Source organism: Rhododendron vialii, chromosome 9a, assembly GCF_030253575.1.
Source record: "Rhododendron vialii isolate Sample 1 chromosome 9a, ASM3025357v1".
Lineage (NCBI taxonomy): Eukaryota > Viridiplantae > Streptophyta > Magnoliopsida > Ericales > Ericaceae > Rhododendron > Rhododendron vialii.
The window spans coordinates 6,991,555-7,098,139 of record NC_080565.1 but is presented as its reverse complement, the minus strand read 5'-3'; the positions used below and the strand labels follow the sequence as shown (position 1 = coordinate 7,098,139).

Sequence of the window (106,585 nt, the reverse complement as noted above, 5' to 3'; positions counted from 1 at the left end):
AATAAAGCGACAAAAGATTCTCCTTTTCTGATACACTGTATATAACGTAATATACGTAATTGTACATATATAACGTTATATACTCGTTTATCAGTTCTCATTTAACGTGCGATACTTACATTTTACGTTATATACTCATTCATCGGCTCGCATTTAACGTTATATGAGTTTTTGAAATCTTTTTTTATTATAATACAAGAACATATAACATTCCACGTTTACATCTGAACGTACATATATTAACATAAAATGGTATATGTTATATAATTTTTTTGGAATTTCGCTGCACAAAAACTCCCATATAACATTATATTTTTTCTTTATTGAATTGGTCCGCGCAGCGGCTTCAATGACTTGCTTCGAGTAACAATATATGTTTTTTTTTTGTTGGGAGGTACACAAGTCAGCAGCTTTCATATAATGTTATATGTTCTATTTTTTTGGAGTTTCACACCATAGAAACTCACATATAACGTTATATGTTTTACTTTATTGAATTGGTCCGCGCAGCGGCTTCATTGACTAACTTCTGATAACCGTATATAAATAATCTTATATATGTTTACTATACAAAAACAAACAAAGAACTTTATATGTGTATTATTTTGCCACATAAATAAATACACACAAAAAAACGTAATAAGTGTGACAAAAAATAAACATATAGCCTTATAACATTATACATAAGATTCTGTCCTTTCTAACTCTAAAAAAAATGGGAAAAAGAAGAAGAGGAGATCTTGTAACTTCTTTCCCTTTGTCGCCGTTGCCTTCTTCACGGTCGATTTCACATGTAACTTAATACTCTTCACCCCTTAAACAACTGCACAAATAATAAGTCAGTAAGGCTGCTGCGCGGACCAATTCAATAAAGTAGAACATATAATGATCAGAGTTTGATATAATCATATCTACTCGCAATCAAAACCCTAACTTATATATCATTAACTGTTCAATTTTGCTTTGCTAATGAGTTCCTATATATACCTTGAACTGGACTCAGTTACCAACATTGATATAACCATATATAACCCTATATATTTGTTGAACAGAACATCATATATAATGTCTCACGAGATAGTAGATCGTATATAACGTTATATAAATCAGAAACTATATATACATATATGAAAAAGCGACAGAACATCATTTATAATGTCTCACGAGACAGTATATTGTATATAACGTTATATAAATCAGAAACTATATATACATATATGCAAAAGCAACAGAACATTATATAAAATGTCTTACGAGACAGTAGATCATATATAATGTTATATAAATCAGAAACTATATATACATATATGCAAAAGCAACAGAACATCATATAAAATGTCTTACGAGACAGTAGATCATATATAATGTTATATAAATCAGAAATTATATATACATATATGCAAAAGCGACGAAGGGCGACGATCGACGACGAAGGACGACGGCGAGGAGGAGTGCGATGTCAGCGACGAAGGGCGATCGACGACGAAGGAAGTCTGGGACGTGGGTTGATCTCTATTTTTCGTCCATTGATCTCGTTGTTGGAGTGACGACGGCAATCGAGTGCTTGACGACGGCGACGAAGACGACGCCGGTATTTGAGTGCTTGAGGACGGCGACGACGATCGAGTGCTTCTCGCCGATCGAGGACGATGAAGAAGGGCTGACGCCGAAGAAGCCCAACGAGAACCAAGATTGCCGACTACCAAGAAGGCGACGACAAAGAAGTTCGTTTGTGGTTTCTAATGGGAAATCGTTTGGGTTTTGTTCTTCTGGAAAAAAAAAAGGGGGGGGGGGGGGGGGGGATGGGTTTTATAATGGAGGAATCCGAGAAAAAAAAGGAGAATGGAGGAAAAAACGGGATAAATGATTTTTTGAAAGCAGAGGTATATTAGACTAACCAAGGTTATTATATCTTTACTAATAGGTTAGTGGATTTAGGGGGTTATAGAATTTAGAAATGGACTTAGTGGATTTGAAAAGTGGTATAGTGGACCTGGGAAAAATTCTCCCAAGATAATAACAAAATTTCTCACTTTTTATCAACCCCATCAATGGGTAAAAATGTCATTTTATTCAAAATAAGTGGAGTTGATAGGTTTTATTATCCGAAAGAGTAAATATTTAGATGTAAGTCATTTTTGGCTTATTTTATCATGTGCTTAGATAGACAATTGTTAATTGGAGTTGTCGATGAAACACACATAGAAATCATATGAGAGTTATTGTTATTTCTCATATATGACTGAAACATCCATCATTAAAATAAACCCCAAGGAATGTCGTTGAAATTTACCTTAAAAAATACAGATGTATGCACCGGGACCCTCATAATTTCATCGGATGGTTACACATATGTGGATGGTTACGCATATGTGGAGGGACACATGTCAAACAACTATTGCAACTATTGATACTCAAGTGTCTTGGTCAGTTTTCGTGCACCTCAACTTCAACTTATCTTTAGGCTTAATTTCACCACCCATATATGAGGAGCCCAATTAAAATCAAAGCAAATGTCGTGCATTATTCTTGCTTGTCGATTTTTGGAACGTGGATATATTCAACTGTATAAATACCTACACAAATATACCTCTGCTAGCTGTGCTGTGTAGTCCCTGTATTTATATGTTGCCCAAAAAAATCTGTGTTTTTTTTAGGAAGAGTATGAACTTTATATATAATAAGTAGAAGAGATTATAATCTACCGTGTGCATTTAATACAATTGAAAACAGACTAATTGCACACGTAAATGACAATTAACGCATTCAAATTAAATGAAGGATACATCCAAAGACAGATTGGTCAAAACGGTTAGAAATCGGAGAAGCGCATACAGGTTGTCAATGAGCAGCTATCACGATAATTCCACCATTGATAAGGCTTCCTTACAGAAATCGACCGATACCAACCAAGTGACTCTAGCACCCCAAGTAGAGAGCACTGCGTGCATGGTTAAACATCATGCAACTAGATGGCCAAGGCCAACTACAACGTAGAACCACCACCCGAACAAGCAGCTGCTAAAAGCCCCATCTTGCCATACGCAACCTAAATCCTCCAGGCGCCATCACAACCTTAGTCCCTGCTAAAACGCAAGGTTAAACCGCCAAAAACGTCTCCACAACCATTAATTATGACAGCATCAATCAACCCCCAAATCAAACCAAACGCTTCCAATCAAAAGTCGCCAAAATCCGGCCATATCCCAGACAACCCAGTAAGCCGAATTGCATAATATAGCCCCAAAAAATTTGGGTCGTTTTGAATTAAAAAGTAAAGATGATCTTTTCTCTATCTTTATTAAAAAAAAAAAAATACATTTGTTAGTTTTGCGTTAAACTATAGTGACTTATTGATTCGTCTTGACGAGAGGAAGCGAAAAAGTAAAAAACGATTGTAATTTTTTGAATAAAGACAAAAATAAGTAAAAAAAAAGACCAACTTTTACTAATTTTTGTCTTTTTGAAAAAAATTATGAGTTTCGATTCTTCTCGTCGGGATGAATCATTAAGTCATAAAAATTTGATGCAAAATTAACAAATGTAATTTTTTTTGAATAAAAACAAAAAAAGAGTCAAATCGACTTTTCAATCGAAAAGCACTCAAAATCATACAAACTGCTTATACCCCAACAAGAGGCTATCTAAGGAGCATAAAAATCGCAAATAAACCGCTGGCCATATAGCACCCATTGTAACAGCGGCTAACACAAATCAGTGCGAGTGTGTAAAAGTGTGTGTGTGCAAACATGGAATGGAAAGAGACTAAAAAGGGCACCTAAACTTGCTGGATCGCACCCATCATAACAGCGCCCAACACAGATCGGTTAGCTATAGCCAGAAACTACAATAACGACACACAACCCATAATAGCCAAAAATGGCGCCCCAACCCAGCACATCCATTCACCACAAAAACAGTCACGAACGACGAAGACTATGGCCTAAGAACGATTGGGTCATCAGTGTGAAACCACAATCAGTAAATTAAGCATCCATCCGTATTCCGAGCTCCCTATTATTCAAATTCAATCGAATCTTTCCCCATCGCTTTTTATACCCATTCCAATTCCCCCAATAATTCACCCATCTCTCTCTCTCGAGATCGATCGATCGATCGATCTTGAAAGCTTGGCATAATGAAGACACATCCATCATGGGTTCATCTTTACCTGATTCCAAAACTTGCCCAAACAGCATTCAGCATCAGGGTATGGAAATTCCCTACCCGATTTTCGCCCATCCGAATACTGGACGTAATTATGTGTGGACATACTTCAATATATCTGAAAGATAGCTATAGATTTTCGAGTGAGATTATGCTTATATTAGTCTTACATGCATATCGTACATTTTTTCATGGCAGGAGTTGATGGTAATTAAGGATCAAAATGTGCTGCAAAAGCACGTTAATTTCTTCTATCGGGACAAAGATGGAGTTGTTTATCCTTGGGAAACGTTTCAAGGTCCTCTCTCTGTGTTAAGAAAATAAAGTCCCACATTGCTTGAGAGTGAAATGAATGATCACTTAATAACATTTGGAACCTCTCCACTCATTGCCAATTGGCTTTGAGATGGATATAAAGTTTCTACATGGTGTCAGTATGGGCCAGAGTGAAATAAGTGATCACTAAATAACATTTGGAACCTCTCCACTCATTGCCAATTGGTTTTGATACTCTCTCTCTCTCTTCTTCTCTCCAATCGGCAAAAGAAATTAATTCAGGTATCATGACAATAAAATTTTGATAAAACTTTGAAATCAATGCGATTAGCTGTGTTTTTACGAGTAGTAGGAGTAGTATAGTCATCATCATCGTCTCTCTCTCTCTCTCTCTCTCTCTCTCTCTCTGTTTTCTCTTTGTATGTAGTTTCATAGTATGGGTAACAACTTATTGGTTTGATTTGTATATGTCATGATTTATTTTATTTTTTTTGCATAATCAGGTTTTCGAGAAATTGGGTGTGGTGTTTTATTGTCCTCCTTGGCTTCCGTTTTCATCGACGTCGGTCTCAGGTCCAAAACTCGTCTGGTAATTTCTTCTCTATCTCTCTCTATTCAACGTATAAATGCCACATGTAATAACACGTATATTATTTTTTCTAGGAGATTAGTCACGTAGTCCCTCCTCACCAAATAATGTACATATTTTACTATATAGATTTGTTAAAAAACTATTTAAATTTTGTTGTGTGTAATGCTCTTGATAATTTTAAAATTTTCGTCTAATAGAACTAAGTGAAATATGTCAAATTAACAAGAACCAAATTACACATAAAAAATATTTTTCGTTCAATTGAACTTATCTTGATTTTTGTTGCATTTTTTCATCTTTTAATTGAAGTTTGGTTTTTTGGTTTATCTCTTAAATAGAAGATTCGTAGAAATAAAAACACGAATTACATGCAATGGGAAAAAAAATCTATTAAAGATCAACCACATCAAGAAAAAATTTGGCAGTTTGGTTGGAGTGTTATCCGTAGTTCGTATATCGCCATTGCGTGGCATGTTTGATTTCTTTGATTTGGCATCATGGTGCTCTAATTATCATCTTCCATTGAGGAAAAGACTAATTAATTGGCCTTTGTTATATGATTGTGTGTGGTGCAGGGTAAATTTCCTTCTCTTCTATTTCCAATTGTGGTAAAGAACATCCAGAAAGCTAAGCATGGGAGGGACTCTGGTGTCTATGACACAGAAGGAAGGTACACATTATTCACCTGACCTCCAGCCAATATAACAACTTTGTTACCACCAAACGCAAACACAGTGTTACTGATACACACTCACTCACTCACTCACAGGAGAGGTGGGGTCCACCTGTGGCAAGGTTTTAGAATTACGGCCAATATATAGGAGAGTAGAAGAGTAGCTTTTTCCATGTTTATAAAGGCTCAAGACTATATATATAGGAGTAGCTAATTTTACAAAGGGATGAGTTCTTTGCCATTAATATAGCATTCTTGTTTTGTTCGTACATGATCTTTGGAATTGTGGGGTGTCGGTCCCCCAAAATACTTCGTTGTACCTCTCTTTTGGATCTGGCTTGAGCTCCATCTTCAAACTTAACCCTACAAGGCAAGGAACCACCATTAGTACCTAACCGGCCGGTGACGGTCAAGAAGGCATTCTGATTAAGTGAGTCCTTGATCAAGAAATGATGTACAGAGCTCTTAGGTCAGTAGAAATGACATAGTGTATGCCAGCACTTGTACCTCCAACACCACGTCACCACCGCAACCGCTACTACCACCAGATTTAGTTTCTTGTCTAGTGTTCGTATGCCATCATTCTACCACCTCCACTACCTCTTCTACCATCTTTTTTATCTCTCTATACCATCATTACAATCAACCCATCTCTTTACCAAGACTACACCACCACTTGCTATCATCATCACCAGCATCACCCGCTACCACTGCCACCACCCTCATCATCATCCTTACACCACCACCACCTCCGGTACAACAAACACATGCAACCACGACCACCATCTCGCTACCCTCCTCTCCACCACATTAACACATGCATTCAACACCTATCCACCGCCGCCACAAACACTTGGCGACCATTAGTAAAACAACTAAAGGGAATAATTACTGATGATATCAAACACATTTATCTTTGTAGCATACGTTTTGCTTTCGTTCAACCGTCGATAGTTGCTTCTATCTGTGGCTAGAATGCCTTTTCAGTTGTGTTTTGAGTTCAGAGTTGTACTTTAGTAAATCGTTGGTTTTATCTTATCTTATTATTAGTGTTATTCTTGAAATTAAAGGTTTGTTCTTGCAAAGTTTGAGGAGATTTTTGGCAAGCACGCGCGTACAAATGCAAACGCCTTAACGTCAGACGAATTGATGACAATGCTAAAGTCAAACAGGGTCCCGAAGGACTATGCCGGATGGTTCATTATTATTCTCATTCAAATTTTCTTCGAGTTTATTATGCATGTCTGTTTTTTGAACATGCCTAAGTTTAATACAATGAAACCGTCGGGACAAGTTGCAGGATTGCAAGCTACTCAGAGTGGAAGATCTTATACATGCTGAAATGGGCAAGTGATGGTTAAATTAAACTTGGATGATTATCTTTTGGTTGCAGTTCTACTTCTTGTATAGAAGGGCAAATTGAGGCATTTCGCCCGTGGCTTGGAAACAGACTAATTGCTCACATAAATGACAATTAACATATTCAAATTAAATGAAGGATACATCCAAAGATAGATTGGCCAAAATGGTTAGAAGTCCGAGAAACGCATACAGGTTGTCAATGAGAAGCTATCACGGTAGTTCCACCATTGACAACGCTTCCTTACAAAAACCGACCTATACCAATCAAGTGACTTTTGCACTCCAAGTAGAGAGCACTTGTTTGTACCATATTTCACCGCCTGTCGATAATCGACCGAAAGGTGGCATTTATGGAAATGCTTCCTATTTTATTATTTCGTATTAATAATATAACTAGTTTTTATTTGTTTGTATTTTAATAAAGTGCAGGACACTTGGCATGCTCCTATACATTTAGAAGTTAAAAAGACACTTGTCATTGTCCTACACACTTTGAGGTTGAAGAGAAGTTATTTGGACAAGTGGCATGCTCCTACACACTTTGGAGTTTGTGGGAAGTTATTTGGACACTTGGAAGATGATGAAGAGTAGTGAGAAGTTAGGAAGTTATTTCCTACACATTGTATTTTCTATAAATAGCCTCTTTTGGCTTCATTGTAAATCCCTTCAACAAATCAACTTTGTTATAAATTTTTGTCTACCAACCCATTCGGGTTATAATTAGGAGTAGGAGTAGAATTAACTTAATTTTCTTACTTTCGATGGGGATCCGTCCTTTTTGATTGTAAATCTACCTTGAAAAAATAACAAAGTCCATTTGTTATTTTTCTTCCGCTCCACCCCACTTCACTAAACCATCAATCCACTCCGCCCAATCGATGGGTCGATTCCGTTCTTGAAGATTGGCGGGTGACGGTCTTCTTTTACGAGTCAATTCATCACCACCAAAAAATTGCATTTGATTCATTCGCCATTTCTTTTCCGGTGAAGTCCTGAAATACGGCAAGGAACCTCAAATCCGTTTGTGGAGACAAGCCGCATTCGCCTTTATTTTTGTTGTTGGCTTTGTTTCCCGAAATCTCCGTCGATTTCAATCGAGGGAAGAATTTTGGTAACAATTTTGGCGCTAGAAGGAGGGCATCATTACTAAATCGGAAGTAATGGTGGAGATCGATGTGAAAATGCAAGCCTTGCATGTAAGGCTTGAACAATTTACGAAAATGAAATAACGGCCATTAGTTGGCCTATTCTTGAATCTTCTGGAAAAAAGAAAAGAACCGACAGACATGGATAATGGCTATAATGGCCAATTCTTGAGTCTGTTTGTATTTATGAATGACATCTGGAAGAAGCAAGATCAAATATTAATAAAAGCCTCGCAAGGCTTGACAATTTATTCATGCAAAGAAACGTGAACATTAAAACATAGAAAGCCATAACTATGGTTCTGGAAGGTTTTGCCTTTGAACGAGGCAAAAGATTCATCGTTGGAACAGTCTGTTTTCCGATAAAACAAAATAATTAATAATGGCATATATTTATACACACGTCCATATTGTTTAAGGATGTGGAGGAGAAACAGAAGCCAATAATGAAAATGGCTCTTATATTTGGCCAAACATAGGCCAATGGCTACTCAATAAATTTTTCGTTCCAGATTTTACAAGAAAATCAGAACATATGTGACCAATTATGAATGAGAAATAGCCCTCTTTTGATGTCAAATTTGCTTGGGGGGCAAACTCATCTTTCTTTTGGCCAAATTATGCAATCTGTCGATCTTCGACATAAAGGATGTTCATGCCATTACTATTGGAGGTTGAACTCCATTGGCCTCCAAATCCAAAAGAAATTATTGCTTTTGGCCCTTATTCTTGTTTCGACTTTGTTTTCCAAAATCTCGGATGAATTCGATAGAGGGAATGTTTGTCGTTTGCTACGCGCATGTTTTGGCCTTTTCTTTATCGAAAGAATCTCAACTCCCATAATTTGTCAAGGGAATGTTTGTCGTATTGCTGCGCGCATGGGTTTGGCCATTTCTTTATCAAATGTTGGGGGAGAAATTAAGCAAGCAAATGCTTGTGCTTGATTAAGGCTCATGGCGTTAAATCCTTTTATCGATAGGCCATTCTTAGAGTTTTGATCGATAGGCCTTTAATCGATAGGCCATGTTTTGTTGTTTCTTGTTTGACGTGATTTGGCCTTGTCGAATCGACAGAGAAGCCACGAATTTACTAACATACAAAAGTCAGAAGCTGCTTTGTTTTTGGGCCAGTCGAATGGCATGCATGTGAATATCGACGGGCCATTTGTCATCTTTGGATGTTAGGACTTTGGCTTTCTGTATACAAAAAAAAATGTATGTCTTAATGCCACTTGCTGGCACTAGATTTTTCTGTCGAGGACCATATAAATATGGCCAACTGTAGTCTATAGTGTTTAATAAGGCTCGCTGTATAGCCTCTGATATCTATTTGCCCAAAGTTTTCCTTCAAGGAACTGATCGACAGAGATTAATTTCTCGACGGAGGCAATACCATCGACAGAAGCGATATTATCCCATCATTATCGACGGAGGGAATATTGCCTCTTAAAAGTCAAACTTGGTTTTCGATGGCAGAATTCAGCCTTGAAGGCTTTGTTCAGCCAAAAAGTAAAATGATTGGTGTAAAAGTTATCTAAAACTCTTCGAGAGTTGGGGGGTAAATGTTTACACCGTAAAGAGTTATCACCCGTTGATATCGACAGAGGGATGATTTAAAACTAGTTTCATTATTCACTTGGGTTACGTTAGCACTTCACCCAAATGAATAAGGGGGGCATTGTTTGTACCATATTTCACCGCCTGTCGATAATCGACCGAAAGGTGGCATTTAAGGAAATGCTTCCTATTTTATTATTTCGTATTAATAATATAACTAGTTTTTATTTGTTTGTATTTTAATAAAGTGCATGACACTTGGCATGCTCCTATACATTTAGAAGTTAAAAAGACACTTGTCATTGTCCTACACACTTTGAGGTTGAAGAGAAGTTATTTGGACAAGTGGCATGCTCCTACATACTTTGGAGTTTGTGGGAAGTTATTTGGACACTTGGAAGATGATGAAGAGTAGTGAGAAGTTAGGAAGTTATTTCCTACACATTGTATTTTCTATAAATAGCCTCTTTTGGCTTCATTGTAAATCCCTTCAACAAATCAACTTTGTTATAAATTTTTGTCTACCAACCCATTCGGGTTATAACTAGGAGTAGGAGTAGAATTAACTTAATTTTCTTACTTTCGATGGGGATCCGTCCTTTTTGATTGTAAATCTACCTTGGAAAAATAACAAAGTCCATTTGTTATTTTTCTTCCGCTCCACCCCACTTCACTAAACCATCAATCCACTCCGCCCAATCGATGGGTCGATTCCGTTCTTGAAGATTGGCGGGTGACGGTCTTCTTTTACGAGTCAATTCATCACCACCAAAAAATTGCATTTGATTCATTCGCCATTTCTTTTCCGGTGAAGTCCTGAAATACGGCAAGGAACCTCAAATTCGTTTGTGGAGACAAGCCGCATTCGCCTTTATTTTTGTTGTTGGCTTTGTTCTTGTTTTCTTTCCAATCGACGGAGAATCGACGGGAAATCGTATTGTAAAGCTTGCTGGAATGTGGATGTGAAAAGTGGAGTTTGGTTCCTTGCCGTATTTCAGGACTTCTTTGGAAACAAACAATGAAGTGGATAAAGTATGGAAGAAGATTAACAAAATGGACTTTATTAACCCTCAAGGTAGAAGAACAACCAATCGAGATGATTGAGTGAACAATTACAAGTTAATTCTACTCCTAGAAAAGAAAAGATAAAGGCCTGATTGGCGTTATTTGTGTGTCCTTACAATGAGGCCTAAAAAGGCTATTTATAGGAAAACAAATATGCGCAGGAAATAACTTCCCAACTTCTTCAATACTCCTTATTCTCCTTTGCTTCCACTTGTCCAAATAACTTCCCACTAACATCAAAGTGTGTAGGACAATGACAAGTATTATTTTCAACCGCCAAGTGTGTAGAACAATGCCATGTGTCCTTTCAACTTCCAAGTAAATAGAGATACGCCAAGTGTCCTGCACATGTTATTAAAATACAAATACCAAAAATAATAATAAAATAGGTTGCATTTCCATAATCGTCACCCTTCGGTCGATTATCGACGGGCGGTGAATATATGGTCCAAACAATGCCCCCCTTATTCATTTGGGTGAAGTGCTAACGTAACCCAAGTGAATAATGAACTAGTTTTAAATCACCCCTCTGTCGATATCAACGGGTGATAACTCTTTACGGTGTAAACATTTGCCCCCCAACTCTCGAAGAGTTTTAGATAACTTTTACACCAACCCTTTCATTTTTTTTTTTGATTGACATAACAAAGCCTTAAAGGGTTAAAAAATCACCGTCGAGAGTAACATGGTGTCATACTTGTCTGTCGATAATTTCCTTTAAGCTTATTCCTACCGAAAGGAAACGAGGAAATGTGATCTATTGGAGCATTATGACCCTTAGCACAATAGGCATGTGTAAACCATTAATCAACAGAGATTGGTTTATATCTAGCCAAGTATCTTGTTGGATTGTCAATCGACAGAGCCAAGTACCAATCGACAGAGCCAAATATCCATCAACAGAGCCAAGTGTCCTGATGGATTGTCAATTGACAGAGACTGGTTTTGTATGCTTGGAATTCATGTCAACCTATGAACAGGTTAATCTAGAACAAACGGCCTATGCAAAAAAGTTGTCGATTAAAAATAGCCTATTCCAGGACACATAAAAATTGCAGCCAACGTGCTTTGAGTTTCGAACTTTCAAACCAAAATTGACTCTTCTAAAGATGAGTTTGCCCCCCATGCAAACTCCATATCAAAAAAGAGAGGGCAATTTCTTATTTCATAATTCGGCCACAGCCTTAGTGGAAGGCCAAAGATGGTATCGACGGGCCTTGAATACAGTCAACAAGCCCTGATTATAATCGATGGTAGTAGCCTTACTTTTTCTGTCGAATTATTTTCATAATATCAACTCTCTTTGAGTTTTAAACTTTCAAACCATATTGGCTCTTGTAAAGATGAGTTTGCCCCTCATGCAAACTTGAAATCATATAAGTGGGCCATTTCTCATTCATAATTGGCCACATATGTTCTGATTTTCTTGTAAAATCCGGAACGAAAAATTTAATGAGTAGCCATTGGCCTATCTTTGGCCAAATATAAGAGCGAGCCATTTTCATTATTGGCTTCTGTTTCTCCTCCACATCCTTAAACAATATGGACGTGTGTATAAATATAAGCCATTATTATTTTGTTTTATCGGAAAACAAACTGTTCGAAAGATGAACTTGAAGAATTTTTTGCCTCATTCAAAGGCAAAACTTTCCATAACCACAGTTATGGCTTTCTATATTTTAATGTTCATGGCTATAAAGCCCACAGGTTGCTTGAATTAATGTTCAACCTTTATAAACGACAAATCTTAGCAAGAGGCAAAGACAACATTGATTACGCTTTCAATTAAATAGTCACAGTGTTTGTCGAAATTTTTCAATGCACGACTGTAAACAGTTTTGGTTCTTTTCTGATGTAAACCACTGAGAATTAGCCAACGAATGGCTTTTCTTTGCATGAATAAATTGTCAAGCCTTGTGAGGCTTTTATTAATATTTGATCTTGCTTCTTCCAGAAATCAACCATATATGCAAACAGAGTTAAGAATTGGCCATTATTTAATCAAGCCATTATCCATTTCTGTTGGTTCTTTTCCTTTTTCCAGAGTGATCCCAAAATTGGCCAACACATGGCCGTTATTCCGTTTTCGCAAATTACTCAAGCCTTATGTGCAAGGCTTTCATTTTCACATCGATCTCCACAATTACTTCAGATTTAGTAATGACACAGACAAAACTGTAGCCAAATTGGCCACTTATATTTGCCAAAAATTGTAGAAAAGCAATGAACATTATCTACACCTCTTAACCAAAATTGGGCATATTTCAACCAAAACCAATATGGATACCAATACAGATGCCTTCTAAAAAATCCATACCTCTTCCGAATATTGTTGATCAACAATCGAACAAATAATTTTGGGGTCCTTGTGGTTGATGTGTAGTGTGCCATAGGAGGCACATATTGACTTTGATTAGTACCAAATCCATGCGGTACTTTGAAACCAATGGGAATGGTTTCATTTTGGTCATTAACACATTGACTTCCAACTCCATTACTTCCACTAGTATTTGGAAGTGGTTGATAAAAATCCGTTGGCCTTGTTGGGGTAGGCCTAGGTTCAAAAATTGGATTTTCAAATACTTGAGAAAAAGGTACCTCAGTAACATGATTTGGACATCCACTGCTTTGTCCAAGGTTAACGTTTACGTTAATTGGTACTTCCATTATTGGCTGATTTCGAGCCATTGCAACTTTAAACATAGCCATCAATGTTTTGGCTATTTTACTCTCTGGATCATTTAAAACCCTCGCAAATCGTTGAATCAAGCCAGACGATTCAATCTCTGAGCCATTTGGTGCCATTGCTCACTTCCAAATTAGTAATGAGCCCTCCTTCTAGCGCCAAAATTGTTACCAAAATTCTTGTTTTCTTTCCAATCGACGGAGAATCGACGGGAAATCGTATCGTAAAGCTTGCTGGAATGTGGGTGTGAAAAGTGGAGTTTGGTTCCTTGCCGTATTTCAGGACTTCGTTGGAAACAAACAATGAAGTGGATGAAGTATGGAAGAAGATTAACAAAATGGACTTTATTAACCCTCAAAGTAGAAGAACATCCAATCGAGATGATTGAGTGAACAATTACAAGTTAATTCTACTCCTAGAAAAGAAAAGATAAAGGCCTGATTGGCGTTGTTTGTGTGTCCTTACAATGAGGCCTAAAAAGGCTATTTATAGGAAAACAAATATGCGCAGGAAATAACTTCCCAACTTCTTCAATACTCCTTATTCTCCTTTGCTTCCACTTGTCCAAATAACTTCCCACTAACATCAAAGTGTGTAGGACAATGACAAGTATTATTTTCAACCGCCAAGTGTGTAGGACAATGCCATGTGTCCTTTCAACTTCCAAGTAAATAGAGATACGCCAAGTGTCCTGCACATGTTATTAAAATACAAATACCAAAAATAATAATAAAATAGGTTGCATTTCCATAATCGTCACCCTTCGGTCGATTATCGACGGGCGGTGAATATATGGTCCAAACAGCACTGCGTGCACGGTTAAACATCATGCAACTAAATGGCCAAGGCCAACTACAACGCAGAACCAGTGAACCACCACCCGAACAAGCAACCGCTAAAAGCCCCATCCTGCTATACGCAACCGGAATCCTCCTGGCGCCATCACAACCTTAGTCCCTGCTACAACGCAAGGTTAAACCGCCAAGAACGTCTCCACAACCATTAATTATGACAGGCATCGATCAACCCCCAAATCAAAACCAAACGCTTCCAATCAAAAGTCGCCAAAATCCAGCCATACCCCAGACAACCCAGTAAGCCGAATTGCATAATATAGCCCCAAAAAATTTGGGTGGTTTTGAATTAAAAGTAAAGATGATATTTGTTATAAAAAAAAATTATATTTGTTAGTTTTGTGCATGCGTCAAACTATGGTGACTAATTGGTTCGTCTCGACAGAAAAAGTGAAAAAGTAAAAAACGATTGTAAGTAATTTTTTAAATAAAGACAAAAATAAGTAAAAAAAGACCAACTTTTTACTAATTTTTGTCTTTTGAAATTTTTTTTTGAGTTTCGATTCTTCTCGTTAGGATGAATCAATAAATCATAAAAATTTAATGTAAAACTAACATAAGCAATTTTTTTTTAATAAAGACAAAAAAAAAAGTCAAATTGACTTTTTAATCGAAAGCACTCAAAACAAATTCATACAAACTGCTTACCCCAACAAGAGGCTATCTAACTTGAGTCGTGCTATACGTACCGACCGGCCGGGAGGGATTTCGTACCGACCGGCCGCGCCGGGCAGTCTCCGGCCACCGGACGGCCGATCCGAGCCGTCCAAAAATTCTATAAACAAAAACCGAGGGGCCTCGCGCAAGAATCAACGGCATCCGAGGTGTGTAGGGTGCTTGATCCGAGCACCCCTTTTTTGTGTGTATACACGTATATACATATATACACGAAAAAGAGGTGCTCAGATCAAACACTCTACACATCTCGGATGCCGTTGATTCCCGCGTAGGGCCCCTCGGTTTTTTTTTTAGAATTTTTGGACGGCTCGGATCGGCCGTCCAATGGCCGGAGAGAGCCCGGCGCGGCCGGTCGGTACGAAATCCCTCCCCGGCCGTCGGTACTTATATCATTTCTGATCTAACTTGCATAAAACTTGCAAATAAACCGCTGGCCATATAGCACCTAGGGGTGACAAATTGAACTCAGACCAATTAACAAATCCAGACCCATCAATTAAAAAATAGACCCAACCCAACTCATTTATTAGTTGGGTAAAAATGGGTTCAAACCCAACTAACCCATTATTAATTGGGTCTTAATTGGGCATCAATTGGGTCAACTTAAATGATTCAATAGGTCATGAAAGTAACCCACCAAAAATTTCGAGACGAACCAGCTACCATTTTCAAGCGCCAACAAACATATACTATATAGAAACATGGCTTACCTCGTCAACTTCATCAATCTCTTTGAAAACTTCTCCGCTCCTTCTACACAAGTCCTAGTACGTCTCTCTCTCTCTTTTATTCAATTCTTTTGTGCTAAATTACACGTGTTCAAAAATATTTTGTAAGGTCCGAATTAAAAATCAATTGTGACCAGTAATAATTATTTTGACCAGTCAAAATTGAAAACACATCTCATCCATCGATTGCGCGAATGGACTGATGAAATTGCGCTTCACCGTGAATAAGTTGCTCTCATGGTAGTCCCGCATAGGGTTTGGATTAAAAAGTTAAGTGACTTATTTTTTTGTCCTTATTCAATTTTTTTTGTATTTTTTTGTTTTGCGTCAAACTTTTGTGACTTATTGATTCGTTTCGACGAAAAGAATCGGAAAAGTAAAAAAATTTGATCGAAACTTATAATTTTTTGAATAAAGACAAAAATAAGTCAGTAAGACAAAAAAAAATACTTATTCTTGTCTTTTTGAAAAAATTTATGAGTTTCGACCATAACTTTTTACTTTTTTGATTTTTTTCGATGAGACCAATCACTAAGTCACAAAAATTTAACGCAAAACTATCAAATATAAAAAAAAGTTGAATAAAGACGAAAAAAAGATATATAAATCTCGCAACAGGCTAGTTTTGATTCTGATCGAATGGAAAATTCAACTTATGAATGGAAAGTTGGCTTGTTCGTGGTTTGTTTTTTTGTCCTTATTCAATTTTTTTCGCATTTATTTGTTTTTCGTTAATTTTTTTTGTAGATTATTGCTTCGACATGATAGGAGGAATCTAAAAAGTAAAAAATTATGACCGAAACCTAAATTTTTTGAATGAAGATAAAAATAAGCCAATTTTTCGTCTTTATTTAAAAAAAATATGAATTTCGATCGTAATTTTTTACTTTTTAGATTTTTCTCGTCATGAAAAAGCAATAATTCTTAAAATTTGACAAAAAGCTAACAGATGCGAAAAATATTTGAATAAAGACAAAAAAATAAGCCACTTGGAACGCTGCGATTTGGTACTTAAGAGCGACCAATATGGTAATTAAGTGTACAGGGGTAATTTGGTCATTTTTGTAGTAGAAGGATAGTATGATAATTTTAGTGCACATGGTATTTTAGTCCTTTAAATTTACAGGGGTAATATGGTCATTTTAGTGTACATATGTATTTTAGTCATTTTAGTATATAGTATATAATTGGATTAATGAGCGGGTTGGGTTTGCTTTTAAATAAATGGGTTGGGTTGAGTATGGTTAATTAGACTCATAATTAATGGGTCTAAATGGGTCAATGACCCATTAAAAACCCAACTCACTTGCAACTTACCCATTTCGATCCAAACTCACCCATTTGACACCCCTAATAGCACCCATTGTAACAGCAGCTGACACAAATCAGTGCGAGTGTGTAAAAGTGTACGTGTGCAATCATGGAATGGAAAGAGACTAAGGGCTTGTCCGGACAAAAAAGCCATTGGCTTTTCCGCCAAAAATAAGCCAAACAAACCCACATAAAAACAAAAATAAGCCAATAAGCCATTTTTTTCGTTTTTATTAAAAAAATATTGAATTTCGATCAAAATTTTATACTATTTAGATTCCTCTCATCATGAAGATGTAATAATTCCCAAAAAAATGATAATAAATCAAGTGATACGAATTTTTTTAAATAAAAACAAAAAATAAGTCACTTTAGCTTATTTGTCCGAACACCCAAAAAGGGCACCTAAATCGCTTGCTAGATCACGCCCATCATAATGGCACCCAACATAGATCGGTTAGCTATAACCAGAATCCACAATAACCACACACAACCCATCATAGCCAAAAACGGCGCCCCAACCCGGCACACCCATTCACCACAAAAACAGTCACGAACGATGAAGACTATGGCCTAAGAACGATTGGGTCATCAGTGTGAAACCACAATCAGTAAATTAAGCATCCATCCGGATTCCGAGCTCCCAATTATTCAAATTCTATCGAATCTTTCCCCATCGCTTTTTATACCCATTCCAATTCCCCTAAAAATTCACCCATCTCTCTCTCTCTCTCTCTCTCTCTCTCTCTCTCTCTCTCGATCTTGAAAGTTTGGCATAAAGAAGACACATCCATCATGGGTTCATCTTTACCTGATTCCAAAACTTGCGCAAACAGCATTCAGCATCAGGGTATGCAAATTCTCTACCCAATTTTCGCCCATCCGAATACCGGACGTAATTATGTGTGGACATAATTCAATATATCTGAAAGATAGCTATAGATTTTCGAGTGAGATTATGCTTAAATTAGTCTTACATGCATATCGTACATTTTTTCATGGCAGGAGTTGATGGTTTTAAGGATCAAAATGTGCTGCAAAAGCACGTTAATTTCTTCGATCGGGACAAAGATGGAGTTGTTTATCCTTGGGAAACATTTCAAGGTCCTCTCTCTCTCTTCGATGGGCAAAAGTTAATTCAGATATCATGAAGATAAAATTTTGAAATCAATGCAATTAGCTTGAGTTTTTTCGAGTAGAAGGAGTAGAATAGTCAGGCTACCTACCCATCGAAGTCATCTCTCTCTCTCTCTCTCTCTCTCTCTCTCTCTCTCTCTCTCTCTCTCTCTCTCTGTTTTATTTATTTCTCTTTGTATTAGTTTCTTAGTATGAGTAACGACTTATTGGTTTGATTTGTATCTTTCATGATTTTTTTTTGCTTAATCAGGTTTTCGGGAAATTGGGTGTGGTGTTTTATTGTCCTCCTTGGCTTCCGTTTTCATCAACGTCGGTCTTAGTGCCAAAACTCGTCCAGTAATTTCCTCTCTCCCTCTCTCTTCAACGTATAAACACACAAGCAAGAACACATATATTATATACTCCCTCCTCACCAAATAATGTACGTATAACACTATATAGACTAATCTTAAAAAATTATTTGTATTTTGTTGCGTGTAATGGTATTCATAATTTTAAAATATTTGTCTAATAGAACTAAGTGAAAATATATCGAACAAGATCCAATTTTCACATAAAAAATATTTTTTGTTTGATCGAACCTATCTTGGTTATTGGTGCATTTTTTCATCTTTTAATTGAAGTTTGTTTTTTGGATTTATCGTCAATAGAATATTCATGGAATTAGAAACATGAATTACGTACATGTGGTTGGAAAAAAAATCCAAATCAAGAAAAAATTTGGCAGTTTGGTTGGGGTAATATCCGTAGTTCATACTTATATCGCCATTGCGTGGCATGTTTGATTTCTTTGATTTTGCATCATGGTGCTCTAATTATTATCTTCCATTGAGGAAATGACTAATTAATTGGCCTTTATTATTTGATGATTGTGTGTGGTGCAGGGTAAATTTCCTTCTCTACTATTTCCAATTGAGGTAAAGAACATCCAGAAAGCTAAGCATGGGAGTGACTCTGGTGTCTATGACACAGAAGGAAGGTACACATTATTGATCACCTAACCTCTAGCCAATATAACAACTTTGTTACCACAAAACGCAAACACAGTGTTACTTGTACACACTCACAGAAGAGATGGAGTCCTCACGTGGCAAGGTTTTAAAATTACGGCCGATATATAGGAGAGTAGGAGAGAGTAGCTAATTAATGTTATAAAGGCTCAAGCCTATATATATATAGGAGTAGCTAATTTTATAAGGGGACGAGTTCTTTGACATTAATATGGAATTCTTGTTTTGTTTGGACATGATGATCTTTGGAATTGGAATTGTGGGGTGGCGTTCCCCCAAAATCCCTTCACTGCTTTTGGATCTGGCCTGAGCTCCGTCTTCGACTTAATCCTGTAAGACAAGGAGCCATCGTTAGTGCCTAACCGTCCAGTAACAATTGAGAAGGCACTCTGATAGTTAATTAAGTAAGCCCTTGATCAAGAAGATGATGTACAGAGCTCTTATTAGATCAGTAGAAACGACGTACCTCTTTGGGTATGCCAGCACTTGTACCACCAACACCACACCACTACCGCAGCCGCTACTACCATGGGTTGGTTTTAGTTTCTTGTCTAGCGTGCGTATGCCATCTTTCTACCACCACCACTACCGCTCCTACCATCTTTTATCTCTCTATACCATCTTTCCACCATCTTCCATCCTTTCAATCACAACATATCTTTACCAAGAGTACCACGCCACCACTCGCTACCGTCATCACCAGCACCACCCTCTACCACTGTCACCACCCTCATCCCCATCCTTACACCACCATTGGCTACCTCTGCTTCAACAAACACATACAACCATGACCACCATCGCTACCCTCCTCTCCACCACATTACCACGTGCATTTAGCACCTCTCCACCACCAACCACCACAAACACTTGGCGACCATTAGTAAAACATCTAAAGGGAATAAGTACTGATGATATCAAACCCATTTATCTTTGTATCAAACGTTTTGTTTTCGTTCAGCTCTTGATAGTTTTATTAACAACGTTATGCTTTAAAAAATCAGCATTAAGTTTTAAACACTTACTGTAATTTTTAGCTTTCATTTTTCAGAGCATCACCTTACTTTTTCCCTCCCTTCAATGTCAGGTTATAAAAGTACCTCAAGTTCCTTCTATCTGTGGCTAGAATGCCTTTTCAGTTGTGTTTAAGTTCAGAGTTGTACTTTAGTAAATCCTTGGTTTTATCTTATTTTATTATCAGTGTTATTCTTGAAATTAAGGTTTGTTCCTGCAAAGTTTGAGGAGATTTTTGGCAAGCACGCGCGTACAAATGCAAACGCCTTGACGTCAGACGAATTGATGACAATGCTAAAGTCAAACAGGGTCCCGAAGGACTATGCCGGATGGTTCGTTATTATTCTCTTTCAAATTTGTTCGAGTTTATTCTGTATGTCTGTTTTTCGAACATGCCTAAGTATAATACGATGAGACCGTCGGGACAAGTTGCAGGATTGCAAGCTACTCAGAGTGGAAGATCTTATACATGCTTTGCAAGGACAAGAACGGTTTATTGCATAAAGACACAATTCAAGCTGTTTATGATGGAACCCTGTTTGAGCATATGGCAATGGAGAAAGCTTTGGCCGGGAAAAAAGCGTGAATTAGCCAAATTGAAGCAGTGATAATTGAGACTTTGATTCAACTGTTATGAAATGGACAAGTGATGGTTAAATTAGCTTGGATGGGCTTCATTGCCGTGTACAAATGTATGTGCTTCCAATTGTAGCGGTAATTGAACAATTAGTCGATTGTCAGTATGTTTTTTTACAACTCAAGTACTGTCTAAGCCAGCTTACGCACTTATCGACTAATCTTGGAGGTCTAATCTCATTACCCACTTGCAGGAGAGCCCAATTAAAGCTGGAGCATAGCTGCATATGCTTTATATGGATTGACTCTAAAAAAGTTGATAACACCCGTGAGATTTCGAATTAGAAACTTTAGAAAGGAGCAAACCCCTAAGGCTAACGGAAAAATATACATGATATATACCAGTCCTTTGTGTACCGGAAGTATATATCCATGCATAAAGCATGAAGATTGGCATGGGTTGGAGTGAAGGTGGTAATATGTGGCTTCGTAATGAGAAAAATTCAAAATACCCCCAATCTTTACTCTAAATTTTAATTAGACTTTCAATCTTTTAAAAAAAATCAATTTTACTCTCAACGTTATCTTCTGTTAATCAAAACGGCCTCTTCCGTCTAAATGACTAACAGATTTCGTTAAATGCTTTGTTAAATAGCGTCTCGATTGAATTTTGATGATTCAAGCCACTCAATGTGTTCAGAAAGTGATTTTAAGGGTACCCACAAGAAAATAGCAACAAAAGTGACCGGAAAGGGCTTAATCCAAACAATTCCGAATAGTTTTTTATTGAATAATTCAAATAAAAACTGCTCAAATTAAGCTTTTTCCGGTCTTTCTTTTTTTTTTTTTGCAAATTTCTCTCTGACATCCTTAAAATCACATTCTGCACATATTGAACGGTTCGGATTATAAAAATTTGATCGAAAACTATGAGATTGATATTTGAGATGTTTTTTTTAGATGTTTTCAGAACCGCCTCGATTATATATATATATATATATATATATATATATATATACACACACAAATTATCAAGTGAGGGATCCCTCACTTTGTTAAAATGCGGGACTTTCATTTCCCGATCAAATTTTGAAAATCCGAACCGTTCAATGTGTGCAGAACGTGATTTTAGGGTCTCCGCGAGAAATTAACGAAAAAAATGACCGGGAAGGGCTTCATCCGAACAGTTTTTTTTGAACCGTTCAATGAAAACTGCTCGGATGAAGCCCTTCCCGGTCATTTTTTTTGCTGATTTCTCGCGGGAACCCTTAAAATCACATTCTGATCACTTTGAGTGGCTCGGATCATCGAAATTCAATCGGGAAGGGGAGTCCCGCATTTTAAAAAAATGCGGGATCCCTCACCGGAACCCGACTGTATATATATATACATACACACACATAAAACTTCTTATAAGAGCGCCCTTACCGTATTAAATTGAGGACGCTCCTTTCCCGACCAATTTGCAATGATCCGAGTTGTTCAATGTGTTTAGAATATGATTTTAAGGATATCTGCGAAAAATCAGAAAAAAAAAGACCGGAAAGGGCTTTATCCGAGCAGTTTTTGTTTGTTTTTTATCGAACGGTTCAAATAAAAACTGCTCGGATGAAGCACTTTCCAATCTTTTGTTTTGCTGATTTCTCGCGGGTACCCTTAAAATCGCGTTTTGAATATATTGAGCGGCTCGGATCATCGAAATTTGGTTGGAAAATGAGACGTCTGCAACTTAACTAAAATAAGGGTGCCCTTATAAGAGCTGTTCAAAAAAACAAAAAGGATGCTCTTATAAAAAGCTAACTGTGTGTATATATACACACACAAGTAATTATTCAATACTCCTGGAGTATATAAACAGTATACTCCCTCATCTCACATAATATGTGGATCCTCTATGTGTCCCTTTTGTGGGCCCCATATATTATGTAAGAGGAGATAGTATATTATTCATTTACTCTGGAAATATTGAATAATTTTCGTATATATACACACGTACACCGAGCTCGAGCTTCTAGTGTACTCCCTTGCTATGGTTGGCCCATGCAATATTCTCAGTCTAAAGTAAGTTATTTTTGCAGGGTGCGTTATGACTCCTCAAAACATAACTCACATATATATTCTCCTAAGCTAAAAGCTTCAAAAATTCTCCTTTACCCTCCAGAAGTCCCTCTCTTCCTTACCTCTGCTTCTCTCTCTCTCTCTCTCTCTCTCTCTCTCTCTCTCTCTACAACTAGACCTAAAAACACCATGTCCATTCACCCCCCCTCTCTCTCCTCTCTCCTAACTTTCTTCCTCACCATCTCTACCCTCCCGCACATATCAACCCCTTCCACCCAATCCTTCCTCTACGGCGGCTGCTCCCAGCAAAAATACGGCCACGGCACGACCTACGAGTCCAACGTCAACTCGCTCCTCACCTCCCTAGTCAACTCAGCCTCCTCCTCCAACTTCAACGAGTTCAAGATCTCCGTCCCCGGCTCCACCCAGGCCGACATCGTCTACGGCCTCTACCAGTGCCGCGGCGACTTCCAGAACCTCGACTGCCGCAGCTGCGTGGCCCGGGCAGTGAGTCAACTCGGCGCCCTCTGCCCCGACGCGGCGGGCGCGGGGTTGCAGCTGGAAGGGTGCTTTGTGAAGTACGATAGCACTGCCTTTTTGGGTGTGGAGGACAAGACTATGGTGTACAAGAAATGTGGGCCGTCGATTGGGTATGAGTCTGATGGGTTGACTCGTTGCGATGCTGTGATGGATTATCTAGCGGCTGGGAGCCAGTATTTTAGGGTTGGTGGGTCCGGGCAAGTCCAGGGTATGGTTCAGTGCGTGCAGGATCTGAGTATGAGTGCGTGCCAGGATTGTTTTTCGGAGGCGATCGGACGGTTGAAAACCGAGTGTGGGTCCGCTGCATGGGGTGACGTGTTCTTGGGGAAGTGCTACGCGCGTTTCTCGGAGCATGGGGTGTACTCGACAGGCGGTGAGGGGTTCGGCTGCGGGCGGCAACACCGTTGGTGGTTTGTGGTTAGTGGGTTTGTGATGCTTTGGTGATACTTATAAATCAAAAATGTTACTCATACAATAATCCAAATATAACCTCTCATATACATGTGGGCTTAACACACACTACTATGTGTGGGCCCCACATATTTGCGCGAGATTGTATAAGTTGTTGTGTTTGAATTGTTGTGTGAATAGTATACTTATAAATTGTAAATTAACCTTGACCTAGCATGGTGATTTTGGTAAATTTAACGTGCGTGAGTAGTTTTTCTTTCTTTGTTTCTTTAAAGTGAATTTTATTTCAAATTATCTGTATATTTCGTTAGGTCAAGAAGGAAACTAGCTCATGTGAAATTCAAGTTGATCGGGCGTCAACAAGTATGCTGTGATCATAACAAAGCAAACACCTCCTTTTTTATAAGGAAAAAATTATTCACTTATGTACCTATGCCAACAAGTAAAAAGCGAGAATAAGAAATAACGATATCAAATCACATACTGTCTGACCAATCATATGCACACCAAACTCCTAATAATGTTGGTAAGATAAACTACCGATGTTAGAAAAACGACGAACAATGCTCACTCAAAACCTCAAAAAACAAAAACCAACATAAAATGGTCATGTCCTTGATTGATGCAAAAACAAAGCACATAACTCTAATCGATCTCTCTCGTGTCTCCCTCATTTTTGCACACATATAAATAGAGGTTTCGTTCAACATCTTGATTGATGCAAACTAGCTAAAGAGCGAATACATGCATGGTTGAACAGTATATACGTTCCTGAATGATAAATCTCAATTTGCTTCACTATATGTACCATACAATACTCGATGTATATTTTCCGATTCTCAATCTTATTTGCGCATGGACTCTTTCTGTTCGTAAGTTGTTTCCATTTTTGTTGAGTGCTTGGTTCTTAAGTCAAGGTATATCGGTGTTTGCAATAATTTTTGGAATAATTTTAGAATACAATACTGTGCTAATGTTTGACACAGCTTCTATTGTTTACTTTGACCCAAAAATAGCTTTTAAAGATGCTTAAAAATGATTCTCAGCAATAATATAGTTTTTGTATAAACTTTTGAATTCTGTTTGTATGAGAGATGGACATGAATGGTAGTACTTATAAGTTTCCAGTATGAACAAGGAAAGCTTTCGTTTAAATTACTACTTTTCACTTTACTTTGAGTTTTGCCTGGTCACCAGGACAAACAAGCAGGCCCACAAGCAAAGGCATCTTTAGGAACCAAAGAATCCAATGCTACTGGGATGGTATACATGCCTATCCAATGCTACTGGGATGGTATACATGCCTGACCCGGTTTGAGAGGTTCTATTCACCCTGAATTTCAGAGGCTAGCTACTTTCACCGGGGTTAGAGCATTCGCACCAAACTTTCTAAATTTTGGATCAATTTATACCTCAAAAAGTCACTTTATTACTTTAGCTACCTACTTTTGAAATATCTACTGCATCAGACTCTTTACTTTCACTCTCTTTTCAATTAAAATATTCAAACTCACCCAAATAAACACACAGAATTCCCAGGACGGATCGTGTTCACCGGCAGCGACGGAATTCCTCGGCTACGGAGGAATTATTGTTTATATAAAAAATAAGGATAAAAAATTAAGTACTATAATTTTCAATCTGTTTGAACCAGTGTGAAAATCTTATTTTTTGATCATTTTATCCTAAAGAGTCATAATTAATTTTTGTCTCTAGAGCTCTCATAATTAAGATTTTGCTCTACAGGGTTCCAATAACAGAATAATGAAAGAAGGAAACATGAGGAGAACACAAATAAAATAATAAAATATTATGTAGCTTGTGAATAGTTCCTCTCTTCTTATAACAAGGAACTGTAGCCAAACTAAAATTCTGTAAAGAAGCGATGTGGCCCACGAGACTGGTGAGCAAACTTTTGAGAATTTTGCTTGTTACTGTAGCTGTAGAAGAAGAATAGTGAAGGAGATGTGGATGCCCTTAGAGGAGTTGATAGATTAGTTCACAATAGGTTTCAGAGGCTATTCATAACTCTGAATTTCAAACGACCACAAAGGAACTCAAACCCTACCTCCCACATGAAGAGGATCAGAATGCCAACTGGGCTAGAGCCCATTGGCATGCCTGACCCTGTTTGATTTGTTCCTTTTTTCCATCTCATGCTTCTGCTTGGTACCCTTAGCATTTTCAGTTTTCCTGCGCTTAAGCTAATTTTTCAACCAAGAAATTGATGGAGCCTTGTCGTGAGGATCAACCACATGCATGTCTGAATGGATTATTGAAAATCGATAAACATTCTAGCAAAAGCTCTCCCATCTTAAACACATTTAGGTGCAAATGGAAGCGAATTAAACTATGTTAATGAATCTATCTTAGTGTCGTAGACTCGTTCATCGGTTCATGTGTGACAACAGTGCAAAACGTCTCATGATTTCAAAAGATTTCAATTTCAGGGTCTGGTTTTAGGAGATACTTGCAATATTTCACATGCATCGGGCACATAGTTCGCGTTGCATGCTAGTCGTTTTCTCAATTCTTCATAAGACTACTAGCACAATCCGTCCACTTATTGTCATCAGAATCAACTTATTTGTTCTCTAGCTTTGTGCTTTTGTTTAATGCCTCATTGCTTGGGCAAATTGGTATATTATCGATCTCATTGTTTCTTTTGCTTTTACTTCACATATGGTCCCTACATTTTCTCTCTCCCCTTGTCTTTGAGAAGTTTCCTGTACATTTCCTCAAAAAGAAACCTACTTCTGAAAAGGAAGCGTATCGAAACAGGTTTCTTGAAACAAAGTCCAAAGCTTAAAAAGTTGAAATAATTATAACAAGGAACAAGCCCGAAGATTCGCGACTCCACAAAGGCTCATACCCACTTAATTAAAAAGGTCAGCATTCATATTGTACTCATTGCAGCTGCATTAAAATTAAAAAGCCGTTCTTTACTTTATGCAGCTAAGTTGAGTATTTAACTAGAATGATGTGATTGCTTTCATAGTTATAAGTCGGTGTGAGGAAATGATGCATGTAATTGCTTTCGTAGTTAGTATAAGGTTAGCATTCGCGTTTGGATGGCTGGGATTGCCGACGGATACCGCCAGGTGGTACCCGCTCGGCATCTAAAACTTTCTACAATCATGAGAGGTAAAGTAGTAGGTTGGTAAAATATTTTTCTATGGTGTGATACATAAAAATATTTCCACATTGGATAAACAAAAAATCATTTTTGTTGGCCGTGGTCGTGTTTTTTAGGCAATGTAACAATGCATATATGCATGGTTTAAGTGATATTCCCCCGACCTTTTTAATTTTTATTTCAAACCCCCAATTTATATACATAGTTAATTGAGTGACACAAAAGTGGCAATAGATTTGGTCCATATGGATTCTAAGTTTCATAAAGCAATAAAACCATGACAATAGTGGGCAATAATTGTAAAGTATAGCGATGCATCCTCTCTTTCATCAATTATTCATTGCTTTTGGCTAACAAATATTGCCTAATTGGATGTTTACCTTAAGGTGGATTTGTACGTACCAATCCATTAGTCCCACCATTAATTACTTTAATCCTTTCAAAATATTTCTTCACTTTATTTTCCCCTTCAAATCTATATGTGTGATGAGAAACCACTGCTAGTGCGCAGTTGGTTGTCTCATTTTCTCCCTTCGTTGAGGTCTCGGTCTGAGCCCCACGAGGGGCAGATTTTGGGGGTCAGGCTATGGATAGCTTTTAGACACCCTATGCTAACTCTTACACCTCACTAGCTCCTGCTAATGTATACAATATTGGCAAAAATAAAATGTTTGATGAAATGTGGAGTGAGGACCCATGCATTATAGAAGTTTTAATGGTATTATATCACACTTAGGATCACTTAATTGCATGTACGTAGATTGACTCAAAAGGTTTTTATGTTCCTCAAAAACAATAAAGTTACATAAAGACATTATGGCCTTAAATTAAAGAAGGCAACATGCATGAGGTGACAAGAGGTAAAAATGTATCAGCTTTAAACTTTTGCCTATAAAAAAAAAAAATTTTGTATCAGCCTTGTAACACTTTTGATCTAATATAAGTTATGTTGTTTGGTTTCAAAAAAAAAAGTTGACAAGAGGTATGACAAATTAGAGACATGAATTAGAGAGCCAAATATTTGAAGTTTGTGTAACTATTGGAAAATATTTTCAGCTAAGCTTCTCCTATCCTTGTAATTGGACTGTACGTGTTTGTCTAGACTCGTGCAGCCCACATATTTAAATTTTTTCGTATAGATCTCAATGCATATATCTTAACCAATAAATCAACATAGTTGGATAGTAATTGTAAACGCATGCTTCAATGTGTGTGCTATTAATCCAATGATTTCATCACATTTTTTTTAGAAGAAAATTCACAACCATGTTTTTGAAATAGAACGCAATTGTTTTTCCTGGACATGAACGCCCATAGTTATGATTATTAGGCCAACATAGTTTTCTTGTTGAACAATATATATCCTGCTCAATCTACTTAAAATGATCGAGCAAAACGCTGAGGGGTTGCCTTGCTACTAACTTGCCGTGCCATGAATATTGATCGCTATAACTGTCTTTAATTCCGTAGTATCAGAATCTTGTTTGATTTTTTATAGAAAGGCTCGTTTAATTCGCTAGCTATCTTATTTGTTTATGTATGCAACGCACACAAGACTGTAAACTATATAAGCAAATAAGACTATAATAAGTCTGTTTGGTTACTATTTGTTTATTTAGTCTTATTTAAGCTTATGATCATTATGCAAACTAATTAAATAAACAGCGGTATTGCCAATTTTTTTTTTTTTTTTGCTTATTGCTTAAATTAGGCAAATAAGATTGTGAACTAAACGAACCCTAAAGAATTTTTATTTTTTTTAGCACACACACACAGAAATATACTATTTACACTAGCTCAACAAGATCACGAGGAGGTACATGTGATACAAAAGGAAAAATTATGAGTCAGTCCAAAAACTGCGAGTTGTGGAAACGAACCCTCAAGATTCACCATTCCAATTGGATCAATACGAATTTTGGATCAACATTCCTACGGGTTTGGGTTTGGGTTTCGCTATGCAACGGGTCGATAACAATTAACAATGTCCAAGCCCTATAGTCTTGGCCCGGAGGCCAGGACTGGTCCGACAGTTATATATGCCGAAACGAAAAATAATGATGCTACTTGTATGCCAATTTATGTGCGTTGGTTTAGATAAACAAGAAAAAAACAATGTTAGAATCACACATAAACTGAGAACCACATCTGAAGTGTTATCAACTCATGTAGAATCAGCCTATGTTGTGCCTCGGTCTAGTTTTAATTGAGGTTGCCGCTGGTGGACAGTGCGATTTGTTTCCAGGTTTAGTCGAGATATATGCATATTCTAGCTTGGAGTTAAGTTTACAAAAAAAAAATAATTCAAAACCAACTTAGAACCGCATAAACAAGAGTGATTAACAGTGTTCTTGGAGTACCCTCACGTATTGCTCCCAGAACTTTCTTAGCCCCTCATTCGTGTAGACTCCCACGTCACAAATATAAAGTGAAATAGGCCGCTGGAAGACTACGTGACGGTGTTCCATGAGCAATTAATTATTAGGTCATACACATTGCTTAGGTTTGTGTGTGAGTGTGTGTTTCAGCGGCACCACATGATGGTGTTCTATGAGCAATTAACAATTAGGCCAATACACACTGTTGATTTATTTATTTATTTATTTATTGAACAAGCAATCAATTCAATTCACAATACCCGAAGGTAAAAGCCAGAAGGCTACAACGATTTCATCAAAAAATACAGGAATGAACCAAAACTACTAAAACCTAGACACCGGAACACATCCACTATGAGGCTCCAAAGCACATACTGCAAAAGCAGACCATACATAAATGCAAGGTATAGGGCCCGTGTCCGATTTCAGTATAGAACTCAAAGGGACACCCAGTTCAAACCCTAACCATAAGCACAGATGAAATCAACACCAAACCAAAATAGAAAACCTAACCAAACTGAAAACTTATTCGCCCACCGGATCTGGAAAAACCAGACCGGTACAGTCACCAGATTGGGGAAACTAGCCTGAAAAAACCGAGCCAAAGACAGCCGGTTCAAGGACCTCCGGCCAAGGATCAATCGCCAGCGAACGCCACCCAGAAAGCTTGCGACTTATTGCCGGAGGGAGCCGATCCACCCTGCTTCATCTTCCGTCAAAGCTATCCCGAGCACCGGACCAGAGGGAGGCGGCTGAGGAGGAGGTGCTCCACCGCCACCACCACCTCTCTGCCGCCTCCGCCTTCTCCACACTGCTGATGTGTGTGTGTTTTAAGAGGAATAGCAAGAAATGCGCTTGTGTGTTAAATTAAGCCATAGACATTGCTTATGTGTTCAAATTCCTTTGTGTGGTTGAATTTTTTTGTCGAAAAAATTGAACATACTATGAGAAACTGCCATCTGGATCGCAAAGGCACAAAGCACCGCCACTTGTCAACCTCTAAAATTCGAGTAAGTATTCAATGACTTTGGAGCACGGCTACATGATGCTCTGAGCATTACACATTGTGGTGGAGTTTATATATTTTATTTTGGGTCCCATAACAATGTGTCGGCTGTGCCTCACGTGGTGCATCAGGCTCTTCCCCACAACACAATGTAATAGGATCCATACACTTTGTTTTGAATTCCACAACAATAGTTGGGAAAGGGCCTCGGACACTACGCAGCTGGGGGCATAGGATAATTTTTCTAAAATCCCCCCACCCCCCCACAGCGTCCCAGATTCTCTCTTCGTCGCTAAGAAAAGAACAAACCGAAAACATCCCCTTCCCCCCGCCCCCCTCTCTCTCCATAAGAACCAAAACCCACAAACAGAGCGCAACAAACTCCTCACCCACAAGCCAGATCCATCACATCCCGTAATTAATCTCCTCTCTCTCTCTCTAAAAAATGGCGTTGGAATGGGTAGTACTCGGGTACGCGGCGGCCGCGGAGGCCGTGATGGTCCTCCTCCTGACCCTCCCGGGCCTCCACACGCTCCGCAAGGGCCTGACGTCCGTGACCCTCAACCTCCTCAAGCCCTTCCTCTCCGTCGTCCCGTTCTGCCTCTTCCTCCTCGCGGACATCTACTGGAAGTACGAGACCCGGCCCACCTGCGAGTCGCCCGGGTCCTGCACCCCGACCGAGTACCTCCGCCACCAGAAATCCGTCATGAAGTCGCAGCGGAACGCGCTCCTCATCGCCGCCGCGCTCGTGTTCTACTGGCTGCTGTACGCCGTGACCCACTTGGTCGTGAGGGTAGAGCAGATGAACCAGCGGGTCGAGAAGTTGAAGAGGGAGGACTGAGTAGCGCGGTTGGGGGATCTTAGAATGGCGAAATTTTTTTTTTTCAATGATCAGAGTTGTCCGAACAAACTTACGCACAATAAAAACTGTGTAGGTTTTTTGTGTTGTTTCTTGATGTTATGAATTTAATTTCGATCAACGCAATCTTATTTCGGTTCTTTTAATGGGATTTCTGGAACGATCCGGTTTATTGGTATGTGTTATTGATCGGCTTGGTGCGGCTTATTTTAGTTTAAAGCGGTAGGGAATACAAGTATCAGAAGATATCATACTAAGTCCAACTGAAAATCGAATAAGAAAATAGATAACTAGACAAACATTGGCTAATCGAATAAGAAAATAGATAACTAGACAAACATTGGCTTTCAATGGAAGAACTAATCAATCTTTGACGAAATAACTTGCTTTTTTTTCTTTCTTTCTTTTTTTCTTTTCCCTCATTTCCCAATCCCTTTGATTGCCTATCATAATACGTGGGTTGAATATCCAGCATCATAATACGTGGGTTGTGCCAGGGTATTGAATATATCCAGCATCAATGCATCATAATGCGCGGGTTGTACGGTAACTCGCACAAAGTTTTTCCATAGCGATGTTAGATCCTATAATTAGGTGGATTTGCATTTCAATGGGAGTTGGGGCAACTAATACCCAACTCATGGAGAGGTTTTTTCGGAATTGCACAAATATGGAACGGAGGAAAAAAAATTCCCTATCCATGAAACAGATCAACTGAAATTCCCCATAAAGAAACGGAGAAAAAAAATTCCCAAAATAAGGAGTCGATTTGTAATTGAATCTGGATTTGAACTTAAGTTGTCCTTTCCATAGATCTAAATTGCTCCTTTTATGAACCTAAGTTACACTTTATTTTTTCTAAGAAAGACGGCCAATGGAGCAAATTGCCCCTTCTATTAAATTTGCTCGATGTTATGTGTTTGCGGTTTGAGTTGTAACAATTTCAAAACTTATTGGCGTTCTTTATTACCTTTGCCCATGGTAAAGTGAACTTGTGTGCATGCAAAACAAAGAGATACAAATCGAAACAGGATCGATATTCTTACACGGTGAATCTATTTCACATGTCAATGGCGACACGAGAAAGATGTGACCAAGGCTAGTGGCAAGCATCCATTCCATTAATTCTTGCATCAATGCCAACGAAACAACGTGGACATATATTTCTTACTTTTTTTGGTCTTTATTTGTTTTTTTAATCTGGGACATGTGAGTTGGGGGTGATAAAAAAAAAAAAAAAAAGAGGTATAGCAAGGTTTGTGTGCAAAACCCAAAAATAAATAAACAAAAAAAAGAATCGAAACATAATCGATAAGATTACACGACATATCTACTTCACGTGTCAATGACGTGAAAGATGTAACCAAGGCCAATGAGAGCATTATATTTTTAAAAAAAAGAATCCATTCTTGCACCAATGTAAATATTTTGCTGGTTTATTTTTGTGAAAAAAAAAAGGTAGACAATTGATCTTATGGTTTATTGACAAAAAAAATTAAAAAATTATCTTATGGTTACAAATTTCCAATTAAAACATATTGATCTTCTCAATTAACCCTTAAAATTAGTGGCCTAGCTAAATTATTTCATAGAACACTCCCTTGTTCCTCCAAGGCCCTCAAATTATTTCTTCTTTTTTCAAATTAAGCTTCAGAGAGAGAGAGAGAGAGAGAGAGAGAGAGAGAGAGAGAGAGAGAGAGAGAGAGAGAGAGAGAGAGAGAGAGAGAGAGAGAGTTCAAAAGCATTGGGACTAAGATAAAATACAATAATTGAAGCCCATCATATCATAAGAGAGAAAAGAAAAATAAGAGAACTAAGGGGAAAGCTTTATTTCAATAAGAATTTAACAGATTACAACAACTGCTTAACGACTACAAGCAGGTTTCACCCATGTATCGATCACTTGGTGAAACCACAATCCCCAACCTCGGCCTGATCGGCTGCAGATATTCGAGATGAACACATCGAAAAGCATTCACTCCCACCGCCAGGAATGCAAAAATCCTTGAAAAACACACCCGGAAGAATCGAACCACCTCCCATCGTCGAGAAAACAAGACCCATGAAGCTTTTGAAATCCATCGATCTTCTTCTCGACTCTGTCTATGGGCATAAAACTAGGTTCTCAAGTCCTGTTTATATACACATTTAATTGGAGTAAATCACCATCATTTACATAGCCTAGCTGTATATATTTGTCTTGCATCCCAAGAAGTGAATTGATTACTTTGGCCCTGCTGTGATAAGGCTACGTAGATGGAATATATTAAATGAATTAGCTACTAATTTTTGAATCAGGCTAGTTTTTTGGTTATATACACATGCAGAAGTAGTAGAGGCCGGGGATCACCATGTTAGAATCGAAAGTTCACTCACTTGATGATATAACATGAACAACAATCGGAAATTCTTGTCGAACGCGTAATGAGAAACAAGAGGACCACTCAACAAAACCCATGCCTAAAACTGCCAGTAGGTAACAAAAATATCAAAAACATGCAAATTTTTTAAAATCTACGGCTGTTAAAGTCACGGACAATCGCGTTTATATAGGTCAGGGGAGAGTGTTGAAATTGAAGTTGCGGTAGCGTAAAAATATTTTCGTCATTATTGCTATGGAATGATTATGGTTGTTTTCCGCTATTAGTCGTTGTAAATATTCGAATTAACCACCCTTACCTCCTTGGGTCATCACTCATCAAGGACCATTGCATGGTAATTAACCAAGTTTAGCCTAGTTGACCACCCTTTACACTTTCTATTGAGAGTACTTCAAAGGGATAAATATTTCTGAATTAAGGCAAAAATTAATTGTTAGTTCTTCTTTTATTGTACGAGTTTTATTGGTAACATATCTCTTGGATAATTTTGTATTGTGCTTGAATTAGCTGTTGCAGACCTCAAATAATTAGTGATGTAATGTCCCTTTATCGTAACTCTTTGAATGAAATCCTGCCGCTTTTGACTTGGAAAGAAAAGGAGCTAGAAGAAGCATAAGTAGAAAGAGTACCGTCACGTGGTAATTTGGATATTTTCTTTTTAAGCAAACTAATTAAGCTACTCATTCTCGTAATATAAAATGGGATTCCTACATAATAGCCATTATATCGCCAGTAACATGTTAGTACCCAACACATTTGTTGTTACCAAATGTATTCATGGTACTACTGTCAATCTGTGACATTTTTCTTCACCCGGAGTAAACAACTTGTTTTTTTTTTTTTTTTATCGGCAAAAAAATTTTATAATCTGCGAAATTGTTAAAAAACTAACGGAACAACGATCTGAGAATCCGAGATTGGCAAAAAACCAACCAAGAAAACACCTATTAGAACAAGCTCACACCTAAATGGGGTGGCGCCGCAGCGATTTAGGTTTTTTTTTGGGAAAATGATGGCCAATGATGTGTTTTGATAATTAATACCTACCAAGGACATTTTCAGCAGTAATAAATATTTTCAGCATGTCCTTAGCGAATATTAATTATCAAAATACTTCATGAGCCATCATTTTCCCTTGGTTTTTTTTTTTCTTTTAGATTCCGGGCTTGGCCCAATACATGTCCTGGACTTGTTTAAATGGGGTATGGCCAGCTAAGTACGTATTTGTAGAACCGTGGAAGGAAAATTTTTATTGATTTTTATTTCATTCTCTTATGTATAATGTATATAAAGAAGAAGTAATTAATTAGCCATCCTATTTGGCCTACTTATTTAGGTGTCCATCCTATAGGCTTTAAATACTTATATTTCTATCCTCAAAATCTATTATTACCCATTATAACCCTGTATATTAATATATATCCATATATTATTGTGTGTATATATATATAGTGTATTCCTATTTTTTTGGTTTCCCGATATTTTCATTTTCTTTCTCCATCGTTTCAAATAGGACTACCCCTACAATTTCTCCATTACTAACAGAATCCCATCCCCATCGTTTTTCCTATATCTACGAAGCCCATCTCACAGTTTCAAACGGTACTCATCCTATAATACCTCCATTTCAAACAAATTTAGGATTAGTTCCTAATATCTCGTTCACTCCTCCATTTGTGATCGTGAATTTGAGTTTTAAACTTCCAACAAACTATCTCGGAAATACTCCATTTCAAACAGATTTAGGATTAGTTCCTAATTTCTCGTCCACTCCCCCATTCATGAATTTGAGTTTCAAACTTCCAACAAAGTAGTTTTTTGGTCCTATATATAATGACATGCAATTTCAGACGATATGTGCTGGGAGAAACCATTTGAAATTGGGAGAAAGCATTTGAAATTGGGAAAAAGACTTCTTCTTTTACCAGGTATGAAATCCCCCAACCTTTGTAGTTGATTTTTGTTCCTCCTCCGTTTGTTTCTTACAGGCACAGTTTATGAGCTTCTCGTCCTCCACTGCGATGTCGATGCCACTGGTGGACTCGTAGCTGTCCATGAACACCTAATCGACCGTCGCCGTTGCTAACATGATGGTGGTAGTATTGTGGTGGTTGGTGTTGTTTCACTATGTTGTTCATACATGGTGGTCGGGGATGAGTGATTGGGGGTTCCTCTGCCTTTTCTATACGTAGGAGGGAGAGGGAGAGGGAGAGTGAGAGTGAGAGATGTCTAAAGGACCATAGTAATCTACCAGTTATTTTTTGTTTCTCGTATGATTTTTTTTGTCATGTTATTTAATTGATCATGTTTTATAATGCTCAAAACTTGCCATGTTTGAAATCTACATTATTCAAATTTTGATAGCGTCGTTATACATTCACCATTTTTGGTTGTTTGTTATCTTCAATTTTGTCATGTTACTAAACCCTCACCATGAGTGCCAATGTAGCAGCACCCGTGCAACGTGATTTGTCAGCATCAAACTCACTTGTATCATAGCATATCAGTTATTTTTTCTGTCTGGTGGTTAAAACTTCCTTAATGTATCATGTTTACTATATGCATATTATTAATCTATCATGTTTATTTAAATGTACCCAGTGTAGCCCGACTTAAATACTACTGTTTAAAATAGGATCATATTTCTATCTTGACGTATCAAACCCATCACATTCGGCGGACAAATTTATTTTTGTATTTTGTTTTGCAATGGCAGTACACATTTGCAATGGAGGGTGGATTGATATTGGCTTGTAGGTACAATGAGAAGTTCGCTGCCATAATGATTAACAGAGGAATGAATTTTAGACAAGTGGTGCATAAGATATGCAGCAGGTGGAGTGATCTCGATCCAGAATCTATCATGTTGAGTTACTCACTCATTGGCAGTGAAAACATAGTTTTGGACAATGACGAGGATCTGGGGGCATTGTTTGGGATTGTATGGACTGCGGGGATTGAGGATATTGAAGTTCTTGTTCGAGATGCAACACAAGAGCTCAGTATGGGAGAGGGTAGGACTAGAGCGAATATCAACTCGCTTGGGTCAATTGGACCAATGGGGTCACAGTCCGTTAGTTCAGGTGTGGGAACACAGGTCGAGGCGTGTGATATGGTCATACCATCATTTTTCACTCACGAAAAAAGGGTGCTTAAGTCTGCTCAATGGGCAGAAGGGATCACCAATGTTGGACAGAGATTTGAATGAGGTGTCAGTCAATTTCGTCAAGTACTTAGCAAATACGCGATTGAGAGGGGCATTGAATATGTAATGGCCAAGAATGACAAGGAGCGCGTGACGGCTCACTGCAAGTATAGGGTGGAAGGGCCCTGTAAATGGGAAGTCCATGGCAGGGTTTGTAAGGCTAATGGTTTTTCTTCATCAGGAGATTTAATATTTTCCATGATTATGGTCATGTTTTGAGGACTCCCAATAACCCGCGCGCCACATCAGAATTAATTGGCAGTTTGGTTGTTGAAGATGTGCGTGCCAAATCTAAGAAGAGGCCTGTTGATGTCGTTACGGATATGAAGAAGGATTATGGGCTCAATGTAACTTACCACCAGGCATGGTGGGGCGTGGAAAAGGCAAGGGGTGATGTGTTTGGCGATTATGAGATATCATTCTCTAGTTTGAAGTGGTATGTTAGTGCAGCAAAGAGTACGAATCCAGGCAGTCATATAGAGTTGGAGATTGATGAGGAAATGAAACGTTTCAAGAGGTTGTTCGTTGCATTTGGAGAGTGTATCAATGGGTTCAATCACTGTCGGCCCTTGCTTTTCCTGGATGGTACGCATCTAAAAGGTAGGCAGAGGGGTCATTTGCTTGCTGCAACCGGGAAGGATGGCAACCAAGGTATGATTAATTTAACTTTTTTGTCCTAATGTCATTTGTACCAAATAAGTCATGATGATCATTATTCCATATCAGTACCGAACTCATCTATATTACATTACAGAATAATTTACATTTCTAAATTATGTGCCAATGGGCTAAATAACAAATGAAATCTTAAATAACAAGCAGAATACATAGGCTAAATAACAAAGTAGTTGTAGTTCCGAAATAAACAACCATTACATGTAGGAATCATTGAAAAAAAAATTATGTATGGAAAATTGGCATACAATAGAAAACATGACAAAATCTTGTGAATACTTCCACCGTATCAACGAGAACTGGTTATGGTTCCTAAAACATTTGCATTCTATTCTCGCGGCTAATAGAGGGATCACTTTTGTAGCTAATCGGAACCAAGGTTTGCTGGAAGCAGTGAGGATGGTATTTCCGAACTCATGCCATGGATATTGTCTATTCCATTTGAAATGGAACCTAAGACACCATCTTCGGGGTACACAACCTGGGTTTAAAGCGTATTTGATCAATTTGATGCTTAGGTCTGCTTATGCGCCTACTCAGGAGTTGTTTTACGATAATATGCATAATTTGATAGCAGATGGTGGCAATCAAATGAGTGGGTTCCTCTCAAATTTACAGCTGCAACACTGGGCCAATGCATTCTTTCCCAGTCAGCGTTATGGAGAAATGTATTCACACGTTGCTGAATCTTTCAATTCGTGGATTGAGGATGAACGTTACCTTCCAATCAAACCCCTTGTGGACGCCATCCGGGTCAAGGTAATGAATCTTATTGTTGAAAGGAGGGAAATTGCAAGCAAGTGGGCTGGAAAGATATGCCCCCAGATGGATAAGAAATTGACAGATCGCTTCTATGACTCTAGGACTTGGGTGGTCAGTGAATCAGGGTATGGTGTTTATGAGGTGCATGCACAGCCTATTGTTACTGTTGATATCGGGAATCGCAGCTGCTCATGTAAACAGTGGCAACAGGATGGCTTCCCATGCTGCCATGCAGTTGGAACGATTACCTCTAGCGTCAAATACCTTGTTGACTATGTTGATCCATACTATTATTCGCAAACATTTCGTGATTCCTACTGTGTGGATGCCCTAACGACCAATTGACAAAGATGTTGTCCTCCCTCCTTTGAGCAAGAAACCCCCTGGTAGGCCTAAGAAAAAACGTATACCATCTAGGGGGGAGCCCACAAAACAGATTAAATGTGGGAGGTGTCACAAGTTTGGCAACCATAACCGGAAAACGTGCAAAGAAGCTATGTATGGCTGATATGCATTATAGGGATAATCCCTATTCCGTAGGTCATTTTATTTCAATCGTTGTTAGACCTTAGTTTTATGTGTGGTTTTTCTCGTATGTTTTGTCCTAGACCATGTTTTCCTACTAATAAATGGTGGCATGTTACTTGAATAAATGGTGGCAGGTTTTGTCCTAGTCCTTTTGGAGATTCTCTTATGTTTATTGTTTATTGGCTTCATTTTTTTTTAGATGTTTCTATAATCAATATGCAAATATTAGGATTGGATAGTTGATCATTTTCGTACCATTGTCATGACAACTTTCAAAAAATTTCATGACAATTTCTGAATCTCATTGGCATGATTATGTCATGATTGTTTCACAGTGAAGTACGAACAAAACTTGTGCTTTTGGAGATTCTCTTATGTTCATTGTTTATTGGTTTTATTTTTTTTAGATGCTTCGGTAATCAATATGCAAATACTATGATTAGATAGTTGATCATTTTCGTACCATTGTCATGACAATTTTCCACATTTTTCATGACAATTTTTGAATCTCATTCGGTCATGATTGTTTCACAATGAAGTACGAACAGAACTTGTGGAATTTTACACCATGAGATAGTGACAATATTTTGAACTTATGGATTTTTATCGTGTATTCAGGGCAATACATTTGTAATAAAACTATCATGGGATTATGGTCTCACCAATTTTACATGAGACAGTATGCAGAATAAAGAGACAACATCGCCAGTTTTAACAAGTGTTGCCCTTCATAAGTGATTTCGGAAATGATTCCAATGAAATACCTTTTTGATTTGTATTAAAGTACACTAATTTATACTTCTTTAAAAGTTTAAAGTTAGAAAGTTTAACATGTCATCCAATCATTTCAATGATTTACGTTCAACAAACTGAGTGTGAAGAGAAATTACACCATGAACAAGAACATACATAAGTTGGTCAAACAAAATCATGACCAAATTACCAACCCCATATGCCATTTGAACTACACAACATGCCAATATAAAAAATTAGAATAATTTGAGTAACCAATGAAACTCGCCAAAATCCCAGCCCTGTTATTAATACTACACTTATATGTTTGAATTGACCATCTAATAATATAATCCCCAACAACCTTCAACCGATTCAAATTCCCAAAGATATCAAAATATGGTAGGCATCAAGTTATGCTTTGCATTGTACCAAAAACTACTACAAACTATTAGCGTGATTCTATGCCGCTCCACTTCAACATAATGTCCCATTAGGAACTAATTTGCCATTTCCATTTCGGAATCCTCATTATCCTTCAAATGTTTTTCCAATGTCCACGAACAATGGTCGTCATTCAGGAACGCATGCAACATGTTGGACCGCATCTTACGGCATTCTCCTGTTGGAAACTTCAATGCAATGGACTCATTTCGCATATGCTGGCGAATAATATAGCAGACTATAACACCGCAGTCTAGGCTGGAACCAATAAAAAAAAAGATCGAATCAGTGATGACGTGGTTTTCGCGCAAGTAGAATACGTGGACACATTAGGTGGAACACTAACCTACTATCTCCCTATTGGGGGCTAGTCTCAACCTGTTCGATACTTTGGCAGTCTTGTGTACAAAGCAGTCCCTATGTTTTGCTCTTCCAGTAAGTCTCCAATTGATGTTTCTGACATACGGCGCAACAAAAAAGAACAATTACAAGCTAATTTGTCGTGTTCAGTATCATAAAACTTAATTAATGAGAACCAAGTATACCAATTGCACCGCAACCTCACAATTACTGTCCACACCAGTCCTCGGCCTTTTCGAATTGTAGAACTTCCATCTCCCTTCCTCAGTATCGAGTACAAGCAATGTCCAATGAAACCTGTGATGGATCGGAAACAGCAAGTATCGATAGGATATGGTTTTAAGCATCATTTTTCCAAGTAGTTTAAGGCGTTCTTCAGGGGTCTTCTCCCCGAGTAGACCCTGAACCCAAAAAAACTAAAAAATTAGTTACTAATTGTTTTGTGATTATATCACGGTTAAATTCAAAAGCATCGTAATAAGATTGTCACAACTCACAAGAAGGTCCAGCTGAATACGTACGACATCAGTTGGGTCCCATCACCTTGTATGTCACTGGCTCTCCTCTGCTGCTCCAAAAAAAGTACCTCGGCATACGCATCAATAACCTGATATATTCCTCATTTGTCATACAACAATCATGATCAATTAACAATTAACTGAACCATGTGAAATACATCCTCAGATTACTTACATTGCCGGATAGGGCAGATTCTTCAATCAATTGCCTGATATCTTCAACCCAAATGTTACTCCCTAATTCTGAACCGGTCCAGATGCACGAGCTACACACAACAATCAAAATGTTATCATATATATACCTAAACATATGATTAACAAATTTATTCAAGTTTTGAGAGAAATAATTACTTGTTATATGCTTCTGTCCAAATCTGGGTTAGCTTATCTTTGTCCTCCTTCAGCATATGACGATGTACCTTATTCGTTCTGAGACCCCTTATTGGATCAGGCTTCTTAAAAACTTGTTTCGGACCTAGGATGATATTGTCAACGTCAACCACACCTTCATTCCCCACTTCTTGATCAGACTTAACCGATCTGGTCATGCGTCTTTGTCGTTTACTGGGGTACACATAATTATCATTTTTTGTTCCTTTCCGCACCTTCGCTTTAAGGTCCTTAACCATGGAACGTTGTCATTCCTCCTTTGAGATTGGCCTCGAAAGTTGCGTGACTGAGTGAACTACTGCCTCATGAAGCTCATCCGACAGTTGATTGTTCTCGGCCATTAGCTTCAGGATTGTTTCATGCATACTGACAATTTTATCTCTAGTGCATGCTCGTGCCTGAAGGCACAGGTCGAACGATCGACACACACTAATAAGCACTGAACTCACGTACAGTATATCATCCACTACCCAACGAATTCAACTATGCAAAAAACAATAATCCAAACGTATTCAAGTGACTTTAGTTATGTGTGAACAAACTGATCGTGCCCAAAAGCACATACCAACATAATTTTATCATCGCAAAGAACAAACCAATTACTCGTGCCGACAGCACTACCTACAAATTTAGAGTGTATTTACTATTTAAGATAGGAATGTATTACAATCATATTGGATTTCTACATGAATTCATATTGTGCATCCACTCACTTTCTCTTCCATTTTGATTGAAGCCAACCACCAAAGCAATACAACACATGACCATAAGAGGAAATGACCAAAACAAAAACATAAAAGACAGGAAGATCTTGCATTCCTTAATAAGATTGCTATGAAGCTAGTTTTCTTTGATCAGATTCAATGCTTTCAGCCCCCTATTTCTACTTGAGTCGGTCCTTGTCCCCAGATGTATCCAAGTCTTGGGGCTAACCCCCCGAAGTTCAGCCTCCATGCTCGCACAATCATGCAACCGTCATCCCTATGTTCTCCACCATAGTAAGCAATTAATTTCGAAGTGGTCAATTTCATGTTAAACCGCATTATGCAAGAAAATTGTAAGTCACTCAATGGCAAGTATATCAACCAAAGACATCAAGTTTGAGAACATAACAGGCTAATGGCTTAACTGGAAGTTATTCCTCAACAAACCTTAAAGAAGTAAATAAACCTAAGATCATTATTTTCATGAAAATATATCCAAACACATCCCCATCAATATCTCAGTACTTGGACAATACAACCAATATACAAACCGTTCATAAAGACGACGAACAATTGAAACTCAAATTTAGTGTGCAAACAAAACCTGAATCAGAGAAGCGGCACCCGATGAAACATATTCCGAAGTCCAAATTATTAACTTTTTAGGAAAGTGTCCAGAATGTTATGCTGGCATCATTTCATAACAATGATCATATTAAAATGGAAAACAGAATAACCAAATTCAAAAATTAGGAGAGAACCAGTATTTGATAATGGCATGTTCATAAAAGCATGTTCATAAATTTTGAACAAACTACCTATTAAGCCAACAACAATATTACCTCCTCTTTCAATCCACCTATAAATTCCTTCCCTCTTCAAAATTTATGTTTTTTATAAAGACCCGTTAACCTAGGAAGAAAAAATATAATAAGCTCAAAGCCATACAATGGATGGAGAGAGAGAGAGAGAGGGAGAGAGAGAGAGAGAGAGAGAGAGACCCTTCAATTAAAATGCGAATCAAAGAAAGACAACACGTAATTAAAATGTGAATCAAAGAAAGACAACACGTCAAATGTTGTTAACCTCACCGGATGCAGTAATTAAAAAAAATAACAAAGTTTAATCCTAATGATCAAGATAACTCTTGAAAAAGTACTTACCAAAAACTAAAACAAAAAAACTCTTAAAAGCTAAAAATAAATGCACAGATTCTACTCCATTTCATCCATTTGCTTTTCCCTAGCTAAAACTTATGCATTTGATCAAAAGAACCCTTGTTAGTAAATAAATAAAACACAATGTAGACAATCGTATTCACATAATAAATAGGTTTTCTGGTTCAGAAGAGAGCTGCATGTAGCAAGAGATCTTACTGACTAAAGCACTGCAGCTAAAAATAAATGCACAGATTCTACTCTGTTTCATCCATTTGCTTTTCCCTAGCTAAAACTTATGCTTTTGATCAAAAGAACTCTTGTTAGTAAACAAATAAAACACAATGTAGACACTCGTATTCACATAATAAATAGGTTTTTTGGTTTGGAAGAGAGCTGCATGTAGCGAGAGATCTTACTGAAGCACTGCATGGGATGTTCAGCCTATCAAAGGAAAAAAAAATTGGTTAAAGGAATAAATGGAGAAAACATTACTGCTTGTAATATCTTTGCAACCTAGAACTGACTTTTCTCCATGGCCAGTGAATAACCATGAAATCAAGCCCATGAGATGAAATAGCGAGGTGGTATTTAGTTCCTTACTTCATACCTTTATGTTGGAAATGAAATGCCAACAAAGAAGTAAAATTATGTTAGCAAGTATAATATCAAATATCTAGTGTGCATAGGATGATAAGCATAGATAACCAAAAATCTTGCAATTTCAACCTAAAACCGAGCACCATTCAAATGAAAGCAAAATATTACTTGGGAATTTGAAAGAATATACCCAAAGTTCAAACGAACGAGTTTCATGGGAATTTCTTGGCTTCTGCTTCAAAATAGTTGTTACAAACGGATGGGTTTCATTTTTGGGGAGATGAGATATAACTGAATCAACCACTTCACACTCTTTATCCCACCACGCTAGTGGATTCTCCCCCACCCGCCGGGGAGAGAGAGGAGAACGGAAGGATACGACAAAAAACGAAGAGAACATTTACACTTTCCTTGTCCATTTTCCTTATTGTTTTAAGACCTATATTAATTTACAATTTCCTTATTTGTTTTTCCTCTAATTTTATCAAAATAGAGGAAGCATTGATACAAAACATGGAAAAACTCCATGTTGCATTTCCGATAACAAAGATAATAACACGTCTTAAAATACTACGTTGTCCCTCTCTTAAGTTGTCCCAGACTTGCACCCAAAAATTAAAAAAAAAAAAGAAGGAATAAATCGCATCAATTGGCACTGGTCTATAGGAAACAACTAAAGAGGGAAAAAAGTGTGATAACAAAATGAAGCAAATGACAAAAAATAAACAGATACGGAGTACATACCCAAAAAAAAAAAAGAAATAGAAACAGAGGGATTCCAATTCAAGAAATGAGAAAAAATATACCAATGCAAAAAGATCTGTAATCGATAGAAGAGAACTTACACTGTGAAAATTTTCGAAGTGGGTTTCAAAAATGGGACTAAACTAAAACCAAAGCCATTTCGACCTCCAGCTGTAAGAAAAAACGCATCATCAAAACAACCAGGTAGAAGCCATCTAGCGGCCACCAGCGATAGTCATCTACGAAGATAGGCATAAACCGGCAGAAAAAACCCTAGATCAGAGCATCACCGAAATTGGCGAGAGACGTAGATGCCTTACCGAAATTGGCGATGCCTGCATTGCGTGGAGAGAGATTGCAGATGGAAGGAAGAAATTGGCGATGCCTGCATTGCGTGGAAAGAGATTGCAGATGGAAGGAATGTCTTGGAAGCACGGAGACTATTTTTAAAGGAAGAGGGAGAGGAGGAGGTAATCAAGCAGATTAGATTTCATTCATTCCACAAAATACAAATTATGCCTTAATTAAAAGGATCCCTTCAAAAAAAATTCCTGTTTTGAGACAATTATCCTTTTGTGGTCTTGAGACAAATCATGCCTTAATTATCATGATTGATTAGGATAATTCAATTCAAATGAGCTCCTTTTGTGGTTTTGAAGTTTCCAATATTTACCAAAATGCCGTGTTGTAGAATGAAGGATGAAGATAATCTGGACCGTCAGATTTGTTTGTATGGGTAGATAAATTTTGGTATAAATCTGAACCGTTGAGAAAAAATATTCTGTAAGATACCCGCTCTGTTTTATAATATAGATGGCATACACACCTGACTAGGCTTGAGGTTCCTCAACCCACCAGTTTTATTGAATTTTGTCACCATGGCTGGTATACTCCATTTGATTTTTCCTAGAGGGTTGTCTGAATGAAGTGCCTTCACCACATTTGTATGTTCACAAATCCAATACTACAAAACACACACACATGGTACACTAATAATTCACAATCCTCAATAATTCCAAAACCTAACCAAATAAAGCTTAAAAACTTACCAGCAGTGCAGTAACACAGCCCTTCACTCTCCTCAGTTGTTGGTGTTTTTTCCTTATCGATGACATGAGTTTATCTAATATGGCTCTCTTCCAATCATACGACTTCATCCTTTCAAAATCCTCGACAATTTGCAGGTAGGCCCAACTAACTGTAGTAGCAGTAAAGAAGAACAATGCATGGCAGAGGTGCAAACAAAGCAACCTTACAACATCTTCCACGTCTTCCTTACTACTCCCTGATGCATACTCAAACATTTTGTCTTTTAGTGATTTACTTGTAAACCCACCTTTGATCTTACATCTTCCAGCCATCTTCATATCTTCTTTGCAACAGTATTTGATCTTGACATACTCGGTCCCGCATGATATGCCAAATATCTGACCAATGTCATCCCGTGTTATGCCCACGAGTTCATTTCCGAGGCGAAATTTATTTATGGCCAAATCATAAGCATTGATTATTCCGATAATCATTTTATCACTTTTCCTACAGTGTCTAGGTGAGAGATTGTCCTTAAGAATTGCCTCGAAAATACCCCAAAAGGGAGTGGTCATCAATACTTCTTTATGGCGATCGCTCAATTTCAATTCTTTAATCAACGGTATTACGCCTCCGAGACTTGACCTGAATGCTGTCTCCCGAACTTTCCCCTCATTCATCCTTGACTTACCAATCTTGACCCTTCCTTTAACATTACCAGATTTGGTACGCTTTAATGATGATGCCTGGACATTTGGTGTATTCTTCTCAACATTCAATACAGCAAATGGATGACTCATTTTGGTATTCAGTGGCGTACCTGCAATACCAAAAACACACACCATGTAAATGGCTTATCCTAGTCACATAAAGCTGTCACAAAGTAGTAAAAATCTTATCGACTACCCCATTTTTCAATATCATTCATGATGCAATAATATTATGCAATGCTGAGCCATTCTAAGCAATGTTTCCTTTATGAATGTGTCATGATATGTATGCAACTTGATCATGTTAAAATATTTAACCCATGCTCTTACCATGTCTTGACGGACGTGCCATTCTGATTTTGACCCTCCCTGTACCATTGCCAGATTTGGAATGCTTCCTTGAGGATGGCCGAACATTCGGTGTACTATTCCCAAAATTCAATTCAGCAAATGGTAACCTCATTATGGTCTTGGGTGGCGTACCTCCTACAATAATAATAATTTTGCCATGAGAATCTGTCATCCTAAACTCGTATAAATGTAAGAATCTCAGCAAATACCCCATCTTTAAATCTCATTTATGCTACAATTTGATTGTGTCATTGTTATGTATGCCAATTTGTTGGGACATGATACAATATGCAACTTGATCATGTAAAAACTTTAGTGAATTTACCATGAAATACTTCACGACAAAATTAAAAAATTTCCAAAGACCATCTAGGATGTGCCATGATTTATATGTCAATTTATTTGCTAATATACATGACGCATTTCATATATTGATCATGTTAGGCCCTTTGGTGGTTTAACCATACTATTCATGACAAAAATTGCGTAACTAACTAAGAGCCGTATCAATAGAACTAAAAAACACACATGAATCATGACCATATTTGTCCTTAAGGTAATTGAACTTAAGAATCCTTAGCAATTGAACTTAACAATCCTCATTAAACATGACCAAACAATCCTCTTACCTTCTACATCCCACGAAATATCCCCACGACGATGTGTCTTATCCTTCGAGGAAGGCATTTGATCAACCTTTGAATCTCTTGTCCTTAACGTAGTCCCCGATGTGTCCTTTCTAGGGGTACCTCCTTGTAGGGGGATGAAAACAATTGATGCTTCGGATCAACTGGACTGCAACGGCTTTCTCGTGCCTCTTCACCGGAACCCTAATTCGTCGTCAGAACCCTAATATGCAAAATAGACAGGGGGATGAGAGCACCTCTGCCTCTCGTGGCAAAGGCCCTCCGATGCCAAAGTTAGTATCACGTACTAGCAGTCAAACCCTAATTATCAGTAGGAAAGCAAGAATGCAAAGTATTGCGTACCTTTTGCCTCTAGGTTTACCTCATATTTATAGATATGCATATGCTTGCTGGCCAAGCATTCGTGTTGCCCTAGGATTCCTAACTCGTATAGGAATCCCATGATATCAAGGATTCTCGTTTCCTTTATCAGTTCATTACCTTAATCCTTGTAGGACTCTTTTCCATAACAAGCCGAACATCCCATACTCGTTGGGTATCTTTCTCAGATCCTATATTCTCGGGATCTTATTCTTTAACGGAATACTATTGTTTCTGGATTCTTCCAGAATGTTTCTTATGCTCCAATACTTTGACTGAAGTTCTTTCTTTTGTTCGGCCATCTCGTTGCCGAACATATTTCCTGGACCAGTTACTTCACATGTAACTTGGTCCTAATATAATCAGAATGTCTCTATCTGCCGAACAGTTAGTTTACACCACTGACTTCTCATGTCATTGGCCTTTGATTAGCCGAACAGACTACATGGACCAATGACTTCCCATATAATTGGCCCATATTGCTGTTTCACCGAACTGCTCGGCGGTAAGTCCTATCGTACTTACCACGTGCTTCCAAACATCTCGTGTTCGGCAACTAAATGTATGTGCTCGGGAATACCTCCTTACAATTGCTCCCCAGCTTCATCTTTTTACCACTATTCGAGGGCAATATATGAAGCTTAGAAACAAAATTTTATTCAGACCAGACTCTTCTGATCCCATGCAGTCATAAATTCAATATTTCATTGATGCCTTTTGGCGCCTCCATCATTATACCATTTCGGGGTACGGGGTAATGACTCCACGTGGCACGTTTCGTATGCCTATCATTAATTTTGAACTGACGTTCTTTGAAACGGCGTCAGAACGGTCTTTGCTTTCCGTTACTTTAACCTATAACGGCCTGAGAGGAGACATTTCGTCTCCGTCGCTCGCCCTTAAACCCCTGAAGGGGCTTCTTTTGGGTTTTTATCCAAAACTTAAACTCTCTCTAGAAACCAGGCGAGAATATCCCATCATCCACCATCGCCGCCATCTGCAAATTCGATTGCATTCCAGGAAACCGTCACAGTATCTTTGTAAGACTCTCGTTCTAACTCGATTTCTTCTGTTTAGGTTTCCATCTGAGATCTCATTCTCAGATTTGTGGGTCGTTTCTAGGGTTTCAGTCGCACCCATTTCCAGTTTTACTTTTCCTTCGAGTATACCCATGGCGGATGAATATGATCCAAAACCTAGTAAATTTAGGAAGCTTTGCGACACCCCGGCTGCCATGGCGGCATTTAGAACAGAATATGGCATTCCTAAAAACGTAGGACTCGAACTCGCCCCTCTAGGAGCAGATAGGGACGGTGGCTCATGGGATAGAATGTGTATCCCAATTGTAGCTATCATTGAGGGCGGGGTTCGATTTCCCCTTCCCCACTACTCCGTCAGATCCTAAACTGGTACTGTCTTACCCCGATGCAAGTATCGACAAATGTGTTTAGGCTGATAATGGGAGTAGTTGCTTTGAATAGGATTCTAGGGACTTAGTTAGGAATTTGGGATATTCAGTGGTGGTACAGCATTGTACTAAACCCTGAATACAATACCTACTATTTCAAAGTAAGAAGGGCAGAAAAGCATCTCGTGCTAAACCTGCCAGATTCTGCTCGGGATCATGAGATTGATTTCCTGTACGTCACTGGAGCCTTTGAGCCACTAGGAGAGGATGGTCAAGTGGTGGGCCTCCACTGCCCCTACATATGGGGATATCCACGTATGCTCCTGATTTTTTGATCTTTGCAATTTCTCTTGCTGTCTCCTCGTAGCTCTTGGAATAAGTTTTCTCAATTTGGTTTGTTTTGATGTTTATCTTGCAGCTGAAAACGCAAACAAGCGTCCTAGACGGGAGCCTAGTTACGTCCGATCAGAGGACATCAACAAGCTTTTGAAGTATAAAGGTGAACCTGGTACCCGAACAGCAGGTCGAGGTCGTGACGCCGACATATTGCTGGGATACGACCCGTCGTACAGAGGTGTTATTGACAGGAGGCTTGCCCACTCCAGCACCAGTGCCGCCTCTACTTCAACTGCTCCCCAGCCAAGAAGTCAAAGAGCTAACGCTGGAGTGACGGTAGCCGGGCAGCTCGGTGAAATCCCCATTTCAGAAGGCATTCCACTACCACGCTTGAGACTCAGAAGATCTACGCATGGAACTGTTTCTGAGCAACTGCCCGAACAATTTGTTTCTAATCGCGATACCAGCCAATCCTCTTCTTCTGGCTATACTCAATCTCCTCTAGAACCAGGTACTATGACTCGTCAACCCTTTAATCTCAGTACCCTTCTCACTGTCTCCACTAGGGGACGTGGTGGTGCCCAAAGAGCAGCCTCAACTACCCCCCCCCCCCCCCCCCCCCCCCCCCCCTCACGATCTCGTCGTACTAGGGGGGATCAATCCGATCATCTTCCTCTCCTCGAGAACAAGACAGTTCCCTTGAGGCCGTCGATGCTCAGCGGGACAAACGTCCTAGGAGTGAAGAAGTTGGGGATGCTTCTGCCCAAGCCGCAGCCTCACTTCAACAACCCCTTTCTCCGAGCACTCAAGTGCTTCCACAAAACTGGGCCCCCCAGCTCATTAGGGGTGATCGGCCAATCCACATTGGCGATAGTGCCAGCTCTTCAAACACAGCACTTGCACTCGCCCAAGGACTTCTTCTCCCCGTTGACATGCAAAAAGAGAATGAAGCCACACCTGACCGGCTTGTCTCCACTGGTCTCGTCAGTGGAATCAAGGTATAGTGTTCTCGTCACTAATATGAATACTTCATGTTCCTTTCGTTTTCTCTCAATATCACTTTGTTGATTTCCTTGCAGTTTATTCAAAAGATGATTACGTTGGGGCAGAAGTTCCAAGATGCTGACACTGAACGGGTCTCACTGTTAAACAACAACACCAGGTTGCTCCGCACTATAACCAGACTAGAGAGGGAGAGAGACAAAGCCAAGGCTGACTTTCAAGAGGCTAAAGACAAACTTGGGACTGCCGAAGACAACCTTCATCAGGCTTTGGTAGATTTTGAGAAAACAAAAGCATCTGCTCATGAGGAAGGCTACCAGAAAAGGTTTGATGCTGCAACTGCTAGCTATGTCGAACAGATGCCAGCCATTCAAGACCAGATCTGGGCTACTTGCTGGGAGACTTGTTTAACGAAAGTTGGCGTTGCAGATGACTCCCCTCTCTGGGTTGAGAATGAATTGCCGAGCAGCCAGGCTGTAGCTCCCCAAGAGCTTGAGGTGCCTTTAGAAGATGACGTTGAGCAGCAAATTGAAGATTTCGCTGGTACAGAAGAAGATATTCCATCTGGATCCCAACCAGTCCAATCTCCTGTTCGTGATTCAGTTGATGAACCTATCAACCTCGAAGAGAATCCAACTGGCAGTGTTGCCACTGCTGATGATGTTCATGCAGAGATTCTGGATGAAACCGCTCCTGAGGTTCAGAATTTAGACTAACAAGTTAGTATTTGGCATAAATAGTTTGACTGGTCCTGTGTGACCGTAAGTTTTGGCCCTGCGTGGCACTAGTATTTTTTTCACTTGGTAACACAGGTATTCGGCCCCTTGTGGCATAACTCTACTTTTTGCTCGGCTTCCCTGTTTGCTGCATCTGTTCGGATGCAATTTAGTCTAAGTATTTCGTACTGTTGATCATCATTTGTTTGCATAAGTATTTCGTACTTTAGCAAATCCTTCACACATGATTTCCTGTCCTGAATTTAAGTTTCTCGTACTTAAAAACGTTCCACCTTGAATGGTTCTCATACTTGAATGTTTCTAAGTTTCTCGTACTCAACTGTTGTAAGTTTCACGTACTTAATATTTTAGATATACAAGTGTTTTCACTCTTGTTAAATGTTTAAGTTTCACGTACTTAAAACAAGACATGTTTAAGTTTTACGTACTTAAACAAAACAAGACATGTTTAAGTGTCACATACTTAAACAAAACAAGACATGTTTAAGTTTCACGTACTCAAAATTACTTGTGTTTGATAACGTTTAAGTGTCACGTACTTAAATGTATACCCGCTCCCCAATACGAATGAGGGAAACTAATCACGTAGTTTGTATTTTTCAAACAAATACCAAGAACACAACAGTTACACTTAAAAGGGATTTTATTCATAATCTGCAAAACTCAATAGGGCGTTATTCGTACCCCTTATAACTAGAATAATCAAAACTAGAACAAAGGAATTATATTCGTAATTTCCACACAAGTACGTAGTGCAAATCTAAAACAGAACTTAAACGATTCTTTAAACAAAGAATTTTCGTAGATTATGGACATTCCAAGGCCTCGGAAGTGGATGACCATCCAAATCTGCCAATTTGTAGGCCCCTATACCAACAATCTCGGTAACTCGATAAGGGCCTTCCCAATTGGCCCCCAACTTACCTTCATTGGCCACCTTGGTGTTGCCAAGCACTTTTCGTAGTACGAGGTCCCCAACACCAAACTCTCGAGGGTGAACATGCTTGTTATAGCTCTTCATTAGCTGCTCTTGGTAGGAAGCCAGATGGACCAATGCCTTTTCTCTCCACTCCTCGGCGAGATCAAGCTCGATTTCAAGGGCCTTGTCATTGCCTCCACTTTCAACCAAAACGGTCCTGTTGGTCGACAAACCGACTTCCAAAGGTATGACAGCCTCTGTTCCATAAGCTAATGAATAGGGGGTCTCTCCCGTAGACCTCCTAGGCGTTGTTCGGTGTGCCCATAAAACTAATGGTAACTCGTCATGCCACTTCCCCTTAGCTTTGTCCAGCCATTTCTTGATCCCGTCAAGGATAGTTTTATTAGACGCCTCTGCTTGCCCATTACTCTGAGGGTAGGCTGGGGTGGAATAATAATTTCGTATTCCATACTGAGCACAAAAGCCTTGAATTCTTCTGAAATTGGGATCCATTATCTGTGATCAATGAGTATGGGACCCCAAAGTGAGTGATGATGCTTTTCCACACGAACCTTTCTATCATAGGTTCAGTGATTTTGGCCAGTGGTTCTGCCTCAATCCACTTAGTAAAATAGTCAGTTGCCACAAGCAGGAATTTTCGATTCCCAGTCGCTTTGTGTATTGGACCCACGATGTCCATCCCCCATTGAGCAAACGGCCAGAGACTTGTCAAAGGCACCAGATCCTCGGCGGGTGTTCGAATCATTGGTGAGAATTTTTGACACTTTTCACAAATCTTCACATACACCTTTGCATCTTCCTGCATGTGTGGCCACCAGTAGCCTTGGGTAATTGCTCGGTGGGCAATGGATCTGCCTCCAGCATGGCTCCCACATGTTCCCTCGTGGATTTCATGAAGAAATTTCTGCACCATCTCAGGATGCACACATAGCAAATATGGGCCTGTAAATGATTTCCTGTATAACTTATCCTCTGGGGACAGCCAGAACCGAGCAGATTTGATTCTTATCTTGTGAGCCTCCTTTTTGTCAGGAGGGAGTATCTCGTCTCGTAAGAACTCCATGATTGGGTCCATCCAACTTGGTCCTTGGTTCACGTCCAAGACCAAGTCTATGTTCCTCCCAATGCTCGGCTCATTCAGATATTCTACGGCCACCTTCCTTTTGAACTCAGTTGGGACAGCTGCAGCCAACAAAGCTAATGAATCTACATGAGCATTCTGTCCAGAACTTATCTGTTCAATATACACCCTCTCGAAGGTATCAAGCAGGTCCTTGGCTGCCTGCACGTAGGTCACCATCTTTTCATTTCGAGTTTCATACTCGCCGGACAGCTAGTTCACCACAAGCTGTGAATCACAATACACCCTTACCCGTCTTGCTTTTAGGGTTTTTGCACTCCTCAATCCAGCTAAAAGTGCCTCGTACTCTGCCACATTATTTGACGCACTAAAGCCTAGCCGAACAGATAGCTCTAACATAAGTCCATCAGGGGGAAAAAGCACAATCCCAATCCCTGACCCTGTGTTACATGCTAATCCGTCAACATACAGTTTTCATTCCAAGGGATCCTGTTCGGCTGGGGGTCGATTCTTTATGGGCGATGTCTCTGTTGCCTGCTCCTTTCTCGTAGGAGGTTGGGGAGCCACCGTGGGAGAAAACTCCGCCATAAAATCAGCCAACACTTGGCCTTTGATTGCTGTGCGTGGCTGATAATTGAGATCGTATTGACTTAACTCCACGGACCACGTCGAGATCCTTCCCGAGAAGTCTGCTTTTCGTAGCAGTGATTTCAATGGAAACTCAGTGTAAATCACAACCTTATGGCTTTGGAAGTAATGTGGCAGCTTCCTCGTGGCTGTCCTAAGTGCCAGGACAAGCTTTTCTAAAGGCGGATATCTCGTTTCCGCATCTAGCAATGTCTTGCTAACATAATAAATAGGGATTTGTTCCATCCCTAAGTCCCTCAACAGAACTGCACTTACTGCATGCTCGGAAACAGCTAAATACAGAATTAAAGACTCACCTTGTTGCGGTGTTGACAAAAGTGGGGGCTCGGCCAGATACTTCTTCAGGTTCTGGAAGGCTTGTTCACACTCTGCTCCCCATTCAAATCCCTCCCTCTTTTTCAGCAATTGAAAAAAGGGTCTGCACTTATCACTTGACCTGCTGATGAATCTGTTAAGTGCTGTTGCCATTCCAGTCAGTCTCTGGACTTCTTTTGTGGTTTTGGGACTTTGCAGCCTCTGTAGGGCAGCAATCTGATCGGGATTAGCCTCTATCCCTCTCATGGTTACCAAATGGCCCAGGAACTTTCCTGAACCAACTCCAAACGCACATTTCGAGGCGTTGAGTTTCAGTTTGTACTTCCTCAATATTTCGAAGGCTTCTTTTAAATCACCTATATGCCCCCTTTTATCTTGACTCTTTACCACCATATCATCTATGTAAACTTCCATAGTCTTTCCAAGCAATTTCTTGAACATGATGGTTGCAAATCTTTGGTACGTTGCCCCAGCATTTTTTAGCCCAAACGGCATAACACTATAGCAGTACAACCCTCGTGGTGTAATAAACGAAGTCTTCTCTTGATCAGGGCCGAACATAGCAATTTGATGATACCCTCGATATGCATCGAGAAAACTCATTCGCTCATAACCAGCGGTTGCATCAACCAACTGGTCAATTTTTGGAAGAGGAAAACTATCCTTAGGGCACGCTTTGTTTAGGTCTATGAAGTCTACACAGACACGCCACTTCCCATTCTTTTTCTTCACCACAACGGTGTTGGATAACCATTCTGGGTAGTAGACCTCTCATATCGCTTTAGCCTCCAGTAAATGATCGACTTCTTCTATTACTACATCCACATGCTGCACGGCTGCCCTTCGTTTTTTCTGAATGACCGGTTTATGCTGGGGATCAATGTTTAAATGATGACAGATCACATCTGCATCCACTCCGGGCATCTCCTCTGGTACCCATGCAAATACATCGATATATTCCTTCAGAAATCTTATTGACTCAGCCTTTTCCTCTGCTGGTAATGATTCCCCAATTAAAAAATATCTTTCAGGATCAGTCTTGTTGATCTGAATCTTTTCCAAACCTTCAACCACTTTTTCAGCCGGGCTTCTTCTAACATCCTCGATAGTTGGTTGATCCGGTACTTCTAACGTATGAACATGGTGGACTTTTGGGGCTGTTTTAATGATGGAGATCAAACACTGTTGAGCCACTTTCTGATTGCCTCTGAGCACTTCAACCCCATTCGATCCTGGGAACTTTACCATCTGATGATAAGTCGAGGAAACTGCCCTCATCTTGTGCAACCATGTCCTTCCTATAATCGCGTTATAGGAAGAGGGAACATCGACTACTAAGAAATCTGTCCTCAATACCACGGTTCCAGCCCGAACAGGTAGTGTTACCTTTCCAAGGGGCCAGACTGCTCCTGCACCGAAGCCGATCAGGGGTGTTGTAGATTGCTCTAAATCTGTTTGGGCCAACCCCAGCTTCTTGAACGCATCGTAGTACAACACCTCTGTACAACTTCCTGAGTCCACAAGGATCCTCTCAATGTCATATTCCCCAACTCGTAGGGTTACGACCAATGCATCGTTGTGGGGTATTTGGACCTCCCCTAGGTCATCATCACTGAATGCCAAGCTCTCATTGCATACATCAGTTTCTCGTCCTCTCTTGTTTCCCAATCGCATCATGTGCTGATCGTGCTTAACTTGCCTTTGTAACAGCCTAACCTCATTTCTCGTATAAGGTGTGGCAAACCCATGTATCATATGGATTACTCCTTTAGGGTTTTGCTTGTAACCCAGCTCCATAGCCTTCCCTTTCTCCTTAGGATCCTCCTGGATAAATTTTTTGAGATAGCCCCGAGAGACCAAATCATCAAGGTGCCTCTTATACATCTCACAATCCTCGGTCATGTGGCCCCAATCTTTGTGGTAACTGCAGTGCTGATTCGTAGCACGTTTTGCATCCTTGTCTCCACCTAGACTCGGGGGCCATTTAAAATATGGCTGATTCTTTATTCGATAAAGAATCCTATAAATTGGCTCCTTCCAAACCGTAGTGATAGAAAAGAAAGATTTGGGGTTAGAAACTTGCTTATCCTTGTACGGCTCTTTCTTAGCTTGCCCATACTCCATTCTCTCTCTATAAGTCTTGGGCTCTGGCTTATCCACTTTTTTGGCAGATGCTTTCGGCTGTTCGGCAACCGTCCTGCCATCCTCACGGAGTATGTCATCCTCCATTCTGGCATGTTGCTCTATTCGTTCCATCAATTTAGCCAGTGTGGCTACCGGATGTTTATTCAATGAACGACGCAACTCTCCCCAAACAGGCAAACCAGTCTTAAAGGTAGCAATTGCGTACTCCTCACTGCAACTTTCAATCTCGTTGAAAGTCTCCCAGTACTTCTTTGCATAATCCCTGATCTGCTCGTTCTCCTCCTGCTTCATGGTGGAAAGACTCTCAAAGGTCTTTAGGGCTTTTCTGCTTGTCAAGAACCGAGCAGTGAATTCCTCAGCCAACTGCCTCCATCCTCGTATGGATCGTGGGGCCAGTTTATGAAACCAGGATAAAGCCACCTTGCCAAGACTGGAGGGAAACATCTTGCACAAGATGGAATCATCCTCTTCATGCATAAACATAGCCTGTTGATAATGCTGGATGTGAGCCACGGGATCCGTATTTGTCTCGTAAAGTACGAACGCACCGTGCTTTACTCTGCTCGGCAACCTTGCCTCTTGTAGCCTCTTTGTAAATGGGGAGGCCGCAATATTACTTAATGCCTTGCATGCTGCTTCTCGTGCAGTCACTGTCCCATCCTCGAACTCCTTGGACTTGTGAGCCGTGGCTTTGGCCCAATCAGCATCAGGTCTCTCGTACCTGTCTCGATGGTGTTTCCTTGTTCCCTCCTCTTCGAGGGTGGAACTTCTGTCTCTGCTCCTCCCTTTTCGTGAAGAAACCCTTCTCTCGGGTGTTCGGGTCTTGCTCCTCTCTTTTCGTGGAGAAGCCCTATGTCGCTTTAGGGTTGGACTTCTGCTTCTGCTCCTTCTTCCTCGTGAAGAAGCTCTTCTGTATTGTACCACAGCATACCCACTGCCTCTAGAATTTCTTCGAGATAGTCCGGAATCCTCCGGATGTTCCCTGATTCTTTCTAATTCTCTGATCTCATGCTCTCATTTTTTAATCAGACGAGCATACTCCTCGACTTCTTGCCTCTTTTTTATCAAGAAGGTCATCGCTACGGTGCTCATTCTTGGAGTGTGCGACCGATCCATCCCTTCGATGGGATTTACTCCTTCTCGTGGATCTCGAAGCCGTCTCTCCATCTCCACTATTTTTGGAGTTGTGATGGACGGTAAAGGGGCGGTCCTTACTCGTGGTCCTCCTGTGCCTACCCTGGGGCTTTCTCGGAGCCCCAGGTGGTGATTTGTCCCTTCCTTCATCTAACACATCTTTTGGGTCATGTGGTGTTGCTGGAGTTACTTCCACCATGGTCGTATTTCAAAAGGGAACTCGTTCGTTTCCCACAGATGGCGCCAATTGTAGGGGGATGAAAACAATTGATGCTTCGGATCAACTGGACTGCAACGGCTTTCTCGTGCCTCTTCACCGGAACCCTAATTCGTCGTCGGAACCCTAATCTGCAAAATAGACAGGGGGATGAGAGCACCTCTGCCTCTCGTGGCAAAGGCCCTCCGATGCCAAAGTTAGTATCACGTACTAGCAGTCAAACCCTAATTATCAGTAGGAAAGCAAGAATGCAAAGTATTGCGTACCTTTTGCCTCTAGGTTTACCTCATATTTATAGATTTGCATATGCTTGCTGGCCAAGCATTCGTGTTGCCCTAGGATTCCTAACTCGTATAGGAATCCCATGATATCAAGGATTCTCGTTTCCTTTATCAGTTCATTACCTTAATCCTTGTAGGACTCTTTTCCATAACAAGCCGAACATTCCATACTCGTTGGGTATCTTTCTCAGATCCTATATTCTCGGGATCTTATTCTTTAACGGAATACTATTGTTTCTGGATTCTTCCAGAATGTTCCTTATGCTCCAATACTTTGACTGAAGTTCTTTCTTTTGTTCGGCCATCTCGTTGCCGAACATATTTCCTGGACCAGTTACTTCACATGTAACTTGGTCCTAATATAATCAGAATGTCTCTATCTGTCGAACAGTTAGTTTACACCACTGACTTCTCATGTCATTGGCCTTTGATTAGCCGAACAGACTACATGGACCAATGACTTCCCATATAATTGACCCATATTGTTGTTTCACCGAACTGCTCGGCGGTAAGTCCTATCGTACTTACCACCACTACAAGAAAAAGTATGTTTAGTGACGAAAAAGTGGCGACAAAATTTAATTTCGTCGCTAAATGAGTATATTTGGCGACAAAAAAATAAATTCGTCACTGTTTTGATAACTTCCTTGACGAAATTATTTTGTCACCAATTATAACTATTTAGTGACGAAAAAGATATTTTTGTCACCAAAGGCTCCTATTCGGCGATGAAATAAAATTTTCGTCACCAAAAGAGTAAAAAAGGAGACGAAATTATTTTTTGTCACCAAAGATAACTATTCGGTGATGGAAAAAATATTTTGTCGCCAAATGAACCAATTTGGTGACGAAAAATATTTTCGTCTTCTTTTTACGTTTTCAGTGACGAAAAAATTTATTCTTTGGTGACGAAATTTATGAATTACGCTTTGTCACCAAGTATATTTCGGGCATAACTCTTTGCTCAGAACTCCGATTGAGATAATTTATGTTGGGTTTGAACAATAACATAAAGAGCTACGACTTTCATATTTATTAAAATTGCTAATTTTAATGTTTAATAGTTCAAAATGGCGTTCAAAATATATTTTAATGTTCAATGTATGTGTTATATATTAGATATTTCAAACATATGCTGCAAAGTTTGTGTGGTGTAGTTGGTTAAAGCATGCGTGCAAAACGTAGGAGACTCGGGTTCGAAACCCCGCAGGAGCAAGAAAGTGAGAATTTTTTCACATATAAGAATGTCTTTCGTGACGAAAAATTTCGTCACCAATGAGTCACCTTTAACGAGCCAAAGGGAATAATTTGTGACAAAATTTTTTGTCATCAAAAAAGCACAATAGGTGACGAAGAAAATTTCGTCACCAAGTCATTTTTCCGTGACGAAATTTTTCGTCACCAAAAGGCACTATAGGTGACGAAAAATAGATTTCGTCACCAGGCAGGAATCCTCGACAACCTTTAGTCGACAAATTTTTTTTCGTCACCTATATTATTTGTGACGAAAAACATACAATTTGCGACGATTTTCATTCGTCACCCAATGCAATTTTTCTTGTAGTGCACGTGCTTCCAAACATCTCGTGTTCGGCAACTAAATGTATGTGCTCGGGAATACCTCCTTACACTCCTGCAATAATGAATAGCAACCATCATTATATTGGATAAAAGAGTTTACCATGTATTTAACACAACCATATATTCTCCCAACCTTTCATTTCGACCCACAAAGGAATTGTAAACCGAAATCATGAAAAAAATAGGATAGCAAACCTTATGTTAAATCAGCAAAGGTGATCAATTGTCTGTCCTAAAAGTTTAACATGATCAATACTATTATGCACTGCTAACCCAATATCTAAAACACATCAAGTATCATGACCACATAAATTACCATACAAACCATGACACATTCATAAAGCATCAACATAGAAAACCTTGTGTTTAAGCAGCAAAGAAAACCTTTTAAGTCTTAATAGTGATTCAATTTATTCCTTGAGAAATAAGGGGATTTCATAAACAACCAACCTCACTTTCCACCCTTTTGTTCAATATGGGTAAAAATCTTCTTCATAAGTCAAAGATAAACTTCATAGCAAGTCATGACAAAAATCGCTAACATGTCCTACAAGATGCAACTTGATCATGTCAAAATTTTAGAAGATTTCGAAACACACATACCAGAACCACGACAAATGTTATTTGTTATTTGAGATAAACCTTAAAAATGAGAAACGACCATAAACTCAGTACATGACAAAATCAGGTAACATACAAACTCATATACCGAAATCATGTCAATATATGGTGAAATCGAAACACACCCGCAAGTCATGACAAAATCCGCCCGAACAACAATATACAGAAAAACCCATGAATGTAGAAGAGAAATCGCAACTTACTGGTTTTAGCCATTGTTTTTCCAATTAGGGTTTCCGATCATAGTTGCCGGAATGGTTGGGTGGGTGAGTGTAGTTCATGATTTCGAGCAAAACAACTTCAGAAAAGGGGTTTTCGTTCAAGGTATCCTTCACTCCGCCAGAACGGGATGTAACGCCGACGAGATGGCCGAACGAACAGGACCTGTCGTCCTTCTTTTCCGATTCTCCTTTCTTCTCTTTCTGTCGTCCTTTTTTGGTTTCCATAGTCCTCCTTTTTCTTAGCTTTTTGAACGAAGAGTTTACATGGGAATTGGACAGTGTGGGTTTGTATTTGGGATGGAATGGTGGGACCTGTGCAAACAAAGTTACCGTGTATATATGGATAAGAATTATCTACAACTAATGCTAATCAAAAACAGGACTACCGTCAATCCTAATCAGAACAGGACTTCCCCCAAACAAGTATTTTCAGTTAGTTAATATATATCCATCACATTTATTTAGTGAAAAACAATGGTAAATAAAATATTAAGGGTAATATGGGTATTATTTAAATTTCAGGATGGGAACATAAGTTTTTAAACCCTCCAGAACTAGGACATAAGTATATACACAGGAGAGGACCCCTAATTAAGTTCCCCAAAAGAATGGTAAATAAAATATTAAGGGTAATATGGGTATTATTTAAATTTCAGGATGGGAACATAAGTTTTTAAACCCTCCAGAACTAGGACATAAGTATATACACAGGAGAGGACCCCTAATTAAGTTCCCCTATAAAGAACGAAAGAAGAGAGTGATTTTCTTTGCCAATTAATTTTTTTTAATCTAGTAATTCCAAGTTTTCCACAGTTCTTGGTTATTATAAAAAGCGTTTTTTTTAATGTTTTTATTCCTCAAACTATCATCCATTTTTCTACTTCATTCTTAAACTACCAAAACCACACCTTCTTTTTTTGCTCAGCAGTCGGCACCAAAACCACCTATTTTGTCCTTAAACTATCTTAATCTCACCTATTGAGTTTAAAGAATGGGATTTGGACTCATTAAAAGACTAATTGAACTCATTAAAGGAGTCATTTAGAGTATAGTCTTTGGACTGAGTCTCCGTCATCTTAGTTACGTAGTCATTTATCCAAGAACGAGTCATCATCTTGATGTACTGTTTTGATGAGTTAATAATATCACCAGTTATCGTTTTGGGGAAGAAAAAAAAAAGGACTAATTAATTCACTAAAAGACTAATTAGACTCAATAGGTGAGATTAGGACAGAGGTTTTGTTTCCATTTCTCTTTTATAAAGTTTAAAAACCCTTTATGTTTAGCATACCCTCTACTGATTCACAAAATAAGAATCCATTCTTGCACCAATGTAAACATTTTACCGGTCTATTTTTTTGTGAAAAAAAAGGTAGCCATTTGATCGTATGGTTACAAATTTCCAATTAAAGCATATCGATCTTCTCAATTAACCCTAAAAATTAGTGGCCTAGCTAAATTATTTCATAGAACACTCCCTGGCCTATTCCTCCAAGGCCCTCTAATTATTTCTTCTTCTTTTTAAATTAAGCTCCAGGCCTGAGAGAGAGGGGGGCTGTGTTCAAAAGCCTTACGATGTGGATAAAGGTGAAATTTGACATTAAGGTTTATACGAGAGAGGACTTTAAGGGATAACTTGATGGAATCCGAAAGGTGAAATTGTAATTTATGTTTAAGTGTGTTTACGTCCAACTTTCTGTTGGATGTTTCTTTTCTTTTCTTTTTCAATCAAGTAAGTTTTTATACTTATCTTCTTTCTCCCTCGATTTATCCCTTTCAAGTTTATAAAAGTTTTGTTTGCCGAGAAAAAAAAAAAGATAAGATACAAAAATTAAATCACATCATAAAGAAAGAAAAGAAAAATAAGAGAACAAAGGAATGCTTTATTTCAATAAGATTTTACTACAGATAACAACAACTGCTTAACGATTACAAGCCGGTTTCACCCATCGATCACTTGGTGAAACCACAATCCCCAACCATTCTCTTGACCTGATCGGCTGCAGATATCTGAGACGAACACATCGAGAAGCATCCACTCCCCCCACCGGGAATGCAGAAATCCTTGAAAAATACACTCGGAAGAATCCGACCACCTCCCATGATCGAGAAAACAAGACCCATAATGAAGCTTTTGAAAGCCATCGACCGATCGATCTTCTTCTCGACTTGATTTGTCTGTGGGTACAAAAGAAGATTTTGGAATCCTATTTATATACACAATTCAAAGAAGATTTTGAAATCCTGGCTGTGAATTTTCTTGCATCCCACGAAGTGTAGTTATTACTTATTTACGTTGCCCTGCTGTAATATGATGCAGAGTTGTCGATACCTTAAACGAATTAGCTGCCTCTCCTAATTGTTGAATCAGGCTAGCTTTTTCGTTTATGTACACAGATGTTGTAGAGGGGATCACCAGGTTAGAATAGAAAAAATCTCTCGCTCAATGATATAACATGAACAACAATCGGCCGGAAATTCTTGTCGAACACATATTGCAAAAAAGAGGACCACTCAAACAAAACCCACGCATGAAACAGCCGAGACAGGTTTGGACGGCTGCAATTGCCGACAGTGGTACCCGTTCAGTACCCAAAAACTTCTCCCAAGTAGGTGCCAAAAACATGCAAAAGTTTTTGCTATTTTTTGGCTTTTAAGTGCACGGACAGAAGACTGATCGCGTTTATATAGGTTATGAGAGGGTGCTGAAATTGAATTAATTCGTGCGGTATCCTATAATATTTTTCTTCATTATTGCTATGGCCTGATTATGGTTGTTTTGGATCCACAATTAGTCGTTGTAAATATTCGAATTAACTACACCCTTACCTCCTTGTGTTTTCATTCATCAAGAGCCATCGTATCGTATGGTAACCAACTAGGTTTAGCCTGGTTGACCACCCTTTACACTTTTTACTGAGAGCTCAAGGGTTAAATTTTTTTGAAGACAAAAATTTATTACTCCGTATTTTATAGCTCTTCAATTAGACGAGTTCTGTTGCTATTATATATTTCTTGGGTCATTTATTAGTGTGCTTGATTTAGTTATTGCGGACTTCAAATAAGTGACGTAGTAGCGTCCAGGCTAGCTGTTATCGTACCTCTTTGAATGTAATTCTATAAGGGAAATGATACCCCCACCGCAATTGACCCACCGAACCACCCACCGCACGCATACTGGGCCCATTCTGGCCACCGGACGGCAGATCCAAGCCGTCCAAAAATTCTATAAAAAAAAACCGAGTGGGCCTTCGCGAGAATCAACGGCATCCGACATGTGTAAGTGCTCAAATAAATCTTCCATTTTTTAATGGCTCGGATCTCTGATTTTTGGAAGTTCAGATCGAGTATCTACACACGTTGGATGCCATTAATTCTCGCATGAGGCCCACTCAGATTTTTTTTAGAATTTTTGGATGGCTCGGATCGGCTGTTCGGTGGTCGAAGTGGGCCCGGCATGTGTGCGGTGGGTGGTTCGATGGGTCAATTGCAGTGGGGGTATCATTTCCCATTCTATAACTTTGACTTAAAAAGAAAATGAGAAGAAGAAGAAGGAGACCGGCCATCAGGGGTAATTCGGGCATTTTCATTTAAGCAAACTAAACTATTCAAGTAATATGAAATGGGATACCTAATTAAATATATCAAGTAATGCATTAAACAAATATCGTCATTAACATATCGTTACCGAATACGCACAATTCACTTTTATATAATTACTAGTGCTAACCCGTGCCTACAGCACTACGCATTCCAATTGGAAGGGGATGGCAGTTATGTGATTTAAGTGAAAATCATGGGTACTTAATCGGGAAGTGGGAGGATGCACTACAGCCTTTGGATCAAATGAATCTAAGCCGTTCCAACAACTTGTCCCAACACCCTTCTGTTTTATAATAGAGATTATATGTTCTTAAGTTACCAGTCTTATGAAGACTAGTATTTTATTGTTTTGGATGGGAAAAAGATAAAACAAAAAAAATTAATACTCCCTCTGTTCCTAAATAAGTATTCGATTCGCAAATTTAAGCCATTAAAAATATAAATTTTTCTCGTGAAAAAACTCAAATTTTCTTCACGACTTAAAAGTACTCATTAATATCTATTGATTTGTAAAAACAATTAATTTTTTTAATAAAAACTTATTTTAAATGTCTAGGTTCGCCAGCGGAACAATTATTTAAGGACGGATGGATTAGTTGGAAAGAGATATATGACCGATCGCAATATTTGTTTATTATTATTATAACCAACCAATCGCAATTGGATTGGATTGATATTGGCCTGGGTTATATGAAGACCTAAGTCTGTCCACAAAGACAGATTGTGCACAGATTTACTGTGGGGCCCACCACGGATCCACACAAATGATTCGATCCGTTCATTAAATGTAAAATACTTTTTTCATGGGTTCCTGCAAAAAATCAGCTCAATCTTATACCTATAGATTTTTGATCCAATCATCTAACTTTTCATTATCCAAAACTATGAATGAAAAATTAGATGACTAGATCGAGTACCTATAAGTATTAACCTGATTTTTCGCAGAAACTCTTAAAAAAATATTTTACATTTAATAAATGACTCGAATCATTTGTGTGAGACCTGTGGTAGACCCCACAATAAAATCTGTGCACAGTTGTCTGTGTGGTTAGCAGGTGACATAAAGTCACATGCACACAAGTACGAATGTTTGAGGGCACGCATACATCAGAGGGTGTACAGCCCCAAGTATCCCTAATTGTGTGTACAAGTAATGTGTGCCTCACTGTGTGAATTTATGTGTCACTAAAATTGTTGTTTTCAAAATAAGAATGAATGATTAGTGTGCATATATTCAGAAAATTATTGGTGGGGTACCGGCGCACTGCCACATGATTCACCAACACCGTCTTCACCGCAATTTCAAGTGAACCTTGAACTAAGCATGTAGATCTCACGTGAATTTTTGGTGAAAAGGGAAAAACAATTTGGTGGTCTAGGGGCAACTTGGCGCCCAACACCCTTATTCACCCCACTTTTATTCAGCACACATTTATGTGGGGTTTATTACTGAACGCCACGGAAATGTGTTCTTAAAAATGTGTTAGGGCATCACGTAGCGGTGCACCAAGATCACCAAATAATCACTCAATGCCATTGATCCCAAACACCCGTAAGTAGTGTTAGAATCCTTGCATATACTAATTATCGTGATCATATCGTGATATTGAGATTGTGATTTGATTATAATTAATTACGATTTCATTATAATTTGGATGATTCTCTTCTATAGTTAGGCTCCCTTCTCTTGTATAAATAAAGGTCTCATTGTACAGTTTCATGATCGAATTCAATAAAATATCTCTTCTCTCATATTTAACATAGTATCAAAGCTATAAGATCTAGGCCCTGTAGATATTCGCTCCTGGCGAGCGGTGTAGATATTCGCTCCTGGCGAGTGGCCTAAGCTTCGCTACCGTCCGCCAAGCACTTAGTTACTTTGTCAATCTCCTTCACACTTTACGGTTGTTTGCACCCACCATGCCTCTTCATCACCTTCGCTTGTGGCTTTTCAATTATTGGTTTCTTCATTTTTCGGCTTTTCATAGTTTCTCCTGCTTTTCTTCCTGACTATTTGGTTTTCTTCCTAGCTGTTCTCCTTGCTCTTGGATCCCGACTTTTGGCTCTCCTAACCGTTTCTCTCTCCTGGCTTCTCTTGGCTTGGCTTGGCTTGGCTTGGTTGTTCTTAGTTTCTCTTGAGTTTGAGGGAATGTTAGAATCCTAGCATATACTAATTACGTGATCATATCGTGATATTGAGATTGTGATTGTGATTTGATTATAATTGATTACGATTTCATTATAATTTGGATGATCCTCTTCCATAATTAGGCTCTCTTCTCTTGTATTAATAAAGGTCTCATTGTACAGTTTCATGATCGAATTCAATAAAATATCTCTTCTCTTATAGTATTTAATAAGTTGAAACACAATTTTAAAATACTACTCTGGTTATAATTGTGTATAGCGTCATTGAGTGCACTTGAGTGTACATACATTTGAATAAATCCGAACTCAATTGTGGCCCTAGATTTTTCTTTTAAGTGTGATTTTCATCTTTGTACTGCCACAAGCAACGTGGGTGTATAAACCTCCATGTTTGGTCAGATAGCCATGAAAAATAATTAAAATGCTTGTTCGCAAGAGGTTGAAACTTTGAATTTCATAAAGGTTGAATATTTCAAATTTTGAACTACCGATTTTTTTTTGTCAGTACAGCATATTTTGGATCAATTTGCGCACACTTAAAATCAATTTTTATAATCTCACTGTCTCACAATCGTTTTATACACTTACGCGTAATGGGTGAGACCACCGAAATTTGTACTATCGTTAACTCCTAAACGCTAGAATTGGAAATAGTCATCGGCGCAAGCCTTCACATCCGGTTATATGAAAGTCCGTAGCCCCACACGTTGCGGTCTCTCATCGGCAAACCGACTTGGGAAGCAATTAATACCATCCCCGCCAAATATCAACCAAAATCTCCAGAGATTCCATCGCTCGTAAAAACCTCCCAAGAAAACCCTAATAATTCCTTTCCCAGTCCTATTCACGTCGACATATCGAATCCAAGAAGGAAAAAAACTAGTTCGAACCCATAAAGAACCTCATCGATTTTTCCTTCGATTCATCTTCTGTTATTAAACCCAACTCCCTCTTATTCTCTCCGCCCTTTATTTGATTCTTGAGGATATTCCATTGATTTTGGTTATTTCTTCAATTGAATTTGTTGTATTGAGTAATAACAATGGATGATGTGAAGGACAAGGTCAAGGGTTTCATGAAGAAAGTCAACAACCCATTCTCGTCATCTTCTTCTGGCAAATTCAAGGGCCCAGGCAGAGTTCTGGGTTCCTCCTCCTCGGGCCCCACCAACCCGACTCCGGCCCGGCCGAGCCACCCCTCTCCTGCTGCCTTGAATCCCAAGCCATTGCCCCCAAAAGCAGCTGATTCGGATCGCCAGGTGAATGACAACATGCCTAAAAGTGAAACGGGTTTGGGTTCGAATCCGAAACCAAGAACTGATTCGAAACCAAGAACAGCAACTGGGTTTGATCCTTTTGACACTCTGATCACCTCAGGTAACAGGAACAAAAATGGGTATTCTCTGAATGTATTTGAATGTCCTGTTTGTGGCCGTGCTTATGGGTCTGAACAAGAAGTCTCTAGTCATGTAGACAGTTGTTTAAATAGTGTAGAGGCCAATAACGTTGGTGGCGGTGTAGAATTATCTGAAAGTGATGGTACTTCTGTGTCTGGAAATGAATTAGAAACTTGTGTTGGTGCATACGTTTCCGGGAAGCCTTCAGACGTATCGGTTGAGATTGTTCTTAGGTTGTTGAGAAATGTTGTGAAGGAACCAGAAAACGCCAAGTTTCGGAGAGTTCGGATGGGGAATCCGAAGATACGGGAGGCTGTTAGTGAAGTTACTGGAGGAGTGGAGTTGTTGGAATGTGTCGGGTTTGGACTGAGAGAGGAAGATGGGGAGATGTGGGCAGTAATGGAAGTTCCTTCAGAGGAGCGAATCCTTGGAATTAAGAAGGCGATATCGTTATTGGAACCGCAAAAGGTTGAAGAAATGCCTTCTACAGCTCCATCTAAGATAGATGAACCGGTTGAGCCGAACAAGGTTGACAGACAGGTAAAATGCTCTTTTATGTTCTCTTTTTGTCTGCAAACCATCTTTTATTTCTTGGATTAGATTTGCATAACAGAGTTAAACATCGTGTGTGTGTGTGAGAGAGAGAGAGAGAGAGAGAGAGAGAGCGAGAGAGAGAGACGCCTATGTGCGCTCATGCAAACCTTATTAACATCTTGGGTTAATGGGGACTTGTTAGAACTTAGAAGAATTACTAGAGCCTTGATTCATCAAGTGTCAAATGGGTTAATACACGAGTCAAAGTCGTCAAAAAACTCAAATTCAAGATTCATTCTTACCCTGCAGATTAAATGTCAGAAAAGAATGGATTTATGGTTGACTGGGAGAGGAACTATTGAACTAAAAGGAAGCATAAAGCTAAGTGATTAGATTGCTGTCATTGTATGGCAGCGATAGGTGGAGCCTTGTGTATGATACCGTGTAGCATGGACAGAGATATTTGTATGGCATATCAACACGTCATGGTAAGGGCACCATGGCACATTTAAATTGTAGGAGACAAACATGACCATGTATCATCAGTAAACCTTTTAGGTCTCTTAAATTCTTAATCACTTCAAAAATCTAGACTCCTCTTAAAATTGCAAAAATGCAGAGAAGGAAACTCCTTACGGAGTGCAATCTTAAATTTGCTTCTCTAGTACAATCTTGTGTTGGCGACCTTGTGATTAATGCATTATTGTGCAACGCAAACTGCAATTGGAGGTGACAAGATTTATTTATCTAGACAGTTGAACACTCTTGTTGGCTTCTCATTGGTCTTGTTTCTTGGATTGGATTTGCATACCAGAGTTAAACATTTTGTGTGTGTGTGTGTGTGTGTGTGAGAGAGAGAGAGAGAGATGCATCTGTGTGCTCATGCAACCTTCTTAACATCTTGGATTAATGGGGACTTGTTATAACTTGCAAGGATTACTAGAGCCTTGATTCATCAGGTGTCAAATGGATTAATACACTAGTCAAATTCGTTGGAAAACTCAAATTCAAGATTCATTCTTACCCTGCTGGTTAAATGATGGAAAAGGATGGATTTATGTTATGTTAGGAGAGGAAACTATTGAACTACAAGGAAGCATTAGTCAAAATACCTTGTAACTAGGATACTTTTCCAAGGAAGTGATTAGATTGCTTCCATCTATTGACATCGATAGGTTGACCCTTGTGTGTGATACCTTGTACCATGGGGCACAGATATATGTATGGCATATCAACAGGTCATGGTAAGGCACCATGGCACATAAAACCCTAAAATTGTAGGAGACAGACATGACCATGTATCATTACTATTAAACCTTTTAGGTCTCTTAATCACTTTAAAGATCTAGACACCTCTTCTTAAAATTACAAATAAGAAGAAGGAAACTTCTTAACTAGTAGTTCTTAAATTTGCTTCTCTTGAACAATCTTAAATTTTTGTTAGCTATGTTCTTTTCATTATTTTAGACAACCCTTGTGTAGGAGAGGAAACTATTGAACTAAAAGAAGCATAAGTCAGAATACCTTGTAACAAGGATGCTTGTCAAAGGCCTTGGATTAAAACGCCCGTTCGAAAAAAAGATAAGTGATATCAGATTGCTTTAATTTTAGGACATCGATAGGTGGAGCCTTGTGTATGATACCATGTATCATCAGATTGCTTTAATTTTATGGCATATTGACACGTCAGGAGAGGGCACCGTGGCACATAAAACCCTAAAATTTTAGGAGACACACATGACCACGTATTGTATTTAAACCTTTTTGGTCTCTTAATCACCTAAAAAATCTAGACACCTCTTCTTAAAATTCCAAATGTTGAGAAGGAAACTCTTTATCAAGTACAATCTTAAAATTTTGGTTAGCTATGTTCCTTTCATCATTTTAGAAGTCATTCGTTATGTTTTTCTTTATGCTGGCGATCCTTGTAATTTACTCATTATTGTGTAACGCAAACTGCAATTGGAGGTAACAAGATTTCTTTATCTATACAAAAGTCACTCAAATACCGTTGGCCACTTGGCAACCACAAGTCAATAACTATATAATATTCCAAGAATTCAGTCTAACCCCTGCCAAAATCTTCAGTGTACGTTCTACAACAGAATTGGTTTATGAACATTGCATGGGTAAGTCACTCAAACACATCCGTACTCATGTCTATAGTTTGAACTAGGCTCCATTTTGAGTCACTTGTAGGCGGTGCTTATACTTTCATAAGTAGGAGCACCTGGTGGGACGTTGGGTTACATGGTATTTGTACTTGGGATTAAGCACCACTATTGGGTGCCTGTCATTGTGGTTCTTAGTGTATTTTTTGGACGGGGTCCACTCATAGTTACATTCAATGATGCCGACTTTCAAATTCCATAAACCAAAAGAGACTACTAAAGCATCCAATTCAAAATCAATTGGCAGCCGGTTTAGATGCTGTCCAGGCTCATGTATTAGTTTTGGAGTAATAATAAACCAATGCGGGGCAAGCTCTAACCGAGACAATTGACTATATTTCCATATTTCAGCAATTTGCAAGGAACCTGCCCAAAACGCACCCCAAAAGCTTAGTTTTTTAGCACCTTTAAACAAGTAGAAACACCCCCAAGGGGGCGTCACCCTCACTTTCCAATGTTTTCTATTTTTTGTTATTGTTTCTCCTTTTTGACTTCTTTCTATTTTTATCTCTTTCCCATGTGTATGTCATATGGAAAAGGAGGATATTAATGGAAAGTTTTCTCATAGAAAGACTAGATGATTTCTTTCTTTCATTCTTTCTTTCTCTTGAAGATAATTGTTTCCCCCTACAGGCCTTGAGATTGTGATGCGTTGGAATGTTTACCTAAGTCTACCTGTGTGATTATTGTTGATTTTATGTTCTGATACATTCCAGCATCAGTTTGATTATTGAGGGTTGAAGGCTATTCAAATTAGATGAGTTAATTGCCTCACCATTATGGATTGAGTCTTTCTGTTTAGAAATTATTCGCTGTTGAGTTCTTGTATTATCATTGGTTATCAGTCTTTTCTTATTATAATCTGCTTCTGACGCTCCTAATCATTTTTGGTTAACTAGATACGCGTGTTCTTCTCTGTTCCGGAAAGTGAAGCTGCTAAAATTGAGCTGCCGGATTCGTTTTATAACATTTCACTTGAAGAGGCTAAAAGAGATGCAGATATGAGGCGGAAAAAGATGGCAGAATCACAACTTTTAATCCCCAAGTCATATAAGGAAAAGCAGGCAAAAGCTGCAAGAAAAAGATACAAAAAAACTGTAATCCGGGTCCAGTTTCCCGATGGAGTGGTGCTGCAAGGTGTCTTCTCTCCTTCGGAGCCAACTAGTGCTTTATACGAGGTTAGTTCTTGTAGTCCCTTCTTTTTTTCCTTATTTAGTTATTTGTGGTTTTATCAATTCAAGTGCAGTAATTTGTTGGTTCCCTCCTTTCATAATATCAACTTTCAAGTGGTTGGTTGCTCCATTATCGAAGGTTTCCTGCTGATACAAGTGCATTTGAGTATGCAACTTTTGCATGCTTGTAATGCCTTATTTATATATGATATTCATTCTTGTCCATTGAAAAAGTTGTCATCGTCTTGATCACAAATGGTTGGCCAGTTGGCCTTGATGACCAACCCTGAGATGTCTTCTCGTTTGGGAAAACAGACAGACAAACAAATATATGTTAGAACTAGAGAGCGAATTGTTAACTAGCATTGAGAGAAAAGGAAGCTGCCAACCTTCAAAATCAGGAATGGGAAAAGCTGGATGTATATATAGAGTAAATAAAGTAGGACCAAATAGATAAAATCATATCTGCATTAACCCTTTAGAAGAATGGGGGATCTTCTATTCGCAGCAGAGAAAAAGGAAAGGCTGCAGCGTTGACTGGATATTCAATCATGTCATGGGAATGTTTTAGTAATATTCATTTAGGCTCTAGGAGTTGGTGGCTTTTCTTGACTGCGAAATTTATTGGCCCAATGGATGTAGTTGTCACACATTTAGTGTGTCAGATTAAGCTGTAGTTTGGGCCTTATATTGGCTTGCATTTGGTCTAAACTTTTTTAAGGGAAGGTGTTATAATCATATAAAGGAATATATATTTTCCGAAGAGCATTAGGGGATGCTACCCATGTACAAAGAAGGGCCAAAAACCCAAAAGGCCCGTTGTAATTACACATGAAAGGAATCTACAAAATGACCCTACAAAACTACATCTCTTTGCTTTCTCCCTCGTATCAAGTTGATATGAGCAACAATTTAGAGTGGTTCTTGCACCTATCTTTCCTAGATTTGGATGACACCATACACCAATTTCGTGGCAGTTGTAAGTAACATCACAACAAAGTCTTTTGCTTAGGGAATGGCCTGTGGACGACAGGCATATTCCTACCAGAGACTCCTATACTACATAACTTTGTTGGATTTTTCATGTAAGCAATCAGTCGAATTTTTGTCTGCGTGTACTGTCGAAACGAGAACCCTAAGCATTACCACAGCTTCTTTCATCTTCCTTTCCTTAGGTTTGCAAATTTGATTCATTTGCAATTTTGTGTTAATATGTTTCTGCTATCCATTTAATATCTGACCACTTTCCATTACTTTTTGTTTTAAATCCTAGGAGAATTATTTGCATGCCAAGATTAGGAATCCATTATTCTACACCTTCTTAAGTACAAATTTTCTTTTCTTCTGTTCCCTTAGTTTTCTGGTTTCCGAATTTGATGGGATTGAATTGAGAATTGCCGGCCTTCTATGCTAATTTTCCAAGGTCATTTGGGAAGAAGGCCATTTTTTCTTGACCTCTCGACTTGTCCCAATATATAGGTTTTCATAGTTGCAACAATTTGATGTGGCCTGCGTGGACAACTTTCAATTCACTTGCTCTTGCATTTTTTTTGACATGGGAAAATCAATTATTAGATTGACGAATTGAGAGTCTTCATTGCATTTGTCCTTTCGTGTGCCTCATTCAGTATGCTTTCACTTTTGCAATGGATGTGCCAAGTTTGGGATTCGCTGATTTTTTCCACTGGTTTTAGAAAATTTGGTATATTCGGGACAATAATGTACAGAAGATCATTGCAAGAAAGGGCTTTTCTATAACCCATCAACGCACTTCAGATTCTCCCTTTATTCTATTTCATTGAATGCAATTTCAAGTTGGCTTTACACTGGCATTGTTCTTGTATAGCAAAAGCATCTAACAGTTGTACTATTCTAGTGTCTCTCTCTCTTAAAATTTCATTTCACTTTTAAATTGCCTAAAATCAATATATGAGGGTATTTAATGATATAAGGGGCACATGTCTCCGTGATATTCTGGGAAGTATGGGTACCTGATATGAGGTTGCTTTTGAAATGATCAACGTTTTGATCAGTTGAACAGTTTTCCTCTAATATGGCTCCTCAGTCCTGGGCCTGGCTATACCAAATTGCTTTATCTGGGCCTGATGATCTTCATCCTTCAAAGCTGATTATTAATAGATTTTTAGCTCTTTTTATCAGCCTTGAGCCATCTAACAGATTTCATGCACAATCTATGTTTTGGTGTCAGACATGGGATTTTGTTCTTATCTCTAGTATTACATACTTTTATTTTTCTACTTTTCAAGCAAAGTATTACATGCTCTTTTTCGAGTTCTGCAGAAAGAGTACAGAAAGTTATGATATCTTCTACGGGTTTAATCTAATGTGGTGTCTTTTACCTTTTAGTTTGTCAGCTTAGCAGTGAAAGAACCCAGCTTGGAGTTTGAGCTAATAAATCCTCTAGCGATCAAACGGCGTGTGATTCCTCATTTTCCCGCAACAGGGGAGAGAGCCATAACCCTTGACGAGGAGGATCTGGTCCCTTCAGCTCTTATCAAGTTCAGACCATTTGAAACAGATTCCGCTGTTTTCACCGGTCTCTGCAACGAACTCCTTGAAATCAGTGAACCGCTTGTATTGGGTTCGGCTGTTGCTCCAATTTAGAGCTCCATTACAAGTTACCTTTGCTGGGCTTGCTTCAACTAAGAAAGAGGATCATAATCCTTACTGGCTGGCGTCTCAACGGGCACCCTTCTTTAGTCTTGTACTCTGAAAATCTGCATATAGAAATCCAAAATACAAAATGAGAAAGCTCTCAGTTCGGTGTAGTGTTGGTATTTTAGGTTATCTTTTTGCTGAACCCTGAAGGTTTAAACAAAGATGTTGTCTCTTTTTTTGTTTTTTTTGCAAACAAATTTAATTTCCGTTTAATCCTTTGTGATGGTCCTTCAGATGATATATCATCTTAAATCACTCATTGTAATTCATCTGTCGTAAACTTGGGTTTCAGTGGCAGTACTTTTGCCTGCTTCCAGTCTTGGTGGTATGAAATCCTTGACCACTGGGAAATAGTATGGATCTTCATAAACTACCATCCTAGGCTTTGTATTGATCTGAAAAGGGTCACCTCCAGTTCCATAATGCCCAGCCCCTTCAGTCTTTTGTTATAAAATTAAAGCAAGTAAAGAACAACGGAACACAAGATATATAGCGAAGATCGTTTCTTTAGGAACTGTCAAGTAAAGAGTTAAGACTGCAAGACCAACAGACTAGGGAAGATATTATTGAAGTATTTTTCACCACCTCACTTTCACTCTTTACAATGGTATTTCTCTGAATTTCTGAATGAATCATACTAAGAACTGAGGCGTCTATAGAAGTTCTAGGGACTAATCTTGCAAATACATAAACTTTACGGGGCTAAAGTGGAAGTGTGTATTAATTACAAGGTGTTCAATTCCTTCTCCATGTTGTTAATCTAATTTATTCTAACAAAACTAACTTTCGTTGATTTAAAAAAAAATGTGAAAGTGTGTATTAATTACATCTCGTGATATTTGTTACTAATTGCATCTCGTACGACGTGATATTTATTGCACCGCGTGATATATGCAGTCAATGTTCTAAAAATGTTCGGCGTGAGTTAAACAAAAAAGAGGCACCTAGTACCCTGTTTGGACGCTGACTAGCGGCCGTCTAATTTAGGCGTTTTACTCCCGCTTGGCACCTAGGCAGGAACAAGTCGACTTAGGCAGCCGACTTGTAAAACATTGCATACAACCTTTGTCCTAATTTTCCTTCACCCTTAAGCAATTCGTTATTCTTCAATATGACGAAATGATATTGAAGCATTCAGGGGACTTTAAGTAAATATAATAATAATAAAAACCCTAAGGAGAATTAATGGTCACAAAAGAGGTAGTATTTCAAATGAAATCGGCAACCAACAAGCCCAGTTGGTAACTTCTGACTCACCCTTGTGAGAGATCAGGATTCAGGTCCCGTTGTGGGCGGTGTGTAGGTTCAGAGCTATAGATAGCCTCTGAACCCCCTATGGACTAACTCGCTAACTTCTCTCATTAACCTCTGCTGATGTATACAATATTTGACAAAAAAATAATTTGAAATCAGAAGTCCATTCCAAATACTTTAAAAAAAAGAAAGAAAGAAAAAGGTTATCACGCATGTGGTACCCTGTCGATTATCCGAACCGTCCAAACGTGTTTTGACGGTCCAGATTTTAGGGGGAGAAAAAGAGGAGAGAGTAGTGGGGTGAGGGGAGAGAGGAAATAAATTTGGGCCATCTAAAACGCGTTTGGACGGTTCGGATCGCCGACGGGTACCACCACATGGTACCCGCTCGGCACCCAAAAACTTCTCGTTTCGCTCAGACACTTGGGCAAAATAAAAACCAATGAAATTGAACCAACCAAAAAACGTAGGCTGAAAAACTGGTTCGGTTCCGTTTTTCTGAGATATCGGTTTGCTTTAGTTCTGGATTTGGAAAACAAAAATAATGGAAATTGGTTTGGTTTTGATTGTGTGATGCAGAAGCCAAGGAGGAAGAATACTTTAGGCATTTCAAGTCTAGAGTGGCAAGATCGTAATTATGCGATTACGAAATTTCATGTTGTGCCCACCCATGTTCAACCCGAAACGGTAACGGTCAAGACCCATGACTTTACCATGACCTAAGCCGCTTTTCGGGTGTTCTTCGATTTTCGGGCCCCCGAATGGCCAAATTTGCCGGGAAAGATTTGATTTGATAATTATTTAGGTAAAGAAAATCCGAATTAAGCCACGCTTTTGGAAGAAGTCTTAGAATTTTCTTTATTTTCCATATAGCTTATTATTTTGAATTTTTTATTTTTGGTAATTTTTCGTTAAATAGCATGGTTGATTGATTAGGCTACCTTTTCGGTCGAATCAATTAGGGTTACGGTTGTCTGCCAATTCAAAGTTGTAAGCCTTCGGGGCAAAGCAGTTATTGATTATCAACTAATTAAGAAAAAGGGTCTAGAGAGAGTTTCTCTAAACCTATCCATTTTGTGATTGTCTTTCTTACTCGTCCTTTCTGTAGTTCATACGCCGCCCTGCATCATTTTGGTTGAAGTCAACCGAAAGAAACTGAACCGAAGTATATTATGTTAACAAACGTTAATAAATGACTGATGTAATCTCCTCTCTCGTAACCCAGTAAACTTATTAAAAAAATACTAGTATTGAAATTAGTTTGCTTTTAATTTTGTCTTTTTCAAAATTAGGTTACATAGATTAACCGACACCAGACCAAACTTTTAATAATTGAAATTAGTTTGCTTTTAATTTTGTCTTTTTCAAAATTAGGTTACATAGATTTACCTAAACCAGACCAAACGTATAATAATTGAAATTAGTTTGCTTTTAATTTTGTCTCTTCCAAAATTAGGTTACATAGATTTACCGAAACCAGACCAAACAAGTTTGAACCTAGTTTTCTCAATCCCATACGGTTTTGAAATCCCATACCAAATTAACTGTTTTAGTTAGAAAATTAGTCGAAACCTTTGAACTATATGTACTAATTGTTGAAAAATGTATGCATTATAATTTGTGAAAATTTATATGCATCTCTATTAATTATTTTGATGATTAATTCAATGATATTTTTATTCGGCAAATACAAAATTATCGAAAAGTCGATTCCCGAATTAAATATTTTCGTGACCTTGAAATATAGCATAAAGTCTCTTGGATTCATGATTTATATTTACAAAGACTTTATTGAGCTCAATACATGTTTTAACGGTTTATTTAGATGAAATTGTGAGCCACAGGTTGACGAACCGGCTGACAAGCCGGCTGTCTGAACAGAAAGCTGTGACAACCGGACGACCACCCGGATGACAACTCTATCAAACGGCTAGTTTCCAACGGCTAGTTTCCAACGGCTAGTTTCAAACGGCTAGTTTCCAACGGCTAGTTTCAAACGGCTAGTTTCCAACGGCTAGTTTCCAACGGCTAGTTCCAACGGCTAGTTTCCAACGGCTAGGAAGCATATGGATGGCTATATAAGGCATCAAGAACTCATTAATGAGTATATACACAAGCTACAACATTCCATATTATTGCAAGAGCAAATTCTCAAAAGATCAAAGCCAAAAATTCTCATTGTTCTTCCACTTTCATATTATTCTTGAGAGAAAATTTGTACAAGTCGTGAGCGATAATTTTCATACCTTCTTCACATACTTGTATTTCCTAAGTGAGTGTTTGAGTCAAACACTTGAAAGCTTAGAAGACCAAATTCGGGTTGGAATTTGGGTGTTATTGTTTTTGAGAAGTTTTCGGAGAAAATTCTTGCGGTTGTGCTAGCTCCTCGGGAAAGCTAGAGGCATTCGGTTCTTGTAAGCACCCGCAAGACTTACAAGTTGTAATCTTTTAAAGATTAGTCTAACCTTCAAGTAATTGCTTGAGGAGAAGTGGAGTAGGGCCGGACCGTGGACAAATCCGGACCGAACCACTATAAACGGGTTCTATCTCTCTATCTCTCTATTTTGATTGCATACTTATTGTTTGCATATATTGTTAGAGATAAATTTTTATTGGTAATTATTACTAGCAATCCTATTCACCCCCCCTCTAGGTTGCATAATTTGGGTAACAATTGGTATCAGAGCTTCGGCTCTTGTTTGTAGATTTAACCATCTAAGAGTTAAGATCCATGGCAACCACTAGTAATGTTTCTTGTATCGAAGGTCAATCGTCCAATAGACCTCCCTTGTTCACCGGAGAAAATTACTCTCATTGGAAAAATAGAATGATGATCTTTATTCAATCCACGGATTATGATCTATGGAAAATTATCAAAAATGGTCCCATTATTCCTACTAAGAAAGTTGGAGAAGAGACTATGCCTAAACCAGATTATGAGTGGAGTCATTTGGAAAAGGCTTCAATAGAAAAGAACTATAGAGCTATGAACCTTCTTTTTTGTGCTATTACTCCCAATGAATATGATTGTGTTTCCGCATGTGAATCGGCTAAAGAAATATGGGATAAGTTAGAAATGTCACATGAAGGAGATAGTCAAGTTAAGGAGTCCAAAATTGATATTCTTGTGCATAGCTATGAGCTCTTCAAAATGAAACCGGATGAATCTATATCTCAAATGTTTGCTAGATTTGCTAGTATTACTAACGGTTTAAAAGCTCTTGGAAAGATTTACAGTCAATCCGAAATGACAAGGAAGGTGCTCCGTTCCATGCCAACCAATTGGGACACTACCACCTCCATCATCCTACAATCCAAAGATTTCTCAACATACACGATGGACAAGCTCATGGGATCTCTCATGACGGAGGAAATGCATCACAACCTCAAGGGTGAAAAAGAGAAGAAAGTTAAGGATCTTGCCTTCAAAAGTACAACAAGCAAATCAAAAAGCAAGGAGGATTCAAGCAACGAAAGTGAGGATGATGAAATGGCGCTCATCACAAAAACGTTCAAGAAACTCCTCAAAAATAGAGCATCTCACAAAGGCAGAGGATTTTCAAGAAAAGATGGAGGCAAAGAAGAAAGTAGCAAAAAAGATCCAATCATTTGCTACGAGTGCAAGAAGCCCGGCCACATCAAAAGTGAATGTCCATATGCCAAAAAATATTCAAAGAAGGACAAAAGGAGAGCTATGATGGCCACATGGGACAATAGTGACGATAGTAGCTCCGATGAGGACGATGAGCAACAAGAGGTCGCTAACTTGTGTTTCATGGCCATCGAAGAAAACGAGGTAGATCTCGACTCATCCTATTCCTTTGATGAATTATTTATTGCCTATAAAGAGTTGAAAGTAGAATTTGAAAAGGTTGTTTCTAAAAACAAATTTCTTAAAAAGGTTGCTAAAGATCTTTCACTAGAAATAGATGATTTAATTGAAGAGAAAGATATTTTGGAGGAAGAAAATGAAAGTTTAAGAACCTCTTTGGAAAAAGAAAAAGAGTATTTGAAGGATACTTCCAAAAACGAATCTTTAGAAAAACAAATTGATGATTTAACTAATTCTCTTTCAAAACTCACTAATGGAAAAGAAAGTTTAGACATTCTTCTTGGAAAACAAATGGTTTCTTTTCACAAGGCCGGAATTGGTTATAATCCCACTCAACACAAAAATCTTTTTGAAAAAGATGTTCCTCCTTCTAGCCATTCTAAATTGACATGTCATTATTGTGGTAAAATTGGTCATATTTCTCCTACATGTCCTATGAAAGGATACTCATCTTCTAATGCAAAAAAGGTTTGGGTTCCTAAGAACCGTATCAATGCTAACCTTCAAGGACCCAAGATGATTTGGGTACCAAAAGTCAAGAATTGATGTGCTATTGTAGGTATGCTTCAAAAGTTCTCTCAAGGAAGGAAGTTGGTACCTTGATAGTGGATGTTCAAGACACATGACCGGTGACAAGAGGGCTTTCAATTCTCTTTCGTCTAAAGATGGTGGACATGTCACATTTGGAGACAACAACAAAGGCAAAATCATAGGAATCGGTGATATAGGTAATTCTCCTATTATTGAAGATGTTTTACTTGTTAGTGGTTTAAAACACAATCTTCTTAGCATAAGTCAATTATGTGATAGAGGAAATCGTGTTATCTTTGAAAAATCCAAATGTATCATTGAAAATGTCAAAAGCAACAAGACACTCTTCGTTGGACAAAGACTTGAAAATGTATATGTTTTTAATCTCAATGATTTAAGTAATTGTGATATAAAATGTTTTTCCGCTTTGAGTGAAAATAGTTGGCTTTGGCATAGGCGCCTAGGACATGCAAGTATGGATGCTATTTCAAAACTCTCTAGAAAAAATTTGGTAAAAGGTCTTCCTAAAATCAAATTTGAAAAAGATAGACTTTGTGGTCCTTGCCAACAAGGAAAACAAACCAAGGTTTCTTTTGAGTCCAAAAATGTTGTTTCAACTACTAGACCTTTGCAATTACTTCATATGGATTTGTTTGGACCAACTCGCTCTCCAAGTCTTTGTGGAAACTATTATTGTCTTGTTGTTGTTGATGATTTCTCTAGATATACATGGGTGATGTTCCTAGCTCATAAGAATGAGGCTTATCCTAATTTCACTAAACTTTGTAGAAGAGTTCAAAATGAAAAAGGATTTGTTATTTCTAACATTCGTACGGATCATGGAAAAGAACTTGACAATTCTTTATATGAAAAGTTTTGTGATGAACATGGTATTGGTCATAACTTTTCCGTACCTCGTACTCCTCAACAAAATGGAGTAGTAGAGAGAAAAAATCGTACTCTGGAAGAAATGGCCCGCACTATGCTTTGTGAAAACTCTTTGCCAAAATATTTTTGGGCGGAAGCCGTTAATACCTCATGCTATATTTTGAATCGAGTTTTAATTAGGCCTATCCTCAAGAAAACTCCTTATGAGCTTTGGAATGGTAGAATACCCAACATTAATTACTTTCATGCCTTCGGTTGTAAATGTTATGTATTAAACAATGGAAAAGATAACTTGGGTAAATTTGATTCAAAATCGGATGAAGGCATCTTTATTGGTTACTCTCTTACTAGCAAAGCATATAGAATTTATAATAAGCGCACTAATCTTGTTGAAGAATCTATTCACGTTTCCTTTGATGAATCTAATCCTTGTGCTACTAAGGATGTTGTTGATAATGATGACTTAGAGATTACACATAAGATTCATGGCTTGACAATTCAAGAAAAAGTTGATGGTGATACTCAAGTAGAAAGCTCTCAAATCAAAGAAGATGAAGTTATTAATCAACCTCAAGATGCCATGGGAGACAACCAAGATCTTTCCAAGGATTGGAGATTCGTGCAAAACCATCCAAAGGACTTGATTCTTGGAGAAGTATCGAAAGGGGTAACCACTCGCTCGTCTCATAGAAATTTTTGTGAAAATCAAGCTTTTGTTTCTCAAATTGAGCCTAAAAACTTTCCGGAAGCTCAAGATGATGAAAATTGGATTTTGGCCATGCAAGATGAGTTAAATCAATTTGAAAGAAATAAAGTTTGGGCATTAGTACCTAAGCCTCTTGATCACACTATTATAGGTACTAAATGGGTTTTTCGTAACAAGCTAGATGAATCCGGAAATATTGTTAGGAATAAAGCTAGACTTGTTGCTCAAGGTTATAATCAAGAAGAAGGTATTGATTTTGAAGAAACTTTTGCACCGGTAGCTAGATTAGAGGCTATTCGCATATTACTTGCCTTTGCATCTTTCAAAAATTTCAAGCTTTATCAAATGGATGTGAAAAGTGCATTTTTGAATGGGTTCATAAATGAGGAAGTTTATGTCAAACAACCTCCCGGCTTTGAAGATCATGTATACCCCGATCATGTTTTTAAACTCTCAAAAGCTTTATATGGTTTGAAGCAAGCACCACGTGCATGGTATGATAGACTTAGTTCATTCTTGCTTGACAATGGCTTTACTCGTGGAAAAATTGATACTACTCTTTTCATTAAAGCCAAAGGTAAAGATATGCTCATTATTCAAATATATGTTGATGATATTGTCTTTGGTGCCACTAATGATAATATGTGCAAAGAGTTTGCTAAGTGTATGCAAGGTGAATTTGAAATGAGTATGATGGGGGAGCTTAACTTCTTCCTCGGACTTCAAATCAAGCAAACTAATGAGGGGATCCTAATCAACCAAGCCAAGTATGCGAAAGAACTTATTAAGAAGTTTGGCATGGAAGGATCAAAGCCAATGAGCACACCAATGAGCACATCAACTAAGCTAGACAAAGATGAGAATGGTAAGGCCGTCAATGAAAAGATGTATCGAGGTATGATCGGCTCATTACTTTATCTCACTGCAAGTAGACCGGATATAATGTTTAGTGTTTGCATGTGTGCTAGATTTCAATCATGTCCTAAAGAATCACATTTAAAAGCTATTAAACGTATCTTTAAATATGTTGGCGGTTCTCATGACTTAGGATTGTTTTATCCACGTGGAGTTGCATTTGATTTAATTGGTTATTCGGATGCGGATTTTGGAGGTTTCAAAGTTGATCGTAAAAGTACAAGTGGGACTTGCCAATTTCTAGGGCACTCTCTAGTGTCTTGGCATAGCAAGAAACAAAATTCCGTAGCTCTATCTACCGCCGAGGCGGAATATGTAGCGGCCGGAAGTTGTTGTGCCCAAATATTGTGGATCAAACAACAAATGGAGGATTTCAATTTGCAATATGATCATATTCCTATTAAATGTGATAATACTAGTGCAATTAGCTTAACCAAGAATCCAATTCAACATTCTCGAACAAAACATATTGAGATTAGACATCATTTTATAAGAGATCATGTTCAAAAAGGGGATATTGAACTTAACTTTATTAGTACCGACAAGCAATTGGCGGACATTTTCACAAAACCCCTTGGTGAAGAACAATTTTGTTTCATTCGACGAGAACTCGGCATGTCTAATCATTTATGAAAAAGTTTTGTGTTCTTGATGTCAAAAAATTTTTTTTGGATTCAATGTTGAGTTGATTGAATTCGTAAATATCATACTTGATGGAGAGTACAAATGATCTTGATAAAGAAATCACCCTCCAAACATTTTATCATATGTTTCATTTTCCTGTGTTTGGTATGCAGAAAAACAGTTTTATGGTCTTTAATGCTACTCCTCTTAAACGTTTTCTGGACTTAACCTGCATTTGTCAGTGTAGAGACCCGTATTTTATTTCCATAATTCTTTATGTTTTATTAAGGCATGAGTTGTGATATAAAATGGAGAATGAGTTCGGATGTCGAATGTGCTAGAATTTAGAAGTTCGGGATGCAAGTGTAATATGCATGGGTGTATAAGTGAAGGTGTGTGTAGGGGATAATTCTCCCCCACATATATTTCTTTTCTTTTCCGGGCAGACACACACACGTTTCTCTCTCTCTACTCCCTCGACCGACTCTCTCTCTTTCTCACCTCTCCTCCAAACTTCTCTCTTCGATTTCATCGCCTTAGAATGAGATTTCGGAAAAATCCCAAGTACTAAAGTTGTTCTACGCGACGAGATCTTCCTATTGATCGAAGAAGAATCATGATCGGAGCACTTTGAGGTTTCCTCCATGTTCGGGCTTGCTTCTAACCCTCGAGGTAGGGATCTCCTACCTTCTTTACATGTTTAAGTGTTGGTTAGATGTACAAGAATCAAGTTTGATCATTTATTTTGAGTCTTGAACAAATCTGTTATATGCTGATAATTTCGTGGGTTTTGGAAATCTGTCTTTTGGGAGCCCTCTGCTAGAAATCACTGGCATTTGTCATGATTAAGACCTCAAGGGGCGGGTCAGGGTCGTGACAGTCAGTCGGATGTCCAAGCGGATGTCCAACCGGACAACCGTGAGGATTGAGACTTATTCAAGCTTTTGCGTTGCTAACTCTGATTTATTAAGTCTGTTACACTTAGTTTGTATGAACTTCATGGCTTAGTGCTTAAATTGTCTCTTATATACTTCGCCGATATGAATTTCTTGTCTCTAAGCTTGCAGGGATAATCATTCTCGGTAATACCCCTCGCATTCTTTAAAAAGCTCTCTTTTAGGGGGAGCATGTATTAAGGGGACACAACAATAAACACCCGAACACAATTTTCTTCCCCTATTCTTGTTCTTTTCGGCGCCACCCCTATTCTTGTCCTATTCGGCGCCGCATCCCCTATCCTATCTCTATTCGGTGCCGCATCCCCTATTATCTCTCTTTCGGCGCAGCAATTCAATCAATTCGGCGCACCATTTCAAACACTTCGGCGCAGCATTTCAAACAATTCGGCGCAGCATTTCAAACAATTCGGCAATCTCATACTCTATAAATTCAACAACACAATCTCTATCTCCTCATCTATCTATCTTTCCTTCTCTCTCGGCCTAAATCTCTCATCAAGCAATGGCAAACATACCGCAAGGGTTACCGTTTGAGTTTTACGAAAGAGATGCCGAACGAGCAGAGTTCAGGTTGTTTATCCAAACCATTTGGATGCAACTCTTTATCTTCATTCTGCTGTGTGCGTTACTTACCATGAGAATACCACCATGGTTCGGATGGAATGTAAATGTGGATACTCTGTGGTATTGGATTGGCATTATAGCTGCCGTTGTAGCAGCCATTATTCGAGAATACGAAAATCAAGGACGCCAAGCTCTCAATGAACGAAGATAGAGTGCTACAGGGCAAGAGCGGCATGGTGCTGGAACCATGGCCCTATTGTTTTTCTCTTTTTAGTTTTTTTTATGATGTCACAGGGGGAGAAAAAGCCAAGTTTTAATTGATCTATCTTGCCATTTTGGGCAAATTTAAAAAAATTGCTTGCTATGATCTGATGATTATTGCTATTACTCGTTGATCATAGATAACTGCTTTGGTGCATGTATTAAGGGGGAGATTGGCATAACTCCTACTTGAATAAAAACTATCATTTTGTGTCATCATCAAAAAGGGGGAGATTGTTGAAAAATGTATGCATTATAATTTGTGAAAATTTATATGCATCTCTATTAATTATTTTGATGATTAATTCAATGATATTTTTATTCGGCAAATACAAAATTATCGAAAAGTCGATTCCCGAATTAAATATTTTCGTGACCTTGAAATATAGCATAAAGTCTCTTGGATTCATGATTTATATTTACAAAGACTTTATTGAGCTCAATACATGTTTTAACGGTTTATTTAGATGAAATTGTGAGCCACAGGTTGACGAACCGGCTGACAAGCCGGCTGTCTGAACAGAAAGCTGTGACAACCGGACGACCACCCGGATGACAACTCTATCAAACGGCTAGTTTCCAACGGCTAGTTTCCAACGGCTAGTTTCAAACGGCTAGTTTCCAACGGCTAGTTTCAAACGGCTAGTTTCCAACGGCTAGTTTCCAACGGCTAGTTCCAACGGCTAGTTTCCAACGGCTAGGAAGCATATGGATGGCTATATAAGGCATCAAGAACTCATTAATGAGTATATACACAAGCTACAACATTCCATATTATTGCAAGAGCAAATTCTCAAAAGATCAAAGCCAAAAATTCTCATTGTTCTTCCACTTTCATATTATTCTTGAGAGAAAATTTGTACAAGTCGTGAGCGATAATTTTCATACCTTCTTCACATACTTGTATTTCCTAAGTGAGTGTTTGAGTCAAACACTTGAAAGCTTAGAAGACCAAATTCGGGTTGGAATTTGGGTGTTATTGTTTTTGAGAAGTTTTCGGAGAAAATTCTTGCGGTTGTGCTAGCTCCTCGGGAAAGCTAGAGGCATTCGGTTCTTGTAAGCACCCGCAAGACTTACAAGTTGTAATCTTTTAAAGATTAGTCTAACCTTCAAGTAATTGCTTGAGGAGAAGTGGAGTAGGGCCGGACCGTGGACAAATCCGGACCGAACCACTATAAACGGGTTCTATCTCTCTATCTCTCTATTTTGATTGCATACTTATTGTTTGCATATATTGTTAGAGATAAATTTTTATTGGTAATTATTACTAGCAATCCTATTCACCCCCCCTCTAGGTTGCATAATTTGGGTAACACTAATCACTATCCAATTTTGTTGAACATCACCATATCGTAATGCTAGACATAAAGCCTATCATGTGGAGACAAGTTGAGTTGATGAGAAGAGAAAATGATAAAACCAGAGAAAGATATCGCCCAAACTGGGAAAATTGATTTTCTTCTTTCTGTACAAAGCGAAAAAAAAAAGGAAAAAAAAATGATCATATGAACTAAATGTCAAATAAAACAAACTACGAAAACCAAATCCACTCCCTATGTAGGACGACACAAGCTACGTTTCCGGTGCTTCATAATCCAAAAGCGCAAACTTTACATGCAAACCTATTTTACCACGCTCTGTCACCAGCTTAGCAGCCGTAACCAACCAATGCCCTGGAGCATCATGTGGGCCCCGCGCGACCTCAGCTGTATCGACATACTTTAGTAGCTTCGCAGAGCGAACCGGCACTGGTGGCCCCCCTGGATAGACACCTGAGTTCAGCGCAGCCGGAAGCTGCCTTGGGGGGGCGTCGGTAGCTGTTTTCTGAGTAAAGGTGAAAGTAGTACTTAGATTCATGAGCAGACTGGACTTGCGAGTAGCCGCCAGTGCAGCCGCCCACTCTGTTTTGCGAATGGTGTAGTTAGGGAGGTGGGTGAAGAGCAACCGCAGGTGAAGTACGGTCTTTGGCCACTTCCCAACTTTCTTGCTGATGAGCTGTGCACCACTTACTATATAAACACCAGGATTTTTTTGTCCCCGTATCCAGCTTGGATCGTGCTTAACTACAGATGAGCATATGTTTGAATATCTCTTCCAGCTTACAGGCTCTACGAATTGGTTGCTCAAATCGTAGTCATCAGAACCGCGCCATTGGCAGGGTCTACATTTTGAGGGATCATGAGAAGATGTCATAATGTTTGGAACGCTGGAGAGATGCTCAACATGTATTGCCAACCGGTTGCTTTTCTTCCCTTCCAAGTACAAGCGTAGGCCAATGACTGGTTTTTGATCCGTCGAAACCTGAAAACGGTTACAATATTGAATTTTTCAATTCTTTATAGATGCAATTCTAAATTAGAGATTTCAAAGAAGATCTGGAGGAATCCATGTTGAAACCTAAAGACAAGCTCTCAAAATCTCGTATGTTGCAGATGGCAATAGATTCGCAAATGTGCTTTTCGTATGTTTTACAGATCCTAGGCTAAGCTAATACAAGTTTATGCTTTATTGGAAGAAGAAGCACTCAGTACATGACTATTAAATCATCAAGTGAGTACGACGATCATACCCAAAAAGTTAAATGGAGTTAATCCATAGGTTTTGTGTGGATTGCATCCAATCAAATATCTCGTCTTTTCTAAGGGAATGTTGTCTACATTGTCTTGTTGAGCCAACAAACTAAACGCTTCTTACTCTCAAAGTGCTACTAATGATTTTAACTCAATAATAGATTGAGTTTTTTAAGTAAGAGAACTAAGAAATCAGTATCTCATGACCAAGGCTCAAGATGTCCTTTGATGTAGCGAAGGACTTGAAAAGAAGTTAGGGAGTGAGAGAACATGAAAGACAATGGTTGTATGTGAACAGCAAAAGAGAAGAAGAACAAGAAGAATGATATGAAGAAGACAGGTATTGGCCTCACACCTAGATTAACAAGGACATCACACTTAAGGCCTCTTTAGCATCACACTAAAGAATAGAATTGCATCACACATTCTTAAAAGCTCCAAAGTTGCTGAAAATTCTTATCTATTCATTCATTCCTCAAAGTCAAGTTACATCAATTTCTTCTAGGCTTCACAACACATGTTGAATGCAAATAACTTAATAGTGGACGAATATGTTGAATAGGAACTAGGACATTAATGTGAACTGAACTTAATAGATGCACACAATGAACAGAAAACATGTGGTTAAATAGAACGAAATGAAGTCACGACGACTCTAAATGTTCAAACCAATGTTCAAAATAATGAATTGACTTCAAGTCAAATTCTTAAGTTTTTTCTATGAAATATCTTCAATGGTAATGGAATCATTCTGCTTGGTTTTGCAATTCCAGTTCCATTACTTTACTTCTTGCTTACTTGGTATTTGCTTAAGTTTTTGGCTTAGTCAGACAATAACCATGTCCAAACGGGACTTAAAACCTCCAGCTTCTCCACACAGAGAGAGAGAGAGAGAGAGAGAGAGAGAGAGAGAGAGAGAACAAATGGTAATCAGTGACACATAATACAATACACAAGTATATTCCACAGGGAGATGCTCATAAGTAGCAAACCTACTCCCCGTTTATGTTGGAGAGGTTATTCCATAACTTGAACCCATGTTAAAAACATAACATGTTCAAAACTACAGCGATATTATCAAGCACAGTGTTCTAGATATCCCCACCTGGGAATTAGGCGATTAGGAGGCGGCCGACTAGTCGGCCTAGACTAGGCACTCCCTCTTCTGCCCGACTAGCGCCTAGCAATTTTTAGAACATTGATCAAGCATAATATATAAGCTAGTTTCCAACCTCTGACCGAAAAATTAAAATTAAATTGTACAAAAGAATTCAATCACAAATACAATTAGGTGCATATTGGGATAAATATGTTTATCTGTATTATGGATTGTGTCATTGTGATAGTCACAAAGGAAAGATGAGAGGGTACCTGAGCGCAGCTGACATGCATCTTGGAACCCATGAATCTGAATTGCAGTGTGGGGCAAGAGAGGTTTCTTCTTTGATGCCTAAGAGGAAGCTCACAGAACATAGGTGCCCATTGCCTAGGAACTTGGAACTCCAAGAAGTACTGCAGATCCGCTAGAGCAGGCTTATCTAACAAGAGAATCACTAAATCAAAGAAGCTGGAGGTTTTATCTTTCAAAGAAAAGCTACTTGATTAAAACATGACAAAAAATGTGCATACAGACGATAACCATAAAAATGACAAGACTAAAATGATGGGGGCAGAACTCACAGCGAAGATACAAGTTGATAGCGTGACTCAGATAGCCACTTCCTGGAACCCCACTAAGGAGAGAGGTAATAGGTACAAATTTAAAGAGAATTGGCTCCGGGTTGGCAGTTACTGTCTGAAGCCACTTCGAGTGGCTGTAAGAGAACACATCCCCTCCTCTTTTAGACCACATAATGGTGAGGCCCTGTTCAAAGTAGTGCACGGGCTCACAACTGCTTGTTATCCAGAATCTTTAAAGTATATATTTTACTTACGTCCTTGCTTGAAGTTTCTGTAATGCTGGTAATCTGCATGGTGTGAGACTGCAACATACGTTTAAAGACCTCGGGAACCTATAAGAATGAAAACAGATTAATTTCCGTACCTAGCAAAAGTCAAACCGGGATTACGTGGTAAAAGTGATAAAATTTGGTAGACATGCCTTCTGTTTGTTATTTGTAGTCTTCTTCTCTAGTAAAGGAGGGCTCATCCCATCTGAAAATAAACAATCTCCAAGATCCTCCAAATATCCCCTCAGTTCAGCAGGAGGAATTGGTGATGATGGCTTTTGTTTTACACAAAGTAAATCTTGGCCCCCAACAGCCATCCCAACGATTATATGTGTTCCATAAGTCTGGATAAACCTGCCAAACGAAACAAAATCAGCATCTGGCATGCAACATCATCTGCAAGAGGGTCAATTCCTAAACAAACAAGCCATTAAAGAAAACTGGTCCTAGAAATTTATCCCACAATCCTTATTTTGAATGCACAAGCTAACAGCTTCGCCATGGAACTTATTCAAACATTGAAATCAAAGAAACAAACACCAATTTTGTTGTTCGGAAATTCAACCTAGTAGCAGTGTAGCACAATCATTCCACAGAGAAGCCATGTTTGCGGTGGGCATGAGTCCACCATCAACACTTACAAGAAACACAACATGAAAGCTTTCCTAGATCACACATTATGTTAGATATCACAACTTTCGATAGTTCGCAAATATGTCTCACTCACTCCCAGCACACAGGGGGCATTTTTTGCTGCTGCAAGAAATAGTACACTGATTGTGGCTTAAGAGCTTATAGATTATGGCATGAAGCAGAAGCTATTAAAAGTGTTTGATGCAGATCTGTGTCTATGGATTGACGCAGTAGAGTTTGTTTGCTCCAACATCTAGAAAGCATCAACTTTTGTATAACTGCCATATCACCCACGGAATAGTTCTAAACACTGAGACCATAAATTAACTTTTAACAAAGTAAAAAACCTAATTTGGAATTTACCAAATAGAACCCTAGAATTCATTTCTATAATCACATCTAACCCAAATTAAAACCTTAAGTTCCTGAGAAATTCCATGTTCCCCCTATCATTTCAGAAATCATAATTTGTGACCCTACTTCAGTTGAATAATCACAAAATCAGTTCCTCAAAGTGAAACACTAATCAATGCAACCAACCGTAGTCAACACAACATAAATTTTGAAATTGGCCCACAAAATGAACATGAATCCAATAGGTGAAACCAGTGGGACTTTCTTACTTAGTAGATTAACCAAAAGAAAAGTAATCTTCTCTGTAAGTACTCCTACCGATAGAAGTAACAAAAAGGAAACTACAATACTAAAATTACACTTTTTTCTTAGGTGGAACAAAATAAGAACTACCTAGATAACGAAGCTGGATTCCAATGAGACGGAACAGATTTCTTCACTGTGTCTTGGAGTACTAGTGGAGATGCTGTTAGGTGCAAATAGTATAGTGAGATGAAGTAACCATCAAATGCAAGATTTTTGGCATCTGCAGCATCAATCAACCAGGATCCACTCAAATCAAATATAGCATTAAGATAGCCTGAAGGGACTTTTCCTTGGATTGAGGATTTCTGATTCAGCAGCTCTGACATCTGCCAAAAGTAGGATGCAAGTATGAAACAAAAAGAGATGTAGATAAGTAGATTACAAAGAAATTATGAATGCAGGACTCATTTTCCCAACCTCTGACGCTATTCATTTGGCCATAACACTAATGCTTACAATTAGGCAAAAATACCCACAATCACAAAAAAGCTTTAGCGGGCTTGTGAGGAATTGACCGAGGAGGAAATGTGATTTGTGCAATTTCCCAGAATCACAAATGTGATGTGTTTATTTTTGCCTAATATGGCCAAACATTTTATTGTATGTATTTTTGCCTAATAAGCTTTATAACCAGAATCACAAAAATACCCACAATCACAAAACAATGTGATTGTGAAGAATTGACCAAAATAAGCTTTACACACAGAATCTAGGAGTTTGAAGAATTGACAAATCGCACACATGAAGCAAAACAATGTTTTCTTGACTAGCACACTTGTGAGAGTATTTGATAATTGAAGCATGACAAAAACTGAATTTCTGAATAATATTGTCACCGACCATTTTTCAATTTTCAACAAATCATGGGCCTGATTCCTTTTCAAATCCTTCCCATCATATTTATTAATTCCAACTAAAACAAAAGTCTACATAAACTACTATCTTCATGGTTCAAATAATTAAGATTATGTACAAAGGCACGAAGCATAAGAATTGTCTAGTAAAATCTCCTGCACAGCACATAGGACTTTTACTTCAGGTAACTTGAGTGCATTCTACTTCAATCCACAGAAAATCGACTAACTTCGGCATCAGATGGTATTAGTTGGCACCACGCAGGTGTCTAGTTTTTTCTTGCAGGTCCCAACGAGCAAGGCGTCCAAAACCAATTCACCAAAACTATTCATAAACCATCCTCATGCACTTCCATCATCGAACAAACACAAAACCCATCTATTTCCTTCATTTTGGCTCAAGCACTCGTGTCGAAACCTGTACCCATTTTGGACTCTCGGATCCTCTCATTGTTAAGATATCCTCAGAAAAAGAATATCATCAAAGGCAAGAAGAAGTTTCATCAAATGCTGCTTTCCTCGATGAGGGACAACCTAATTAGCTAGAAAAGCGATACTTCTAGTATTTAGCAAAAACATATAATTTTTTTAACCCCTTCTTGTTTAAATGCATTTATAAATATAATTTACGGTACATAATTCGGAAAAAAAATTATGCAATATATACTACAAACAAGTGTTCAAAACGTGTCCCCATACCCATACCCAATTTGGGGACACATATCCTAGTATACTAAGATTTTAGTTTGAAGGTCCGATGCTTGGACGCACCTAATACTCGCACCCGAGTCCATGTAACACAGACTATAATAAAGGGAACACCGTTCACGGTTTGAACCCCAGTTTGAGGCTGAATCACATTTTTACTTCTTAAACTACCCCCTTTCACTGCCTAAAAAAAAAAACTGCCAAGAAGGACCCCAAAAAAATTGCTTTTTCCCCCTCTCTTCTACTTTTACAAGACAAATTTCACCGATATAGATTCATCGCAATCGAAGGTTTTCCTCTTTTGCACGATTTGCACACGCATCCGGTGTGCTCAAGCGTCTACTAGTCAAACACAACAAACACGAGGCACGCAAGAGATGATTAGAATTGAACAGAACGGATTTTCCTTTCACCTGATTGAGCTCGAGAACGTCGGACTTGAACCGCATCCGGTCCCCCTTATCGCACCGGATGTCCTCCGACACGCCCCGTATGGTAACCCCGCCGCCACCGCCGCCGGGAATCACAATGTCCCTCTTGTTTCTCTCGTCCAACGCCACCACCCTCCCCTTCGCGAACTTCAACTTGAAATCGCTCGCCAGATCAAACCCCGACCCTAGCGCTTCCATTGCCCGCACCTCAATCGGCACTTCCACCTCTTCCATCACTTGCCTTCAATTTTTTTTCTTCTTCTTCAGCGTATATGTGTCTGTATGTGTGTGTACGTACATATAAGTAAAAATCACTGGAATAGAAGTCGATTATCGAGAATTACGATGAAATCGCAATCGCTGCGAGGTGGAGAAGGTTGAAGAATTGGTCTACTGTGATGATTTTGACGGGAAAAACCTGCCGACCGCCGTGTGGTCAGTTTGACCAGGCAGGGACGGCTTCTTGGTCTCCAAGCCGCAAGCGAGTGATGTTAATCTGGAGATGTTAACTTCTTACCTGCTGCTATTGAAAGATCATTCTATTCTTTATTAATCTCCTTTACTTTCTTTCTTTTTTAGCTTTTCGAGTTTTGTCTTTGATTGAATTTTTTTCGTGTTTGTTAATTTTGTTTCAATTTTTTTGTGAATTCTTGAGTAAACGAATTGGAAAAGTAAGATACTTTTATTCAAAAAAAAATTTAAAAATATCTAAGATAAAACCCGATAAAATTTATTTTTAAAAATATTTGAGTAAAAGCAATAATTTTTTTTTTTTTTTGATGCCGCTCGTGGAAACAAATTAATAATTTATAAAAATTCGGCGTAAAACTAACGTATATGAAGAAAAATAAATAAGAAACAAAAAAAAGAGCCTAAAAAGCTAAGAGGAATGGGCCCGGCTCCGTTCCAGAATCATAAATAAATACTTATTTTTTAAGAAGGTAATTTCAAACTCAAAAATAATATGTTTACACAAATAATTTTCCTACCAATATGGATCTTGTTTGATAGATCTCATAAAGATCTTTTATACTGTGCAAAAAAAATAAAAAAAATTACTTTTCATTTACGTTATTTTTTAGTTTGAAAATATGAAATAAGCTGCTTATTTTTTAAGAAGATTTCTGGAACGGGTAAGTGTGTGTGGACACGTATATGCGCAGCTCAACTGATTCTGAAGCTTAATTCCATTGCCTATTTGCAGAGAGCTAATTAGAGTCGGAGCAAAATTCTATACGTACTTGAAATGTTTTAAGAAGCTAAAACCTTAGGAGCTGTTGAAAGAATCATTTGCATCGGGTTAAGGCCTTTTCCATGCCATTATCCATCCATCATACTTTATCAAACTTTAACTTTTTTAACTACGTTTCACTGTTTCAGGTTTAAATAGAATATCCAAACTGTTCATCTTGTACTTGTTGCATTTCCAAACATTTGTATAAAAATGAGCAGTGAGCTTGGTTGAAACTTGAATCCGTAATTATGCCAACCACTTAAGCTTAAAATCGTATTCGTTGTCAACTTTAAACGAGTTTTTTTATTTTAACTTACCAATTTTTGACCAAACGAAAATCTTTTTCACACACGTTTTGTAATGCGAGAATTACGAAATAAACGATTTAAATCTTTATTATGAACCGAGACGGAGCCAAATACATTGGCTTTGGTTGGATATTGAGGGGAGCTTAACCCGTATGTATCTGTACGTACGTGCGCTCTCTGTAATTTTGCGCGTAATTGTTGGGGATTTCAACGGAAGGGGCCAGGTGTGGTCATTGACTGGTGGGGACTCCGCTTGCCGGTCAACATGGCTAACCTGCTATCGCTGACCAACCTTTCCTTTTTTTTTTTTGGGGTCAACATCGCTGACCAACCTTTATATTCAAACTAAAATTCACACCTTCGGATGCAAATAGTAGTAGCAAAAGATTGTCTTGTTTCCGGCTTTGCTATAAACAATCTGTTTATCGCATCAATCAATTACAGTCGTTCAAAAGTGTTCTGGATGGTCTGGATTTTAATAAAAATAAATTCGGAGAAAAATTTAACTCTTCTCCGGAAAAGTTTCATTAACATCCGGACCGTCCACAGCACTTTTGGACGGTTACGATTGAGTGCTGTAAAGCTGGAAACAAGTTTTTCTCTAGTAGTAATGCTAAATGGTAAAGGTTTAGGGAGTTTTTTTTTTTTTTTTTTGGAAATTTTATACTCCCTTCGTTTCATTTTATTTGTCTTTTTTTATCTTCGTGTCAGTTTTCAATCAGTTATATATTTTAATATAAATTTTTAAAGATATGCAATATGGATCTTATTTGATAGTTTTTGATTAGGTCTACAACAACAAAGTTTTCAAAATTAAGAAAAATATTATAAATTGTGATATATAAGCGTTTAGAAAAGGACATGAATAACGAAAATTGAGAAAGGACGAAGGGAGCCCAACTACTCTTTCTTATTTTTTCCAATTTTGCCATACGTGTCACTTACAAAATCATCGGTATCTTACAATTTATAGTGTTTTATGCCAATTTGAAAAGTTTGTGTAATAGAACTAATTAAAATATGATGCAGCGAAACGTATGAAATCAAAGAATGAATGTGCGACGAGGACAATCACAAACAACATAAGTTTAAAGAAACTCTCTATAGTTGGATTAATTCGTGCAAGCGGAACGAATGAGACGTGCTTTGGAAGAAGCAATCATTTATTGTGCTATCTTAACCACGAAAGGCCCATTTGATCTAATTCTCCCATATTTTTATTTAGGATCCGTTCAGTTGTCAGGAAAGTACAGGAAATGATGAGAAAATCAACTTTCTCATAATTTTTATAGTATTTAGTTGCCAGGAAAGTAGTGGGAAAAATGTTCTTAAATTTTCTTGCAAGATTTACTTTCTTGCAAAAGTGATCCGCCCAAAAGCATAGGATTTTGCAGGAAAGTTTTCTCCATTGTGGGGCCAAAATAATTGGAGGGTAAGAAAAAAAACGAATGACGCCAATACCAAAAAAATACGAATTAGGTTATTAGAAAAGCACTTTGAAATTTACGTAAGCAACAATAATTTTGACTACTGTAATGCTTTCTAAGACAATTGTTGTAGAAAAAATTAGTAATTGATTTTTTTTAAAGTATTTATTTATCTTGTCATTAGTCTTCAGTTTTGTTTTGTACTTACAAATCATCAGCTAATCAATGAGTTTTTGTATCGGCAACTAATCAAGCATAGTTATTTAACATTTGTTTATTTAGTTATCATCTATTTATTTTTTAAGCTTCATGTTAAGACTTTGCATTAGATAAAATACATTTTCCGATATGTGTTAGCTCTCAAAGTTACTTTTTGCCATGAAAAATAAAGAAGTTTCTTATAAGTGCATTTTTCTTACAAGTGAACCACTAAACTTTAGTTTTCCTGCAAAAAAAATTTGTCAAATGAACACTCACAGGAAAATAGATTTCTTTTTCCTTTACTTCACTTTACTTGATTTTTTCTGAGAATAACTTTCTTGTACAACATTCCTGGCAACTGAACGGAGCCTTAGAAATTCGGCATTTGATATATCCATACATGTTGAGCTCCACGTATTCTTGTATAAGTCTACATAAGGGGTCAATCTCATGGAAATTGTTGGAGTTGGTAGTTTTATTTTTTCCAATTATTTTCTTCAAATAAGAAAACAAAAGACATCATGAATAGCAACGCTGTAATGATAGGAAAAGAGAACACATTTTTTGAAGTCGTACCTACCGCCCGCCAACTGGATTTTTGTCGTCCATTAGCCTTAATATAACCAGTTTAGTTTAGTTTAATATGTTGGGTTTATAGATTGTTAGGCTTCGTTCCGGTACTCAAAAAAAGCCCTTATTTTTTAAGAAGGCAATTTCAAGTTCAAAAATGAGGGGCTTAGTGAAATCTAAAAATATGCACTATGGATCTTATTTGAAAGATCTCATTGAGATCTTTTATACGATGCAAAAAAAAATTTAAAAATTATTTTTCATTTACATTATTTTTGAGTTTGAAAATGTGAAATAAGCTGCTTATTTTTTAAGAAGGTTTCTGGAACGGGAAAAAAAAACAAACAAGTCGTATAGGAGATTAGATTAAGAGGAGTTGGTGTAGAAAGAAAACAGTACTAGGGCCTATTTTGACCAAATAAGCAAAGTGGCTTTTTTTTTTTTCCTTAATTTGAAATTTTTTTCACATTTGTTAGTTTTGCATTGATTTTTTGTGGATTATTGTGTCGTCACGACGAGAAGAATCTGAAAAGTAAAAAATTAACAACGAAATGCAAAATTTGATGAATCAAAATGATAAAAAAAAAATTGGCATATTGGCTTATTTTTGTCTTAATCGAAAAAAATAGGGTTTCGGTCGTAATTTTTTACGTTTTAGATTCCTCCCGTCATGATGGCACAATAATTCACAAAAATTTAACAAAAACTAACAAATGCAAAACTTTTTGAATAAGGATAAGGATAAAATAATCCATTTTTAGCCAAAATAGGTCTGGTAAAAAACATGAAAACCTAGTCTTGATTTATCCTTTTCTAAACTAGCAAACTCTTTAGAAAAAAATTAATAATTTCATGGAACTAGACAGAATTGAATGAATTTAAATAAATAGGCTCAATTTCTGTTTATAAGTTATTCTCGGCCTACCCATCTATAAAAGGGGTTATTCTAGCATTTGCCCAAATGGTGTAGGATAATAGATAAAAGTTGCATTGATATCCGAAAAAGATATATTGATATTTATGAAAGTGTATTAATATTTGTGAGATATGCATTGATATCCAAACTTGTTTGGAATTATTATCGTATCATCCTCTGCCTAGTAGGCCGCAAGACCGCTACAAAAAAAACTACCCAATTGCTCTTTGTCTTGGCCTGTTTAGAATGAAATTCTTTTACAGCTCAGTCATTTTGGTTGGTCGGAAGGAGTAGTTTTCCAATGAAATGTTCTCTACGAGCTCTAAAAAGTTAACGATTCCGATCATTGTTATGGACTAGGAAGGAACCACAAAAAAGAGTGCTCCACATACTCATGTCCTTTTGGTTTTCTATAGTACAGTATATAATTAAAGTCTCTGTTTTGATTCTTTTGAAGTCACATTCTAGGCCCGCCCATCTAAAATAGCCCAAAAAGAAAATGTAAACCAACTGCTCTTGTCCCTTTTAGACTGGAAATCCTCGCTGTTTTCTTCCCATTTCATTAGAAAACTCCTTTCATCTTCCCCTTCTATCCAAAGTTCCAAAAAAACAGAGCACCATCGGGCAATGTTGAGCGGCCGATCTGGCTATTATATCGGCAGCGGCCGATCTGGCTATTATATCGGTAGCGGCCGATCTGGCTATTATATCGGCACGAATGGTTTAGATTGAATCTGAACATATACAATTCTGAACTGTCCATACTCGGTTAAGATCCAAGACATTAATTGTAGAAATAAACTACCGGATCGACCGTGTTGCACCCGCTCTGCAGGGACAACATCCCCCATTCCCCACTGCCTCTTCAGCTTCAATATTCCCCAACATACATCCAGAGCTGGCCTCCAAGATGTCCAATTTTTGGCAAGAAATTCTTGGCCGGTCCCATATTTTGTATTGGGTTCTGTGTCAACCCTCTTTTGTTGTGTTATCCCACACAAGCCCTTTTTCAAACATGTTTTTACTAGTTTGCTCTCACCTCCTTACGTGGATAACATATAACATGTGATTGATGAGTTTTTTTCCACGAACATGTGTTTGATGTTGACACATACTGATGTGGACATATTTGTTACTTTTTGCATTACAAAGTTTAAAACTCAATATTTTTTTATATATATCAGGTTTTTGTAAAATTTATGTTTTAGAATCTACTCAAAGAGATCTATCAAACAAGATCCATATTTAATAGAAAATTATGTACAAATTTTTGTTTTTGTTTTTGAGAGCGTGAATTGTAAAATTTTTGGATGTGAATTGTGTAGAATCTGTGTGAATTCTGAATTTAAGAGGTGTGAATTCTTTCATTTTAGTTTGTGAATTGTGTATTTTGGGGAGTGAGTTGTGATGTGTGAACTCTGTATTTTGAGGGGTATGAATTCTGCATTTTAGAGAGTGAATTGTTTAGAAGCGATGTGAATTTTTTCATTTGAGGGGTGTGAATTGTGTATTCTAGGGAGCGTGTAATGATGTGTGAATTCTGCATTTTCAGGGATGTGAATTCTTTCATTTTTGAGGGTGTGAATTATTCAAAAGGGGTGCAAATTCTTTCATTTTAGGGTGTGAATTGTGTGTTTTGGGAAGTGAGTAGTGATGTGTGAATTCTGCATTTTGAGAGGGGTGAATTTTTTTCATTTTAGATGATGTGAATTGTTCAAAAGGGATGTGAATTGTGCATTTAAGGAGTGTAAATTCTTTTCATTTTAGGGTGTAAATTATGTATTTTGGGGAGTGTATTGTGTATAGTATGTGTGCATTTTGCATTTGAATGGTGTAAAATTTTTATTTTTAAGGGTGTAAATTATTTAGAAGAGGTGTGAATTATTTAATTTTGGAGGGTGTGAATTCTGCATTTGAGGGATGTGAATTCTTTCACTTTGGGATGTAAATTATATATTTTGGGAAATGAGTTTGTGTATAGGATGTGTGAATTTTGCATTTGAAGGATGTGAAATCTTTCATTTTGGAGGATGTTAATTATTTATAAGAGGTGTGAATTCTTTCACTTTGAAGGATGAAAATTCTGTATTTGAGGGGTGTGAATTCTTTCATTTGAAATGTGAATTGTGTATTTTGGAAAGAGATGTGTGAATTCTGCATTTGAGGGATGTGAATTCTTTCATTTTGAATGGTATGAATGTTCAAAAAGGATGTGAATTCTTAATAAAATGATACAAAAATAACTTTTTTTAATGTGTACATAAATTCATATTCAAAATGGATCTTATTTGAAAGATCACATCGAGTAGATTTCAATTTTTTTTTTCAAAATTTGTTATGTAAGACAAAAGTTATACAATTGTTTAAACTTTTAACCACATATATATATATATATATATATATATATATATATGTATGGATAAGTATGTACGTGTAAACATGTGACAATTCTAAAGAGAGAAAAAAGTTATTAGAAGATATTATTTGGTGACTTTCAAACAATACTCCACCACTCATCAAATGTCAAATGTCAATTTCTTTCTCAAAGCACTAACAAAAGGCAGTGGGTCCCACAATATTAGCCAATGATATAGAAGTTAGGATACTACAATGTAATGTTCCACTTGCATAGGATAATTTTTTCTAATCCTAAACTTAAAAAGTGAGGACAATGAATGTGTGGGGGTATTTTCGTGAGTTTACTTAAAACAGGGTTTATGGAGAATGAGCTTGACACGCGGAGGACTTAGATGGGTAGAAGGTGACAAAATAAAGCCGACCAGTCAGAATCCCAAATTTTTGGGGCACCCCATTTTTTTTTAGTATTTGGATTGGGTATGACTCTTTTTAGGAGACCTAGTGCAAGTTTCAGAAGCAAAGCTCATTCTCTTGAGCATTGGTGCCTCAAGCATTGGTATTGAGGCAGTAGGACTTTCTACTTATAAAAGATTCTTTACCTTCATTATTTCCTTTAACTAGCGATGTGAAACTATAGATGGGAGATTTTGTTTTGCAACTTGTTTGTCCCACATCGACAGAGCAAAGACTCAATTGGCAAAGTGCTCACCTATAAAGCCCTCTACTATACATGTTCCACTTGCTCATAGAGTGATTGCACGTGAAAGCAACACGTAGGCAGCAAGTATCAGAATTAAAATTAAAATTATTTTTGTAAGGACCAAATTCCGGAGTCTTTGTGTAACGCCCCAATTTTTCAAACATCTTCGGAGGCTTTAAAATAATAAAATTTTATTGAAATAACTCCAAAGCGATTCTAGTCTTGATACAAATTCCAAGCATACTCGATCTCTGCCCCTAATATTCCTCTTGTGTCCAACTGTTCCTCCATTGAATCTTGCACCCTCTGGCAAATTGATCGCCGAAGCAACCGATTTATTAGGATACAGACGTATCCGTGAGTGATAAATCACTCAGTAGGATAATCCAACCCAACCACCCCTATTACATTACAGCTAGCAAGTAACAATATATCATCAATGCAGAAAAAGTAAAACACACATAAATTTATTCATTACTTTGTCCAATAGCCAAAAAAAAAAGAAAAGCTAGTCACGCTCAGACCATAATTAGGGTTCGCCTACCTTAATCACCACACCAAGATCACCACTGAACTCTCGTCAGTTCTATCATCACAAAAACATCACTGGCCCATCCGCTAGGTTTTATCATCAAAATATCACTGGACCACCCGCTAGGTTTATCATCACAAAATCTCTGGACTATCCGCCATGTTTTATCAACACAAAACATCACTGGATTACCTGTCAGGTTTTATCATCACAAAACATCACTGGGCTACCTGCCAGGTTTTATCATCTCAAAACATCACTGGACTACCCGCCATGTTTTATCATCACAAAACATCACTGGACTACCTCAAAACATCACTGGATTACCCGCCAGGTTTTATCATCACAAAACATCACTGGGCTACCCGCCAGGTTTTAACTCATCACTGGACAACCCGCCAGTTTCAAATCACATCACTGGACTACCCGCTAGTTTCAAATCACGTCACTGGACTACCCGCCAGTTTTAAATCACTTCACAAAATTTGTCTACAGGCATCTTCTAACATCACTTTCCCCTAAATAACCATGGCCTTGTAACGTCTAAGTGAAACCTTACTCGTAAGTCACCCCATGTCTCTAGGGTCCAATCTAGCACAATAAATCAAAAGACGGAGCAATATACAAATAATCACAATGATAATTGAAATAAACAATAAGCGTAAAAATCACGTAACCTTTTACGAATGGGCTGTTGCCCTTAATTTCGTATGACCAAGAAGTTAATAATAATGCGAGAAACTTGTATCTAATGAAAGTTTTTATAAAAAATTAAGTCTAGGCTTGTATTAATTTTATTTAAGAATTTAGATAGATTAATAAACACAATAAATAAATAATAATATTAGAAATAATAGCATGACCTTAAAAGGATTCCTATGATCCTACGCAACGTGATCAAGTGTCAAAAATGAGTCCGAAAGGTTGCAAGATTATTTTAAATAAATATATTATCAAGATTCATTGAAATTAAAGTAATTAGGTAATAAATAATCTAATAAATAAAACATATTGAGGTTGACAAGGTTTTATCTTAGGAGTGTAAGGAGTCAAAAAAAATTATTCGGGCATTAATAACATGGTTTATAAGGTCGTAATGTAATTTTGATTGGAAACATTGTAAAAGAAATATTAAATAGTAAATTAAATAAAAAAAATATGAAATTAACAATATATCATTTTTGAGGTGCGAGGAGTCTAGGAAAAATAGTTTGGGTGTTAAAAGCGTTGTTCGGAAGGTCGCAAAGATTTTTCGTTTGCAAAATCTCGAAAGTTAACGAATAAATAGATAAATAAATAAATAAATATGATATTAACAAGGTATGATCTTTAGAGTGTGAGGAGTTTAGGAAAAATAGTCCGGGTGTCAAAAATGTTGTTTGGGAGGTCGCAAAGTGGTTTCGAAACAAAACAGCACTTGCCGCAAGGTTTGGCCGATCTGACCTTGCGGCCCGCAAGGTTCAAGGCCTGGTTCTTGCGGCCGAAGCAACCTGAAGGTTGCGGCCGCAAGGTTGCTGCCAGGTTCGATTTTTCTCGTTGTTTCGCTTCGGTTTCGATGCATGGGTCCATTTGGGGTATAGGGTTAAGCTCAAAAACACTTAATTACTCTTAGAGAAGAGTTGGAATGGATTATAATACCTTGATTTGATCAAATTGGATTGAAAATCGAAAACTTGATTTCGGGGAAGACGACTTTGGTTTTGGCAATTCGGGAACTTTGGCGCCGAATTGAACGTTGTTTTGGGATGCTTGGGGTTATAAGAAGTGATTGGGATGGTTGGATCGGATTTTGGTTGGGTCTACGCACGAAATTCACTTTTCTCTCTCTCTCTCTCTCACTTTCTCTCTCTAGAACTCCATAGCTTGGAGCTCAAATTGGCTAGTGTTTCCTCTTGTTTTTGACTAGGTAGAGTGTGGTGGTTGTAATGGTGTGCCCGTGGGTCAATGAGATGGGGTATTTGGCCCCGTTCCAAAAAATCTTCTTAAAAAATAAGCAGCTTATTTCACATTTTCAAACTCAAAAATAATATAAATGAAAAATAATTTTTAAATTTTTTTTGCATCGTATAAAAGATCTCAATGAGATGTTTCAAACAAGATCCATATTGCATATTTTTACTTTTCAACAAGCTCATAATTTTTGAGCTTGAAATTACCTTCTTAAAAAATAAGGGCTTTTTTCCTGTTCTGGAACGGGGCCTATAGAATTAGAGTGGAAAGAATCATTTTCATTTGTATTCAAGAGTGAGCATTTTGGATAAAAAATAAAGTCAACTACAACGAGACGGTTGTTTGGCAATGACGGATCAATCAGTTATCAATCGGCACCATCTGTTGATTTAAATAAAAAGGCAACGTGAAAAGAGGAAAAAGGATGGACTTGTTATTTCCTAGGGTTTGACTCCAGCAATACTCCATAAAAAGAAAAGAGGGGCAGCCACACAACAGTCGTGGAAGCCACATTATAGCAACTAGTGTGGAGAAAACGAAAAAGGCGGCAGAAGGATTTCCGTGAAGTTAATCGACTGTTTTTTGAGAGCTATTTTTATGAAGGATTTCCATTAGGTTGATTGGAGGGCTTGTGTAATCAAGGCCGTTGGCGATCAAGATTATTGGGTGTGGTGTACGTGTGACTCGGCTGGTGATACTTAGAATGTAGTGAGAATTTACTTCGTTTGGATAGCTATATCTGTAACTGCACAATGTTTATAGTGATTTGATCCATTCCCGTGATTTTTACTCATTCTGGGGTTTTCCATGCATATCTTTGTGTTGTGGGATTAATTGCTTATGTAGTTTTTCCTGGTAGTATAACTTGGTGATTCGCATTCATACTGTTAGGGTTTTTTTAAGGGTTGTTAGGAAACCCTAATTTTTCAGTTTGAAGGAAAAAATTTATATTAGCACCTGACCTTTTGTACAAATTACACATAGACACTTGACCTTAAAGAAATATCACATAAACACCTTACGTATTAAAGAACTCATCAATTAAACTCCTACCGTGAATTTTCGTCCAAAAAATAAATGGAAAACATGTTTCTCTCTCCAATTTTGCTACCCACACTAACTTTTTTCAGATATTCTGCACATTTTTTTTTGTGGGACCCATTTTTTGGTCCCCCACATATTATCCGATCTATTGATTATGTCAAAAATATTTTTTTGAGAACCCTTGCAAAAAAATTAGCTCCATCAGATAAATGTAAGTGTATGATCCAATCGTACAATTTTTCATTCAGAATTTCGGATTAAAATTCTACATGAAAAGTTGTAAGATTTGACCTAACACTTACATTTATCCCGTTGAGTTGATTTTTTTAGGGTCATGCAAAAATAAATAAAGATTAATGAGCGGATTGGTTCACTTTTGGGTCCCAACAAAAAAAAATTGTAATACAAATCTTTTCTTCTACGTTATTATTTTCCTTTTTCTTTCCCGCATAGTGCTGAGTTATTTTTTGTAATTTATTTTTTGCCAGAGCAACTAACACTATCCAGTGTACCTACACAAATTAGTATTACATAGATTTTTTGTGGGGCCCACTTTTGGATCCCTAAAAATGATCCGATCATTTTATTAGTTTTAAAATATTTTTTGCGTGACCCTGTAAAAAAATCAGCTCAATATGGTAAATGTAAGTATTTGATCCAATCTTACAACTTTTTATTCAAAATTTTAATCCAGAATTATGAATGAAAAGTTGTACGGTTGGATCATACACTTACATTTATTTTATGGAGCTAATTTTTTGCAAGATCGCTTGAAAAAATATTTTAGAATTAGTAAATAGATCAGATAATTTGTGTGGGATCCAAAAATTGACTCCACAGAAAATTTGTGCAAAATATGTGAAAAAAAAGTCAGTATGTGTAGCAAAATTGGAGAGAGAAACATATTTTCCGTTAGTTTTTGGATGGAGGTTAACGGTACGGGTTTAATTGATAAATTTTCGAATACGTCAAGTGTTTGTGTGATGTTTTGTTAAGATCAGGTGTCCATGCATAATTTGCGTGAAAGGTTAGGTGCTAATATGAAAAATTTTCAATTTTGAAATGAAATACACACGCACACTAGGAATTGTCCGTATCTAAAGACACGAAACAATGCGTTTTGAGCCCAAAAAGTTTTTTTATCATAAAAAGTATTTTTGTTTTGGGAAAATGACGGCCCAGGACATGTTTTGATAATTAATACCCGCCAAGAACAAGCTAAGAACATTTATTAATACTGAAAATGTCCTTGGTGGGTATTAATTATCAAAACACATCCGGCTGTCATTTTCCCTTCTGTTTTCGATCCCTCATCGCTATTTTCAATTTTATAATATGAAGAATAACGTATAATCCATGTGTACGACACTACCAATGATGATCCAAATCACATAAATTCGAGCCAACAAATTCAAACCTAATCCCACGTTGCATTCATAAGATCCTATGTTATTTTCTTTTCCTATATGACTATAGGAAAATCAACCTAAAAGGAAACAAATTAAAAGCAAATATTGAATTGAATGTAAGAGAAACTTTAGGCAGAAATCAATTACTGGTTTGATTTAAATTCAAAAAGATAATCAAGTTTTTTAAGGAAATAACCTAAAACCATCAATTATTGAAAGAAATTTTTTTTTTGCAAGCATGGAATAATTTGAAATACTACAAAGTGGATAATGCTAAGCCCACCCATACTAAACATTGATCAATTGAAAGAATTTACCAAGTCATAAAGTTAGGAGGTTTATATTAGGAAGTATGCTCTCAATTGGACGGATATGATCTATTGAAAATTCGATCCGATGGTTGTAAAGGGTGTTGAGTTTGTATGGATAGACAAAAAAACCGTTTTGTTTTATAATATAGATGTATTAGTCAAGAAAATTTAATACCATAGTTTTGGCTTCCTCTGACTGTTTTTTTTTCCTGTAAAAATTGTCAAGCGTTTAGGCAACCATTCTTAGAACAGGCCTTGGGCACCCAAATACCTTGGGCCGACCCTGCATAGATCAAATGTACCCACTCTATTCAATGCTAAAAGTGTGTCACACGCTTGTGTGTCTCATGTTTCGGTGTGTAAATGAGTGTGGATTTAAATGTGTTTTTAGCATTTTTAAAAAAATATCTTCTCCAACTTCTCAATAGGCTCTACAAATGTCAATTACACAAAAAAAAAATGTCAAGCTCAATTATTCAACAAACGACTGCTAATCAGAAATATCAGGAAATTCCCCCGCTCTTGGGAGACGCCCTCCGCACGGAGGAAACGAATAAAAGTTGTTCTAGGGATAACAAGTTGATCTTCTTCTCAAAGAGCTCACATGACGGCAAGGTTTGGCACCTCGATGCCGGCTCTTCGCCACTTGAGACTGTATTTTCTAATATTTTTTCACCCGTAGAACTAATTCGATTTTTGAGCCACTTAAGGCTGTATTTCTAATATTTTTTCACCCAAAGAACTAATTGGATTGTTGCGAGTGGAACAAATGGGGGTGTGCTTTGGAAGAAGTGATCCATTACCGAGTTGTCATCTCATAATAACGTAGGAGTGCATTCGATCTAATTCTCCCGCATTTTTATTTAGAAATCTTCAATTGATACATCCTTGTGCTCCTCATATTCTTAAACACTAAAAAGGGGTGGGTTCCATAAAAGATGAGATCAATATCTGAAAAAATTGAGATCATCAATAGAGTACCGATGGCATCTTTAAAGTATACCGTATTATTATACTTCCTTCGTCCCTTATTTAAAGTTCAGTAGTTCATTTTGGGCTGTCCCTTCATAAGTGTCTATTTTGTAAAGTTAGTGGGTAAAAGTTGGCGTACTGTCTATTTTGCCCTAAAAATATATTCCATTTTGAAAAGTTAGTAAGTAAAAGTGTAATGCTGATGGGTAAATAGGGAAAGTGAATGAAAAACTTGATGTGAAAGGTATAATAATGATGTCTTTTTAATAAATTAGAGTTACGAAACATGACGCTTAAAAATGGACGGAGGGAGTAGTTATCATTCTCCTGACATAGCTACACAGTTTTAATCAATAATGAAAGAAATTGGGTTTTCATTTTACAAAAAACAAGTAAAAGAGACTTTGAAATGACTAAATATAGATACCGTAC

At 38.0% G+C, this 106,585-nt stretch overlaps 11 protein-coding genes and 1 long non-coding RNA gene across 12 annotated transcripts; 7 read left to right on the top strand and 5 right to left on the bottom strand.

Moving 5' to 3' along the window:
- Window positions 1–3,830: 3,830 nt before the first annotated feature.
- LOC131299562 (probable peroxygenase 4) lies at window positions 3,831–7,069 on the top strand. The gene is made up of 6 exons (XM_058325147.1): window positions 3,831–4,210; window positions 4,366–4,465; window positions 4,947–5,032; window positions 5,611–5,705; window positions 6,779–6,904; window positions 7,009–7,069. The coding sequence occupies exons 1-6, from the start codon at window positions 4,139–4,141 to the stop codon at window positions 7,067–7,069; spliced, it is 540 nt and encodes a 179-aa protein (XP_058181130.1). The 5' UTR covers window positions 3,831–4,138.
- Window positions 7,070–17,601: 10,532 nt separating this feature from the next.
- Window positions 17,602–21,012, top strand: LOC131300861 (probable peroxygenase 4). Its single transcript, XM_058326870.1, has 6 exons — window positions 17,602–17,943; window positions 18,102–18,197; window positions 18,481–18,566; window positions 19,115–19,209; window positions 20,458–20,583; window positions 20,687–21,012. Exons 1-6 carry the CDS (start codon window positions 17,889–17,891, stop codon window positions 20,835–20,837), a joined length of 609 nt encoding a protein of 202 aa, XP_058182853.1. The 5' UTR covers window positions 17,602–17,888; the 3' UTR covers window positions 20,838–21,012.
- On the top strand, window positions 19,216–20,445 carry LOC131300862 (uncharacterized). Its single transcript, XM_058326871.1, has 2 exons — window positions 19,216–20,172; window positions 20,275–20,445. Exons 1-2 carry the CDS (start codon window positions 19,665–19,667, stop codon window positions 20,361–20,363), a joined length of 597 nt encoding a protein of 198 aa, XP_058182854.1. The 5' UTR covers window positions 19,216–19,664; the 3' UTR covers window positions 20,364–20,445.
- A 1,867-nt stretch (window positions 21,013–22,879) lies between the features above and the next one.
- On the top strand, window positions 22,880–24,098 carry LOC131300860 (plasmodesmata-located protein 7-like). The gene has a single exon (XM_058326869.1). The coding sequence runs from the start codon at window positions 23,075–23,077 to the stop codon at window positions 23,867–23,869; it is 795 nt and encodes a 264-aa protein (XP_058182852.1). The 5' UTR covers window positions 22,880–23,074; the 3' UTR covers window positions 23,870–24,098.
- A 6,562-nt stretch (window positions 24,099–30,660) lies between these two features.
- On the top strand, window positions 30,661–31,361 carry LOC131300859 (uncharacterized). Its single transcript, XM_058326868.1, has one exon. The coding sequence runs from the start codon at window positions 30,802–30,804 to the stop codon at window positions 31,195–31,197; it is 396 nt and encodes a 131-aa protein (XP_058182851.1). The 5' UTR covers window positions 30,661–30,801; the 3' UTR covers window positions 31,198–31,361.
- A 5,506-nt stretch (window positions 31,362–36,867) lies between these two features.
- On the top strand, window positions 36,868–38,583 carry LOC131299561 (uncharacterized). The gene is made up of 3 exons (XM_058325146.1): window positions 36,868–36,908; window positions 36,983–37,452; window positions 37,841–38,583. Exons 1-3 carry the CDS (start codon window positions 36,868–36,870, stop codon window positions 38,581–38,583), a joined length of 1,254 nt encoding a protein of 417 aa, XP_058181129.1.
- A 1,021-nt stretch (window positions 38,584–39,604) lies between these two features.
- Window positions 39,605–40,698, bottom strand: LOC131300858 (uncharacterized). Its single transcript, XR_009191086.1, has 3 exons — window positions 40,488–40,698; window positions 40,289–40,398; window positions 39,605–40,200 (listed from the first exon to the last, which is right to left on the bottom strand). It is a non-coding gene; the product is annotated as an uncharacterized LOC131300858 (long non-coding RNA).
- A 97-nt stretch (window positions 40,699–40,795) lies between these two features.
- On the bottom strand, window positions 40,796–41,585 carry LOC131299560 (uncharacterized). The gene is made up of 3 exons (XM_058325145.1): window positions 41,172–41,585; window positions 40,996–41,086; window positions 40,796–40,909 (listed from the first exon to the last, which is right to left on the bottom strand). The coding sequence occupies exons 1-3, from the start codon at window positions 41,447–41,449 to the stop codon at window positions 40,796–40,798; spliced, it is 483 nt and encodes a 160-aa protein (XP_058181128.1). The 5' UTR covers window positions 41,450–41,585.
- A 2,968-nt stretch (window positions 41,586–44,553) lies between these two features.
- LOC131299558 (uncharacterized) lies at window positions 44,554–46,283 on the bottom strand. The gene is made up of 3 exons (XM_058325144.1): window positions 45,465–46,283; window positions 45,242–45,379; window positions 44,554–44,586 (listed from the first exon to the last, which is right to left on the bottom strand). Exons 1-3 carry the CDS (start codon window positions 46,242–46,244, stop codon window positions 44,554–44,556), a joined length of 951 nt encoding a protein of 316 aa, XP_058181127.1. The 5' UTR covers window positions 46,245–46,283.
- Window positions 46,284–46,407: 124 nt separating this feature from the next.
- On the bottom strand, window positions 46,408–60,412 carry LOC131300857 (uncharacterized). Its single transcript, XM_058326867.1, has 3 exons — window positions 60,162–60,412; window positions 47,135–47,257; window positions 46,408–46,640 (listed from the first exon to the last, which is right to left on the bottom strand). The coding sequence occupies exons 1-3, from the start codon at window positions 60,172–60,174 to the stop codon at window positions 46,468–46,470; spliced, it is 309 nt and encodes a 102-aa protein (XP_058182850.1). The 5' UTR covers window positions 60,175–60,412; the 3' UTR covers window positions 46,408–46,467.
- A 6,174-nt stretch (window positions 60,413–66,586) lies between these two features.
- Window positions 66,587–74,147, top strand: LOC131301391 (plant UBX domain-containing protein 2). Its single transcript, XM_058327640.1, has 3 exons — window positions 66,587–67,866; window positions 70,931–71,209; window positions 73,571–74,147. Exons 1-3 carry the CDS (start codon window positions 66,973–66,975, stop codon window positions 73,826–73,828), a joined length of 1,431 nt encoding a protein of 476 aa, XP_058183623.1. The 5' UTR covers window positions 66,587–66,972; the 3' UTR covers window positions 73,829–74,147.
- An 11,663-nt stretch (window positions 74,148–85,810) lies between these two features.
- On the bottom strand, window positions 85,811–92,764 carry LOC131301343 (MACPF domain-containing protein At4g24290-like). Its single transcript, XM_058327562.1, has 7 exons — window positions 92,204–92,764; window positions 90,316–90,554; window positions 89,088–89,289; window positions 88,921–88,998; window positions 88,667–88,850; window positions 88,358–88,524; window positions 85,811–86,717 (listed from the first exon to the last, which is right to left on the bottom strand). Exons 1-7 carry the CDS (start codon window positions 92,453–92,455, stop codon window positions 85,989–85,991), a joined length of 1,851 nt encoding a protein of 616 aa, XP_058183545.1. The 5' UTR covers window positions 92,456–92,764; the 3' UTR covers window positions 85,811–85,988.
- Window positions 92,765–106,585: the final 13,821 nt, after the last annotated feature.

Excerpts from the sequence above, each read along its gene's own strand:
- LOC131299562 (XM_058325147.1), top strand. The coding sequence starts at position 4,139 with ATGAAGACACATCCATCATGGGTTCATCTTTACCTGATTCCAAAACTT. Across the intron at positions 4,211-4,365 it reads AAACAGCATTCAGCATCAGG|GAGTTGATGGTAATTAAGGA; the intron begins GTATGGAAATTC and ends TTTTCATGGCAG. Across the intron at positions 5,706-6,778 it reads GTCTATGACACAGAAGGAAG|GTTTGTTCTTGCAAAGTTTG; the intron begins GTACACATTATT and ends TTGAAATTAAAG.
- LOC131300861 (XM_058326870.1), top strand. The coding sequence starts at position 17,889 with ATGGGTTCATCTTTACCTGATTCCAAAACTTGCGCAAACAGCATTCAG. Across the intron at positions 17,944-18,101 it reads AAACAGCATTCAGCATCAGG|TTGATGGTTTTAAGGATCAA; the intron begins GTATGCAAATTC and ends TCATGGCAGGAG. Across the intron at positions 20,584-20,686 it reads CCGAAGGACTATGCCGGATG|GATTGCAAGCTACTCAGAGT; the intron begins GTTCGTTATTAT and ends GACAAGTTGCAG.
- LOC131300862 (XM_058326871.1), top strand. The coding sequence starts at position 19,665 with ATGATGTACAGAGCTCTTATTAGATCAGTAGAAACGACGTACCTCTTT. Across the intron at positions 20,173-20,274 it reads TATCAAACCCATTTATCTTT|CTTTCATTTTTCAGAGCATC; the intron begins GTATCAAACGTT and ends TGTAATTTTTAG.
- LOC131300860 (XM_058326869.1), top strand. The coding sequence starts at position 23,075 with ATGTCCATTCACCCCCCCTCTCTCTCCTCTCTCCTAACTTTCTTCCTC.
- LOC131300859 (XM_058326868.1), top strand. The coding sequence starts at position 30,802 with ATGGCGTTGGAATGGGTAGTACTCGGGTACGCGGCGGCCGCGGAGGCC.
- LOC131299561 (XM_058325146.1), top strand. The coding sequence starts at position 36,868 with ATGGCCAAGAATGACAAGGAGCGCGTGACGGCTCACTGCAA. Across the intron at positions 36,909-36,982 it reads CGCGTGACGGCTCACTGCAA|GAGATTTAATATTTTCCATG; the intron begins GTATAGGGTGGA and ends TTTCTTCATCAG. Across the intron at positions 37,453-37,840 it reads CGGGAAGGATGGCAACCAAG|CTAATCGGAACCAAGGTTTG; the intron begins GTATGATTAATT and ends TCACTTTTGTAG.
- LOC131299560 (XM_058325145.1), bottom strand. The coding sequence starts at position 41,449 with ATGGTTAAGGACCTTAAAGCGAAGGTGCGGAAAGGAACAAAAAATGAT. Across the intron at positions 41,087-41,171 it reads TGGACAGAAGCATATAACAA|CTCGTGCATCTGGACCGGTT; the intron begins GTAATTATTTCT and ends TGTTGTGTGTAG. Across the intron at positions 40,910-40,995 it reads AATCTGCCCTATCCGGCAAT|GTTATTGATGCGTATGCCGA; the intron begins GTAAGTAATCTG and ends GGAATATATCAG.
- LOC131299558 (XM_058325144.1), bottom strand. The coding sequence starts at position 46,244 with ATGAGTCATCCATTTGCTGTATTGAATGTTGAGAAGAATACACCAAAT. Across the intron at positions 45,380-45,464 it reads GCTGTGTTACTGCACTGCTG|TATTGGATTTGTGAACATAC; the intron begins GTAAGTTTTTAA and ends TGTGTTTTGTAG. Across the intron at positions 44,587-45,241 it reads GGAACCTCAAGCCTAGTCAG|CTGGAGGTCGAAATGGCTTT; the intron begins GTGTGTATGCCA and ends TTTTTCTTACAG.
- LOC131300857 (XM_058326867.1), bottom strand. Across the intron at positions 46,641-47,134 it reads TATTTCGTGGGATGTAGAAG|GAGGTACGCCACCCAAGACC; the intron begins GTAAGAGGATTG and ends TTATTATTGTAG.
- LOC131301391 (XM_058327640.1), top strand. The coding sequence starts at position 66,973 with ATGGATGATGTGAAGGACAAGGTCAAGGGTTTCATGAAGAAAGTCAAC. Across the intron at positions 67,867-70,930 it reads CGAACAAGGTTGACAGACAG|ATACGCGTGTTCTTCTCTGT; the intron begins GTAAAATGCTCT and ends TTGGTTAACTAG. Across the intron at positions 71,210-73,570 it reads CAACTAGTGCTTTATACGAG|TTTGTCAGCTTAGCAGTGAA; the intron begins GTTAGTTCTTGT and ends TTTACCTTTTAG.
- LOC131301343 (XM_058327562.1), bottom strand. The coding sequence starts at position 92,455 with ATGGAAGAGGTGGAAGTGCCGATTGAGGTGCGGGCAATGGAAGCGCTA. Across the intron at positions 88,525-88,666 it reads TATCAACTTGTATCTTCGCT|ATAAGCCTGCTCTAGCGGAT; the intron begins GTGAGTTCTGCC and ends TTCTCTTGTTAG. Across the intron at positions 86,718-88,357 it reads TGCATGTCAGCTGCGCTCAG|GTTTCGACGGATCAAAAACC; the intron begins GTACCCTCTCAT and ends AACCGTTTTCAG.